At 47.7% G+C, this 114,491-nt stretch overlaps 2 protein-coding genes and 1 pseudogene across 8 annotated transcripts; 1 reads left to right on the top strand and 2 right to left on the bottom strand.

Moving 5' to 3' along the window:
* Positions 1-5,704: 5,704 nt before the first annotated feature.
* AGTR2 (angiotensin II receptor type 2) lies at positions 5,705-9,330 on the bottom strand. The gene is made up of 2 exons (XM_084813555.1): positions 9,013-9,330; positions 5,705-7,159 (listed from the first exon to the last, which is right to left on the bottom strand). Exon 2 carries the CDS (start codon positions 7,081-7,083, stop codon positions 5,935-5,937), a length of 1,149 nt encoding a protein of 382 aa, XP_084669681.1. The 5' UTR covers positions 7,084-7,159; positions 9,013-9,330; the 3' UTR covers positions 5,705-5,934.
* Positions 9,331-18,529: 9,199 nt separating this feature from the next.
* Positions 18,530-20,254, top strand: LOC146338344 (uncharacterized; annotated as a pseudogene).
* Positions 20,255-27,090: 6,836 nt separating this feature from the next.
* On the bottom strand, positions 27,091-100,227 carry PLS3 (plastin 3). Of its 7 annotated transcripts, none has more exons than XM_084813547.1 (17): positions 100,070-100,227; positions 59,018-59,113; positions 52,340-52,428; positions 49,836-49,999; positions 46,303-46,432; positions 43,731-43,863; positions 41,938-42,019; positions 41,102-41,267; positions 39,172-39,314; positions 38,677-38,772; positions 37,530-37,725; positions 36,999-37,077; positions 36,761-36,875; positions 35,753-35,886; positions 31,721-31,844; positions 30,299-30,423; positions 27,091-28,838 (listed from the first exon to the last, which is right to left on the bottom strand). In XM_084813547.1, the coding sequence occupies exons 3-17, from the start codon at positions 52,410-52,412 to the stop codon at positions 28,706-28,708; spliced, it is 1,893 nt and encodes a 630-aa protein (XP_084669673.1). In that variant the 5' UTR covers positions 52,413-52,428; positions 59,018-59,113; positions 100,070-100,227; the 3' UTR covers positions 27,091-28,705. The 7 variants fall into 7 exon arrangements, with proteins under 7 accessions (XP_084669673.1, XP_084669676.1, XP_084669678.1 ...); XM_084813550.1 differs by having other exon boundaries at positions 59,022-59,113; XM_084813552.1 differs by lacking the exon at positions 100,070-100,227 and adding an exon at positions 71,572-71,831.
* Between the last annotated feature and the right edge of the window lie 14,264 nt (positions 100,228-114,491).

Genomic DNA, 114,491 nt, shown 5'->3' with positions numbered 1-114,491 from the left:
GACGTGAGACAGGGAGGAGCGGTGTGCAGCTCAGTAGTGACACACCCCATACTGCTTTTACCTACATTGGGGGTGCAGAACCCCAGGCCCAGGGGCCAAATCTGCCCCTCCAGGATCCCCTGACAGCCATGCCCCATTCCCCTGCTCCCCAGTCATTTGGTGGGTCCCCGGCTTTGGTGCCGTTTCCCCCACTTCTAAAGGCTGCAAATGCCTCTCCTAAGGCTGAGTTGCTGCCAGCAAGAGCTTTAAATAGGCTGGTATTGGGGGCATTTTGGCTCTGGCCCCTTTGCCTCTGGCCCAGCCCACCACTGAAATGCGGCCCTCAGGTGTGTCTCCAAAACAGAACTCAGCCCTCAGTGTCACGTTCCTTCATCCTCCCCCTCCACAATCAACACACTCCAGGAAACAAACCTTTGGGCTATGCTACTGTATTAGTCAACAACTCACTTCTTTGCAAATGCAGATTCTAGGAATCTCTCAGACCACAATGAAACACCTAATCCATACACAGAATCATAGGATCATAGAACAGAAGGGGAAGGGGCCTACAAGACCAACGAGTCCAACCCCTTGCTCAGTGCAGGAATCCAAATCAGAGCATCCCTGACAGGCGGCTGTCCAGCCTCGTCTTGAACGCCTCCATGTGGGAGAGCCCACCGCCTCCCCAGGTAATTGGTTCCATTGTCATATTGCTCTAACAGACAGGAAGTTTCTCCTGATGTTCAGCTGGAATCTGGCTTCCTGTCACTTGAGGCCAGTGTTCCATCATGTCCTGCACTCTGGGATGATCGAGAAGAGATCCTGGCCTTCCTCTCTGGGACAATCTCTATGAATATCAATAGAGGAGCCGAAGTGGAAGTTAGAGAAGTTGCCAGCAGTCTGGGCAAGAACTTCTCAGCCAGACTCGCTTTGCAGGGATGCTCCTTCCCTAGGGTGGCGCCCTCCTGCGTTGGCTTCCACGAGTGGCCAACCTGGCGGAGCGCCTGAGCCCTGCCCCTCACTTTCCCCACTTCACTCTGTGATGGACCCCAGTGCCCCTCAAGTCACGCCCCTTGCTCTCCTCCTCCTCTTCCAAAACTTGCGTTCTCATGGTGGAGAACTGGGAGAGCCGTTCAGGCTGGGCCACCTGTGTGTCACGGTCTTGGGAGGAAAGTCTCGCCATATTGGGGTTCGCTAGGGAGGGTGCCTCCCTCTGTTCTGGCTGCTCCCGTTCTGATGCTGAGTCTTGATCTGCCAGTCTTGATCTCCATGCACTCAGATTCATTCCTGACACTCAGGCTGAAAGAGGTTCTGCTCCCCAATCTACACCTTATGAGGGAGAGGGCTGAAGAGTCTAGCTGAGCCTCCCTCACCTGCTGCCCTCCAGGTACGTTGGACTACAACTCCCATATCGCCAACCACTGGCCCTGCTGGCAGGGGGTGGTGGGATTTGCAGTCCAGCACATCTGGAGGGTTCCAGGTTGGGGGAGGCCGAGGAGCTCGCCCCGTCAGAGTGGCAACACATCAGTTCCGACTGCTTGGACTTCCAAAGGTGTCCTCTCATTGTCTGCCCCTCGTTTTCCCCAGAGCCCCAGGCACGGCACACTTAGAATACCCAAAGCTCCCTGAAGCAGGCCAAAGGGCCACCCGGCCCAGCATCCTCTTCCCGCAGGGGCCAGCCAGACAGATGCCTGTGGGACTCCAACAAGCAGGACATGAGGGCAACAGTTGCCTTCTCCCACCCTCTTTGTGCTCACTCACCAGTCTTCTGCAATCGGCTTCGCCTTGCCTTGGAGTGGTTGGCAGGATCCGCTCCTAACCAGCAGGAAGGGAGAGCTGCTGACTCCGCTCCCTTTGGAGGCAAAGAGCAGCCCGGCACTCCCCCTCTGCCCCTACCTTCGCAAGATGACCCCATGTATCGGCTCCCGTTGGTGGGACGTCCCATGCAGGAGTCTGCAGGCATTCATGCTGGGGAAGCAGAGGATGTGGTGTTGTGGGGAAAACTCTGCCCCTGGAGCCACTCATTTCCCATTTGCGTTGTTTTGTTTTAAAAAGAAGCAGCCCTGGGATGGAGAGCTGTGAAAATGATGGCTGAGGTTGTGGGGTGATCTGGCGTGAGTCAGGCCTAGGCAGATCCCCAGTCGTTGGGAGTCAGGAGGTGGGTTCCTTGCCCTCCAGAGCTTCTGACCACTCCTCCTGACTAGCAAGCGCAGATTAAACGGGGAGCCAGTCAGATGCGCGCGCACACACAGAGGCTGGTCTGGCTTTCTGGTGCCTGTTGCTGATAAAGCACAGCCCCTGTTTTGTCTCCACAATCCTCTCAGGGAGATGTTTGGATGTGTGTTTGCAAACATGTAATTCATGTGCCTGTGCATGCATTAGAGCACCTTTGCTTCCTTTCCGCTCCCATAAACAACCATTCAGAAAGTAAGGGTGCAATCCTATGCATGATTAGACAGAAAAAAGTCCTAGAAGTCCCAGCATTCCCCTGGGGCATGCTGGGAATTCTGGGGCTTTTCTCTGTCTAAACATGCATAGGATTGTGTAGTGATAGAGTTTATACTTAATTGACGCTCTCTTAGTATTAAGGAGTTGGTAATGTGAAGACTTACTCTATAGTCACATCACCTGGGTGGTTCCAGAGGCCTGCATGTTGTTAGACAAGAGAACATCTGGAGGGTCACACCTCTGCCATAGGAACAACCAGCTCCATCGTAGCATACCAGTAGCAGACTAATTCTTTGAGTGTAGATCTTTATATGGCAGGCTGGGCCGGGCCGGGCCGGGCCGGGCCGGGCCGGGCCAGGGGGTGAGATTTCAGAACTCAATCAGATTCTAGGAAATCTCAAGGGGGTATTCACAGAGCTTGCAGAATTCAGCTATCTGGGCACAGAATGTAAGTTTTATTTTATTTTAAACTTAGGGCACTGATGACACTGTTGCACTTAAGAAAGGTCTGAGGGAGTATCACAGAAAAAGGTCATGGTCCAGTGCAGACTGTGGCCCCCTCCCCTCCTGTAAGCCAGTTTTCAGAAGCAAGCAAGTTAGTCTGCCACGGCAAAAACAACAATGAGTTGTGTGGCACCTTAAAGACTAACAGATATTTTGTGGCAAAAGCTTCCGGGGACTTGAACCCATAACCTCAGACATTTCCAGTCCACAAAAGCTTCTGCCACAATTGGTGAGCTAGGCAGCCCCCGAGAGCTTCTCCGAAAACCAATTTGGCTCCAAGGCTGAAAGAGATTCCACACCCCTGCTTTGAGAAGCTGTGGCAAGACCCTTCGTCATGTCATTTCACCTGCACTGGCAGCACACCTAACAGCATGCTGGATCGTGGCCCAAGACACAGATGCCATTCTGGCAGTGCTTCGACTGATAGTGCAGAAAGCCTTTTGTAGTTCTGTCAGCCTCCTTTTCAGGCCCCGAGGAAAGGAGGGGCAGCCCTGGGGAGAGATGTCCAGCTGGCCACAGCTGTGTGGCAAGACTCCATCGCGCTCCGCACCGTAAATCAAGGCAAAGTGAACAGACAGCCCGAGTGGAGCCAAGATATGCTGCGGCTGCGATGATGGGTTTGAGGGCTGGGGGAGGGAACAGGCTGTCCCCAAGAGTGTTTACTAGTGGCACACACAAGCAGATAAACAAGCCACTTTGCTGACCGTACAAAACCTCCTCCACAAATGCAGATGGTTCATCTTTCTCCTCATCAGCACAGCATTAAAAAGTGCCATAAATAAACAAACTTGCGGAAGTTTGCATTGCAATAGCTGCTCAGCAGGACCCTGGGGGCATCCATCCCACCCTGGCGACACAATGATTGTGGAAGGGGTTTTTCTCAGCGCTGCAGCAGAGGAGGAAAGGGCCACATTCCCTCTCTGTGCCAGCTCTCATCCTGTTAATTTTCAGCCCCCACCCCACCCCGCTGATGCAATTTGCATTGTTTCAGAAACCCTCAGTGGAATTCCCCAGGCCAACCTTCACCTCAGTATGAGGCTTCTCTTTCCCTGGCAGTGCCTCTCAGACGGAGACGGTTCTTTCCTGTTCCTTCTACCTGAGAGAGATACTGGGGACAACTTCTGCATTCAGAGCATGGGCTCTGCCACGGAGCTGTGGCCTCATTGCACCCAAGGCTGCCTTTGTCCAGGAAGATTCAAAGAAAAGCCAGCTCCTTTGTGCACGAGCGTTGCTGAATCTGTTTTTCATCACTTGCTTACCAAACACTGCGTGATGGCTCGCGTGGGCTCCATCCCACCGCCTTTGCTGAGAGCTGCTGTAAAAGCTCTGTCTGCTGCAGTGTTGGATCTGGGATAGCACATTCACACTTGCAAAGCACTGCTTGATGCTGCCGTTGCTGTCTGATGAATCTTCACGTGGGTGAGGTGGTCCTCACAGCCTTTCCCCACATGCTCAGCGCCATCAAGCAATGATTGGCATGTGGGAAAGAGTCCTCGCTAATCATGCACCATAGCGGAGGAGAGTTTTGCTGTAGGGCTTCTTGACATGGAGCTTTTATCCTGTTATTGAGACTAGTTACTCACGGAAGTTTGCAGGTCCTTTGGATGACTTTGCCAACCTCCAGGGCATCTGAGATAATGAACTGCCAAATTACAGCGCTTGAGTTCCCTCCATGTAAAGAGGAAAACCTGCAATCAGAGGAACTAGACCACAGCACCATCTAGTGGGTGTATAACGAAACATATGGAAGACTTGGATAAGGGGGGAAAGGAGGGGGAAAGTGGGGGAGGAAGCGTGTGTAAAATGAGCCTGTCGTGATCCTGCATTTAAAACGGAAGCAGAAAGCCCCATTTTAAATGCGGGATTTTAGGCTGGTGTAAAGATGCTCAGGGGACCGCGGTGGCTTAGTGGTTAAGATGCTGAACTGCAGACTGGAAGGTCGGCAGGTCAGCAGTTCGAGACCCGAGTGCTGCGTGATGGAGTGAGCTCCCGTCTTCAGTCCCAGCTCCTGCCAACCTAGCAGTTCGAAAGCAAGAAATTGCAAGTAGATAAATAGGTACCGCTTTGGCGGGAAAGGTAACAGCGTTCCGTGCACCTCGGTGTTCAGTCATGCCGGCCACATGACCACGGAAGCATCTTCGGACAGCGCTGGCTCTTCGGCTTAGAAACGGGGATGAGCACCGCACCCTAGAGTCGGACACGACTGGTTGGGGACACCTTTACCTTTACCTTTTTAAAGATGCTTGCAATTTCAAGTTTTCAGTGGAGGTATCAATGCTCACACTGGGTAATCGGCCATCAAGAGAAGAGAAGCCCAGTGAAAGAAAGAAAGAAAGAAAGAAAGAAAGAAAGAAAGAAAGAAAGAAAGAAAGGTGTAAACCCAACCCTGATTTTAAAAGGCGTGCATAATACAGACACTGCTGTAAGGAAGTCACAGTGTGTCATGGTGAAGAATTGCTATGAAGAGCCTTCCCCAATCTGGCGCCCTTCAGAGGTGTTGGACTGCAACTCCCATAATCCCAAACTGAGTGCATCATAGCTGTTGCTTTTACTTATTCCTTACAGCTTTCACAAGCCAAGCTTTGGCAATCCTTTTCTACCCACCACCCACCCCCTGAGAGGTTTGTTGTTGTTTTTAGCATGTTAGAAGTAAGGATGCTGTCCATGCATTCACTCTATGGAAAATGTTGTGTTCAGTCGTTGATGGGCGCTTTCTGTATGTATGCCAATCTTTTCCCCCTGGTAGCATTAAAAACAGCTGGACTACCTAAGTCCCAGAAAGCTGCTGGGTTGGTAATGTTCTTCAGATGTTTATTGCAATGAATTACATCCCTGATTTAAAAACAACAAAACAAATCCAACACAATTAAAATATATGACAGCTCTTCCTGAAGTAGAATTCCCCCAAGAAATGGAAAACATGGTCTTCGCTGAACAGTTTGTTCTCTAGAAGATGTGCAAAAGGGAGACAAAAGACAGAGACAGAGAGAGTGCAACATCCCCTTAACTATTTCCAGATGTGGCACAGGGAACCCACAGTGGGTGTGCCTGGGGCCTTTCAGTGTCTCCTCTTCCTTCTGCACCCACCAGGGACATGGCGGTTTTGATGGAACTACTTTTGCTGGAGCAAAAGATTTCCCGGTTGCTGTTGAACTGGTAGAGCCTCAGCTTCAACAAATGCTGCAGTTTGTCCTGGAATTGTCTACCAATGAAATAGTACAATAAGGGGTTGATGCAGCTATTCGTGAACCCCAGGGAGAGTCCAAAGGGCAAGGCTGCGTCAATCGCGGACGTGATGCTGCAGTTCCTAATAACACCCATCCAGGACAGGGCATCGAGGAAAGTCAAGATGTGGAAGGGGAGCCAACAGATCAAGAAGGCCACCACCACGGCAGCCACCAACTTCAACACGCGGTCTCTCATTTGCCTGCTTTTCTGAAAACTCCGGGCCTTTGTCAAGTGTGCCCGGATCCAAATGTAGCAGATTACGATGATGGCCAGAGGGACCAGGAAGCCAAGGGTGTTTTTCATTAAAGCTGTTCCGACTGACCAGATGGAGTACTCCTCCGTTGGATAGGCCATGATGCAGGCAGTCACGTTCAACTCTGCAATGTGTTTGGTGCCACGGAAATAGAGGGAGGGCAGGGACGTCAAGGCCGCCAGGCTCCAAATGAGTAGGACGGTAATGAATGCCTGCCGCAGCGTGCCTTGCTGGGACTGAAACGGGTGGACAATGGCCTGGTAACGGTTGATGCTCATGCACGTGATAAAGAAGATGCTTGCAAACATGGTCAGGCAAAGGATCGAGCTGGAGATCTTGCACATCACAGAGCCAAAGAGCCAGTTGTATCCATAGGCATAATAAGCTGCCCAGAACGGGAGCGTAGTCAGGGCCAACAAATCTGCCACCGCTAAGTTGATGATGTAGATGTTGGCCACCGTCTTTGGACTCCTCTGCCAGCACAGCACTGTAATCACCATGCTGTTACCCACCAGCCCAAGGATGAAGATGATGCAGTAGAGTACTGGGATCAGGACAAACTGGCAATTGGAGAAGTAGATGGGACAAGAGGAGATGATGGTCGGGGATGAGTTGAGCTCTTGCAGAGTCTGTTCTGGGGTGATGGTGATGGAATCATTACTGGAATGCATCTTGGTGTCTGGAGGGGAGATGTGGGTTGTGGTGAACTCTTAGGCATGGGATGGTTTGCTTCAGACTATCTGATTGCTAAGGTTTTTAAAAAACAAAGAAAAGAAAAGAAAAGAAAACATCATGGAACCCGGAGCTGCACACTTGTGACGTACATCCTCATTATTCTCAACTGACTCATGAAGGAGAAGGCCGCTTATCACAGACTCTGCACTCGGATTTATACCAGGCTGAGTCAAGTCTAGACCGCACCCAGCTGACTCTCCGGGGGCTTCCAGACAGAAGCCCATGAGAAGGTGTCTCATGAGAAGGTGTCATGCAAGAATTCCACCTTCTTTCCCTTAACAGACTTTCTGAGGTAGGAAAAAATAACAGAAGAAGTGGTGGGAAAACATGGGAGGGTCACGTGTGGAAGGCGGCAGTGTCTGGACCCCCTGTAAAGTTCTGTCAATGACACATGGTGACAGTACTGTAAAAGTATTGTCTGGAAGCACTCTCACGGCTAGAAGCAGTGGAGGCAGCAGGGCAGTGAATCTGCTCTGGTTTTCAATCAGAACCAGTCAGAACTCTAAAGGAGCTGTCCAAGGTGCACATGGACAGCACCTTTAGAGTTCTGACTGAAACCCGGAGCAGATTCGGATACCCCACTGACATCGGTGCCCCCAGCCTCCACTGACTGGAAGAACGTTTTTCTGCTTTGAAAAGGAACTCTGCACAAATTCAGCAGCAGAACTGTTTATAACGCCAAAAGGCCTGTGTGTGTGTGTGTGTTCACTTACACTGTAGGTCCTACAGTTTATAATAATATATTTTTAAATTATTCTTTCAGTCTATGTGTAGTGTAGCCAGTGTAGTGTAGTGGTGAGAGTGACGGACTGGGAGCCGGGAGATCCGGGTTCTAGTCCCCACTTGGCCATGGAAGCTCACTGGGTGACTTTGGGCCAGTCACAGACTCTCAGCCCAGCCCACCTCACAGGGTTGTTGTTGTGAGGATACAACGGTGAGGAGGAGGATAATGTAAGCCGCCTTGAGTTCCTTGCGAGAGGGAGAAAGGCGGGGTATAAATGCAATAAATAAATATAAATAAATAAATATGTGATTTCTATCCTGACTTTTGATCCAGAAGGAGTCCCATTAATTTCTATTTATAAACAGTTTAGAGTTGCAATTCGCCGCGATGCCAAAACCTAACTGACAAAACCATGAAAGTAACCCACTGAAATATTTTAAATTAATCTGAATCTTAATTCTTCAAGCAATTTACTTCTTTGCAACCAATTTAGAATCATCCCTGAAATGTCTTCTTTATCTATTTATTAAGAGGGAGGGTTCAATAAGAGCTAAAACGTTGGGGTCTACTAACAAATGCCGCCTCTGTGTATCCAGAAAAAGCTTCCACATTAGAAGGTGATCTTCCCATTAGCACAACCTGTTCTTTTATTATTTTATTGGATGTTAAGAGCTTCTCTTTAACACTCACATTTTGGGATGCACCAATGGAAAGTATCAGACTCCATTTTTTGTAAACTCTATTTTTGCTTCTGTGAGGAGGAATAACAATAAATCCCTACATTTTGTGGACGCATTAAGGCCAGATTAAAAAATAATCAAATAGTGTAAAGAAACACATTTTCTTCCGCCAGGCGCATTACAAACATTCATAGTTAACAAATCAATATTACAGAGTCCAAAACAGAATCAGTTGTTGAACATATTACAAATAAAGCAGAAAGCCAGGACGTAAATATTAAAAGCTGACTTCCACCAAGTAATCATTAAATCTGTGATGTTATCTAGATGTTTCTATACCGCAAACAAGCCATCTGCACACAGCAGTTTATTTTAACTCTGTATGTTGAGGCTTTTAGGAACAAAAATACTTTAAAAACAAAAATCAGGTGAAAGTTCATGCAAGAGAAATTGCCATTTACCTTGGAAATGTTCAAACTCTAGTTGGTTACAGACCAAGTTGTTTCCACCACGATTTCTCAAGTCAGCAAAGTCTCCAGCCTCTTTCTCCTGCTGCTGCATTCCTCCTCTGGGGAGGGAGAGTTGGATATACATCACTCTAAGATTGCAGCTGAAACTCCCATCCTGGAGAGAGCGTTTTGGACAATTCCATGGGAAGGCAGCAAAATAACTCTGCTCCCTTCCCTGCTAATCCCTTGTACATATTACGAGCATCCCCAGCACCTCACAAAAGTTATGACAGCCACAGCGCTGTGCCAGGCTTCCAGCTTCTCAAGTGTGGGCGGGTGGGGTGTCGGATCCGTTACATACATCTCTCTCCATAACCAATCGAATCCCAGGAGCTGAAAGGGGGAGGGCATTCCCAAATCCAAGTTCAGCTATTTGGAGAGAGGATACGTCTCCCCGCTTCTGCACCGTTTTTCAGTGTTGTTGAAGATGATGGCAATTAATCTTTTTTGAGCCCTTAAAGGCTAGGAAGTGACCCTTGAAAGTGTGGCATCGATTTTTGATGGAATCACAGAAGGCAGTTTGTGTGTTTTGTGTGTGTTTTGTGTGGGACGGACAGACTAAGCCAATCTGCAGTGGAGGGGGCTTCCTCTGGATATGTGAATTCCTGCCATTTTCAGTGCCAAATTCAGGAAATTGTCCCTGGAATAGCACAGAGCTGGCAAGGATCATCCTGAGAGAGAGTTTTGTGTGCGGAGTCTCCCAGCAATGTTTGCTGATAAGCAAGAGGAGGTTTAGCAGGGAAGGAAATGCAGTGGGCATTATTCCAGGGCCCAGCTGTTGCTCATGTTTCTACAGCAGTAAATGTAAACACATTGGATTTACATTGATCTCTCCCTGGTGGTGGGGGGCACTGGTGAGAGAGCCCATTTCCATCAGAGACAATAAACCCAATTCCCATCAAACTCAGAAGTCCCGTTAGCAGCATGCTACACAAATACTCCATCGGTACAACCCAACAGTTCCCCCATTGGTGCATAGGGCCAGCCGGCCATTTTGCTGCCTGGTGCTTGCTGATCATGTCCACAGTCTTGCAAATATTCTTGAGATAATAATATTCTTGAGATAGTAAAATGCTTTGTATAAGCTGTGAAGGTTTGAGGCCTACAGAGGCAAAAGGAACAAAAGGGTCAGGCCTAGAGGCCTGGAGTTTTGTTGGAAGGGGATATCCCTGAGAGGGCTAGTTTCATTTTCCAGTTAAGTTTCAGTTTCATTTCCCCAGTTAAGTTTCATTTCTTCAGGTTTGAAACAGTACTTTTGATTTTGAGGAAGGAGGGTATAAAAAGAGAGTGAGAGAGCCAGTAAGAGTCAGAGTTGGGGAGACCAGAGCCTGAAGGGAGCGGGAAGAAGCAGCTTGAAGAAGAGTAAGTTCAGCTAGGGTAAAGGAACTTGCATTTTGCAACTTTTATTTTCTCTGAATGCCTTTTGTATCAGTCCGCTCGATTGCGTAAGTACCTTTAGTTGTGATTCGCTTGCTTTGATCAACCAGTAAACTATTGTGGTTAAACGCTGTGTCTAGAGTGCCAATCACCCCAGGCCTATAGCCTAAACCCCACTTTTCTGGAAAGGGGAAGAGTAAAAGAAGGAAGGTGGGAGTCTTAAGGGGGCAAGAGATCCTTAAGGAGTGGCTCTGGGGGCCCAGTTCACAAGGGGAACCCTGACATAGGCATTAGTAGTGCTTTGAGGCCACCCACCATCGAGCGGTAGAAAGTTGCAGGAGTTGGTCCTGCACTGCCAGTTTCCTTAGAAGCAGAGGAGGAAGAGTCTTTTGGGGAAGAGTCAAAAGAGCCAATCCAAGCTCAAGAAGGCCCTGGGTTGGGCACACGTATATGATTTCATTTCATTTATTATATTTCTATACTGCCTCATAGCTGAAGCTCTCTGAGTGTTTTACAAAAATTAGAGCCCATTAAAAATACATTATACAAAGTGTAAAACCATTTACAGAAAAACATTTAAACAGACAGCACACACAGACAGCATGCATCTAAAACAATTTTTAAACAATCAACCAAAGACAATCCAGGACCTGATTAAAAACTCATTATATGCTTCCAAATGCCTGAGAGAAGAGGGCAGTTTTAACCTGGTGCCGAAAAGATGACAATGTTGGCATCAGGGAGGTCATTCCATAATCAGGGGACCACCACCGAGAAGGCATTTTGTATGATATGTAGGCCTTCAAATGCACCAAGCCACCCTGTGGCCAGTGTGACCTCCTTAGCCACTTACAGTCCTCTCAGGCATGGCTTTTATTATGCAATTGCACCAACGCATTCGTGGAAATTTACGGATGGTCCGGACCAACCTTTCCCAACCTAGTACCCTCCAGATGTGTTGGACCAACACATCTGGAGGACACCAGGCTGGGGAAGGTTGCTCCAAATGGCAAAGTATCCCATTTGCAAACTTCCATAACTTCCACTACTGCTTCTGCCTTTTTTCTTCCCATTAAGAAGGGGAAGATGGGACAGCTGCACAACGCCTTTGCACTGGTAGGGCTAGGACTCCTCCATCAGGAAGCACCCACCGTTTGGGGGCAGGGCAGGGTTTCCCACTCCCATCTTATTGCTTACTGGCACCTTTAGCAAGCTTCGCAACCAGAGAAGAAAACTCCATCCGTCTCGCCCTGAAAACTGATCCAGCCACATGCTGAAGGAACAGCACAGAACGTTTATTCTCCAAGATGCCAAGAGAGCGTCTTGTTTAGCTTTCAGTGTAAACAGGACTTCCTCACACATTTGCCTCCCAAGGGTGCCAATGTGAACTGTTTTTCAAGCTGTGTGTCATCCTTTGCCCCCTTCACCCCTCTGCACATTCCCCAGAGAATTATAAAATGCAATTAACAATGTGGCATTTGCTTCTTGAAACGATGAGAACTTGTTATCTGGGGTCATCTTGCGCTCATTTGTTTAAGCTCTCCTGTGTAGTCACAAGGATAAAGACTTAAAAAACACACAGTGGTATTTTCATATGGTGTTATTTATTTTTATTATTAGGTTTTGGAGATCTGCATAGAAATGTTACGCTGCTCCTGTTACCCCTTTCTGTTCTACAGCTTGTGAGCACCACAGTTTACATATATGAATCTGTCTTATCCCAAGTCAGACCACTGTGTTGCAGTCCAACTCCGGATGTGCTAGACTACAACTCCCATCAACCCCAGCCAGTGTGTATACTTCTAGTCCAGGGGTGCAGAACCAGAGGCTTGGGGCCCCAATCCACCCCTCTGAGATTCTCAATCTGCCCCCCAGGAGTCCCAGAAGGCCATGTCCCCTTCCTCCCAACCACCAATCATTGGGTGGCTTCCTGGCTGTTGTGCTGTTTTCCCCCATCCTAAAAGGTTGAAAAGCTTCTCCGAAAGCTTGGCTGGTGGCAGGAAGAGCTTGAAGCTAAAAATATGCCAATGTGTTTGGCTCCACCCCTTTTGCCTTCTGCTCCGCCCACCACTGGAATGCAGCACCTGAGAACTTCTCTGAAATGGAATTTTGCCCTTGGGCTGAAAGAGGTTCAACACCCCTGGTGTACAAGTGCGCGCACACACACTCACAGCAGTCTTATGCACACTGACTTACCTGGAAGCAGCCCTACTGAATTCAATGGGAGTTACTTTTGAATACGCCTGCATAGGCACAGGCTGCGTGCAGCATACCTACTAATTATTACTCTCAGTAGCCCCCTCGAAGTGTCTGCTTTGGTGTCCACAAGACACATGCCGAGTGCTTGTATTTTGGGACATTTCAGCTCCAATTTCCTTTCCATCTGCTCTAGGGAATAGCATGTCCTCAGAACAACAGGATCGTCAGCCTGAACGAAGGCCCTTCTTGTCCAGCATTCAAAAGCAGGGTGTGAAAACAACCCCCGCTTCCTTGTTGTTGCTTGGTTAGGACTGGTAGTCAGAGGTACAGTGTCCCTATAGCTGGAGGTTCTGAAGTAGTTTGGGCTATTCTCTCTATAAGCATGCCTGACTCATCTTAAGGTGCATGTGGCTTATGTATTTTGCATGCCATATTGCAGCCTTCCCCAACCTGTGTTGGACTACAACTTCCAGAACGCCCCCAGCCCCAGCCAGACATGTAATAGTTGTAGTCCAGTCCCCATCCTAGAAGCTTGAAATGCCTCTCCAAAGGCCTGGTTACTGGCGGGAAGAGCTTCAGCTGAAAATATGCTGGGATCCTGCCCCCAGCCTTTTGCCTTTGTCCCCAGCCACTGCTGGAATGAGACCTCTGAGAGCTTCTTCAAAATGGAATCTGAGCCTTGGGTCTGAAAAAAGTTTGACACGCCCCTGTTGTAGTCCCATCACATCTGGATGGCACTCGGTGGGGAAGGCTCTCTGACTGGCAGCACCTCTCCCAGAACTCAGCCAGGGGTCTTCCACTGCTCTACCTGGAGATGCTGGGTATCGAACCTGGGACCTTTGCATGCCAAGCTGGTGATCTGCTACTGAGCTACAGCCCTTCCCCTTTCTCTCCTCTGTATCCAGGTCCAAAATATGCATCAGCTGAGGACAACATCTCTGGCATTATATGGAGTGGGACCTAGTACACAAAAGCTACGCCCCAATAAACGTATTGACGTTTCAGTTGTTTTACATTTACCTTCACAGGTTTTGAATTCGCAACAAGATTGACACTTTAACATCCCTCCATGTTGAGCATCTTGTAGGCTGGGGGTGGTGGGACCCTTCCTGTTTCCAAACATGAGCAAGGTTTCATGGCAACTGAGAAAATAATAAGCATTGCAAAGAGGGTTTCAGGAATGAGACTTCCTCTTTCAGAAACGAGACTTCCTCTAAACACTGAAGTTCATCTGGCTGCTTCTAAATCAGGGAATGGGCTTGGAAGAGAAGGTGCTTTCCAGGCTTCTGTGGGGAGGCTGGCTAAATGTGGCTTCTTTTCACAGAATATTCCACACAGTACAATATTTCAAAATGTTCTAGCAAAATTGTCAAGTCATACTCTTGAGCTGAAAAACGCCTTGACATGCCAAGTCCTCAATGTGGGATCCAAATGCAAGAAGCATTTGCAAGTTTACGCTTCTTACTTTTATGGAGATTGGGGCGAGGGAACAACATATTAAGAGCCCCTGTCCCAGATCTCTCACAGAATATAGGTCATTGGAACATTTTGGCACCAGGATGCAGTACTATTCAGGGAACCGAGTGTCCTGAAGGTATAGCATTCGCTAGCCTTGGATATGTGCCAGAAACCTGCAATGACACCTCCTTCAGCCTCAGGTGGATGAAACCTGGCCACATATTTGCCTTGGGAACAAAGCTACGTTCTTCCGTGTGCTTCATCACCTTCATCCTCTTCATTTTTTCATTCTAGCTTTGTGTTCTAGCACATGAATTAAAAGGGCTTTTGGCAAGCAGGAATGTTTTAGAACAAAGAGTCTTGGGGCACACTTAAAAACTCATACATGTATTATGGCTTCAGCCATTCACCCCCAACGTAATGGCCTCTCCAGAAGTGTTGGAAGTGACGGGGTTATTTAGTCATCGTGCCTCCTGTTAGAAAGGCAATTAGCTGAGAAAAAAGCAAAAAGGCAAAACAGGATGAGCATTTACCAGTCCCACATGCACACAGGCTGTCCTAGGACAATGAAGGAGGCCACACCCTCCTTTAGTGGAGAAAATAGTTTTACTCACAAATAGTCTTGCATATATGATGTGTAGAGCTTCAAGAGTGCAAACACTTGTGCAATGGAGGTCAGAGAGAGAGGGGGAAGGAAGAGCAGAAGCAAAAGGAAGAAGTGACAGGAAACCACGCTGTGGGCCATAGAGATCCTAGGGCTAGCTGTGGTTAAGATTCTCATGAACTATCTAACTGCAACACCTCCAGTAACTTGCAGACAAGGTTGCATATTCCCAGCCATCTGGAGACACCAGGCTGGGGGAGGATGAGAGTCCATCTCATCAGTGCAATAATTCTCCCTCCCTCCCTTTGCATTACACTGCCAAAGGAGCTGCTGAGTCTTGGGGAAAAAAATGGCTATTTTGGATATCAGAGAAGACAAGCTGGCCTACACCAAAATGTTGGCCACATGGAAAGCTGCAGTTCAGAGTGGATTCCGCGAGGGCATTCCGCCACCCCCCTCCAGCTATCAGATGCATTCCATTCCCACTGACCGTGCTCAGTCCCTTTGGGGGGTTTCTTGGGGGTTGGGAAAGTTAAAGCATTTCCCCCTAAATATTCTTTAGTACTCCTGCAAACCTAAGCAACGCACTGGAAACAGAAAGTACGAATGGGGCCCTGCAGCAAAATGTTGCTCTGTGAGGCGCTGCTGTTCAAGGTTCCAGCCAGTCCCATTTCTGCTCCCCCACCCTCAGTTTTCCACCCCCCCCCAGCACTTATTCCAGGCCACACTCAGTCCTCATACAGCTGTTCTGAGGTTTTCACAAGAAAAAGAGCAGCGGAGGCTAAGAGCTGCAATGTGCATGGGGCTGTGAGGCACTTTAGACTTCTGACTATGTCTGACTGAAACTGGACCTGATTCTCCACCCCACTGACATCGGGGCCACCAGCCCCCACTGAAAGAGAGGGAATGGAGTCAAAGGATGGCTGGTTATTTCTCCCTCTAGAATGTGTGCTAAATTTTGCTCAGCGTTGCTTGGCCTTGTGCGTGCGTGCTCGAGACACAGGGAGGGGAGCGGGGGAGGGAGGCACAGAGAAAAGGGAGGGGGGATAGAGAACAGCAGGAGGCATCTAATCCACAAGGAGAGCCCCCCCCCCCCCCCGGCTAGGAAAGGGCAGATTTTGACCCAGAGAGACAGGATCCCCTTAATCAATATGTCGGGGGGAGAGACTAGAGAAATCTCCTGCAGAGAAGAAGAGACACCCGGACCCGTTAAAATCTGTGCAAAGACTGTGTCCTTGATCTGATAAGTCAACTGCAGGGGCGGGCTAGCCAACCCACCACCTTAAGCTAAGCAAGGGGATGTTTTTGTGCCAACCCTGCCTTTGCCAGAAATCCAGCAATCCACCCCCCGGGGCTTGTTGCGCGTTCGCCAAGACGCAGCAGATTGATAAGATGCCTGAAAGCAGACTGCCGACCCGCCTTGCAGCACTCGGTGCTGGACCTTCCCTCCGCGGGGAGTAAAGCAAGGGGCTGCCACAGGCCAGATGGATGGCTGCTGCAGCCAGCAGGGGCCCAGCAGAACATAAGGCGAAGGCCAATCCTGGCACTGTCGCTCTCCTTCCATGGCTGTTACTCCTTCCAGCAGCGTCAGTTTGGTTCTGGTGTGCAAATGCAAATCAATCTCCTGAGCCCCACATTTTCCAGAATTCCCAGGAAGGGGTGCAGCTAGGTAACTTTGGACCCTGTACTGAATGATCTCATGTGTGGGGGGTGGGGGTGGGGTGTAGTCATCCATCTGTATTCAGTTGTGAAGAACACGAATACCATTCCTCCTCCTCCTCTTCCTCCTCCTCCTTCCTGGTATGTTAAAACAAGAACAGAACTGTTTGTTGACACTGATTTTAAAATTAGTCTCAGTGAGGGATGTCCATCACTGGGAAATCTGGTTCTTTTTCAACAAATTTCTGCAGCGTGTATGACTTGCTTTGCATCTGCAAGCCAAGCAGTGGGTTGTTCCCCAAACCCTGGGAACGTTTTTGTGCATTTGGGGGGAAGGTTCTGCATTTTGCACAACTTTCTGAACAATTTGCACAAATTACAGCCAAATTTGCACAGATTATGCAAATTCACCCATAATTTGTGCAAATTGCTCAGAAATTTATGCAAACTGCAGAACCTTCCCCCAAATGCACAAAAATCCTGGAAAATCAGTGAACTGGCCCAGCTCACTGCAGATCGAGTCAGGCACCACAGCAGGAACCAAAATGAAGTCCAGGGGACGAAGCCTAGGAAAACCCATCAAATTCCACACCCCCAAACGGATTTCTCTGACATCTCTAGTCTGAGCATGTGCTGTTTCACATTTTAGACTCACTTAAATCATAGTACCATCATGACTACAGGAATAAAATGGTGTTTGAATCTGCTGCCCTGATACCCTCATCATCTGGGTGGTCATCTGTGTGTGTGTGTGTGGGGGGGCAGGCTGGGCTTCAGGGCCTTGAGTTTGGTCCTGAGCTCCAGCACTGGCTGCACCAGTGTTCCCCTGTTCAGATACAGACTAACAAGATTTCTAAGCCAAGCAGGCTGATATTCGACCAGCCAATTTATACAAGCCCCGGGATCCAGTAGGTTTGTACATGGGCACTATATCTATCAGAGGGGATGCAAGAAGAAGTGTGCTGTGTGCTGCCTAAGAGCAAATATGAACCACTGGAAAGTTCTCTCCTTGCCTAAAGTGCCCAGGGCAGGGGCCTGGGGTTCCAGTGAAAGCTGGTGGCTAGAGATTTGCAGGAAGGCACCCATGAGAACTGGCAGGCTGAGGGAGAACAACCATGCCATCATAGGTAAATGGAACCTCCAGGTTCAGAAGCACTCTGGAGAAGAGACGCAGAAGGGGAATCCGCCAGGGAGGACTCCTGCCTTCTTGCCCTGCTTTTGGGCTTCCAGAAGCCAACTGGCTGGCCACTATGCATCCAGGGTGCTGGACTAAAGGAACCTTTGGACTGATCCAGCAGGAGTCAGCTGATGGCTCCCTCAAGCTCTGGCTGGAGTGTGTGTGTGTGTGTGTGTGAGCGCGCACATGCACACACATTAATTATGTATAAATATGCAGCTCTGAGCTGGGCCTGATACAATTAGCACCAGATTAGAGCGCACACAGATCTGCTTCTTCTCGAGAGGGAGGGAGGCAGTTAGGCCCCCTTATCTCAAAGAAAGCCATTTTGCTTGCCCTGGGGATGCATCCCAAAGCCCCAAAGCAACAGCAGAAGTTCTAGTCCAACACATCGAGGGGCGGGAGGCACCAGCCTGGGAAGGCTGAGACAGAAAGTAAGATTAAAAGGGTGGGGCGGGGAGAAAGAGAGAGGTTCCCTACATGGCAGGTCATCATTTGGGATGAAGGGTGTTCCTGTTTTGAAAGGTGTCAGAGGCCTGTAAGTAGGAATGTATGGCTTGTGTAACATCTGTTCTGTCTGCGTTTCATGGATTGTCAGGCACCTTTTGTTCCATCCTCGGCCCATCACTGGAATCGGATTTCCCCCCTGAATTTGTGCACGTTCACATTTGCGCAATTTCGCACGTGTGGAAATGCAAATTTCCCCCTAAATGTGTATTTTTACGCTTTAGCCTATGGGGGAAATATGCATTTTGGGCCAGTTTTTTTTTCCATTTTGCGTATTTTTCTACAAAATTTGGAAAAGTTAGAAAACCGGTCTGCGAGACCACAGAATCCGCCCGACAGGGGGAAAGCCGGTCCACCGCAGAATCTGCGGGTCGGATTCATGAACATTTGAACTCGTTAGGTTCCGTTCTGGATTTCTGCTCCATCCCTACCTGTCAGCAGACAACCCCAGTCCCCCGTGACAGCTCTTCAATGCAGCGGGCGGCGCCATGCCAGCTTCTGCCAGGACTCATGAGTTAACCTTTAAGGTGCCACAAGATCAGGTTGCTCCTGCTGCAACAGACCGACATGGCCGCTGCCCCTCTGGAAACGTCTCGGCGTCTTTTTCATCAGCCGAACAAAGCGGAGGGCAGCCCAGTGCTGCCTTCCTCCATTCTTTGCATGGCAGGACTCGCTTCTCTCTGTGGCCCCTCTGCCTCCAGCGCCACTCCGAGGGATTCTTAGCTCTCATTCGACTAAGACCTTCGTCCCTCCTGGCCCGCGACAGCCAGCGTCAGATCCCTGGAAGCCGTGCCCTTGCCCAAAGCCTCGTCGCCCTCCTTAGGCAGGTCCGCCTGCCGTTTCTCTTCTGGAAGAGCTGCGCAGTGCAGCCCGTGCACCTTGCCCGATGCCAGGACATGCGAGTCCTGCTTCTCCTCCCTCTCTTGACTGCTTTGCTGAGGCCTGGGTGGGGTGGAAGCCCCTCGCCATGCCCTCCCTCGCGTAAATGTTCTCCCGACTCCACCATTTACTGTGACAGGGCTGGACTCAGAAGCCTGCCCGAGGAAAGCGCAGCCTCCACCATTTCACTGCGCCTGTCCAAGAACTGCTTGCGTCTGTGGACCGTCGGCGCCTTCAGCAACCCGACCTTCCTGAACAGCCTCTGGCTGGATCGCAACAACCTGACTTTCCTGTACCTGGGAGCTTCTAAGTCCCGCTGCAGCCTGAGGTGCTCCACGTCAGCAGGAGCCCTCGGCTGACCTGCCTTCATGCCAACACCTTCCAAGGCCTGGCGAACCTCATCCGCTTGGATTTCTCCCACAACCTCTTTGAGATCCACCCATTCGTCTTCTCCCAGCTGCCCTCACTGGGAGCACTCAGCCTAACAGCCAACAACGTGCGCTACATCCCACAAGCCTTCCGGAGCTTGACAAGTCTCATGAGGCTGTCTCACAAGGAACCCCATCAAAGCCATTGGCAGGGACTCCTTGAAGGACACGGCCCCCCCGAAGGACCTGAAGAATCACATCTGGACCATCCAGAAGGATGCCCTCCTCCTACTGGGCCGGTTGGGTGTGTTAGATGTGGGACACAACTGCCTCTCCGATTTGCCTAATCAGCGTTTCAACGGAGTATCTCAGCTCAGGACCCTGCACCTGGAGACCAACAGGTGGATCAGGAGCAGCTGCCCCTTGAACAGCCTGAACAGCTTGAGGAAACTCTTCCTCAACAACAACTGCATCTTGTCTATTGCCGGTTCAGCTTCCTCCTACTTGAAGAAGCTGGACTTCCTTCACCTGAGCAGGAACAACCTGAGCCACCTCTCCGGCTATCTCTTTAAGGAGCTGCCCAAGCTGAGATACGTCTTCTTGTCCCACAGTCCCTGGCAGTGCGACTGCCATGCTATGGTTCTCCACCTATGCCCTGGCCTACCAGGGGTTGTTGAGGGCCGGCACTGGGCCTTTCCAGCTGCCCACAACACGCCTCTCCACGGCGTCCTGACTCAGGATGCTTCAGCCAGCTGCCCCTCCGCCCCTGGGACTGACGAGAGAGGGTGCCTGCAACGGCCCCCGCCACAACGGAGCTTCTCATCGGCCTGTGGTCTCCAAGGCCTTTGGGCACCTCCTGTTGACCTGGTGGGCCTGGGCTGCTCAGCTCCTTTCACAGATGACCAGCTGCAGTCTAGATGTGGTGTAGATGCTTTGAAAGCCATCTCCTCCTTTCTTTCCCATTAAAAGCGATGGCTTTCTTATCCTGTCATGGAAGATGTCTGTTAATGAGCCCTGCTTAACCATTTGGTCAGCTCTGCCGTGCAAAATTAGCCAATGCTGCTGGCATGCTAACAAGATGCTAATTTAACTGTGCTTTATTTGACTGGGCTGGAGGGAAGCAGGCCTGCTTAAGAGGGTCAAAGGTTCAGGAGGTCAAGTTACTTGCCAGGGCTTAGGGCTTTTGTCTTAAAATCTGGAACACTGCTGCCTCTTACAAGACAGCTGTCGAAGAGTGCTGTGATGTGCACATGTGGAGACCTATGGGAGACCTGTGGTGGGCTGCCCCTTGGATGCCCAATCCCCGCCCATCGACAGGACAGAGACTGTGCCTGCAGGACGGTGTGATGTTGGCTTTAGATCATAGAATCATAGAACAGGAGGGTTGGAAGGGGCCTACAAGGCCATCGAGTCCAACCCCCTGCTCAGTGCAGGAATCCAAGTCAGAGCATCCCTGACAGATGGCTGTCCAGCCTCGTCTTGAATGCCTCCAGTGCGGGAGAGCCCACCACCTCCCTAGGTCATGGGTTCCATTGTTGTACTGCTCTAACAGTCAGGAAGTTTTTCCTGATGTTCAGCCGGAATCTGGCTTCCTGTAACTTGAGCCCATTATTCTGTGTCCTGCACTCTGGGATGATCGAGAAGAGATCCTGGCCTTCCTCTCTGTGATGACCTTTCAAGTACTTGAGGAGCGCCATCCTATCTCCCCTCAGTCTTCTCTTCTCTTCTCCAGGCTAAACATGCCCAGTTCCTTCAGTCTCTCTTCACAGGGCTTTGTTTCCAGTCCCCTGATCATCCTTGTTGCCCTCCTCTGAACCCTCTCCAGTTTGTCTGCATCCTTCTTAAAGTGTGGTGCCCAGAACTGGACACAGTACTCCAGATGAGGCCTAACCAGTGCTGAGTAGAGGGGGACTAGTACTTCACGTGATTTGGAAGCTATACTTCTATTAATGCCCCATCACACCATGGTATGCTTTCCTGAGGCACCTTTTGCATAGATGCTCCCGAAGTAAAAGCCTCTTGCATGCTACATATTCGAGGTTGTTCCAGGGTCAATGTGGAGGACCCATAGCTTAGTAGCACAACATATGCTCTGCAAACAGAAGTCCCAGGTTTGATGCTTGCCATCACTGCTTTAAATAGAACTATAAAAAGTATAGTTCCACTTTACTCTGCACTGGTCAAACCTCACCTTGAATACTGTGTCCAGTTCTGGAAAACATACTTTTAGAAGGACTCAGATCAACTGGAATGAGTTGAGAAAAGGGCAACAAATATGATCACTGGAAAAGTCCTACAGTGAAAGATGGAAGGAACTGGGTCTATTTACCTTGAGAAGAAAAGACTTAGGGGACATAGGTTTACAGTTTTTGAGTACCTAAAGGGTAGTCACACAGAAGAGGGCCACAACCTGTTCTCTGTCATCCGAGACTGTAGGACTCAAAATAACAAAATAAGTTACAGGAAGACAGATTTTGGATGAACATCAGGAAGAACTTTCTAATGGTCAGGGCAGTCAGTTCTTGGAACCAGCTGCCTGGGGAGGTGTTGAGCTCTGCATTTCTAGAAGTCTTTAAGCAAAGACTGCACAGCCACCTGTCAGGGATGCTTTAAACTGGATTCCTGCAGTGAGCAGGGGATTCCACACAATGGCCTAAATAGCCCCTTCCAATGCTGTGATTCTATGATCTTGGGCAGCAAGGCTGGGAGAGACATTGGCTTGAGAGAGCTGCTAGCGACTAGGGATGGTAGGGGCGCACGATTGTCCAGGAATCTGGTGGAACCCCCCCTGCCCACACATCCGAACCCTGCCTCCCAGGCCCTGCCCCTGCCCCTGCCCACCCCCTACCCGCACTCAGTCCGCACTCACCCCGGTGGCTTCATCAAGCTCCGTGGTCACCATTTTTTGAAAAATAAAATGATGATCGCAAAAATGCACATATTTGGGTATGCATAAAAATGCACATTTTTGCGATCTCCATTTTATTTTTCAAAAAATGGCAACTGCAGAGCTCGATGAGGCGGCCGGGGTGAGTGCGGGCTGCTTGCCGAGCATGGGAGGGACTCGAGCGCAGTCCAGGGATGGGCGAGCGGGGGCAGGGGCTGGGCAACCGGCGGCAGGGGCTGGGCGGGTGCCTGGAGAACCCAGACGGGGGTGGCTCACACATCCCGACTAGCAACTGGTGTGTAGACAGTAGTTGGCTAGATGGACCAATGGTCTGGCTCAGGAGGAGGCAGCTCCATAGCCCTCATGGCAGGGGTGCAGAACCTCAGCGGCAGGGGCCAAATCCAGCCTGCTGAGGTTCCCTAGGTGGCCACGCCCCCGCCTCTAGCCCCACCCCTTTCCCTGGAGCATCCATTGCTTGGTGGCTTCCTGGCGTTTGCGCAGTTTTTCCCCTCCTTCTAAAACGTTGAAATGCCTCTCCTAAGGCTGAGCCACTGGCAGGAAGAGCCCCACACTAAAATAGATGCCGGTATTTTTAGCCCTGCCTCTGTTGCCTTACCAAGCACTGGAAGGCAGCCCCCGAAAGCTTCTCTGAAATGGAATTCGGCCCTCAGGCTGAAAGAGGTTCAACGCCCCAGCCTTATGGAATCGAACCATCTTACCAGAGAGCAGCCTTCCCAAACCGGGTGCTGACCAGATGTGTTAGACTGCAACTCCCATCATTCCCAATGACCATGCTGGCTAGGAATGATGAGAGTTGGGGTCCAACATGCCCGGAGGGCACCCGGTTGGGAAGACGGCCATAGAACATATCTGTTCTGAGTCGAAATAGTCGTGCTGTGCAGCACAGGAATCTGCCTTAGCCTCTCAGCTTAGTCACAGCATGTGTCTCCTAATCCAGAGAGGGCCCCACCTGCGCAGAGACACTTTCCAGCACAATTCTGCTTAAAACCGCGTTTTCATGAAATCAGAGTTGCTCCTCCCATGGCGCACGCAGCTAATTAAAGCAGGGCATGCGCACACACACCCGCTTTTGCGTGGCAGACTGTGGGTGGGGTCGTGGCATCAACAAATTTCCTAAAAATAATAAAAAAACAACCACAGGCTCCCCGCTCCCCTCAGCCCCGCTCTTGTAAGTGCAGCGGAAGTCAACGCCTGGATCGAGGGAGTGTGTGTGCCTGCATACACCTTCCTCTCTCCCAGTGGCCCAAGCAGCGAGCTGAGCAGGAGCAGCTGGGCCACGGGGGCCGAGCAGGCGGCGCAATGGAGGATTCGCGGTGCTCCTCTCTCCCCGCAGTGGCGGCACCCCTACGCCCTGGGTGGCAGCTGGAGCAGCAGGTTGTTTTCAGGGCATATGTGGGTAGAGTCTTGTGGCATCAACAAGGGTGGGAGGGAAGTAAGAGAGAAACAGAGAAAGTCTGGAGTATCCCATGCATGTATTTATAATTTCACTTGTCCTGGTGGCTCCAAGCGGTGCGCTCACCAGTTTTGTGACGGTGCGCTCCTCAAAGGGCAGATGTAAAACAAGAGGCTCCAGGCTCCACGGAGGCCCATTCCTGGGAGGATGCAGCAGCCCCCAGCCCACCCCAGCCCCATTCTTGCGCATAAAAGGCAGTGGGCGCGGGGGCCCCTTTAGGGAAAACAAAGCACAACCATTGGTGGGTGTGCACTTCCGGAAAAGCGAGTTTTATTACTGTCGGCTTCCCGCCCCTCTGCTCCTTGCTCTTAAGTGCAGTGGAATTCAATGGGAATTACATCGGAAGAGCCATGTTTAATGGGCAGTTAAGGCTCATTTAGGGAAAGCAAAGCTTGATCATTTGCTGGTGCGCACCGCTGGGGAAGCACTTACGATGCAACTTTCCCTTCCTCCTATCAGCGCTGCTCCCCTCAGCCAGCCAAAACCAGTATCACTAGCTGAGGTCACACAGACTCCCAAACCACACCAAAACCAGCGTGCCAGGAAAATCCATCACAAAACAACCGTGCAAAAATGCGAGTTGCACAAAAACCTATGGTTGCTGTGGAGAGGAGGGAACGACAGGTGCCCACAAATGCCTGCGAGGGGCAGCAGAACTGGAGTAAAAACCCCATGTAGATGGGGCCCAGATGTGTCTCCTCTGGCTGCCAGTGGTTCTCCCAGGTCTCAAGAAGAGGAAGGTCTTTCTTTCCCATTACCAGATCCTGCTGTCTGGAGATCGAATCTCGGACCTTCTGCATGCAAAGCATGTGCTCTACTGCTGAACTATGTGCTGTCTTGAATAATGTAGAAAGCCACCACAGACCAAGTTGGACCACTGGTCCAAGAAAGCAGACGGGGAAGGGTAGTTCCTTTCACCTGCTACCGGATCCTTTTAGCTAGAAAAGTTGGAGACCAAACCTGGGGCCTCCTGCATGCAAAGCAGGCGCTCTGTCTCTGGGCTGTGGTCACCTCCCACCCCAACACAAAAGTGCTGGGATCCACCTGACCACATCCTTTGGGTCTAGAGACAGAGGACTCATCTTATTATTCTGTCCATTCTCCCTTGTAGAATCTTTCTGGTCCCAACTGGCTGTGTGCCCTAGAACCTTGGTTCACACCCCAGAACAAAAATATCTCCCAGGAACTCAAGACTGTTGCAGAGAACAGCCTCACTTCTTGGGATATTCGGAATCCTTACAAGACTTCCAGCGAGTCCAGAAGACAGATACAGATTAGAGGTATTTTTTAAGTTCAGAGATGCACGTTCCTTCCACTGGTTCTAAAAGAACGTGATGAACAGAACAAGTTGTGATAAAAATTTGAGAGGGATACAGAGAGGAAAATGTGTAACCTGCCAATCAGGCTGTGTTGCAATCAATGTGGATAGATGAGCTGGAAATGTGACTGGCGAGATACAGGCAAACGGCAGATTACACAGGGTGATCCATGACTGACTTCCCGACTTCCCTCCCCCACCCACCACCCCAAAAGTGCCATCATGGGCGGGCTGCCAACTGGTTCGGAACTGGAGCACTGGGGAAGCGGGTGTACAAGTCTTTCCTCTGTGCCGTTTTCTAATCAAAACCTAGCCATCCCCAAGCCATATATTGGTGGGGGGATTAAAGAAAAACTCAACTACTCACACTTCCCTTGCCTTGGGAGGAACACTCAGGCTCCTGAGCCATCGTTTCAGAGTCTGCACTTCTGCCCTATGCCAGCTCAGGAACTTGTGGTTTCTCCTAAGGAAAGAGGCAGATCAGAGCGACAGCGGCCTTTCATGTTTCCAGAAATCGCTGCTGCTCTCCCCCAAAATGCACTGCTAAGTGTAGTTTGGTACCTGCGACCCTTACTACTAATGCATTCAGACTGCAAATCTCCATTTTGAGATTGGGCTGATCTAAAGTGCAGAAAGATCTCTCCCTGTCCCATAATACTAGGATTCAGTGGAGCCATCCCACGAAGCTGATTGGTAGGAGATTCAGGACAAACAAAAGGGAGGACGTCCTTCACGCAATGCAGAGTTAAACTATGGGATTTGCTACCGCAAGAGGGTAGTGATGGGTGCCAGTTTGGGTGGCTTCAAAAGGGGATTGGACAACGGCATGGAAGAGAGGGCTATCCATGGCTGCTAGCCCTGATGAGGATATGCTGCCTTCAGTATCAGAGGCAGTGAGACTATGTACACCAGTTGCTGGGGAACATGGGTGTGAGGGTTCTGTTGCGCTGGTGTCCTACTGTTGGGTTTTTCCACAGGTGGCTGGTTGGCCACTATAGGAATAGAGTTGGACTGGATGGACCTTGGTCTGATTCGGCATAGCTCTTCTTATGCAGACAACATAGCCACCACTTCTGGCCAGATTTTGGGGCCTTTCTATTTCTTCCCCCACCCCCTGCTTTTTGCACCTTTAGCCTGATGAGGAGTTCTGGAAATGTCAAAAGTTAGCACACTTTTGTGGAACTTTGCTTCGTCCTAATAAAGGTGCCCAATGGTGGATTTTCTTTCTCATGGACCGGCACAGCGATCTTTTTTTTTATGGTCAAACCAACCATTAATTATGGCTCCGTTTAAGTGTAGGAACACTTTCCAAGAGGGAGGAAATTTCTGTCAGGGAACATGACCTCTTCACCCCATGCTCAGCTGTGGACACGTGTCAGATACTACACATTCCCTCCTGACAGTGATAAGACAAGGCAAAATACCGGTGGGCTTAAGCGATAGCAAGAGACAGAGCTGCAGAAGCTGGAGGGAGGCCACAAAGGCACTTTCGGATTACCATCTTTTGGTTTCCAGACCTTTATGGAGCACCATCTGGTGATCAAAGGAAGCTACAGCAGATAAAAAGCAAAGCCGCATTGGCCATAAGCAAAATTCCAAAATCCCTATTAGTGTAATACCTTTATTAGGGCAACCAAAAGACTACCAAAAAAATGTGCAAGCTTTCGAGATTGTTGAATCTTTTGGTCAGCCTAATAAAGGTATTACACTAATAATTATTATTTGGCACTCTAAAATATCAGTGCGGGCCCCCTGATCTGGATTGTGACTGCAGCAAGAGGGAGGCATAACGCCCCCATACACGATGGCCCCTATCCAGATCAGCCCCCTGAGCTTACACTAGAGTAAAAGAATAAATGGCATGGTTGCTTGCTATGTCGCTAATGTCATGTCTGCTTTGGCCCTAAGGGAGCATCGCATGCTCAAGAAATACCTTCTGGATCAGAGCAAGATCCCTCCAGTCTGGGGTGTTGTTGTTGTTGTTTTGCGAGAATCCCAGCATGCAATGGGTGATTCCACCAGAAAACTCCCCCAGTGCTGAAGGGAGCTGAACCAAGAGGTAGTGGTATTACTGAAGGCACCCACTCCCTCCCTAAGGTGGGTTTGTTCACAGAAATCAGATTGGCCTGTATTAAAATGATTTTATTTCATCTATTGCTTTGCCACCATATTACATTACTTTGAATAGCAATATAACCTCAAGCGTCGCTAACAGCTTGCCAAAGCCAGAGTACATTTGCTCCTGTGGATTAAATGCCTTCTCTTTGGTGACAGCATTTTCCTTTTTATTTATAAAAAAATAGTTTCTTAATCCTAGGCACATTCCGCTCTTCAAGTTACTGGTCCCTGCTGTTTGTGGAATTGACCTGGTCCCGCCCATCAAGCTCCTTTCACACAGTTTTAACAAACACCTAATAGCATCTTAAATATTTTTTTTAAAAAATGTTTTTCATGCAGATCCTGGAAAAAAAAGCAAAACACAAAAATGTCTAGGCAAAATACAAACAGAACCAAGGTAACATACAAAAATGCAGTTGTTTGGTTCTCTTGGTTTAATTAAGCCATTGGCAACGCAGTAGCCTCTGAAGATGGTACTTCTCACAAAAAGATTTATATATCTATATCTATATATAAAAAATTAGCAAAAAATAAAACCTACTATGCTTGCGTTGGTAAAGTAATCAAAAATATCATTATGCTGTACAAGAAAAAAAGAGCAGCACCACTTACTGAGAATACTGCCGGAAGACAGATCTTTGGAAGTACCATGCTACCTTCCCATCCCATTTGCACCCTTGAACAGAAGTGCCAGAGCTGTGCGTATGCTGTCATTCCACAGGATCGCCGAACGCGGTAACTGTGCACAGAATACAGCTTCCTGAGCTTGAAAGCTTTTATTTAAAACCAAAAACAAGCTCCTAGCCAGAGTAGAGACAAATATATGCTTGAAAGGGTGTGGGCAACCCTAGCTGACACCTGGGAAGCCCAAGAAATGTCACAATAAAACAATTCCAGTGGCTGGGAATGGGATACAGCCCCTTCCTCGGGACTAAACCGTGCAGAACAGATTATGCAAACTAGTTTAAAATTGCAGAATAAATTATGCAAAATAATAGAAATTATGCAATTTCACCCAGTTTGTATAACTGACACCGGCTGCAAAATACAGCTTCTCTTAGCCAGGACAAGGCTTTGTTTTCTTTTCTTTTCATGGGTACACTACACACAACTCTGGTTACTGCCTTTGCATCAATGAAATTACAGCCAGTTCAATGAAAACTCAACCCCATTGCACACATGGATCAATGGAAACAAATATCAAAATTAAGCTAGTTTTTTTTTTAAAGACAGAAGAGTGAGATGTGTCACTATTAAGACTGAGGCCAGTCACCTCTGGCAGCCCACCAGAGAATCGAGCGTCTGCGGCAGAATGCCTCAACCACTGTGCCAGCAGCCTGCTTCAGGAAAATACATACAAATGTTTTCCATGGGCACTTGAGAAGACAACCCCTTTTAAATCCCCAGGAAAGAGAGCAATTTGGATGGTAAATGCTCCTCTTTCCGAGAATTCTCACCACATTCCCGCCTTGCAAAGCAAAACTGAAGGTCCTCCTTTAAAAAAAACAAAACAAAACAAAAACACGTCAACAGTTCTTTAAGCCAACAGCATTTCGGTCTGGAAGCAGCTGGACTGGGGGTGGGTGGGGAGGGCTGGGGGTTTTGGTGTGGTGCCAGTTCTTAAACTCTCTTCATTCCTCGGCCCATCAGGCAGGCAAACACGGTCATCACCATCTTGGGCTTCACCTCCACGAGGTCGTCGGGAAGAGCGTAAACCCGGGCTCCGATTCTTCTGGCCATTGAGACAGCATACCTGTGGTGGGCAAACGTGGAGATAATGGGGCATTTTAAACCTGGCCAAGGCTCTGTTGGCCACTCAAAAGGAATTTGTTGGAGTATGTCAATAACATACTGCCCCTATACAAATCTATGGTGCATCTACACTTGGAATACGGTTTACAGGTCTGGTCACCACACCTAAAAAAAGATATTGTAGAGCTGGAAAAGTGCAGAAAAGGGCAACTAAAATGATCAAGGGGCTAGAGCATCTCCCCTATGAGAGAAGGTTACAACAGCTGGGATTGTTTAGCTTGGGAAAAATGAGGGTGAGGGGAGACATGATAGAGGTCTACAAAATTATGCATGGTGTGGAGAAAGTGGATAGGGAGACATTTTTCACCCTCTCTCAAAAAACTAGAACCTAATGGGGTCATCCCATGAAGCTGATTGGTGGGAAATCCAGGACAGATAAAAGGAAATACTTCTTCACATAGCACATCGTTAAACTATGGAATTCACTGCCACAAGATGTAGTGATGGCCACCAATTTGGATGGCTTTAAAAGGGGGTTGGACAAATACTTGGAGGAAAAGGCTATCAATGGCTACTAATCTTGATGGCTATATGCTACCTCCAGTACCAGAGGCAGTGAGCCTATGTGCACCAGTTGCTGGGGAACATGGGTGGGGGGTGCTGTTGCACTCATGTCCTGCTTGTGGGTTCCTGGTCAACAGCTGGTTGGCCACTGTGTGAGCAGAATGCTGGACTAGATGGACTCTTGGTCTAATCCAGCATTGCTCTTCTTATGTTCTTATGAGTTTTATAGCTACCCTGGCATGTCCAGATCTGAGACCAAAAAGATTTCATTTCCCCATGCTACCATGTATGAGCGGGACCAGCCTGAAAACAGTTCAGAAGTCACAGCTTGTGCAAAATGCAGCGGCCAGATTGATAGCAGGAACCAGAAGGTCCAAACATGTAACCACAATTCTGGCCCAGTTGCACTGTCTGCCTATATGTTTCTAAGCCCAACTCACGGTGCTGTTCTTGACCTATAAAGCTTTACATGGCTTGGGACCACAATGCCTGTTAAAGCGCCTTTCCCAGAATGAATCTGTCATTGTTTTGGCACCAGATAAAGACGTTCCTCTGCTCCCAGGCATCTGACAGCATATGATAGGGTTTTTAACAGGTCCTGGGATTTCTTATTGCTGATTCTTAAATTTTTATGTATATGTTTTGTATGTAAATGCTTTTTTATATTATGCTACTATATTGTGTTTTTAAGGTTTTAATCTTTGTAAACTGCCCAGAGAGCTTTGGCTGCTGGGCAGTACAGAAATGTAATACATGAAATGAAATGGAAGATCCTTGGAGCACAAATTTAGGATTGTGATAACGTCAGCATGGAACCAGAATTCCAAGCAAGGGTGCAAAAGGGCAGAACACTGAGAAAATAGGTCAGCAAGATCAAAGAGAACTGGAGAGACTTACTTGGCGTTACTGTGTTTGTCTTCCTCTGACAGATCTCCGGTCTTCACAAGGTCATAATTTATACACCCAGGTTGAATAGCATCAATTAAATCCACAACCGCCAAGCTGCTGCTAATACTCTTGTCCTAGAGGAGAGGCGAAGGGAGCTATGTTAACGTAATTTAAAACTGAGGAGGGGGTGGGGAGAACTGTACATACGCACAATACGCACACGTCACACACAAAACAGCTCAGTTGTATGAGAAACTCAAAACACAGTGGAATTGATAGCAACTGTTACACTCGGGAATAAGTGACTTCTCGCTCCTGAGGCCGATCCAGTTCTCACGCAGGTGGTTAATCTGCTCCTAAGCATCTGACACACAGTGCTGAATATCTGTAGTATTGAGAGTGAAGTATTTGCAAAGTTCTTTTATGGAAAGTACCATCAGACTAAAAAGCCAGAAATTGATTTCTCATTAGCCAACATGTTTTGGAAAAGGTTGGTGTTTTGTTTTGTTTTTTGCTTTTTGTGACTGCAAAGATACATCAGCAGTTTTTAGCTGAGTATGATGAGGGTAGATTACTTTGATGACAACAGATTTTACCCACATATTGCTTTGTTTTTCTGGAAATATGACTTTGTTGACCTATGGTCTGGACAAAGAAACTATAAATTGTGTCTTGTTTAAAAACTTTGTTTTTATAGTGTTGTGTAACATCTTACCTTGTATTTGTCTTATGATGGTTATGTATTTCTTAAAATTCCTTATTACAAATAAAAGTGTGTGTGTGCGCGCGTGCGTGTGTTGCCGGAGGTTGGGGAGGGAGAGAACTGTGTCCTGAGTGAGCTATGCCAAGACTGTAAATGGGGTGTGGGGGTCACAAGATGGAAGAAGGGAACTAATTTTATAGATGTCTTATAAACAGTAATAATTATTCTCTATCTATTTCTCTATACAAAAAATTCCCTGCACATCTAGAAACATCATGTCAGGGGACGGTTTGACCTTAGCCTCTTCCCCCTTACGTGTTTTCTGTGTGCAGAGAGGTTTGTATGGTTTTACTTTTCAGACAGAGGAGCATTTAATCAAGTAAGTGCCCACACACACATCCCACCTACAACCTGAAGTGGTGCAGCCCAGACACAGACTGACTTCCTCTGTGAGAACAAGGCCTAAATAACACGAATGGGAGATGGGAGTTCTGGAAGGAGCTGACAAATCACAGAGGTGGGAACAGAGGAAACATTATTCCATGAGAGAACCCTGCATGTCTGTTCTATAAAGCTGGCCGCTGACACAGGATGTCAGGCCGCATGACATGGCAATGGAATCTTCCGCCAAGAGATACAGCGAGTGTCTTTTCAGGCATATTTGCAGACACACAAAGGCTTAAGAAATACAGCCAGGGGAGAGACAGAGAGAGGCTACCATTACACACCTTAAAGCTCTGGATGGAGCTCGATTTCCCAGCTTCTTGCAAGGTCCTGTTCACCCAGCTCACAATAATATCATCGTTTGCTTTCTGACCATCCCCAAGATCCTCCAGGACATTCAGGGTATATCTGGGAAGGGAAAGGAAGAGAGTGTTACTCATCATGCAAGGGTGGAGGCTGGCTTGAGAAGAAAATGGCTGTGTACTGTTGCACAGCAGCTCAGTGGCAAGCAGGTGGCTAATGAGCCAGAGAAAAGCAAAGTTTTTCATGGATAACCAGGGCCAAACATTGCAGGCCTTGGGGCACAACACGTAATGTGCTGTGATGTTCAACAGCTCTGTAGGGCAGTGGTTTGCATCCTGGGGTCCCTGGGTAACCCTGGGCTTCCTTGGTAGCCTATTATAGGAACCTTAGAAGTCACTTTATACCTGGTCAGATTATGTGTCCATCTAGTCCAGTGCTGCTTACGCTGACTGGCTCTCTGGAGTCTCAAGCAGGGAAGGGTCCCCCTGATTCTCTTAACTAGAGATGGCTGGTAGTAAACCTCAGACCTTCTGCATGCAAAGCGGGTGCTCTGCCACTGAGCTATGAGAAGGTCAGGAATGCTGGACAAGCTTCCCCAGATGAGTGGCTTGCCTGACACTACTGGTCTCCTCCCGCAACGTGTGCCAGTGGGAACATCTTGGGAGCATTCCACGGGACGTAGGAAGCTGCCTTCTACTGGCCGCATTCGGACTATCACAGGCAGAAAGGAGGCCACTGTGGCTCCTTTTCCCCGCCCCGTGCAAGCCACTCACGTGACTACCATTTCCCGGATTAGCCTATCATCCTGAGGCTGTTCCAAGTGGTCCGCAGCCTGGTCGGTCCTGTGGCTCCGGAACCACTGGAGCATTCTAAGGCCTCCTGTGAGGCTTTGGCAAGGCACTTTGCAGATAAAATTGATCAGATTAGGTGTGTTACTCTGCACACTGTGGATACAGTTAGTGAGCAAGAGGCGGCCTGTGGCAAACCGGTTTTGTGGGATCGGTTCCAGCTTCTTCCTCCTGATGAAGTGGACAAGGTGCTTTCATCTGTAAGGCCGACCACCTGCTTACTTGATCCTTGCCCATCTTGGCTCATTATGAGCTGCAGAGAGAGACTGGGTGAGGGGATCAAGGCGGTGGTGAACGCCTCCCTTGAGGAGGGAGTGATGCCATCAGCCCTCAAGGAGGCAGTGATAAGACCGCTCTTAAAGAAGCCCTCCTTGGATCCTCAAGTTCTGAACAACTTTCGCCCAGTCTCAAATCTGCCATTTTTGGGCAAGGTGATTGAGCGGGTGGTGGCGGTGCAGTTGAAGGCACACTTGGAAGAAACTGATTATCTAGACCCATTTCAGTCGGGCTTCAGGCCTGGGCATGGGACAGAAACGGCCTTGGTCGCCTTGGTGGATGATATGAGGAGGGCTCTGGATAGGGGTGAATGCTCCTTCCTAGTTCTCCTCGACCTCTCAGCGGCTTTTAATACCGTTGACCACGGTACCCTCCTGGACCGCCTGGAGGGGATGGGCATTGGAGACACTGTATTGTGGTGGTTCCGGTCCTTCCTCTCCGGCAGGTACCAGAGGGTAGCACTGGGAGAGGAGGTTTCGGACCCGTGGCCACTCACTTGTGGGGTGCCACAGGGTTCCATCCTCTCCCCGATGCTATTTAACCTCTATGTGAAGCCACTGGGGGCTATCATCAGGAGGTTTGGGGTGCAGTGTCATCAATATGCGGATGACACGCAGCTCTACCTCTCATTCAAATCTTCACCAAGGTTGGCTGTAGAATCCCTGTCCAAATGTCTGGAGATGGTGAGTGGCTGGATGGGGAGGAATAAGCTGAAGCTGAACCCTGACAAGACCGAGGTACTTTTGGTGGGAGACAAGAGGAGGCTGGGGGATGTTGACCTGGTGTTGAATGAGGTACGGCTACCCTTGAAAGACCAGGTCTGCAGCTTGGGGGTCATTTTGGACTCCCAGCTGTCCATGGAGGCTCAGGTGTCAGCTGTGAGCCGGACAGTGCTGTATCAACTCCATCTGATACGGCGGCTGCGCCCCTTCCTTCCCGACCATCTGCTCCCATCGGTAGTACATGCCCTGGTCTCCTCTCGTTTAGACTACTGTAATGCGCTCTACGTGGGGTTACCCTTGAAGACGGTTTGGAAGCTGCAGCTGGTACAGAACGCGGCGGCTCGCCTGATTAAAGGCAGCCGCCGGCGAGATCACATCACTCCAGTGCTGAAGGAGTTGCACTGGTTACCAGTTGTTTTCCGGGCCAAATTCAAGGTGTTGGTTTTGACCTTTAAAACCCTATATGGTTCCGGCCCAGCCTATCTTAAGGAGCGCCTCCAGCAACACCAGACAGGCCGCTTAACAAGATCAGCCTCGGATGGCCTTCTCTCTGTCCCATCAGCCAGGACAGCTAGACTGGTGGGGACGAGGGAGAGGGCCTTCTCTGTGGTGGCCCCCACTCTGTGGAACTCCCTCCCTAGGGAACTCCGTCATGCCCCCTCTTTAATGAGCTTCCATCGTGCATTAAAAACGTGGTTGTTCAGGCAGGCATTTGGGGTGGGTTAGGGTATTTAAAAAAAAAAATTATGGTAAAATTTTATTGTTTTAAATTGTTTTATGGGGGTTGTACTTCGCCCAGAGTGGCTGGGTGACCAGTCAGATGGGCGATTAATAAATTTAATAAATAAATAAATAAATAAATAAATAAATAAATAAAATCCGAACCCGGCAAGGTGCGGTGACGGGTACGGCTTCTAAACCATCCCACAACCCTTACAACGAGCCATGGGTTGTGGGGTGGTTGAGAAGCCGCCCTCCGCCGTGCATTTCGCCAGGTTTGGACAATACCCTACCCCGTGCTGTGGGTCATTAGGGAACAGCCGGTTGCGTGAGTGGCACACGCGGGGTGAGGGAAGAAGGCACGGTAGCTTCTTCCCCCCCATTATCATCCGAACCTGGACACTGAGTCAGACCCTGGGTCCATCTAACCTAGTACTGTCGGCACTGACTGGCAGCAATGGCTGTCCAGGGTTTCAGGCTGGGGTTTTTCCAGCCCTTCCTGGAGATGCCAGGGATTGAACCTGGGACCTTCTGCATGCAAAGCAGGGGCTCTGCCACTGACCTATGCCCCTCCAAGTCCATAAAGAGTGATGGGTGGGCCAACTGGGCCAAGCCAGCCCTCCATAGGAATTGACTCTGGAACCCAGAAAGTGCCTTAGAATCTTTTCTGGGCATCTCTCGGTCCTGTGGCAAACACACAGATGTGAAACGGGTTCCCTGACTTGCAAATCCCACGGTAGGATATCCACACTGATGGAGCTTCCAATGTTTGTGCAAGCCGAATCTGTGTGTGGGGTGGAGGTCTGCCCGAAAGGAGGTGCAAATTCTGTTCTGGGCAGCGATAGGATAAAGAAAAACAAAGCTGACAGCAAGCCAGCACCCCACCCCCCTCAAATCCCAAGGGGATGGGAGGAGAGGAAGTGAGGCCATCCCACCAGCCTGCCAAAGACCACCGCCACGAAGCCTCCTCCTCCCTCAACGGTCACCACCAGCAGCCATTCCGGCAGGCTGTAATGGAGAGAGATAAAAGGTGGGAGCAGGGCCACTCCACCATGCCTACTGAAAGACTACCTGATTCTTTTCTCTTCCCTCCCCAACCCTTTTTCCTTGTGTGTCGTGCCTTGTTAGATTTTACACCTGTGAGCAGGGACCATCTTGTTTTACTGACTATATGTCAGCTAGTCTGGGAGCCCTTTTGGGACGTCACCTGTGACTCTCAATAGCTTTGAGCACAATGTGCTGTTTTCCCCTCAGAGTCAGCAGCCCAAAATAAGCATCCTTCTGGATCAGTTCTAGCAAAAGTCCAGGTGCTCTTTAAAAAGCAAACACCCAATCCCTTTTTGATGCGACTTGCCTGTAGGAGTAGGGGCAGATTGTCCCAAGGCCTAGATCCTGCCCGCAAGTAGTTACACACCTCTAAACCCTAGGCATGGGGAATGAATGATACCTTCTCATCAGTTGCCACACTAGAGCCAGCGTGAGAGTCGGGTTCCCATCATTGAGGTCTTGCCCACCTATGCCGACCAGGGAGAACTTCGCCGGATGCTTCCCTAAGTCAACGGCATAATTGCAGTTTTCTAGCTGTTGGCACAGAAAGAGGGAAAGTTTGTGAACAAGAGAGAAATGAGTTAGATTTCATGCTGGGCAACAAAGCTGCCTTATTACTGACACAGCCCATCTCTAATCCGGTGTCCTCCAGATGTGTTGGGACTACAACAGCCACTGTCCCCAGCCAACCTGGCTGTAGAAATGTGGGAGCTGTAGTCCAAGACCGGACTACCGGAGGGCACCGGATTGGAAAAGGCTGGGCTAGCCAAGTGTTGCCTAGTCTGACTGGTAGCAGCTCTCTAGGATTTCTAGTGCGCACACACACACTCCCTCGTTCCCATCAGCTGCTGCCTCAAATATTCTCAGCTGGAGATGATAGAGGTTATTCCTGGGATCTCCCACATCCAAAGCAGGTGCCTTGACACTGAGTCCTATTTCCTATTTTCCAAAATTTAAGAGAAGACAATGTAAAGAAGGCTGAAGTTCAGAGCCTTGCCTTCCTGAAGTCCTGGCTACAGATCAGACTAGTGGCTTTCACGTTGTGTTTCCAGGAACCCTGGGATTCATTGCGCGGCTATCAAGGGTTCCTGAATGAGAGCACCAATAAATACGAGCAAAGTTCCCTGAAAAAGTATCTGCCTGTGTCTACTGCTCTTCCCCTGGCCTGCACAGTCACAGGACAGAGAGATGGCCTTGCTACATAAAATGCTTGGTTGGTGAGAGTTGATGGAGAGGTGCAACTGATGTGGCATGTGCCTGTCACAAACAGAACATGAACCCTGACATTTGCACCAGAACCCTCTGCAACACGTGGCAGTTCTGTGGCAGGATGCGCCAGTGGGCAAGCCAATGTGTCAAGACTTCCCTGAAGTTTGAAAAACACCTGTTTGAAAACAGCCTTCATTACCTTCTTCATGTTTGCTCCAAGTTTAGGGTACGGAGGCCTGTTCACTTTATTCCAGTCGACAGGAACTTTGATCTTTTCATAGAGCTGTAAAATCACCAGCGCATCCTGTAGATCACTAAAATGAAGAGCATCGGTCAGCCCCGTTGAGGATCAGCGCATTTCTGTTGCTGTTTTTAAACAAGCAAAGCCAGCTGCATTATTAAAAAATGGCGGTGGCACGAGCGAGCACAAGACTCACCCATAGAGATGGTTCACGTGGGGGTTCGCTCCAAGGGAGTTCATCCAGTTGCGAAATGTCCTTTCTTCACGGGTCTCACCTAAGCAAAACACGAAACCCCACTTCATTTATTTGAAGAACTGATACACTGCCATTGGAAAACAAAAACAGAAAGAGGCAGCTCACAAACCCAAAACAAAAGCCATCACAAAACCTCTACAGCAACAAAGAAACAAAAATAAATACAGTCAGAATATATGCAACGCAGCAGCAAAGAAGACAAGAAAAGCAGTCAGAACCTGGGCGAACACGACTTAGTGCGGGAGCCAAAAGAGGGTCATGAAAACACCAGGCAGATCTCCAGGAAAAGGCCTTCTCCCCATTGGCCCCCAGCTTGACTTCTGAAAATGGGGGTACATAGATGCATCATTTTTTCAGAGCGGAAGTGGAGAGAAAGAAGGCTGCCCATCCGCGCCGAACACCCCGCGCCCATCCTGCACTCTTCCCTGCATTAGCCACACTGGCGGGCGGCGGGGAAGCGGCTCTTCTCACCTTCCAGCAGCGTCCAGTCGATGTCCTGGTTTTCAGGCTTGGTGAGTGCCGGGTACTTGTTGAACAAGTTGGCTACGAAGGCCAAGTTCAGCTTGGGGTTGCCGCTCACAACGTCTGTTGGGGTAACGAACTGCCGGCAGCCCAGCCTGTCCGCCTGCTGGAGCATGCACTCCGCCCTCTTCAAGTCATCTTTCTCCTGAAGGTGTGGGAACGGCACAGTGAGCAGTCAGGAGGCCCATCTGTAGCCCCTCATATGGCTGCAATGTTTATGGGACAGAGTGCCCAAACCCACCTGTTCCAGGCCGATTCTTTCCCCACCCTATAAGCTGGGGCTTCTCAACCCTATAGTCTCTTTCCAAGGAAGACAACACAACAACTAGAAATCAAGGGTTCAAACTTAAGAGCATAAATATTTACAGGAAGCCTCATCACAAGGTTACTTGTTTTTATAAAATGTGCCCAGATATGGCAATATGGAGCAATCATGTGCAATGCGATGTTTGTTTCAATGGCTCAACTTCCTGTGGTTGCATCCTTACCTAATCACATAGAGGGCACACTTACAGAGAACGAGTAAGCACAGAATTACAGGCAGTGGGTTTTCCCTGGAAGATGAGAATACATAAACCCATCCTCAGAGAGTATCTTTATTAAGATCAGGCTGTTCAGACTGGCTGTTGTACTTTCAAATGTGCTCTGGGTGGGGAAAAAACACCGGCGGTTCCCTAGATCAAATGAACCTAGGCTGTAGCCTGACACCGGGAGGATGTACTGACCAGGTTTGCATGATCACTGCGCTGCATGTGCTGGCTGCCCTTTTGACTATCCCAGCTGTGATGGGTGGCCGCCATGGCTTATCGTGTCGTGTGAACCCAGTGAGGGTGGCTAATGTGAGGGTTAAACAACCCTCACATAACCCATGGCCTGTTAAGGTTAAATAAAATGTCTAAATGAAAGCAACATGTTAACCACGTTCATGCCAGGGATAAGAAGTTTGTTAGGGGCCTGTAATAACTGCAAAATTAAGTGGGTCTGTAACTCATTATGTTTTTCAACATAGCTGATGTTAAATGTCACCTGAAAGCTAGACAGCTAAATGTCCAAGTACTTCATGGATTCAGAGTGGGGCAGCAATGCTGATACTTACATTGAAGCCGGACATGTTGATATCAATTTGTGATTCTCCTTCCTTCTGTCCTTTGGGTGCAATTTGGTTGAGGAGATGGAAGTACGCCCTGGAGTCCTGGAGCAGATCAAACCAGGAAGAAGAGTCAGCCGGTGAACGGCTTCTTGCAGTGCCAAACATAGTATAGTACTTGATTCCATGAAATTAGTTAAAACCACGGAAGCATGAATTGCTTTTGTACCTTAACAGAGTTATTGAAGTCAGCAAGCTTGCAAAATCAAAATGCAAAATGCAAGGACAAAAGGAAGGTGAGAGAGTGAAAGGAAGCGTGGCAGAAATCCAGGAAGCATGAGAGAGAAGAGAATCGAGAAGGTTAGACGGGAAATTATCTTGATTCCAAAAGAAGGCAAAGACCCTGACTCTGGAGTCCCCTCCACCCAACGCGAGACTGAGATCTGTGGGAAGCGCTAGTTGGACCTGATCCCACCAACACCCCTTGACTCGGGCCACCGATACCTTGATCTCCGAGCTGAAATTGTTGATCTTGTGCCACCCGGCATTTTCCAAGTGGAAGTTTGCCCATCTCAGGAGGAGCTCTTCCGGAGACAGCTTCATCAGGTCCTCTATGGTCTCCCCATCTCGAAGCAAGGCTGCCAGTGCTGAAAAGAAGGATGCACACATGAATGCAGGAAGCCTCTCTGGAGATGCCGGGGTTTGCATTCTGGTCCTCCGGCAGGAAGCTAGCCTGAGGCCATGTAACTATTTTAGTTTAAGAGAGGCATAAAACAAGCAATGTGTCACATTTGCTGTTTGTTTTATTTTAAAGGTATTTTAATGCTGCATGTTAAAATCCTCCATGTTTCAGCTGCCAGGTCATTTGTCTCTTTTTAAAAAATGATTTTAAATTATTGTTGATGCTTTTAAAACCTTTAAAAATTATTTTGATGTGTTTAATCATTTGATTTTATTATATTTGTTTTATTGTGCATGTCATCCTGAGATCTTTGGCTATAGCACGACTCATAAACTAATGATGATGATGATAATAATAATAAGTAATAATAACCCTGGACATCAGGCAGGCGTCCTGAAAACAGCACGTTCCAGGAAATATTCCTTAACTGACCAGTCACATCACAATACCAGTTTTATTGGTATTCTGTTTTTAAAAACAGAATAATTTTAATCTGGCATTTTAATCTTTTTACTGTTTTATCTCTTGTGTTCACCGCTCCAAAATCTGTTCTAGATATGGAGCGGTATATAATTACTGTAAATAATAATAATAAAAAAGAATAGGGCAAGGGAAGAAGTCTCTCCCCTGGCCCCCTGCTATTACCCTGGCATCACAAACATTAAGGTTGCAATCCTACACTCTCCCAGGAGCAATCCTCATTGAACTCAATGGAACTTGCTTCTGAAAAAAGATGTGTACATGTGTACTATAAAACATTCTGTTACAACTGACAGTTAAGACATCTATCTAGATCTGGGTGTTGAACCTCTTTCAGCCTGGGCCAAACTCCATTTCAGAGAAGCTCTTGGGCCCTGCATAAAAATGCCAGCATGGTTTAACTTAAAGCTCTCCCTCCCAGTAACTAAGCCTTGGGAGAGGCATTTCAGCCTTTTAGAATTGGGGGTGGGGGGACACAAAAAGGCCAGGAAACTTCCAAACAATTTGGTGGTCAGGGAAAAGAGGGGGTGCCGCAGGAAAGGGGTGCGGCCGGCTGGACTGGGACCCCAGGAGAGCCAGATTTGGCTGTTGGGTCTGAGGTTCTCCACCCGTGATCTGGACATTCAACAGGTAGGGAGAGGCCATTGCTCAGTTGAGAGCGCACCTGCTTTGCATGCAAAAGGTCCCAGGTTCAATCTCCAACAGCCTCTCAAAGTAGGGCTAGAAAAAGTCCTTCCTGAAACAGCGGAGAGCCATTGCTGCCAGTCAGTGTTGACAATACAGGGCTAGATGAACCAGCGGTCTGACTCAGTACAAGGCAGCTTCCTATGTTCCTAACAGGTACACTGCATTCTTTGCATGGTGCTTGGAGAAATTCAAGTTCAGTGCACACACTAGAAACACACATTTATTCAGGTTCTGGGGCCTGTAGCCCAACTCCTACCACCCTACTAAATGTCTGTCCTAGGCTTTGTCTAAGGACATCACAGGAGCTCTGTCCATCCCCCACTCTCCGTGCCCACCGGAGAGGTGGTGACTGGTCCAACTCCATCACGGATAAGCCTGGGTTTGAACCTGGGTCTCCCCAGCCAAAGTTCAACACTAGTCTAACCACTGTAACACACCGGTTCTCTCATCCTTATAGAAGCAGCCAGAACTCCTCCAAAACAAAAAGCAAAACTTAGCGTGTCCAAAGTAAACAGTGCCATTTGCACATTTGCCAGACAGTGGTTAGACTTCTATCCAGAGGCGAAGAGGCTGAGGTTGGCATACCTTCATTTCTGCTGAGTTCTATGTCTGCAAACAAGCCAATCTTGATGATCTGCCAGAGAAGTCCAAGGACCAGGTGAGGCTTCCCTTCCCGCAAATCCTCCGCTCCGATGTTGACCACATGGCATCCGATGGCAGAGGCGGAGTTCAGAGCCAGGTTCAGATTTTCCTGCAGAGGGAAGGTTTGGTTAGAAGGATCTCATGCAGGGCACTCGTAACTGTGAAGTAGAAAAGGCCTCTACGCTGGACTGTGCTCCCTCCTTCACGGTGCTCAGATCCACCGCAGCTGCACCAATGCCTCAAATTACCGACTTTTGCCCCCAAAGAAGCTACTTTGAACTGGGTTGATTAAAAGCTTAACCAGACCACAGCATTTAAAATTTCCTGTGTTGCAAAGCTTGAACACAGTACTAGCAAACTGTAAACAACATTAAAGCTTGCAGTTAAAAGTTTGAATCAGCCTGAAGAAGATAAGGCATGGGGTGTTGGTGAGCCTCCAGTGGGGGAAAAAAAGGGCAGGGGAAGCAACAGTTGGGGGGAGGAGTAAGTAAGATTGCGTGTGCTGTGCCAAAATATCTTTCCATTTTAATCAACTCCAAAGACAGCCGTAGTTATTCAAGGTCCTTGATCTTTTACCTCGAATAATATTTACAGAACAGTGTCCCTTTGCAGGGAAGGCTCTCTTTCAATTTAAAATGAAAGGCACAGGACAAAGGCCCCTTTAATAATTAAAGGCAAACAAAACACATCTCTCTCCTGGCAATTCTCTTGGATTAATGAACAAATCCAGCATTATTTAAACCCTTCTATAAAAGAGCCAGAAGGAACAGGATCCCCACCTGAATTATGAAAGGCGTTAGCTTCCTCTTGTTGATCGCTCTTTCATCAATTGTGTCAGGAACAGATAGGTTGACCATTTTACTGCAGGGGGGCGGGGTAGAGAAGAAGAAAACATTTACATTGAAATAAATGTGTTTAGGATTTATGCTTCCTGTGAGAAGGAAAAATGTGTTTTCAGCTAACAGGTATAGAATCCAGGATTAAGTAGTGCTTGCAGAATCAAAAAACTCCTTGCAACTATTAAGCACAATAAAAATAAAAATAAAAATTCTCTCACAGCATCATGGCAAAGAAGTACAAATTCTTCATAAATCTTTTAGAACTAACAAGCACCTATTTTTCTGTTCAGTGCAAAATTATGAGGGTTAGTTTTATTCATTCATGAAGAGTCTTGATCTAAGTTATTTTAGGAACATTCCTCTTGAAGTATAAGAAGAACTCCTTTCCCACCCAAAACATACAGTGCAAACCTCGGAGGGAGGGATCGGGAAGAGGTACCTGAAAAGTGCTTGCTACAGTTGAAAGAACGGACTCTACACACTACCACTGCGTACGTGATAAGGCGGTGTGGAGTAGAAGACAGTGATCTGGTTTGCACGTAAGGACCAACTAATGGGTTAATTAAAGCATGCTCACTCTCTCCCGCATGGCTCCGACCAACTAATGGGTTAATTAAAGCATGCTCGCTCTCTCCCGCATGGCTCCGACCAACTAATGGGTTAATTAAAGCATGCTCGCTCTCTCCCGCATGGCTCCGACCAACTAATGGGTTAATTAAAGCATGCTCGCTCTCTCCCGCATGGCTCCGACCAACTAATGGGTTAATTAAAGCATGCTCACTCTCTCCCGCATGACTCCGGCCAACTAATGGGTTAATTAAAGCATGCTCGCTCTCTCCCGCATGGCTCCGACCAACTAATGGGTTAATTAAAGCATGCTCGCTCTCTCCCGCATGGCTCCGACCAACTAATGGGTTAATTAAAGCATGCTCGCTCTCTCCCGCATGGCTCCGACCAACTAATGGGTTAATTAACCCATAGTTGGTCAGAGCCATGTGGGAGTGAGTGAGCATGTGTTGCCTCCCGCCCACATGCCACTTCGTATCCGGTTTAGAAAACACCCACGAATGTCCATTCCTGGGTTGTTCGGCTTAACATGCTAACCTGGAACTCTGGGTTGTTGAGGGACAAACAAGCCAGAGTTTTAACACAACCACAAATCATGGGTTTTGTTCCTAGGCTGTTCTCTAAACTGGGTGCAAAGTGAAAGCAGTGAGCAGATGAGAGGCAGCACACTTGCACACTATCACATGGCTCCAACGGCCCATGGCTCCAACAACCCATAGGTTGTCGTTACATGCAAACCAGGTGGGAGGGTCAGACCTAGATGGGGACAGACCCAGGTTTAGATGACCAGTTTACTGTGTCACCTTGGGTCAGTCATCTCTCTCAACTGCAGCCCCTCTTTGAGAGAATAAAAACATGTGCACAAGTGTGCAAGAGAGACCATGTACACCATCCTGTGCTCCCTCAAGAAATGGTGCAATAAATATGGAAGTAGTAAATGAAAATAACTGGAAGGAAGCAGGAAATCAAAATGCAACCACATGAAACACAACAAGGAAAAACTTGCGTTCAGGAGTGATAATATGGGAATGCCACTGAAATGGAGACATTTCCTGATACAATGATCAGCATGAACTCACTTTAAAAGCTCACTGCCATACTGTTGCAGCAGTGACTCTCTCCTACCCCGCACCTTGCCCGAAACAAAAGCACTCTCAAAAACTTACCACAGCACAATCCCGTCCCCGACGGCTTTAAAGAGATCATCTGTATTCGGGTTCATTGGGATGACATGCTTACAGTCCGGGTCATTTTCCAAAGCTTTGTTTATCCAGTTCACAAAGGCGTATTTTTCTTCCTCTAAAGAAGAGAGAGATTGTTAAGTTCATTGGATGTTCACTGCTCAGCCACCCCAGCAAAGAGCAGCAATAGAGCTCAATGCGGCATCACGCACCAGAAAACCTCGAGGCAGCCTTTTTCCTTGCTTCAAATCACTTGAGCATAAAAACCACGAAGGGAGAAGATGCATTTGATTCTGAGCCCTCAGAGGGTGGGCCACAATAAAACACCAGCCCTCTTTTCTGGAATGGACGTAGTTTTAAGAGCTGGGCTTCAACAGCTACGGGCCAGGAATCTGAATGACTTGAACGACGCCACTCAGGTTGCAGAATACGATCTAAAGGCCCAGTCTAAATGTCGTTGAGGGTTGTTGGGCGTGGCATGTGAGCCCAGGGTGCTGGGTTGCTTGGGAGCTGAACAAGCCAGCAGTTCAACAAGCCGTAGTTCAACAATGAACTACGGGTTGGCGGCTGGGTTGTTTGGCCCCTGGACAGCCCAGTGCTCCAGGTTCATGCGCTGCTCCCAACAGCCTGTGACCCGGCTGATCGTGGGCTGATGATCAGAAGCGGAAGTCACCGACACACTGCAGCAGCACTCCCACTCTCCCCTGCTTGTGCACAGCAGGTCGTGGCTTAATTAGCCTGCAATTTGCCATTACATTCAAAACGTGTCTAAGAGTGCTGTAAGAGCGGGTTCTTTCCAAGGGCAGGTCAAGCATATTTTCCCTTCTTTTTTTGGAATATACACAATAAATCAAACGTCTTTTAGTTTCTGTTGTTTTAAATCCATTGCCGTACTTTATATCTTTGCACTGCTGCTAGGTTTTATTTTAGTATTTCTTCATATTTCATACTGTATTTTGAAACTTTTATATTATGTTTTGTCACGTTATATTTTATGATTTTAATTGCTGTGAACCGTCCAGGGAACTTCAGCTATTGGGTGGTATAGAAATGTATTTAATTAATTAATTAATTATGGTTCAGACCAGATGCAGAGGCTGCTGAAAAGGAACTCCTCATAATGGTACTTCCTGGTAGGAGTGACTGGAGTCACTAGGGTGGAATACCACCCCAGGCAGGACCCCATATACATACACAAGAGAATTTACTCTTGATAAGTAACAACATGCCATTGCAAGCAAACATACATATCCATGTACTACAGAGTACTGATAGAATTCCGTTTTGACTACACAAAGTCTTTTTCAAGTCTTGCGTGTGATAAGATCCTAAATCCTTGGGAATATTCTTTTTGTTGAACTTGAAATGTGTCATTGCCAAGACCAAATCTTCTCATTCATTTGGTGATAACAGTAATTCTTCCAGTTATCAAAGCCAAGCAATTTCTTATCACAACCCGGTCATCTATAGTTCAGCTTCTCCTTCACAGACCAAGGACAGAATGTATAAAGAACATAAGAGAAGCCCTGCTGGATCAGACCAAGGGTCCATCTAGTCCAGCATTCTGTTCACATGGTGGCCAACCAGCTGTCGACCAGGAACCCACAAGAAGGGCATGAGTGCAACAGCACCCTCCCAGTCCCACCCATGTTCCCCAGCAACTGGTGTACAGAGGCGCACTGCCCCCGATACTGGAGGTAGCACATAGCCATCAGGACTAGTAGCCATTCATAGCCTTTTCCTCCAGGAATTTGTCCAACCCCCTTTTAAAGCCATCCACATTGGTGGCCATCACCACATCCTGCGGTAGTGAATTCCAGAGTTTAACTCTGCACTGTGTGAAGAAGTCCTTCCTTTTATCTGTCTCATATTACATACACAAAATTCTACTGTGTATGTAATATCAGGTCTTGGCTGTGGTGGTATTGTACTTGACAAGGCCCTTTTTGTGGTTTAGACTGGGATCCTTGGTCACTGGGATGGAGACCCCTGAAGGAAACTCAGTGACCCAGTTTGCATGAAATGGCTAACTATGGGTTGTTTACTCCAGTTATTTGTGGTTGCACAGCAGCAAGTGAGCATACTGCCTCCCACATGCTCATGGCTTCTGCTTTCCTAAGCAACCCAGGAATGCCCTGTTCCTGGGTTGTTATTGTTACATCTGAACCCAGAAACTCTGGCTTGTTTGGTGGTTAAACCCAGAGTTAACTCAACAAGAAACCATGAACTAACTCTGAGTTGTTTAACCCCTAAACAAGCCAGAGTTTCCAGGTTTAGACAAAACAGTAACAACCCAGAAACAGGGTATTCCTGGGTTGTTTATGAAAGTGGAAATGGGCAAGTGGGTGGGAAGTGGCATGCTCAGTTGCTCCTGTGTACTCACAAACAACCCATGGTTTGTTAACTATGGGTTGTTGATTGTGTGAACCAGGTCTTCTTGGTCATACCATCTGTGTGCCAAGTTTAAACCTCAAGGGCATACAGAAATGCAATCCCAGATGGCTTCCAGATGTACTTAAGTTTAGCCACAAAGGCTAGTTGAATGTCACAAGAATACCTGAGTAGGAGTGCTGTGTGCCTTCGCTGGAGAGCTCAGACGTCCCACCGATAGCACAAATCCCTTCTTTTCGGTTGATGGCTTTTCTGAAAGTTTTAGCGATGTCGCTGCTTTTCACCTCTTGAAAGATCTACAAGTACAACACACACAGCCATTTAAAGTCAGCTGCTCTCAACAAGTGGTAAACCTACATCTGAGATGTACCACGGCAGGTTAGAGACTCATTTGTTTGAATGCTCCTCCATCTCCAGGTACAAAACTGTCCACTGGTAGGAAATTGGGATCCTTCTAGATAGTGGCAAGATTTCTGAGTGGAGGGAAATTTTTAGCATGGAAGAGCATTTAACCCTGCGAGTCTCTGCCTGCAGTCTCTAGTGCTACAACCTAGATATAGGTTCAACTGAATTACTGGCTCTAGAAGTGGGATGCCAACAAAATGTTGCAGCATGGAGGGCTCCTGTTCAGGGTTCCAGCCAACCATTTCCTTTTCCAAAATACATAATTTCACCCCATCTCCCCTCAGCCCCCAGTTGAGCAGGCTCAGTTCTCATTGGGCAGGTTTTGGGAGTGCTGTGCCGAAAATTTCTCCCACATTTCTTTGGCCATTCTCATTCAATTTGATAGAAAAGAAATTGCTTTCAAAAAGAAATTCGAAGGAAAAGAAATTTCAGAGAAATTCTCATGGGTTGGGTTTGGGATTCTTGTGCTTACTTTACTTATGAGCTGGCCATGGAGCTTAATTTACTTATAGGGCGGCCATGGAGTACACAGAGATTCATTGCACAAGAATCTCTGTGGCATCCTGTAGCCTCCTCAGCTTCCCGCACTTCAATTAAAGCCATCATGAGGAAGACATCATGAGGCCATTCCTCCCCTGGGACTTTTTCTGTTCAGGAACAGCAGGTGGCCTAGGAGGCTGCAGAGCAATGGAAAGATGCATAACAGAGACAGAAAACACACACTGCATCCAGCCACCTTGCAGTGATTAGGTAAGCTCAAAAAGACTACCAAAAGAAATTGAAAATTCTGCCTCAGAAAAGTGGAAGCCACAACATAGTTGATGCTGTTGCCACTTACAGGACCAGTACAATAAACCAAATACCCTTACCAAAAAAAAAAAGGACCTGTGCTGCAACCTATGCCATTAGTGAACCCTATTTGTGAGAAACTGTTGGAGAATTTCTCCTCCCCTAGGAGAAAGTCAGTGAAATTGTCCCCCCAATTTCTCTGCCCACAAATAGGCTGGAGAATTTTGAGAGACTGTTTGTACACAGCTCTAGGTTTTGGGTCTCCCCACACTTTAGGATTTTTTCCCCTATTGTTTTTGTAATTCTACAAACCTCAGCATTTCCCCAAGTCTGCTAGTATCTCCCTCTTGTCTGCGTATGGTGCTGTCTGGACTACATAAACACCAGCCTAAATATTGGAAATAGAGGAAACGATAAGCCATGAACAGGCTTTTGTGTTTGTCTCCACCGATTCCCAAATGCAAGACAGGAGAACCTGGCATGCTATTAGGGATTAGGATCCACAGGAGTTTCTTCGGGTGAACTGAAGGGATTGAGGGAGTCTTGTGGGATTTTTGGCTTTAGACAGCAGAGATTCAAAAGCAATTGATCCTTGCCCATCTTGGCTCATTATGAGCTGCAGAGAGAGACTGGGTGAGGGGATCAAGGCGGTGGTGAACGCCTCCCTTGAGGAGGGAGTGATGCCATCAGCCCTCAAGGAGGCAGTGATAAGACCGCTCTTAAAGAAGCCCTCCTTGGATCCTCAAGTTCTGAACAACTTTCGCCCAGTCTCAAATCTGCCATTTTTGGGCAAGGTGATTGAGCGGGTGGTGGCGGTGCAGTTGAAGGCACACTTGGAAGAAACTGATTATCTAGACCCATTTCAATCGGGCTTCAGGCCTGGCCATGGGACAGAAACGGCCTTGGTCGCCTTGGTGGATGATATGAGGAGGGCTCTGGATAGGGGTGAATGCTCCTTCCTTGTTCTCCTCGACCTCTCAGCGGCTGTTGATACTGTTGACCACGGTATCCTCCTGGACCGCCTGGAGGGGTTGGGCATTGGAGACACTGTATTGCGGTGGTTCCGGTCCTTCCTCTCCAGCAGGTACCAGAGGGTAGCACTGGGAGAGGAGGTTTCGGACCCGTGGCTACTTACTTGTGGGGTGCCACAGGGTTCCATCCTCTCCCCGATGCTATTTAACATCTATGTGAAGCCGCTGGGGGCTATCATCAGGAGGTTTGGGGTGCAGTGTCATCAATATGCGGATGACACGCAGCTCTACCTCTCATTCAAATCTTCACCAAGGTTGGCCGTAGAATCCCTGTCCAAATGTCTGGAGACGGTGAGTGGCTGGATGGGGAGGAATAAGCTGAAGCTCAACCCTGACAAGACCGAGGTACTTTTGGTGGGAGACAAGAGGAGGCTGGGGGATGTTGACCTGGTGTTGAATGGGGTATGGCTACCCTTGAAAGACCAGGTCCGCAGCCTGGGGGTCATTTTGGACTCCCAGCTGTCCATGGAGGCTCAGGTGTCAGCTGTGAGCCGGACAGCGCTGTATCAACTCCATCTGATACAGCGGCTGCGCCCCTTCCTTCCCGACCATCTGCTCCCATCGGTAGTACATGCCCTGGTCTCCTCTCGTTTAGACTACTGTAATGCGCTCTACGTGGGGTTACCCTTGAAGACGGTTCGGAAGCTGCAGCTGGTACAGAACGCGGCAGCTCGCCTGATTAAAGGCAGCCGCCGGCGAGATCACATCACTCCAGTGCTGAAGGAGTTGCACTGGTTACCAGTTGTTTTCCGGGCCAAATTCAAGGTGTTGGTTTTGACCTTTAAAACCCTATATGGTTCCGGCTCAGCCTATCTTAAGGAGCGCCTCCAGCAACACCAGACAGGCCACTTAACAAGATCAGCCTCGGATGGCCTTCTCTCCGTCCCATCAGCCAGGACAGCTAGACTGGTGGGGACGAGGGAGAGGGCCTTTTCTGTGGTGGCCCCCACTCTGTGGAACTCCCTCCCTAGGGAACTCCGTCATGCCCCCTCTTTAATGAGCTTCCGTCGTGCATTAAAAACGTGGTTGTTCAGGCAGGCATTTGGGGTGGGTTAGGGTATTTAAAAAAAAAAATTATGGTAGAATTTTATTGTTTTAAATTGTTTTATGGTATGTTGTACATCGCCCAGAGTGGCTGGGTGACCAGCCAGATGGGCGATTAATAAATTTAATAATAAATAAATAAATAAAAATTTGCCAGGTGGTATTGGATGATGGTGGTGATAAAGATGGTGGTGGGAAGCAGAACCCCAGAAGTTCAAAATCTTAAAAAGCAAACTGAAATTCTGAAAGACCACCCAGTTTCAGAGTAGCCCAATACTGTTTCAGCTCTGTTGTGCAACAGTATGCCCCGTTCCCATTAAAGATCAAAAGGATCAAAAGCTGGCCACCCTGCAATGGAAGCAGCTGCTGAGGTCCCAAGACTGGAGGAACAACACAGAGGACTAGCAGCAGGGAGGTTTGATATGCTTACGTAAACAAATTCTTCAAAGCTGATTTTCCCATCTTTATTCTTGTCCCCGTCTATCATGAGTTTCTGAATGATCTCCCTCACTTTGTAGCCAGGAAGGGGCAGGTTGGCTTCCTTGAACAGTTCGTGCAACTCGTAATCGCAGATAAATCCATTGCTGTTGAGGTCTTCCACGCAGAAGGCAGAAACAGAGGAGAGAAAAAGCAAGGTAAACTGAGACCAGCCGGACTATTGCCTTGTAACCAGCACTACCCTAGTAAAAACCTCACCTGCTACCTCCATGGGCCAGTGAACAGTTCCTTTCACACGTGCCACATCCCCACAGCCCCTGGGTCACAAGCTCAGTGCCCGTTGGGAAGCTGACCTGACTACCGCCATCTTTCTTTTCAACTGGCTCCATTCATGCAGCTCCGACGTGCTCATCTTTTTTTGGCCACAAGGACAAGCTCACCCACTAGAGGGCAGCACCGAGCAAGCTTGGCACATGCCACACCAGAGCGCTTTTTGGTAGGGATGTACGAAAGTCACTTACCTTTCCAGGGATTATGTTGCTGGGGGGGGGGGGGGGAGAGGCGTTCCGTCCCTCCCCCCGGAATCCTCAACGGGGGGGGAGGCGATCCATTCCTCCCCCCCCGGAATCCTCCACGGCTGGTTGTGCTCCGCGGCAGCTCCGCAGAGCAGCCAGCCAGGCCCAGCCAGGCCAGAGCCGTCTGCAGCTGGATTTCCGGCCGTGGAGGGCTCTGGGAAAAAAACAACAACCCGCGTACGCAAATGGAGGCGGCTACAGCCGCCGCCATTTGCGTTCCTCATTTTTGGCCATCTTAATCTATGTAAATATTTACGTAGACTATGACGGCGAAAATAAAGGGGAACGCAAATAGCGTAGCGGGCGCTATTCATGTCCCTTTCTGATTCACTGTTTTAGCCTACGTAAATATTTACGTAGGCTAAAACAGCGAATCAAAAAGGGATGCAAATAGCCCGCTATGCTATTTGCGTTCCCCTTTATTTTCGCTGTCATAGTCTACGTAAATATTTACGTAGATTAAAACGGCCAAAAATAAGGAACGCAAATGGCGGCTGTAGCCGCCGCCATTTCCGTATGCGGGTTTTTGTTTTGTTTTTTAAACCCAGCCATGATAGGTTACGTAAATCTTTACGTAGCCTATCACGACGTTTTTTGTTGTTTTTTTTACACAAGACTGCAAATGGCGGCGGTGGCGGCTGGTCGGAAGACCAGCCGCCGGAGCCGCCACCGCCCGGAAGATCCGCCCCAGGTAAGTCTCGTCCCAGGGGGGATCCACGGGGGAACGGGGGGGCGGCAGGCCGTTCCGCCACGGAGTTTGGGGGGCCAAATGCACTGGCATTCGGTCTCACCGAGATCCGTGGCGGAATTCTCTGCCATCCCTACTTTTTGGATCCAGAGCAACTGAGACACTCCTGTTTCAGGTGGTCTTCCTTCCCCTAAAGATCAGGTCTGACTAGAGCATCCAACGTCTCCCCCCACTCTTCCCCAAAGGAGGGCCCATCTTTTGGACATCACTTCTCCCCTTGTGGCTGGCAGCAGCTCGGAGCACATCTTTGCATGCAAAGGTCCCAGGTTCGATCCCTGGCAACATCTCCAGGTAGGGCTGGATAACCCCCTGCTTAAAACCCTGGAGAACTGCTGCTGCCAGTCAGTGTTGACAATAATGGGCTAGATGGACCCAGGGCCTGACTCAATATAAGGCAGCTTCCCAGGTTCCTAGGCAGTAGCAATCCTAAATGTGCAGGGGCAGCCCCATTTCTCCTCTCAGTTCAGCACAGGCTGGTATAGGGTAGGCTAGAGTGAGCGGCGAGTCAGGAATCTCTCTGTTCAATGCTCATCACAGCCCTAAACTCTCCAGAGGTGGCTTTAAAGCACAGCACTCCGACAGCTGCCCTCTTCCCCAAGTTATCCGTGCTGTGCAAGAGCATTCACACTGGCATCTCAAGCTTGTAAATGTCCACTCACCTTCAGCAAGTTAAAAACTGGCAACGAGGTAGGGAAACATTCCAGGGCTTGGCTCTCTCTCTCTTTAGCCACAAATGACTAACATAAGATAATTTAGGAGGATGCACTACTAAAAAGGCCTCTGGGGCTAGTAAACTCTGCGGACTTACTTGCAAGGCTGCTTTATGAGGGACACTGTCAAGAATGCAAAGCTAATATATGTGAAATGCTTTGGGGCACTGGAGGAAGGGAACATTTATCAGCGCAGAAAGAGACACAGAATCAAGGACACCAGCAGCTGTTTCTTATAAAGAGCTTTTTGGATCGCTGGGGTGCATCGTCCGCCATTTACCCCTCCAAAGTTTCAGACTGAGGGTAGCTTGGCTTATAACTCAGAGGGACACGATGCGGTCTAGCACAGTTCTACTCCCTACAATCAGCCTGCCCCAACTTGGCGTGTATCTGGGAAATGCTCCAGCTCCCAATACCCCCAAAGGCATAATTCATGACCCTGTGAGTCATAGAAACTACTTACCGACTTTGGCAAAGGCCTCTCTGAGTTCCTCTAGCTCATCTTTGGATATCTGGGTAATGTTGGCCATTTTCATGCATTAAACTAAGTACCTGCAAGGGGGGGGAAGGGGGAGCGAGAAGAAGAGCAGGCCATTAATGATCAGGAACACCACCCCTGGATTAGAAAAGCCTCACTGATGAACAGGCTGCAATGCAATGGACAGAAAGTGGATCTCGACGGTGGACTGCTTCCACTGCGCTAAGCAAGCCAAGAACATTGCTCGTATTTAACCCCGCCTGTATTTACGTCCTTCCAAGCACAGCACCGACTGCAGCTGCTCTTCAGCATCCATGGCCACAGTGCTGCAGGCAGCCAAAGCAGCCTACAGCGAAACCCTTACGATATTTTGGGGAGTGGCCCTAGTTTGCACGCAAAAGGTCCCAGGTTCAATCCCCGACAACTCTAGCCAAAAGGACCAAGTAGCTGGAGATGAGAAGACCCTTCTCTGTGCAAGACCCTTGGAAGCTGCTGCCAGTCACTGTTGACAATACTGGGGCAGATGGACCAAGGGGCTGACCTGGTACCAGAGGCAGTTTCTGTTGTTCTCATATTCTCTTAGCAGCCAGTAGCCGCTGGCATCTGAGGCCTGGATTATGGTCAGAATTTTTAGAGCTTTTTTGAATCGTGATCCATTTCACTCCTGTGTATCTCCTGTGGCTCACTATTGCTTCCTCCCCTCTTTTATGTTTGCTGTGCTGTGTTGGGTTGAGGGAGGGAGAGCCAGATGCAGCCTTGTTAAGGCTAAGCAGGTCTGGGTTAGGTCAGCACCTGGATGGGAGACCACTCGGGCCCTTCCTGTCAGCTACCTAGAGTCCCATCACAAAAGGTGTGATAGCAAAGGCAACTTTCTACATTCCTAACAACTTTACTCCCATTAAAACTTTCTAGGTATCTGTAAAGCCCAATGTCCTGGGCAAATGCTGCCATACAGGTTGCTTCCTGGGACTCTCTTCCAGTCTGGAATCACGGAGGGCAATTCTGTTTTGTTTTTGTTCTTTTAAAGTAACGATTCTTGGAGAGCAGAGGCTTGGGTTGGTTTGTTTTTAGCACTGACACAAAAGATGTGCTCCAACTCCCCTTGTCTTTCTTCCAGCTGGTTTACCTGTCATGGCTTCCTGCCACCCAGGGATGTGAATGTTTTAGATAAATAAATGAACGCTGTCAATTGTATCCCCAGGCGTTTATCAAATACCCACCCTGCTCCAGCACGTGGTGATTTGTTTATTTTTCACATTTCTACCCCACCTGTCCTTCCAAGGAGTTCAGGTTAGTGCTCAGGTGAGACCACCCCCACTGTCATCCTCACGCCACAGAGAGGTAGGCTAGTCCGACCGCCCCTTAAGGAGCTTGCTGAGGCCTGAGTGCATTTCAGACATACCATGCGACTTGCCAGCCTAAACACAACACAGACTCCTTGCTACGAGGTCCTCCCAGGTTGCAGCAGAATTGCTGACAAGCAGAGTGCAGGGCGTGGGAAAAGGTGCTCCCCTGTGCACTCCCATCCTTGTGGCTAAACTGTGGCAACTCCAAGAGGGAGAAGAGACAGAAGCAAGACCCTGGAAGCCACAAGGCTGTCCAGGGTTCCACGGCTGCAGTGTCGTAAAGATTCAGGATTAAAGTTATCCTGCACACTGGGCAGGGGAGATAATTCCTGTCGCATCCAGGCCAAACATAGATGCCAGATAGCTGGATAGAGAGCCTCTGGCTAAATACAGTGTGGTATGGTGATTCAGAGATGGCCACACTGGCTGAGGATGATGCAAGTTGTATTCCAGCTCATCTGGAGGGTGACAGGTTGGGTAAGGCAGGATTAGTATCGTGGCCTAGGACTAGGGAGACTGGGGTTCAAAGTCCCTACTCAGCCGCACAGCTCGCCAGGTGACCTTAGGCCAGTTACCATCACTCAACCTAACCTACCTCACAGGATTGTTGTGAAAAGACAATGTGGGGTGGGGGTGGAGGAAGAGAACACCATAAGCTCTGCCCCAACCTCCTTGGATGAAGGGCAGGATAAAAATGTAGTAACATAGAGGGTTATGTTTCAAAGGTGAATATGGAAAGGGTTGCCATGGGACCTCTCTGGAGAGGGAAGAATGAGCCACAAAACAGCTCAGACTGGCAAGGTTTGTTGAGTGGCAAAAGGTGGCTCCCTGCCAGGGCTCTCTGTCTGAACAGGCACTAAAGAGCCAACCCCAGCCTCTGTTTGCAAAGGGATGCAACAGGCTCCATTTGCTGTTCTGCACTTTAGGTTTTAGAGTACGCCGAGTGGCAAAGAATGTATTTGGAGTCCACATTTGCCTGGGATTGCAAACATTACCTTTGCTATTGTTATTCTATGTGTATAAGAATCTATTTCAAATGTGAGGAGGTATGGGGTAGGGCAGAGAGAGAAAGACACAACGCATGAAAAATTAAGTGCATGCAACACATTAGCTATCCCTCCCCAAACCCCCTGGCAAAAAATGTTTATGATATATGAGGAGACTTACATGGCCAGGTTTTGCTTCCCACTCAGGGTCTGGCTGCTATCACTGGGTGTCAGGAAGGAATTCCACATCCTGCCCCAGATCAGATCAACAGATGGCCAGTGTGGGTCAACGAGTAGGGCATGGCTCCCTCCTCCACAGCACGCAGCTTGGCTCATCTCCTTGACTGATCTGTGCCACCGTCAGTGTGGTGAACAACTTGCCCTGACTGCACTCCTTGAATTTCCTGCTCTCACTGTGTGGCAGGCAATTGGCTGGGTGGGTGGGGGGACTCTGCCTGGGCGCTGGGGCGCTGGAGGCACCAATGAATGCATTAACCTTCCAGCTCTTAACAACCCTATTGTGATTTATATATATCTGAGTTTACTGACAACCACCCCCCTCCACCCCCAGTTTGGCTTAGCAAGCATCATTTCTTGCTAAGCAGTGTGGTTTTCATCTCTTGTGACTGAGGCACACTGAATTCTGCACAGCGCACCAGGGAGAGTGCAGAGGTCACCTGAACAGAGCAAGGCCAGCCAGCCCATAATTCTATAAAAGGAAAGGGCAGACAGAGCTTTTGCAAGCTGGGAGGGTTGCACACACCTTCACCCTTCCCTTCTCCTCCAGCAATCACCACATTGGACAGCAGCTCCTGTTCTCCCTCCCTCCCTCCCTCTCTCTCTCACGCACACAGTCATTTCAGCTCCTCTGGCTGAAATTACTCCCCACACAGAGGGGGAATTCCCCTGTGAATGCCAAATGTTCAGGGAATTTCTGGTAGCAAACCAGAAATGGTGCAAAAAGATAAAACTCTCTCTCAGTCTCCCCCCGCCCTCTCTCTCTCTCTCTCTCTCTCTCTCTCTCTCTCCACACACACAAATGTGGAGCAAATGCAAGTGACTGTGCAACAGCTGCAAGGAAAAAAAAGTGGGATGGGGAGAAAGAAGGGATGTCTGCTTCCCGCCAGCCCTCATGCTCCTATATTCCATGAAGGCTGATTGCAATGGACAGGTCAACAACTTTACTTTTAGCTAGATACACATTAGTTCCATCTATAATTCTGGTCCTCTGGACAGATGGATGCAGCTCAGTGGCCAACAGTTTTAAAGTTTCTGGATCATTAAAGCCAACTGTTGTGGGTGAATGAGTCAAGGGCTACCGTTTTATTTCTCTCAGGGAAGTGGCAGCTCCAGCTGCCAAAAACAGAGCAACGCCTGCAGGTTAAACACAGGGTAAACGGTAGCACCTAGGGAGGAATTGGGGGCAGGGTGTGGAGAAACTGCAGGCAAGCACATTGCAGGAACTCTCCTGCTTGAACTAGAACTGCTGCATCTGATTCACCGGGGGTAAACAGTTCACAGCTAGCAAGCTTTGCCGGTTGCTGCAACACTCTTGTCCCAGCAGGCGCCTACCCCACAATAGCAGAAAGTTTAAATCTGAAGCAGGTTCTTTCCACAGTGGCCACAAATTAGGAGGTGGCATGCAGAATGCTCTGAAGAACTGCATAAATGCAAAGTACTATTGTTGTTATTTAGACGAGGACCTTGCTGCCCATTATGAGCTTTAAATTCCGTTTTGCATTCAGAGTAACAAAAGAAAATCAAGGCCAGCCAGAGGGTGGAGAAGGTAGGGGTGACAAGGATCAGAAGTGGAGGATTGGGAACAATCAAGGGAAGAAGGGCCACTCATGGGAATGGCCAGCCTTCCGTTCCAATTAGATATAGTTTTGTTGTTTATTCGGTCAGTCGCTTCTGACTCTTTGTGACTTCATGGACCAGCCCACGCCAGAGCTTCCTCTCGGCCGTCGCCACCCCCAGCTCCCCCAAGGTCGAGTCCGTCACCTCCAGAATATCATCCATCCATCCATCCATCCACCTTGCCCTTGGTCGGCCCCTCTTCCTTTTGCCTTCCACTTTCCCTAGCATCAGCATCTTCTCCAGGGTGTCCTGTCTTCTCATTATGTGACCAAAGTACTTCAGTTTTGCCTTTAATATCCTTCCCTCAAGTGAGCAGTCTGGCTTTATTTCCTGGAGTATGGACTGGTTTGACCTTCTTGCAGTCCAAGGCATTCTCAGAATTTTCCTTCAGCACCACAGTTCAAAAGCATCTATCTTCCTTCGCTCAGCCTTCCTTATGGTCCAGCTCTCGCAGCCATAGGTTACTAGGGGGAATACCATTGCTTTAACTACGCGGACCTTTGTTGTCAGTGTGATGTCTCTGCTCTTCACTATTTTATCAAGATTTGTCATGGCTCTCCTCCCAAGAAGTAAACGACTTCTGATTTCCTGGCTGCAGTCAGCGTCTGCAGTAATCTTGCGCCTAGAAAGACAAAGTCTGTCACTGCCTCCACGTTTTCTCCCTCTATTTGCCAGTGATCAATCAAGCTGGTTTCCATAATCTTGGTTTTTTTGAGGTTTAACTGCAACCCAGCTTTTGCACTTTCTTCTTTCACCTTCGTCATGAGGTTCCTCAGCTCCTCCTCGCTTTCAGCCATCAAAGTGGTATCACCTGCATATCGGAGATTGTTAACGTTTCTTCCAGCGATTTTAACTCCTTGGCTTCATCAAGCCCAGCACGTCGCATGATGTGTTCTGTGTACAGGTTGAATAGGTAGGGTGAGAGTATACAACCCTGCCGTACTCCTTTCCCAATCTTAAACCAGTCCGTTGTTCCGTGATCTGTTCTTACCATTGCTACTTGGTCGTTATACAGATTCCTCAGGAGGCAGACAAGGTTATTTGGTATCCCCATACCACCAAGAACTTGCCACAATTTGTTATGATCCACCCAGTCAAAGGCTTTAGAATAGTCAATAAAACAGAAATAGATGTTTTTCTGAAACTCCCTGGCTTTCTCCATTCTCCAGCAGATATTGGCAATTTGGTCTCTAGTAATTAGATATAGAGGGAGAGATATTGAATACAAGTCTATAAAGAGCAAGAAAAATGCAAAGAGCAAGAAAAAGAGGGAGGCTGCACCCAAATTTTATTCATTATAAAATTTATAAAGAGATATCAAAGTGGTGTACAATTAGTTAAAAACACAAAATACAAAAAGTTACAAGACAAGCAAAAAGATCAATAAAAGAGTGGCTGGAATTTACTCATCAGTCAGAAAAGGCTTGCCTGAAAAGAAACATCTTGAGCAAACACCGAAAACAAATAAAAATGGGTGCATGCCTGATCATAGTCAGAAGGAGATTCCATAGGATGGGAGCCACCACACTAAAGACCCTACTCCTCAAAGTTTCTGAGTGGATCTCTGACCTACATGGGACCACCAGGACAGCCTCTTCAGAATACCTCCATGACTGGGCATGATGAGAAGGGAGACACATAAGTAAGAGACTTGAGGTATTGAAGTCAAATGTATTGGTTTTCGTCATTGTGATAATGATGTATCTTTATATTATCATAATTTTTATTATGGTTGCTTATTTTGTATTTGTTTTCTCAGGAAAGTGGCAGACCTGGGCATCACCTGGGTGGAAAGGTTGGATGCAAATTAACAACAACAACACACACTGTGACAGGCACTTCTAATCTACCCAGCATGTTTGGAAGTGAAAACCATTTGGGGAAAGCGGGAGGCTACCACTGGAAAGACAAACACACAATGAAAGCCAGAGTTGTACAATGGTTAGTGTGGGAATAAGTCTGAGGGGACCCGAGTCCAAATCCCCTTTCAGCCATGGAACTCCACGGCCAGTCAATGACCTGGTTTGCATGTTCACTGTAGCCAGGTTGCCTATCCAAGCCCCTGCCACTGCAGATTCTCATGCTGTCTGAACACAGCGAGGGTGGCTTGTTGGGGTGGTTAACAAACACTCCACAACCCTACAACAGCCCATGGCTTCTGGGTGGTTTGTTAACCACCCCAACAAGCCACCCTTGAGAGGGTCGGATGGCATGAGAATCCGCGCCCGGTGAGGGTAATTATGCAGATCAGCTGGCGCTTGACTGGCATATGCAGGGTGGTTAACAAGCCATGGTGGACCACTGTCCTGTGATTGTGTGGACTGGGCCACTGTCTCTCTGAGCCCAACCTACATCACAGGGTTGTCATGTGATGATAAAATGGGGGGGGGGAGAACCATGTCCCCCATCTTGAGCTTTGGAGAAAAGGCAGGATATAAATGTAAGAAGTTCACCATATTTGAAGCTCTCCTTACCTACAATTTTTTAACAGGGAAGGTCACCCTCTGAGCCAAGAACGCATAGAAGCAGAGCTGGTGACAAATGGAGATCAGTGCTGTGTGTTTCAGGGCCTGGCGGAGACAGAGAAAGAGAGATGCATTAGTTAGTAATGCCTCATGGACTCTATTAAACGCAGAGGAAGGGTGAGGTCAGCTCCTGCTTTTGGGAGCCGAGTGTGCCAATAAAACCACCCCTGCTGTTTCAACAGGGAGGAGGGAGGCTCTGGGGGAAGGGATCCAGCAGCACGTATCAAGAATGCTGCAGCTGAGGCGTGACCTGAAGGATCACCATTCGGCCTAGATGGGGCAGGATGCCATTTATGGGTGACAGAGCCATCTCCAGGAGCCGCCTTGACACCTAGCAGCTGGCTGCAAACCATGTGGAAGAGACCTGCTCTCGCCATCAAAGCTCTTGCCAGCAGGAGCTAAATCGCTCACAGGAGTTGCTGCTACAGCAGCTGCTGCCCTGCGGAAGGCCTGGGCATCGCGCGTGCACAGATCCTCTCCTGCTCCGAATCACAGCCACTACCTGCAGCCTGCAGAGGGCATCGCTCCAACAAGCACCTGGTGCAATCCACTGCAAGTCCTGCCCCTCTTGTGCCATTGGACGCTTCCAGCTGGTCCAGATTTCTAAAACTCACGGAGTGGTCCAGCTCAGCGTCAAACAAGATATAAAGGTGAATGCATTATTCTTAAAAAATCATCAGCTGGATGGGGTGTGTGATAATCATCATGGTCCTTTATAATCCTTTCCTCCCCCGCTGAGGTCAAGACGAAAAACCCTCCTCTGAAGGTGCTGTTTGCTTTGGGGGGGGGAATCCCCCATTGGCATCCATGGGGGATTTCCTCCAATGCAAAAAAACCACCACTTTTATTTTTACTTAATCCATTTATGAATCACCCCTCCACTTAGCAGGTACTTGAGGGAATATACAAATCAGATTTTTTTTTATTATTTAAAAGATTTTCAATCCCACCCTTCAGCCAAAAAGGATCCCAGAGTGGCTTACACATAATCAAGAAAACAAAACAGTTCCTACCTGTAGGCTTACGATCTAAAAGACACGACACAAAAGGAAAAGGGAATGGGGAGGGAAGAGGAATAATACAAACTTGGGCACCAGTTCTTAAAGTTAAACAGTAACTTAAATAAATGAAACTAAGGGAACAATCCTAACGGGATAGGCAGCCGCCTCCAAACGTGGAGGCAATTGCCTATCCAATGCAGGGCAGGGGAAGCGCAGAGGGGATTGTCCCCTCCGCGCTTCAGCCACCCTGCATTTACGGCTAGACAGCTGATTTCGGCTGTCTAGCTTGGGAAGTCAGAGCAGGGCAGGAAGACGCCGGACGATGCATAGGAAGTGCCGGAAAGGCACTTCTGCCTGCCCTGCGGAACACCCCGTTTTTGCCACTCTGCGGCAAAAGGCAGTGCAGGAGGGCATGAAGGTTGGTTCTCAAGGAACCGACCTATCCTATGGCCATCTAGCCACTGTCTAGCAGCCATAGGATTGCGCTCTAAAAAAGTAAAATTAATTAAACAGTAGAGAGTGATGTTAACATTAGAGAATGCCACTAAATACCACTGAAAGGTCGACAGAAAAGAACTGAAGCATAATTGGAGAGGAGCCCAATCTAACCTCTGTGGGAGAGAGTTCCAGCATTGGGGTGTCGTTACAGAAAAGGACCTGCCTTGAGTGCCACCAACCTGGTCTCCGCTTTAGCAGCGCCTCTGAGGATGGTCACAAATTGCACCTTCAGGGTGCAATCCTATACCCAGCTACCTGGGAGTAAGTCAGTAGGAGTTCCTCACAAGTAATGTATAGGACTGCACGGTCAGAGGCGGGGCTCACAGCAGGGGGGGAAAGGCTCAGACCCCCCACCCCGCCTCTTCGCCTGCCAACAGCCTCTCCCCAGCTGATGCAAGACTTTTAAAAGTCTGCATGGCTAGTCTGGCTCTTGGAACTGACAGTCAGTCACAGGTCAAGCCTCCTTTTCCAAATCTTTTGGGAATGGAATTCCATAACTCCTATGAGATCAAGGCCAGCCTGAAACTCTGGGAGGGGAGAGCTAATTCATTCTCTTTCCAACTGGACTCCAAAAATGCAACTTCGTTGTTGTTGTTCAGTCGTGTCCGACTCTTCGTGACCCCATGGACCACAGCACGCCAGGCCTTCCTGTCCTCCGCTCTCTGCCGGAGTGTGCTCAAGTTCATGTTCACTGCATCGGTGATGCTATCTAGCCATCTCATCCTCTGCCGCCCCCTTCTCCGTTTGCCTTCAACCTTTCCCAGCATCAGGGTCTTTTCCAGGGAGTTTTCTCTTTGCATTAGGTAGCAAAATATTTGAGCTTCAGCTTCAATATCTGTCCTTCCAATGAGCACTCAGGGCTGATTTCCTTTAGGACTGACTGTTTAAAGCCAAGTTATAAACACTTATTTTCCAAAATATATATGCCACTTTTTAGCTAAACACTTTTCAAAACTGTGTACATTGTACAGGACAAAAATAATAAGTTTAGAACAACAAAAAATACGAACAGCATAATTTTTTTAAAACCTAATTTGTAATCAGATAAAACAATGTAATCTAAAACAATCACAAATAAAATAAGTAAAACAGCAAGTAGGTGATAAAAGCAGATCTGTCATTGGAAGAGAAAATGTGTGTCCCAATTCATTTGTGACTGTTAATAATCTGGAGAAATTAAACTATTATTGGGGAGGGGGGAGAGGAAAGATCAGGCAGAGGAAGGGACATGAACAGGACCGTATTTCTTTCCCAAATCTCCTGCACAAAGAACACTCACAGGTACAACAGAGTGCCATCATTTTTCTACATGGAGACTTCCTTTGTTTAAGTGAAACATAAAGTGTGAAGGAGTCCTCAGAGAGGAAATATTTCAAATTTCATGTGGTTTGTTTCAAGACCTCATGGACCTTGAGAGGTGCAGTGAGAGAAGATAGTGCTACAGACAAACCATCCTGTGTTTGCGGGGGGTTTTTTGCAGTGACCCCTCTGAGGTCTGAAGGATTAGTCTGTTTCCCTGTTTACCAAATTCCTTCCATGCCAAAGGCACTGTTTGCTGCTGAAAGATTATTCTCAAGTGCTCCACTGGTCAGTGGCTCGTAGTGGCTCGCTTGCTTGCTTTCAAAAGAAAACAGAGTTTGGATGACAGAATGAAAGAGAATTCAAGGACCCTTCAGCCCATTAACTGGAGCGTGGCTACTTAAGGAGACTCACACATGGCTGGTCTTGAAAAACAGACATCGAGCTTCACTTCCAGGGTTAGGATTTTGCTTGTGTCTTATTCACTCTGCCTTACTGCACAATGCGCTGCCAACTTGCTCCAGTTTCACCCAAGATGGGCATTCCTTTTTCCAGATCAGAACTGCATCCACTCCTCCCTTTTCATGTCCTCTGTCAGTTTACACATGCAGACAGCGTTTTTATCTTTGCACTTCCGGGTGTGTGTGTGTGTGTGTCACACCTCTGCTTTCCACTGCTGCCACCCACGTCCCTTTGGATAACTAGGCAAACTTGCTCCACACACACCCATTTGAATAACTAAGTAACCCTTTCCCAGTTCCAACACCCTCTGTGGAATTAATGATGTACAGGTTCAGGAACAGAGTCTCATGATAGTGTGCACATTCTCAGGAAATGCCAGTCTATACTCTAAAATCACAGGTAATCATGTTCTCGATCATCCCTGAGTGCAGGACACAGAACAATGGGCTCAAGTGACAGGAAGCCAGATTCTGGCTGAACATCAGGAGAAACTTCCTGACTGTTAGAGCGATACGACAATGGAACCAATTCCCTAGGGAGGTGGTGGGCTCTCCCATACTGGAGGCGTTCAAGACGAGAATGGACAGCCACCTGTCAGGGATGCTCTGACCTGGATTCCTGCATTGAGCAGGGGGTTGGACTCGATGGTCTTGTGGGCCCCTTCCAGCCCTACTATTCTATGATTATATGTTAGCTCCTAAGCAAAAATCCAACAGCAACAGTCAGGTAATACCTAGAAGCGTCAGAAGCTGCCTTATACCAGGTCAGGCTCATATTTGTCCATCTAGGCCAGGATTGTCCGCTACAGCCTTCCCTAAGCTGGCGCCCTCCACATGTGTTGGATCACAACTCCAATCAGCCCCAGCCAGCCTGGCCAGGGAAGGTTGGTCTATTGCAACAAGCAGTGGCTCTGAAGGGCAGGGCTCCCCAATCTTTTTGGACCTGTGGACAAATCTGGGAATTTGAGAAACTGCTGTGGGTACTACCACAAAATGGCTCCCATGGAGGATGCAGCAAGTCACATAAGGGCTGCTATGGGGGCCTGGCCAGTCAAAAGTGAGCTAGAAAGAGGCAGGGGAGATAAATAGCAAGGCTAGAAGTTGGGGGGGGACGACAATTCAAACAGTCATGGGGTAAAAGCAGCCATTGTGGCTTCTCCCCCTGCCTGTTGTTTACATAATTACCCATGCTTCAGTGCAGGTTGGTGTGTCATCTGAACCTGCGGCGGGGGTAGCTTCGTACCCACCCTACAACCCCTACTGCAAGTCATGGGTTGTAGGGTGGGTATGAAGTCACCCCCGTGCACCAAGTTTGGACAACACGCCAAGCTGCACTGCAGCGCAGGTAATTATGCAAACGATGGGCACACACAGGGCATTTCATGAGTTTTAGAACCATCTAAAAAGCTACAGTACTTTGTTTCTTTGCATAAAGATCCCTCTCCTGGGATATCTACTCTGAGCTGCCCAGAATACTATTTGTAGCCAATGCAAGATCTTTCTACCATCCACTATCTCTGAATACAAACCCTAATGGCATAGCACAGCCTGCAATATTCTGGTTTTAAAAACACCCACCACGAAGGAGGGTATGAACTCAGAGCTGGGTTTCAGCCAGGCTTAGCACAGCACACCCATAAGAATATAGAAAATTGTTACAGACTGATACATCCCCAGCATCTCAATGACAACATTGCTATTTGTTTAATCAGAGGAGAGTTATTCACGAATTAGTTAAGCTTTCGATGCAGTCAGGTGCCACAGCAGGGAGTAAAACACAAGGCCAGAGAACACCCAGTGAGGAAGACAATCCCATGAGAGTAGTCAACGCCAATAAGATCATGCTGAGTAAGGACAGGCTCACCAGCCACACCAAAGTGAGCAGAAAGCAGGGCAAAGACCACACTGGCTTCTGTTCATAAGTGGGTGTGGACTAGAAGATGCTCAGTTTCACCTGCTGAATGGCCCTAGCTCCCAACATTTCAGTTTCTGTCCATAATACATTTAGAAAGTAAACCGCACCGTTGGGAGTTTACGGCTAAGAGACCAGACACTTGCACCTCTGTGGCAGACCTATTTTTTCTTCTTATCATAATTTGGCAGTAAGATGGGTGAGATGCCATCTTGCACGTGGGAACTGTGACGGTGAAAGAGCACACGCCCAAGACGCAGCATCCTTTGCAATATATATATTTGCTCATTCTCCCACCAACCCTATTCAAGTCATTTGTACTAGAGGCCGACACAGGAACCTGTGTGTTTCGCCTAAGGCAAGAGGCAGGTCAGAGTTACCGCCAGCCGTTGTGTTTTCAGAAATGGAGATCAGACATCGCTTCTCTATCCCAAAATGCATAGCTAGGTGTAATCTGATACCTGCAACACCTACTGCTGATTAATTCATTCAGACTGCAGATCTCCATTTTGAGACTGGGCCTCTATCGCAGACTTTGCTGCTGCAAAACCCAGCCATGTTTTGGGATGTTACTGTTTTCCCTCTGCTTTTTGTACCATCTACCTGATGAAGAGTTCTGGAGAACTTGAACTCTTGCACCTTTTTCTGGGGTTTTGGTCCTGATAAGGCATTGCCCAATTGTGGATTTTGGCATTTTTTTCCTCATGGACCAGCGTGGCTATCTTTGGGGGGTTGGTTTTTGTTTAAGAAGCACAGTGAATCTAAAGCCAAGGTGAAATTTGTCCCTGGAACTGTCATATGCAGGCACAGGTCTTCCGAAAGGTGAAAGACAACTAAGGGAAGGACAGAGCTCATGCCATCAGCACTTATGTGAAAAAAGTCATAGCCACGTACAGGCCTAGCCAGGATGCAAGTGAGTGACAGGAGGGTACAGGAATGATGCTCGGGGTGGGGTGGGGATAATTCCCTTTGATTCAAACAACTTAACACTAGGGCTTAAGTTAATAGAGTTTTTCAACATTTGTATTCAAGTGCCGGGGTGGAAAAAATGCTCCAATTTCTAGGTGCTTTTTTTCTTCTTTTGATAGCCACCATGAGATTATGTTGGACGTCAGACCTGATCATAAACAGTTCTAAAGTTTCTAGGCACTTGGGTATTTTCAGCCCCGCCAGTGCTATAACAAAGCGGCAACCTGGAGGCTATCAGAGGCCTGGGGAGCGAAATCCCCCCTTTATCTCTGATCAATCACTGGAGATCACGGGGGTGGGGGGGCTGGCACCACCACTCCTCCTCCCAGCTGGGAAGGCAACTTCCCCCCTCAGGGATGACGCGGGTGGGATAGGTGGAGTAGTCCCAGCACAACGTGGAGCTCCAGCTGGTGCCATGACGTCATGGTGTGGCTGGGGCATGCTGGGAGTTGCAGGACTTTCATTCCGTCTAAACATGCGTAGGATAGCATCCTTACCCCTTGGATTTGTAAACAGGAGGCCAACGCACTTATACTACACTAACAATCCCTTGCCTTGCATGTGTCCCCTGACTGATTCTTCACAGTCAATTCAACCCTCAGGCCAAAAAGGCTTCCTCGGCTCTGTTTTAAAGGCACCTAAGCTAGTGGCCATCGCCACATTTTGCAATCAAAAGAACTGTGGGTTGTGTGATCCACAGCTCCCATTCTCTGCGGAGAAGCATTCCCCTTCCTCCTCCAGGTAACCCGTTTTAAGCCACTCCACAACAGAAGGGGTGGATGGCACCCAATCTTTAGGCCAGCCTGCCCCAGCCAGGAACCCTCCAGATGTGTTGGACTACAACTCCCATAATTCCCAGCCAGCTACGGGGAGTTGTAGTTCAAGACATCTGGTTGCGAGACACTGCTTTGGGACCATGCAAACTTGCCCCATCCAAGCAGCAAATGCAACAGCATCAGCTCCGTGTGACCTATCCTAGCAGAATCCAGGTTCAGAAAGGTTAAGCGCCCATATTTTCAAATAGTTTGACAACAAGGACAAATTACACAAGGAAAAAACAAGTATCATGAAGTGAGCACACTGGCGGGCGGACATTGCTCCTACAAGCCCCTTCAAGGTCTGAAAAGTGAACTTTTTCACATTCCTGAACCTGAAAAGCCAGTCATTTTTCATTTAAAACTAGCTCCTTTACTGGAACTGTTGCTTTACTCATCACCTCCTCCAGAAGAAAAGAACGCCCTTCAAAAACATTTTTTCAGCAAGGTCATCGCTACTCTCAAAGAGTCAGACAGAGGCAGTCTTTAGACCATAAAGGTTAGGAAGGGGATGGCACAAATATCAAAGATGACAAACAATACATTCTAGCAGGGGAAGGAGGGAAAAAAAGAATTCCCAAACTGCCAGCACAGACATTCCTAACAAGAAAAAGACACCCACCCACGCTACCGAGCACTCATTCCCATAACTGCATGCTTGCTATACTCCAGAACAGACTTCCTCAACCTGGTGCCCTCCAGATGAGCTGGACTACAAACCCCACAACCTCCAGCCAGCAGGGGCAATGTTCTAGGTGGGGAAGGCTAGCCCCAGAGAAAATAGAGGAAATCTTCTAAAAATCAGCACAGATGGAGGGAAGTTCATATATTCTTATATATTCACATTTGAAATCACTCTATCTTGAAAGGGGAGGGTAGGTAAGAACATAAGAGTCCTGCTGGATCAGACCCAGGGTCCATCTAGTCCAGCATTCCGTTCACACAGTGGCCAACCAGCTGTTGATCAGAACCCACAAGCAGGGCATGAGTGCAACAGCACCCTCCCACCCATGTTCCCCAGCAACTGGGGTACATAGGCTCATTGCCTTTGGTACTGGAAGTAGCTCATAGCCATCAGGACTAGTAGCCATTGATAGCCTTTTCCTCCAGGAATTTGTCCAACCCCCTTTTAAAGCCATCACTACATATTGTGGGAGTGAATTCCGTAGTTTAACTCTGTGCTGTGTGAAGGAGGACTTCCTTTTATCTATCTGGAAACTCCCACCAATCAGCTTCATGGGATGACCCCATTGGGTTCTAGTGTTTTGAGAGAGAGAGAGCGAGAGAGAGAGAGAGAGAGGTCTCCCTCTCCACACTATGCATCATTTTGTAGACCTCTATCATGTCTCCCTTTACCCTCCTATTTCCAAGCTAAACAATCCCAGCTGTTGTAACCTTCCCTCATAGGGGACCGATGCTCTAGCCCCTTGATCATTTTAGTTGCCCCTTTCTGCACTTTTTCCAGGTAATCAAGACCCAGACTACACATGCAGTAGAATGAGGTGGTAGAATGAACTGAACTACTTCAGAGGGCTGGAAAGAGATGATCTCCATGTGAAAACTCCCTGCAAGTAAAAAGCTAGCACACAAGAGATACAAATTTAGTTTAGCTTCTCCACTAGCTTTCTACTCACAGGAAGCATCCAAAAATCATTTCCATCTATGGCATGAAGCAGCAGGGTTTATTCTACCACCTCAGAATGCTACCATCTCCTTCTGCTGTGCTTTCAGCCTAGTATACCTGGGAAAACAGATATTTAAAATCCAGGCTAAGCCTGGCTACCAACAACCAGCTGGAAACACTTCACATTGTTCCCAGAAAACAGTCTAAGGCTCTGGTGCATCTCTAGGGCAAGGATGGGGAAGGTATGGCACTCCATATGTTGTGGACTGCAATTCCCATCATCCTTCACCATTGGCTGTACTGGCTAGGGCTGATGTGCTGGCTAGGGCTGCAGTCCCCCAACATCTGGAGAGCCACCCCTTCCTCTTCCCTGCTCTTGGGGGAGGGCATTCCAGAGTTGACACTGAAAATATGTGATTACTTCAGCTCTATTTATTTATTTTACTTGAGGACATTTATAAATGACTCTTCCAGGGCTCAAAGAGCTGAACAAATAACAAAACACATAAACCTGTGACAAAAACAAAGAACACACTGGAATACCGAACTGTTGCTGCTGTACTGAACTTTTGCAGCTTCTCCAAAATTCCAGAGATGTGGACTTTTGAACGCAAGGTAGAAGGTTAAAAGCTCAGAAACCACTGCCGTAAATGGCCTTCAGCTACTGTCTACTTGCTGCAAGGATGGAACAATATTGACTGATCCAGCCTCATGCAGACGCTTGTCAACTATCACTTGCCTAGTCACCAAGGGCGCATAACCATTAGTCTCCGGGTGACCAGATCTGCAGGCTTTGTAAATAATTTGTCATATTATTAACTAGGTTAATTACACACACACACACACACACACACACACACACACACGTCTTAACAAGAATTGCCTCCTTAGCTGTGCTATTGGGTGTTTGTTAAAATCATAGACATCTGAACAGGGACACACTTAAAATACCATTGTTAAATGGGATTTCCCCCCATACTGAAACCTTCAATTCCATACCACTTGCTTGCTCTGAAGACAATGGGGATTTCACAATAGCTTGCATGGATCAGATGACAGGTCAGTTCAGAGAACAGACCTGTTGGATTTGCTTTGGGAGGAGATGGCTAATGGCTCAGGTTTCAAACTCTTTCAGAACAAAGTTGACAAAAACAAAAACAGCAGCAACAGCTTTAAGGCAAGTAGTGTCTCTGTCCCCTATCCTAGGTAGGGACAAGGTACACTGGGATCTACCAGTAGATCACCAAGAATTTCTGATTCCAAATTGTTTAACAATAGCAACAACTCCCACCCCCCCACACACACACTTTAGCTGCTGAAATGAAGGAAGCTGGGGGCGGGGGACCAGGAATAGATTTTTCTGTGAAAGGACTGTGAACTCAGTTCTGGTATTAAAACCAATTCCTGGGCTGAGATGAACTCAGAGATGTCCTGTCCCTTTCCCCCTTTCTGCGCCACTATTTTGCACATGGATCTAGTTGGTGCTTCTAGGGAAAAACAAAGTAAATCTCCAGAGGGGAAGCAGCCATGTTAATCTATTTCAGAAAACACACACACAGTGTCCTGTGGCACCTTAAAGACTAACACACATACTCTGGCATAAGCTTTCATGGACGTTGTGGACAGATGCACGAAGTGTTTACCTCAAATTGGCAGATTTATACAAACAAACATGCTGAGGTGGGAGGGGGAAGGTAAGCAGTGGTGTGTTGTGGGGGGGACTGAAATGCAAAAAAAAAGTAGAGGTAGTGACGATTGCCTTTAGAGTTGCCATTCACAATTCATTGCTGGGTGGAAACACAGACATCACTGCAATAGTGAGCCAATTAACATACGTAGTGTGATTTTTAAAAAGCCTTTGTCCTTATTCAAGCCACAGGAAATAATGCTGAATCTCTGGATGAATTGTGTTTCTGCGATTTTCCACTGATCTCCCAAGTTTGAAGTCTGCCCATCCCTGCCCTACCCCAGGTGGAATACTGGTGGCCCCCCTCTGCTGCACAAGTATGACAAATATATTAAATTATGCTGGTTCGTTTTAAGAGTTCTGCTCCTCCCAAGTTTTGATCCTCAGCCTCTGTCTCATGGTAAACGGTTTTTGCTCTTCAAGTATTTATTCAATCTCTAACCTACTGCTGCCTGGACTGAGACTAAATAGGGCAAGCTAGAAATCAAAGATTTCTACTTTGGATTCTCTGATAAAGAAAATAGAAAAGATTCTTTTTGACCAGGCAACAATATATAGGCTGCAATCCTGTGTGCAGTTAGGCTGCCCACTGAAGTTGATAGGATTCAACTTTGTGGGCAGGATTGCAGTGACAGACCCTGGACAGCTTCACAATGAAGAGTCAGGAGGAGCGGAGAGCATCACAAAACGCACAAGAGGCAGAGGCAAGGGGTGCAGGAGAAATTCCAGCCTCTGGAATTTTGCTGGGCTTCCCTCCCCCTCCCCCCCTTTTCACTCTTTATGAAAAGATCCGGTGCCCCCTTTGCATTTGTTTCAGTCTGTATCACATTACAAACTCCAGAACTAAAACCACAAACGTGTTTTCAACATTGCAGCTTACCTCATTCTTGCCTCAAAACAGCAGAGCACCCCTGTCTAGGAGAAATAGCAAATAGCAGCCACAACCCAAGTTGCAGCGTCATATCATGCCAGCAAAAGGATTTACTTGGCAAGCTCCGCAAAGAAGCCTCCTCTCACATGCACACCAATCCTACCCTGGGCATCTCCAGATGCTCCCCCGGAATACCTAGAGCCCCCCAGACCTCTCCTACTTCACAGGATCAACTGTAAGGGTCTAAAGGGGGAGGGATGCTCAGAGGAGTCCTGGAGAACCTGAAAGCTTCCTTGCTATTTTGTGATGTTTTGCTTAGACCTAATATGCTTTTTAAACAGACATAGCGTCCTTTGTTTCTTCTGGGCTTATAAGACAACGGCCTTCCCCAACCTGGTGTCCTCCAGTTGTTTTGTACTACAACTCCCATCATTCCTGACCATCAGCCATGCTGACTGGAACTGGTGGGACTTGTAGTCCAGAACAGCTGAAGGGCATCATGTTGGGGAAGGCTGCTTTAGAAAGATAACTTGGGAGCGGGGGATGCCAGAACCACTGCTAGAAAACCTATTGACCAAACTCCCTTCTAGAACTACAGAGCTATTAGTCCAACGCACCACCATGGCCCATCCTAAAGCAAGGAGAGACAAAGACCCTGATCAAAGGCAGAGAAGACCCACTGGAATTTTGCACCGCAAGTGCTCCCTTAAGGTTCACTTCCATTAAATCCACAGCCGCTGCACCCTCTTCTCCGGCAGACTGCCTCCCACGCTAGCAGAAAAACTAAGAGGGCAGGGGAAAAAGTTAAATATAAAAGAGGAGCCGAGTCTCAGAGTTCACTTCACCGCACTGCAGCAAAACTGAGCCAAACTCAGAGCTTTGGATCCCCCAGGAATGTTTAGCCATCCTTACCTTGCCCTGTCCAGATTTCAGAGGAAGGCAGACCGGTCCCCTTCCTTTCCTAGCCCCCAGCACAATGTGGAACTTTCTCCCACACCCAGAAAGTTAAATCTGGAAGCCCAGCATTCCTCTTACAACTGAAATTCTAAGCAAGCAAGTCACAACACTTCCTGCCAGCAAATGAGAGCATGCAGAGAAGGTTGAGCCATTTAAAGCACCCCCCCTCCGTCCAGAAACTTGCATTACACAGCAAAACTCCAACCCCCCAAAACCAAACACACACCAGCACCTCTCCTCGCCTGCCCTGAGCCTGATGCAGACAGATCACAGCCCAGCCGGGTGGGGCGTCTGCCTCGCTGGCATCTGATTTGTGAATTAAACAGGCGCTTTCAACAACAAGAAGAGGGCAGCCTAGGATCTTTACAACCGCCGTACACACAAGTCCAGGAAAAATACACCGCCTTACCACTGCTGCATCTTCTTGCTTACATTCTTTCTAAGGAATGCAAGAGAGAGAGAGTTCTATTTCATGCATCCAGAAAGGGAGGCAGCTCCTTTGTCCTGTCCATACCAGTGCCCTGTGGCTTAAGCAGCTGAAGATCTCACATTGTTTAAAACGTATCTGTGACTGATGAAAGATCTGGCGGCCAAAACGTTTTCCTCTTGCATATTTTCTTGCGAGGGAAGAAAGGGCTTTGCCTCAGCCAGGAAAGTGAGTCACCTCCTGATGGGTATTCCTTAGCCATGACCTAGAAATTTAGCTTCTAGCAGCTAGTTTTCCAAGAGATAGACATTTGCCAAGCTTTCTTTGGAGAAGGGGTATGTGTGTGTGTGTGTGTGTGTGTGTGTGAGTGAGAGAGAGAGAGAGAGAGAGAGAGAGAGTTAAATATAAGGCCTTGGATCAATAGAACTGCACAGAAGCACAATACAAAGTTCTGAATAGGTGGCACATTACTCCTGCAAGGCTTCATTAATACATCCAAAGTATAGCCAATATTTTGGAAGGGGTGTGGTCACATTGGTTCATGCTTTCATCTTTGGTGGGGAATGTTCTGCAGTGCAGGAGTTTTGGAACATGGTTGCTGTTTACTGTCAGGAACTTCTTCGCATGAGACCACTGTTAACTCCTAAAGCAATGTTGCTCCATCTTTTTGAAGTGAATGATTCTGGATAAAGGCCTTCTTGAGCAACTGTATACAGCTGCAAAGTCATGTAGAGCATTCACTGGAAGTCCCTAAAGCAACCAACCAAAGAGCAGGGGATTAATAAAATTTGGAAGGCCATGATATGGATAAACTTACTCAGCAAGTGCAGAGAGTAAGAAATCCTAAATGGAAGAATGATATTATGGTTTCCATTCATTTCCAATGTTGAGGCGCTTCGAACTTTGATAAAGTTCCAATGAAGTACAGTTGCCTGTATTTTTTTCTGATTAATATGCACAAACACACAACATGACAAACAGTTATGCACGCCCCTTGTATATGTTGTATAACTTGTATTTTTACTTTCATTAGATACTGAGCTCCTACTTAGGTAACTTTATTGTAGATGCTTCATAAGCACAGATGTTCTAAACTGAGATTTATAATTAGTGGACTCCTTTGTTTCTTTAGTGATTTTGATTTATTATTCTGTACCTGTGGCAAATTCTTAAAGTGATGGGAGTACCAGACCACCTTACCTGTCTCCTGAGAAACCTGTACGAGGGTCAAGAAGCAACAGTAAGAACCAGACATGGAACAACCGAGTGGTTCAAAATTGGGAAAGGAGTACAACAAGGCTGCATATTGTCACCCTGCTTATTTAACTTATATGCAGAGTACATCATGAGAAACGCCGGGTTGGATGACTCACAGGTCGGAATTAAGATTGCCGGGAGAATTATCAACAACCTCCGATATGCAGACGATACCACCCTAATGGCAGAAAGCGAAGAGGATCTCAAGAGCCTCTTGTTGAGGGTGAAAGAGGAGAGTGCAAAAGCTGGTTTGAAACTCAACATTAAAAAAACTAAGATCATGGCATCTGGCCCCATCACTTCCTGGCATATAGAAGGGGAAGAAATGGAAGCAGTGACAGATTTTACTTTCTTGGGCTCCAAGATCACCGCAGACGGTGACTGTAGCCATGGAATTAAAAGACGCTTGCTCCTTGGGAGGAAAGCTATGGCAAACCTAGACAGCATAGTAAGAAGCAGAGACATCACCTTGCCGACAAAGGTCCGTCTAATCAAAGCTATGGTTTTCCCAGTAGTGATGGATGGCTGTGAGAGCTGGACTCTAAGGAAGGCTGAGTGCCGAAGAATCAATGCTTTCAAACTGTGGTGCTGGAGAAGACTCTTACGAGTCCCCTGGACTGCAAGGAGGTCCAATCAGTCAATCCTAAAGGAAATCAACCCTGAGTGCTCCTTGGAAGGACAGATACTGAAGCTGAAGCTCAGATATTTTGGCCACATAATGCGAAGCGAAAACTCTCTGGAAGAGACCCTGATGCTGGGAAAGACTGAAGGCAAAAGGAGAAGGGGACGACAAGAGGATGAGATGGCTAGATAGCATCACCGATGCAACGAATATGAACTTGAGCACACTCCGGGAGAGAGCAGAGGACAGGAAGGCCTGGCGTGCTATGGTCCAGGGGGTCACGAAGAGTTGGACACGACTGAACGACTGAACAACATCAACATTCTTTTTATTGACTTTAGTTTGTTAACCTTATTTTGAAATAAAATTTCATGAGGGAAAAAAAGAGAACTCCATAGATTTCAGCAGCCTTCCTCAAGTTGGGTCAGGTTCAGACTACAACTCCTGTTAGCCTCAGCCAGCATGGCCAATGGTCAGGGACAATGGGAGTTGTAGTCCACAAACGTTTGGAAGGACCCAGGTTGGGGAAGGTGGAATTCAGCATGTGCAATGGGGATTTCCTGCCCCCTGCTCCTGCTGCAGACTATCGACCACCCACACCAAAAAGTCATTCTTGGGGGCTTTGGAGCATTCTTGCTCCATATGAGATATGGGCCATCTCTGGGCTCAATTCAAAGTGCTGGTATAGGCCAAAGGTAGATCTCCAGATGTTTTGGACTTCAACTCCCAGGAGCCCCTGCCAGCGTGGCCAATGTTCAGGAATGCTGGGAGCTGAAGTCCAAAATATCTGGAGATCTACTTTCTGCCCACTCCTGCTCTAAACAGTTTTGGGCCAGGTTACCTGAAGGATCATCTCCTGGGGCTCTTCTCTAGGTGCTCCCAACGAATGAGGTGAGGTGAGTGGCTATTGAAGAGAGAGCTTTTTCAGTGGTGGCACCCCAGTTGTGGAATGCTCTCCCCAGAGAGGCTCACCCGGCACCTACAGTGCGGCCTTTTCGGAACCAGGCCCTTATTATTTTCCCAGGCATTTTAATCCTTCAGCTTTAAAAGCATGTTAATGCTTTTTAGATCCTTGCACTACTGTTATACTCTCCTATTGGTTTTATTTTGTTTTGCAATGGTTCTAATTTGTTTTAGATTTTATATCATTTTTACTGTTATATTTTTGTATTTTATGGCTGTAACCTCTGTTTAGTGAACTGCTCAGGGAGCCTCAGCTACTGGGTGGTATAGAAGTGTAGTATATAAATACATAAACAAACACGTATGAGATGTGGCAGGGGGGTGGGACAAGAAATCGGTGGAGTCTGTTGGCCAAGTCAGAACCCTTGAACCTCTTTTTTTTTTTGTACCTGGGCCCCCTCCTACTTTTGGTTCAGAATGAACTCCAGCCCCATCAGAAAAGCACAGGTGATGGCAAAACATTGCCCATTCAAAACCTTGCAATGTCCTCCCAAGACCAAACGAGTCCTCCCAAGAATAGGGTTTGCACCAGCAAGGGCTTTCTCCTGGGTTCCTCTCCCAAACTCCACTCCCTGTGGAGCTGTAACTGATTCCCTCCAGCCCGCACTCTCTCTGCATTCACAAAAGGAGTTAAGACACATCTTTTTAACTTGGCTTTTTAAATTGCTGTGATGGATTTTACTGCTGTTTGCAATGTTTTACTATGTTTTTATTTGATCAGTTTTTACATTCTGAACTCTGTGTCAACCACCCTGGTTGCTTGGTCCCAGAAAGACAGTATAGAAATACAACAAAAAAATAATATATTGTGCATTTTTCTTGCACGCAGTAGCAGCTGCACATCAGGCCAACTCCCATATGAAAAAAACATGACATATGCAATGCTGCTTAAATAGCCCCTTGGAACTAATTCTTTACCTGAAAGGCAGAGACTTAGCTTGCTTCTGTATGAGATAAATGAAGAGGCAGGCAGAGAGACACACCTTGTGCATACTCCAGGTAAGTGAAGAGGGAGGCTTGAAGGTAGGGATGTCGGAGAATTTCTCCACGAATCTCCGGGAGGCCAAATGCCAATGCATTCGGCCACCCGAAATTGGTGGGGAAATTCTTCGACACCCCCCCCGCCCACCCCCCCGGGATGGGACTTACCTCTGTCGAATGTCCCTCTCGGCGGCGGGTCCCGGCGGCGTTTCAGCGGTGGTGGGGGTGGCGGCCGGTCTTCTGACCGGCCGCCGCCACCATTTCCCAGTAAAGTTAAAAAAAAAAAAAAAAGTGATAGGCTACGTAACGATTTACGTAGCCTATCACGGCTAGATTTTCAAAGTCAGCCGTGATAGGCTACGTAAATCTTTACGTAGCCTATCACGGCTGACTTTGGGGGGGGGGAAGCACGTACGCAAATGGCGGCGCCCATGGGCGCTGCCATTTGTGTTCCTTATTTGGGCATGGGTAGTCTACGACTTCACCAGACGGTCGACACCAAAATCAGATTGACTACATCCTTTGTAGCCAAAGGTGGCGGACATCTATGCAGTTGGTAAAAACAAGACCTGGAGCTGACTGTAGTTCAGATCACGAACTTCTTATTGCACAATTTAGAATCAGACTAAAGAGAATAGGGAAGACCTACAGATCAGTTGGATATGAGCTCACTAATATTCTTCATGAATATGCAGTGGAGGTGAAGAATAGATTTAAGGGACTAGATTTAGTAGATAGGGTCCCGGAAGAACTATGGACAGAAGTTCGCAACATTGTTCAGGAGGCGGCAACAAAACACGTCCCAAAGAAAAAGAAAACCAAGAAGGCAAGATGGCTGTCTGCTGAGACACTGGAAGCAGCCCAAGAAAGAAGGAAAGCAAAAGGCAACAGTGATAGAGGGAGATATGCCCAATTAAATGCAAAATTCCAGAGGTTAGCCAGAAGAGATAAGGAATTATTTTTAAACAAGCAATGCGTGGAAATGGAAGAAGATAATAGAATAGGAAGGACAAGAGACCTCTTCCAGAAAATTAGAAACATCGGAGGTAAACTCCAGGCAAAAATGGGTATGATCAAAAACAAAGATGGCAAGGACCTAACAGAAGCAGAAGAGAGCAAGAAAAGGGGGCAAGAATATACGGAAGATCTCTATAGGAAGTATAATAATCGCGGGGATAGATTTGACGGTGTGGTCAGTGAGCTAGAGCCAGACATCCTGAAGAGTGAGGTTGAGTGGGCCTTAAGAAGCATTGCTAATAACAAGGCAGCAGGAGATGACGGTATCCCAGCTGAACTGTTTAAAATCTTGCAAGATGATACTGTCAAAGTGATGCATGCCATATGCCAGCAAATTTGGAAAACACAAGAATGGCCAACAGATTGGAAAAAATCAACCTATATCCCCATACCAAAAAAGGGAAGCACCAAAGAATGTTCAAACTATCGAACAGTGGCACTTATTTCACATGCCAGTAAGGTAATGCTCAAGGTCTTGCAAGGTAGACTCCAGCAATTCATGAAACGAGAATTGCCAGATGCACAAGCTGGGCTTAGAAAAGGCAGAGGAACTAGAGATCAAATTGCCAGTATCTGCTGGATAATGGAGAAAACCAGGGAGTTTCAGAAAAACATCTATTTCTGTTTTATTGACTATTCTAAAGCCTTTGACTGTGTGGATCATCACAAATTGTGGCAAGTTCTTGGTGGTATGGGGATACCAAGTCATCTTGTCTGCCTCCTGAGGAATCTGTATAACGACCAAGTAGCAACAGTAAGAACAGACCACAGATCTGGTTTAAGATTGGGAAAGGAGTACGGCAGGGTTGCATACTCTCACCCTACCTATTCAACCTGTACACAGAACACATCATGCGACGTGCTGGGCTTGATGAAGCCAAGGCTGGAGTTAAAATCGCTGGAAGAAACATTAACAATCTCCGATATGCAGATGATACCACTTTGATGGCTGAAAGTAAGGAGGAGCTGAGGAACCTCATGACGAGGGTGAAAGAAGAAAGTGCAAAAGCTGGGTTGCAGTTAAACCTCAAAAAAAAACAAGATTATGGCAACCAGCTTGATTGATCACTGGCAAGTAGAGGGAGAAATCGTGGAGGCAGTGACAGACTTTGGCTTTCTAGGTGCAAAGATTACTGCAGACGCTGACTACAGCCAGGAAATCAGAAGACGTTTACTTCTTGGGAGGACAGCAATGACAAATCTTGATAAAATAGCTAAGAGCAGAGACATCACACTGACTACAAAGCTCCGCATAGTTAAAAGCAATGGTATTCCCCATAGTAACCTATGGCTGCGAGAGCTGGACCATAAGGAATGCTGAGCGAAGGAAGATAGATGCTTTTGAACTGTGGTGCTGGAGGAAAATTCTGAGAGTGCCTTGTACTGCAAGAAGGTCAAACTAGTCCATACTCCAGGAAATAAAGCCAGACTGCTCACTTGAGGGAAAGATATTAAAGGCAAAACTGAAGTACTTTGGCCAGGTAATGAGAAGACAGGATACGCTGGAGAAGATGCTGATGCTAGGGAAAGTGGAAGGCAAAAGGAAGAGGGGCCATCCAAGCGCAAGATGGATGGATGATATTCTGGAGGTGACAGACTTGACCTTGGGGGAGCTGGGGGTAGCGACAGCCAACAGGAAGCTCTGGCGTGGGCTGGTCCATGAAGTCATGAAGAGTTGGAAGCGACTGAACGAATAAACAACAACAACATTCATTATTCCACGGCTGGGCAGATACTAGGATTGCAGGATTTACTTCGTGTGTTTTTTTCCCCTGGAATGCCAAGATCCACCAACTGGTGCAAAAGACACGTATTTAGAATTGAAAAATTGTGAGCCCAGGAATTTGTTTTGAATTGTTGTTTATTCGCTCAGTCGCTTCCGACTCTTTGTGACTTCATGGACCAGCCCACGCCAGAGCTTCCTGTCGGCCGTCGCCACCCCCAGCTCCCCCAAGGTCGAGTCCGTCACCTCCAGAATATCATCCATCCATCTTGCCCTTGGTGGGCCCGTCTTCCTTTTGCCTTCCACTTTCCCTAGCATCAGCATCTTCTCCAGGGTATCCTGTTTTCTCATTATGTGGCCAAAGTACCTCAGTTTTGCCTTTAAGATCATCCCCTCAAGTGCGCAGTCTAGCTTTAATTCCTGGAGTATGGACTGGTTTGATCTTCTTGCAGTCCAAGGCACTCTCAGAATTTTCCTCCAGCACCACAGTTCAAAAGCATCTATCTTCCTTCGCTCAGCCTTCCTTATGGTCCAGCTCTTGCAGCCATAGGTTAATAGGGGGAATACCATTGCTTTAACTATGCGGACCTTTGTTGTCAGTGTGATGTCTCCGCTCTTCACTATTTTATCAAGATTTGTCATACCAGAACTGAATGGGGTTCATATTCCTTCCACACAAAAACCAATGCTGGGTTACCCAAGGCTTTCTTCATTTCAGCAGTACAATTTGGAGTGCAATCCTATGCAAGTTTAGATGGAAAAAATTCTTACAACTTCCAGCACTCCCCAGCCAGCTTAGCTGGCTGAGGAATGCTGGGAGTTGTAGGCCTTTTTCCATCTAAACATGCATAGGATTGCACCCTTAGGGTGTGAAAGAGGGGGTTCATTTTGTTGTTACTATTGCTAGACATTTGGGAGTCAGAAATCCAACCCAGTCTACTGCATATCAACCAGAGATCTTCCAGTCGATCCCAATCTACCCTCTACCTACCCCTGCATTATTTTATACTGTAGAATAAATGCAAGGCTACATAGAATGTACATCCAAAGATGCTTTCCAAGCAGCCCCACAATTCACAACTAGAACAGTAGCCAAAACAGCCACCAAATGGAAGGCTTTGCTTTTCAAACGCTGCAGCAAGAGGAGAAACTCTTTTGCAAGGTCAGCCATCTCCAAATTGCATCCCCTTCTGTTCTTCACAAATGAGCCATCCAGAACAGGGCTTATCTACAGTGTAGGCGTACCATGTGGCTTTCCAGAGATTACAGGTCCCCATGGGATTATGCACACTGCCCTGTGGGTGTTGTCTCCTGCTGCTAAAAAAAAATCTGGGTAGACCGACAACTTTTGCTTCCCTTGGCCAAGTCACATGTGATTCAGGAGATCCATGATCCAGTCGCCTGATAATACACCTCCACCACCCACTGCAAGGCAACTATGAGGGCACTTCAATTTTGATGAGAGCAACAGTGTTGTGGGAGGGGATGTTTCACCCTTCACCCCTTGTGGGATTCACAATCTAAAGCCCCCCTTACAGCTATTAGATCTGTAGCAGAAAAAAGGATGGGCACACATTTATTTTTTCAGCTACAGTTCTAATAGCTTCATGGGGGGTTATTTAGAAGAGGAAAATGGCATGCAGGGAGGATTAAACACTTCCTTCCATGGGGCTGCTGCTCCCTAAGGCAGAATTTAAGTTTGCTTGTTTTTAAGTCAAGCAATCGAATCATAGGTCTTCTGCACCATATATGGGTTGGCCATGAAACAGAAGCTCATCTTTCTGGCCCAAACTTTCAAAAAATTCAGATAATCCAAGACTGTGAACTTTGGGTTACTGGAAGAGTAGCACTCTGTCTTTAAACTAAGAAACATTCACATATTAAAAAGTAAAAAACAAACCAAACAAAAAATGGCAATGCTGGTCCATGAGGGAAAACAAAAACAAAATCCACTTGGGCAATACATTTATTAGGACCAACCAAAATGCCACAAAAGCGTGCAAGCTTTTGAATTCTCCAGAACTCTTCAACAAGCTACATGGCACAAAAAGCAGGGGATGGGGTTAGAAACAGCAAAGTCCAAACATTTGGCCAGATGTTGTGGCCGTGAGGTCTGCAGTTTAGAACCTGTCTCAAATGTCTAGAATGAATGATAAAATGGAAGTACAAGAGTAGCTTGTGGGAGACCTGTTTTGAGGGAATCCTCACTTTAACACAGCATGTTACTCTCCAGTGCCTGTTCAGCTGTTTCTGGATAAAAAAAATAACTGGAATACTGTGTACAGTTCTGGTCACCACACCTAAAAAAAGATATTGTAGAGCTGGAAAAAGGCCAGAAAAGGGCAACTAAAATATCAAGGGGCTCAAGCATCTCCCCTATGAGAGAAGGTTACAACAGCTGGGACGGTTTAGCTTGGAAAAAAGGAGGGTGAGGGGAGACATGATAGAGGTGTACAAAATTATGCACAGTGTGGAGAATTTGGATAGGGAGACATTTTTCTCCCTCTCTCAAAATACGAGAACCCGGGTCATCCCATGAAGCTGATTGGTGGGAGATTCAGGGCAGATAAAAGGAAGGACTTGTTCAAACAGCACGTTGTTAAACTATGGCCACTAATTTGGACGGCTTTAAAAGGGGGCTGGACAAATTCCTGGAGGATAAAGCTGTTGATGGCTACTAGTCCTGATGGCTCTGAGCTACCAGTACCAGAGGAAGTGAGCCTACGTACACCAGCTACTGGGGAACATGGGTGGGGTGTGCTGTTGCACTCATGTCCTGCTTGTGGGTTCCTGGTCATTGTGTGAACAGCTGGCTGGCCATTGTGTGAACAGAATGCTGGACTAGATGGACCCTGGGTCTGATCCAGCAGGGCCCTTCTTATGTTCTTCACTCAGATTTGTTGGCAGTCGAGCATTAGGCAGGGAGCTAGCATATAGGAGTTAGGATTTCTGGGATGCTGAGATCAAGGATGTCAGCGCTGCTTCCACACTGACAGATCAGTAGAAGTCTGGCTTTGGGCCTTGAAGGGGCTCAAAGGCTGAGAATGGCAAGATCAAAAAGCATCATGAAAGGTAGTAAAACAGAAGCAACTTTGGATGTGCATCCGCCTTTGGGAATGGCAGGTGAAACCTTCAGAAGCAGCCAGGCTCACTTACACAGGCAGCACCAAGAGGCGATGACTCACAGGAAGTGACATCAGCATTCCTATGAAGATGCCAGCTTCCACTTCCCACGTGACTTTTCCAGCCATTCCCTGACAGGGAGAACTGGCAGAGGACTGGGTTTCATTGACACACCCAATTCACTTTCTGGAGCATGGCTGGGCAAGCTTAGTTTCTCTTGCAGAGCAGAGAACCACTCACTTGGTCTGTTTGCTTACACTCCCTGCTTTACTCAGCATACTCTTTTGTTCATTTGGAACAGTACAGTTCAAGATTCCTCAGTATCAGAGTCACAGGAACATAGGAAGGTGCCTTATACCAAGCCATCTAGCCCAGTATTGCCTACACTGACTGGCAACGATGGCTCTCCAGGGTTTCAGGCAGGATTCCTTCCTAGCCCTACCTGGAGATGCCGGGGATGGAACCTGGGACTGTCTGCATGCAAAAGTGGTTCAAACTTATGCCCCTGTCGTAAGTTTAGGAGGACTGTTCACCCTTATCCCAAGTGATGCTTTCCTTTCTTCTTCCAACAATGGCACAGAAGCAAGACGCATGCGAAGAGACTGTCCAACAAACCTGCAGCGGATGTATATTTGGTTTTCATTACGGGGAATGTTCTCATCTTCAGCTTTTCTCCACACACTTAGCCAGAGTTCTGAGATGTAGTAAAGCCAGTGACTCAGAGCTAAATTTAAAACGTGCCCCCTGCTTTGTTCAGCTTGTCAGCATCAGGAAATGAATGGGGCGAAAGAGCTTATTACAGACTCCAAGAAAGACATTTATCTGCATTGTGCTCAGATTATGCTTTTAGACCACAGTTCTATATTTCTCTAAGTTGAGAGAAAGGTTTCAAAACCCCAAAGAGGGGGAAAAACAACAGTACATTCAGGTTTTTCAAAGGTGGCAGGAATTCTTATCCTTTGCTTCGGCGTGTGCTAATGCAAATACTCTCAATACGATGACAACTGAGAAGAGGGCTGCCCACGCAGCTGGGACCTCTGCATACAGAGTATCACAGAGGCTAGCCCCCTCCAACAAGTCATTACCTCCCTGGTCCTTAATTTGCTGGAAACCTCTCCTTAGAAGAAGCCTGCTAGAGAAAAGGCCACTGGGGCCAAGCTGCAGAACACCAGGGATTCAAATATGCCCAAAGTGTGCTCAGTTTTGGAGACTGCTTCAAGAAGCCTTCACAGATGGCCAATTGCCGACTCCAAATTGACCAGGATAATGCTATTATGAGCATTTGGGGAGCGGAGAGTCTCCCCACAGGCATGGACTAAGGGTGGTAGCAATCAAGATAAACAAAGGGAAGGCTGTAGCTCAATGGTGGACCACATACTATGAATGAGGATTGGCCCATGTCTAATCTCTGGCATGACCTGAAGGATTGTCTCCTCTCATATACACCTGCCTGGACCCTAAGATCGCCTTCAGCGGTCCTTCTCTGGGAGCCCCCACCAAAGGAAGTGAGTGGGTGACTTCTAAGAGGGCCTTTTCTGTTGTGGCATCACAGTTGTGCAATGAACTTCCCAGACAGGTGTACTCTTTTCAGCATCAGGTGAAGAAGACCTTATTTTCCCAGGCATTTTTGTCTTTCAGTTTCTGTTGTTTTGAATCTGTTATTGTATTTTAAATCTTTGCATTGCTGCTAGGTTTTATTTTGGTTTTCATTTTTTATTTTATTGTGTAGTTTTACATTTCTTTCATATTGTATTTTATCATTTTGCATTTTAAGGTTTTAATTGCTGCCCAGAAAGCTTCATCTATTAGAAAGGTAATAAATAAATAATAACCACTTCAAAAAAGGATCAGGTCACAGGAGATGGGGAAAACCTCTGCTGGAGAGCCACTGAGTCATGGCAGTGGGTCAGATGAGCAAATTGCATGACCTGAAATGAGCCACCTTGCTATGTAATAGCTAAATGGGGATTTCAACCCAGAGAAGAACATACGAACATAAGAAGAGCCCTGCTGGATCAGACCAAGGGTCCATCTACTCCAGCATTCTGTTCATACAGTGGCCGACCAGCTGCCTTTGAGAAACGCACAAGCAGGACAAGAGCGCAACAGCACCCTCCTGCCCATGTTCCCCAGCAACTGGTGTACATAGCCACTTTGCCTCTGATACTGCAGGAAGCACATAGCCATCAGGACTAGCAGCCATTGATAGCCTTCTTCTCCATGAATGTGTCCAATCCTCTTTTAAAGCGATCCAAAGGCACTCTGTGAAGAAGTATCGGTATGTCAGATCCAATATTTTATCCCCTGGACCGGCCTTCCCCAACCTGGTGCCCTCCAGATGTGTTTTGAGTACAGCTCCCATCATCCTCAGCCAACCCGCAGAACCTGGGGATTAGATGATGGGAGATGTAGTCCCACACATCTGGAGGGCTTCATGTTAGGGAAGGTTTCCCTGGATCATGGTTGTTTTCAAGCACCCTTTGGTTTTTAAAGTTTTCATTGCCTACCAAGAAAAACAAGCAAGAATTCCTATAGCATGAAGACATCCAGTAACGTTTTCCCCCACTGGTCTTTGGACACACATCTCAAGATTATGTTGAAAAGCCCATGGCAACTGTGTCACCAACTATGTGCTGAACAGGACACAGCAGTAATTAGAAGAGGGGGAATTCAACTTTAATCTTGAGTGGGAGTAACCAAAAACCTATTGGTTCCCCCACCCCCCGCAAAACACCAAATTGGCAAATACCTATATGCAGAGTCACAGACTTCACGTCTCAAGAAGAATTTGGAGGAGAATGACTGGGTGGCAAGAAAGCCATATTAAGTTGCTAAGCAGAAAGCAAATGACTGTAATCATCTAAAAAGACAGGATACCCACCAGGGACAATAGCTGTGTCTTCAGATGAGTCAGGCCAGTTGCCACAGGAGGCCAGTTATGCAATACAGGGAGGGAGAGTTGGGAAATGCATCACCAACAGTATGTTTCCGTAAGAGGTCATGTAGGAGGTGGATTTCATGCTCTCGCTCAAGTATTTATCTTTGTAAAGGCAGGCAAGAGGCCCTTACCTGCCAGAGCAGGTACCTGTCACTTATTTGTAGAAGCGTGCCTATCTCTCTCCGAAACGGGATCTCAAGAACATGAGAAGCAGGGGAGCGTAATAAAAGTCAACTCCTCCAAAGTGAGCTGGCATTGTAACAACCTTCTGGGCATAACTGTCCTGCTAGACTAACACTACGGATAGAAGCTCACTTTGCAGACCACTTCTTTCCTTTGCTACCCAGTCACAACCTTTTAGGGCATTGCCAGCAGACATTTACTCATTTTTCTCCTCTCTGCAAAGGATGTCTGCATCTCACACTCCACATGAACACTCAATTCCCCCACAATTACAAGTGCATTTTTCTTTGTTTTATTAAAATGTTTTTGAACAGCAGGTACTTCCTCCCTTCCACATATGCAATTACACTTGTCTAAAAAATTATTTAAAGAGTGAAATCGATTAGTTAGTCTCGTATAGTCAGTTTCACCAAAGCCCTAGTTCTCACAAACATCAGATGAGGTGGTAAATCTGTGTCTGGACAGTACCACTTCAGATTGCAGTTGGGGACTCCCCTGATGGAATGCTCTTCTATGAAAAACAAATCCCTTCTACAAAACAACACTTGCATATCAGGGAGATGGGTTCTAGCTTAGCCTTGACAGAAATTTCCTTTCTGCATGTCATCAAGCAAGCCTTCGCCTACAGTCTGAAGTGGTACAGTCCAGACAGGATTACCACTTCATCTGTGATCTCTGAGGAATAGGTCAAAATGAACAAGTCTTTTATTTGTTTGTTACATTTATATCCTCTCTTTTCTTCAAGGAGCCCAAGGTGGTATACATGGCCCTCCCCCTCTCCATTTTATCCTCACTACAACCCTGTGAGGTAGGATAGGCTGAGAGCCGGTGACTGGCCGAAAGTCACCCAGTGAGTTTCATGGCCAAGTGAGGACCTGAACCCGGGTCTCCCCAGTCACCGTCCAACACTCAAACCACTACACCACACCGCAAAGCAGGATGCCCGGGCTTTCACTGCCAGACATACTACTTTGCAGCACTCTGTCATGCTTTATTTACTGCAACGACAGCTGTAACAAGGCTAACTTGACTTCTTTGGGGGTAGGCAGAGGATGAACAGAGCAAGTATACATGAGCTTCCAAATATTTGTGCCTGGAGCTTGCTCATAGAATGTCCACCCCCTTAAGTGCAGGTCAGCCTCGAACCCTCCAGATACGTTGGACTGCATCCGCCACCATTCCTAGCCAGCATGGCCACTGATAAATGATGAATAATGGCAGTCTAACACATGTGGAGGGAACCTGGTTGGGGAAGGTATTCAGACTAGCCCCCTCTAAGATAAGAGAGTCTGGAATCTCTCCGATCCCATACCTGGAAAGTGTGTAAAATTATCCGTCAACCCTTTTTAAAGCCACAGTGTGCTTGGAATCTGTTCCCCCATCCCCATGTATTTATCGCAAGGAAAGCTAAGTAAGAGGGAGAGTTCCAAAAAATCTCTCAGCTTGGTTGAACAACAGACCTCAAGAGCACAGGTCAGGCAATGCCAAACAAATAGCCAGCCTGAACAGTGCAAATTGCTGCACCATTACTGGATTCTCCAGGCATCTTCAAAACAAAAATGAAATATATCAGTGGCTGACCACTGGCCATGAAGGATGGAGCTCATGGGAGTTGAAGTCCAAAATATCTGTTGGGCAACAGGTTGGGGAAGGCTACCTTAACGCCTGGCATGTCAGCTTCCCAGTAGTGTCTGGATCACCTTAACGCTTTGCATGTCAACTTCCCAGTAGCGTCGTTTGCTGCTGCTAAAAACAGAAGACTGGACTAGACGGACCTTTGGTCTGGTTCAGCAAGGCACTTGATACTTCTTAAAGTCTTTTAACATGCTAGTGACTCACATACAAAACCCTTACATCCTACTCATTCATTCAAGAATCATATTGTTGGGGCTTACACACTTCCCATTTATTCAGAATCTCTTCCAAACCAGGAAAAAAAGAGAGGAAGAACAAGGCAAAGCAGAGAAGAGCAGCTGATATTCCAGCAAAACAGAATTACCTGGACACTCCCATTATGAAGGAGAAACAGCTAACGTTTAACTTGCCTCCTTGAATTACCTTAGCCCAGAAGTACCTGATGTCTTTCTGAAGCTTTTTAAGTCCACGCTGTTCAGAATCCTCTGCAGATATGGGAACACAGTATAAATGGCTACTTACTTTACAGGAGAGGATGTTATTTTTTGCAATAACCCGAGCTGGGTGTGCCTCACCCAGTGAGGCCAAAATAACCATTATGTTCCAAAAAGACTGATGTCTGGCGACCTTTATTTATAGATCCACATCTTCTGTTATTTAGCAAAAGTGATCTCACTTCTTTGGGGTTTTTAAAATACAATAACATCTGCAGAAGAACCGACAAGGAGGAAAATCCATTCACCCTATGGTATTTCTTGGCTGCAGGAAGGTGGGGAGCGTGGACAGCTCAGAATTAGCAAGTACTTCTTTGTTTTGGGTAGTGTATTTTCTCTTCTTTTTGAAGTAAAACAAAAATGCTACCAGTATTAAGTCTAACCCCTTCAAAGCAGAATAAAAACAAGCCCTAATCAATCATATTTTCAGAGCTGACACCATCCTTCTTTGTATGTAGAAAGGGCTTGCAAATAGTCAATTGTGGCAAGTACAGTAAAGTTACACAAAAGGGGCTTCTGTAAACCAGAAGATCATTGGCTCTTTCCCCCTTCCCTTTCGAGCTGCTGATGTGCCCCCAAATGACTAAGAGAGGCATATATGGAGACCAGGTGGATAAGAATTCTTACAGTCCAGTAATCTTTTGTTGACTTCTTTGCAAAACCAATGTTCACAATCCACAGGGTATTTCTCTTGTGCAAGCCACATTAAATAAGTGCATTGTGCAGGAGCATGCTAATGTTCTTAATGCAGGCTCATCCTTTTTCAGTGAGGCCTGCACAAATAAAATGACCCAAGGAAAAATTAAACCACATCATTTCTTGTCTGATATGACTCATTATTCCAACCATTCCCCATGTAGCGCCCTACAGGTCTACAACTTCCATCTTCTCCAAGCAGCATGGCCAGTGTCTCAAAATGATGGAAGTTATAGTGCAACACATCGGGAAAGTGCCACAGTTGGTTAAAATCAAACGTACTTTGAGATATAACCCACTAAAATCAATAGCACATACTTCCAAGTTGAGGATCTGGGTATTCAAAACATGCCTGGGTTAATTAGCTGTGAAAGAAACTGGCACATAAAATAACCCAAGCGTGTACAGGTCCGTTTGAGGGTTTGTGCCAAACTGAATCCATGGATAGGTGTTCAGTGTTACAGAAACATCTGAAACTGCCCTTAGAGCAACATATCCAAGCTGCTTGCCACAAATTAACCAAATCTGACAGGTGCAGATGTAGAGTCGCATTTTCCATGTATTGACAGGAGATATCTGTACATAAAATGTCTCTCCAAGGCAGCAATAACAAATGCAAATAGAATCCTCCCTGTGTATTCACAAACCTGGAGCTTTCTCAGACCTGGAGAAGGGAAGCACAGGGACACCAACAACAGCTGATGTCAAACTGACAGGAGAAGGGGAAATGACATCTACTTAATAAAAAGCAATCCTGGCACACGGAGACTTAACTGACACTCCTGCATAACCATGAGAAATCACCATTTGTTATTATTCGTAATGTATTCCTTGCTCTCACTCAGATTAGACTTACCACAGTTTGGAGTAAGATCCATATGCAGAATACATCTATACATTTAAAACCCCACCCATTCATACTTCTTAGTTTAAAACCTGCCCAGATAAACACTGGATTGTTGACTGTCTGGTTTTATTTTATTTTGCACTTTGATACATTATTTTATTTTGCACTATTTTATTTTGCACTTCTTTAAAGATGCTTTTGGGGAAAGTACTATAATATTCTATAAATAAGAATTGTTTAAAACTCCTTGGAAAGTTACTGTCAGGAGGCGCCCTAGCAGCCTCTTTCAGTAGACTCCAATAGCCAACTCAAGACACAGATGAAAGGATTCTTTTCAAGGCTTTAATCCTTTTACAACTTAATGACTCTTTCAGATGCTAATCATCAGCGACTAAGCAAGGAACAGCAGAGTGGCCTATGCTCCGAGTAGGCATTTGAAGGAGAGTTACTTGCAGACCCTGAACTTATGGGCTAGGGAGAGATCCTCCCTCTTTCCCTTGGGTCCGCGGGAGGCGGCTGTTGCTTGCGCACCAAACGGGCGCTACGCCTCCTTTCCGCGCCCTCCATCGCTCGTCGCTCCCTGCTCCCTGCGTCGAGCGTCTAGCAAGCCCCGTTCCCGCACTTTCTCACTGCTAGGATCACTATCTATCTCAGGAATGCCGGCAGGAGGAATCTCTGCCAGCTGCTGTGCCCATGAGGGATGAGCTGGCTCCTCTCCCACGGATTGCTGATCCTCTTCAGAATCAGAACTGCTCTGGGATTCTATCGGCTCAGTTTCCACCCTGACAGTTACTCAGGACTGGCATTTGGATGGCCCGTCCAGGAGTTCTTAAGCTGGGGAGAAGCCACCAGGAATGCGTCCCTAAATGACCTCACCATTTATACTTAGCAAAGCAAGAAATACTATCAGGAAGCCAAAACAGACAATGAAAAGCATGACAATGAAAAAAATTCCATTTCATTTCAATGTATTTTGCACAGAAGACATGCCTAGTAGATAGTGCCTAGGCTTTTCAAAAGTCCACCAAAAGATACAAATTCTTACTGGCTGGCTATCCATGTGAACCTATGTGAGATGTTCAGGGTTGATGGAGAAATCTCTGAATGATGCCCTATAAGTTAATCAGGACCTTGGAGAACTGATATAGCAAGCTCTTAGACCCGATCCCATCACCAGCTGGGCTGTTACATCTACAGCCGTTTCTAAAAAGTCTTTAATGTCACCTGAACTTAGAATGTATGACAGTGGTCAAATCTAGGAAGCGTCAAAAAGGCATGAGCACATGGCTTGTTGTTTCAGAGTTCACTGTTCCAGAATTTTTTTTTTTATCTTAAGCAGGTGAGTGGAACAATTCTTGATTGACAACTGAATTACTCCTGGCAATCACATCTGAATTAAGCTTTGATCCCCAGAAGCAAGTAAAATATACTACTTCCCATGCATAGAGCACCCATTTAGGCACTTGCTAGGCAGAGGTCAGCACTTCCTACCTTCTTTTCAAGTCCCAAGATGAATGAAAATGGCATTTTCTTTTTGTGCACTTGTGATGCTGGAGTTCTGAGGCATTTGGGTTTTAATTTAGAGCATCACGCCTTCCAAGTCAATCATTTATGAATGTCACTGCCAAGATGGCATAGAAAGAACGCAAGTCAGCATATGCTACTGTGTAGCGTGTGTCAAAACAGTAACAACACATGTATATCATGACGCAGCTGTTTGCAACATTTGTTGAGGGGAGCGGGAGGAGAACTTTTTTGAACATTTGCTGAAAAAGGGTGGGTGGGAAGAGAACTTCTGATACATCATTAAGTCAACAAGTTAACCATCCTACCCTATGGAGTTAAGGATTTATAAAGCATATGGTTGGGCAGCTGCTTTGCCTAATGAGCATCATCCCATGATGCTGTTAAGAAATTCAGAACCTGAGAAGGTTCATTTGGACAGGTGCCCTGTGCAAAAAAACCTGCTTGAAAATCCACCAAACAATGCCTGCTATTGCAAATCTTGTTCACGGCAGCTGTCCCACTGCATATCCCACTGAAATAAGCAGACACTGGGAAGATGCAAAACAAAATACTTGGTTTAATTTGTGCTACACCATAAAAGAAGCATGTTGGCCTCAGCACAAGCCTGCAAGGTTGGTTAGGCTGAGGTAGTGGCTTGCCCAAAACCACCCCGTGAGTGAGTTAGGTCTAGGAGTGAATAATTCCTTGGCTTAGAATTCTTTAACTCAAAGGGCATGTCTTTTGCCCCTGGCTCTGCCCACCTGTTCTCTAGGTACTGTACCACAGCAGAGGTCCGCTAGCTTGCAGCCCTTACTTTCCTTAGTCCATACAGCTTCCTGAAACGTTAACGTTTTCCACCCGTTTCTGACAGTGGCTACAGCTACTTGCTTTAGCAGACTGTTCTTGTCAGAGGTGACAGGAAGGGAGGTTGAGAGAAATGTAGCATAACCTCCTTTCTTATGAGCTCCTACAAAGAAAATTAACCGCTCAGTTGAATCAACAGTAAAGCATATCAAAGGAAAGCTCTGCACATCTACACATTCGGCACACTGCCTGGCAGCTGCCTTCGTCACAATTCCAGTTCAAGACACAGAACAGGAGAGGAAACAGCCACTGCTGTGGTGCTGCCACATTGACCCAGGTGGGATGTCAGGTGCAACTAAGAATACAAAATGATTGCGACAGGAAAAAAAGAAAGGAAAACAAGCAGGTTGTGGTGTCAAGCGGAGGTCAGGCTGCTGCATTATGCAAAGTGAAGGAAATTACGCTTTAGGTCTCCTCGAGAGGACAGCTGGCACTAATGGCCAATTTGACTGCTCTTTGTCTTAAGCTACCCTGGGATGTACTTTGAATCACATCCACCTGCAGGGCTGGGAGGATGCTTTGACCTGGCTTGAACCGAGTCTGCACATAATGCCCAATTCCTGGGTTAAACAACCCAGGAATTGGTGTGGCTGCGCTGGAGCAAACAAGCACACTGGCCCCGCTCACCACTTCCACTTTCCAAAACAAACCAGGAACGCCTCGTTCCTGGATTGTTCATGATGTCCATACTCAGGAACTCTGGGTTGTTTAGCCCCTAAACAACCAGCAATGGCCCGCTCCCGTGCAGCCATGCCAATTCCTAGGTTGTTTAACCCAGGAACTGAGTGTTACATGCAAATTGGGTTCTTGGTATAGTTTTGGGATGTGGGTGCATGTGTTGCTCTGGAACTAAAGGGAACCTAACAAAATACAAAGTCATCCCAACAGAGAGACTAAAAAAATAAATAAATACCAAGGCTGAATATTTCAGTAGAAATATTAAAGCAATACTTTAAATTAAGATAATAATAAATGGTCTGCTAATGACAATGGATAAACTACTATCAAGGAGTTTGATGACACCTACATACAAGCTTTAAAAATACTCTGAAATGGACATGCATGGTAAGTTTTCCACAGGCCCTCTTAAAACACCAACAAGATGGGAATAAGCTTTCACTCTTAAATGCGTTTCTATCAGCCTCCAATATCCCACATACACTTTTACCAAGAAAGAATGAGAAGCTGTATGGACAATTTTTGCAACACTTGCTTAACTAGGCACAACACACAGGAAATCCTAACCACCGAACTCAGTTTACTTTTCATAACAAGTCACAAGAAATTCTGGTAAAGGAGATTTCCATGGCTGGCTGGGGAACGCTGGGAGTTGTAGGACTTTTTTCTGTCTGAACATGCAACAGGATCATGTCCTAAATCCCATTTAACTCAGTGGGACTTACTGAGCAGTAGACATACATAGGATTGCACAGCAATGTACTCCTGCTAGAGGGGAAAACACCATCTTAATCTATAACAAAAAGTTGTTGTTTTTAAAGGCCATAGAGTACTTTAAAGTATTTTTATACTTCACAGGTTTTGTTTGTGTATTCTACTTCTGTACCATCTTTTGACCAAACAGTCTTTAAGGGCGCAACCAAAAAGGGCAGCCACCTCCGAACTCGAAGCCAACAGCCTATCCAATGCAGGGCGGGAGAAGCATGGAGGGGATCATCCCCTCCACGCTTCAGCCGCCCTGCATTTGTGGCTACCCCCCCAATTTTAACAAATAAGAAATCCCAGGACCTGATTAAAAACCTTATCATATGCTGCCAAATGCCTGAGAGTAGAGGAAGGTCTTAACCTGGCACTGAGAAAATGACAGTGTTGGAGTCAGGTGGGCTTCACTGGGGAGATTCAAAATCGGGGGGCCACCATCAAGAAGGCCCTATCCCTTGTTGCAGAAGAAGCACCTGGAGGAGTGCCTAAGATGATGAACATAGTATAGTCTGCCAGGTATTGCAGTCCTGAGCCATGTAAGGTTTTATAGGTCAAAACTAGCACCTTGAATCAGGCTTGGAAACATACAGGCAGCCCATGCAAGCTGGCCAGAACTGGTGCTATATGGGGGACATCGGTTCCTCAAGAGGATTAGTCATTACACTCTGGCATCCTCCTCCACTGTTAGAAAAGCAAAAAGGCAGCGAACCACCACAGCTGCAATTAAACAACTGGAAGCACAGTTTTAAAATATTTCCCCTCCCCATCTACCCATTGGCTGTCTTTTTTCTCTCAACTAAAATGCCCCAAATGCTTTTCATTTTTCCTCATTGAACAGATGCTCCCAAGGCCCAATCAGTCTTCATGATCAACATACTACAGCCAGACTTGCCTGAGACTCCATAATTCACACAATTTATTTGTCTCTCACCCTTCATACATGGGGGTTCCCAAGCAATCTTTCAGTAATCAACCATGGGGGTTATGTACCTTACTATTCACAATCATTCATCAACGCCCCAGAGTGGGGACGGACCAATGCTTCAAAGCAGAAATTCTCCTCTATCCTTTATACCTAAGAAATACTGGGTGCAGTACCACCAACATTAATTTGTAGGTTAAAGCGACAATCCTATCACGTTTAGACAGAAAGAAGTCCTACAACTCCCAGCATTCCCCACTGGATGCACAGAGCACGGAGTACAGGGAGGAAAACAGATAAGTCCTTAGAAAAACTCACAACTGCAACCCCTAGATTTCACTTACTGGCCTGAGTTGCTACCCTCATATCTCCCTTGGGGCAAAGTCTCTCTATTTCAATTTTAAGTTTATGTAAGCTGAATAATGCGGCCCCAAGATCTACACAGTGATCTCTGTGGCCATTCCATGCATATTATGATATTCCAATTATCCTTTTCAAAAACATATTTTTATTTCCTTTATATATGGGATCTGGTTCTCCTAAATACAGTTGCCTTCAAGAAGTTAATATCCTAGACGTCTGTTATATGTAACAGACTTTTATCTGCAGAAATGAGCAAAAACAGGAAGCCGTTTGGGTTGTACACCCACATTCCACTGGGATTATGCAATATATTAACAGCAGTTTGCTCTTGTAACTCAGTGGCATTTGCTTGGGGATGTATCAGTGATTCGGTGGGGGGGGGGGTGGAGATAAAGAATAGATGTTCCAAGCCACATATAATGCATTTCCCAGAGGACTTCCACCCTGGCTGAAGGGAATGTTTAAATTAAAATTTCACGTTTTAATATGGGCCCACCAGCTCATTTTCAGGAATGAACTCATCCCATCTCAGCCACCTTCAAAGGTGGATGCTCAGCCTCTAACCTTAAGCGTATGTAACATCTCTGAAACTGTGCCAGTCCCCACATTTGACAGGAAAGCCAGAGGCTTTCAAATGCTTCTTAAGAAGGCGGGGGGAGAAAGAGAGACGCCAGTCTGCAATATAGTCTAATGTACAGATGTATCTTCATTCTCCCAGAATGCTAATGGCACAGCCCTCCTGGAACCAGGGTGTGGTCACATCTGTTCTCCAATAACAAAGCATGGCCACACTTCTCAATGCATCAATTATGCCTTTGGGGCGCTGGAGGAAATCAGAAGGGTCATCACTACATTCGTCTCCCTTCCTGCAGCTGCCCAGGAGCTCTTCCCCCTTTTCTGCAGACTGGAATAATGCCCTCATCTTGCAGCAGTGGCTCAACAAAGCAAGTATCTACTGGAGTCACTGCCGGCGGAGTCCAGTGCAGGAGACCAGTTGCAAACTGAGATCTTAATGAATCAACCCATTCAAGGAAGATTTATCCGGGCACCGTAGCAGTGCAGTATCTCCAAATGGGGCCCCATGGCAGAAAGTTAGCAGAAGTAAATCCTGACAGTTGAGCAAGAAGTTGAGACAAAGCACACCAGGGCAAGAGCTTCTCAAATTAAAACAAGGAGAACTTTGAATTAATAAGAGACACATGCATTTAGGCCTTGAGGGGAACAGGGCACAGAAGGGATTTCTGGGGCACACATCTTCAAAGGAGCTAGCCTTCTTCCCGAAGTCTGTCTGCCCTGCTGACTCAAGCTGAGGAGAGCTTATTTATGAGGAAGAATATACACACACACTCCCATTAGTGGTGGTGAAAGGGTTCGATTAGCTTCCTTCTCCCCACTCCTTTCTGGAACTTCAGAAACTGTGCTACAAACTCTGCATTTAAAAAATCCTAACTCCAAAGTTGGATAGTACCTTTATTAGGATCAACCAAAATGCTGCAAAGATTGTGCAATTTTGGTTAGTCTTTAAAAATATGAGGTATTGCCTAACTGGGGTTTCTCCCCCCCCCCTTGGTTTTGCATTTTTTCTTGTGTACAGTTGTGTACAGTTCTTGTGTGCAGTTGTCTGTGTCTTTTTTTATCTGCATAAAACCATTGATGTGGGTGTTTTTAATTCACAGGTTGTGGACACCTTGAGTTCCTTAAAGGCAGGATGTAAGTCTATTAAAAAAAAAATTTAAAAATCAGATGCTGGGGCAGGAGCATGACAGAAAAGGAGGACAGCGTAAAGCAATTTTAGAGGAGACATTATAGCAGGAATGGGGAACCTCCCAGTCACCAAACCTTTTCAATTAAGTCCACAGCCTCCCCCCCATCTGCCCTGCTATGATTTTGTGGATTAGTTTCAGTGAAGCACTAATGTTTCCCCATCATCACCCGCTGTCCATTAGGAATGGCCAGGGGGTAGCCTTTCCTGATGGAAGGACAAGAATGAACCATGCTGGATCAGGCCAGGGAATTCTGGGCACGTTGAAGCAGCAGCTCCTGATGGAACATACTTCCCCCACTCCTCCCTCTTCGGGAGTTGCTGCTTCAAGGCCAACTGAGACGCTCTGAGAGCCACCTATCCATACCACCCATTGCTTGTTTAATGTGTAACTTTCAGACCTGGTGACCAAGTTTGCTTTTCCCCCTCCTCTCTCTCCCCCCATTTTCCATTTGTGTTGTGCCTTTGAGATTTCAGTCCTGCAGGAAAGGACCATCTTGTGTGTTATGGATCGCACAATGCTTTAAATAAATAATACGAAGTGTACACACAGGTGGGTCTTCCCCTCTCAATAGATACTGACTGATGAGTCAAATAAAGAAGAAGCACTTCCCTTTTGCTGGGTGGCATGCATGCCTGCTCAGGAGCAGGGCCTTTTGTTCAAGAGGGGTGTGGCATGTGGGAATGTTGAGCCATGGGGAGCGTTGCATGGGCTGATGAGTCAAACCAGGCTTGCTCATGCACAATGTTTAACTCGGAGCTGCTCTGCTAAAGCTGAGTAGGGAGAGGTGGAGCTGCCCCGATCAGTCCCTGCCCAGCAGTCAAGACACCGCTGCAGAGCTCTGAGAATGAAGGAGGGGGAAGCTGGCAGGACTCTGAGAAGCACAGGCTGGCTGGAGGATGTTTCCCCATCCAGTCCCTCCTCAGGGGTAACCTTGAGCCTCATGCAGTTGAGGTGGGTGCAAGAAGAATAAGTGTTTTGGAATGTGTCACACAGAATTGTTAACACAGGAAAGGCAGTGAGTCACAGGGCCCAGTCATTCAAAAGGTCTGAAATGTACACCCACCACTCTGAACACTGCTCAGGCAATTGCTGACAGACACACGTTATATACAGCAAGTCACTGGTGGGATTCTGCATGCCCACTTTCAACCAGTGCCAACTGCTTCATGCACATTAAATACAGAATTTTATAGTCAGCATCTACCCTTTGCCTTGCACTTTCATGGTGGTGGAACCAAGCAGACTGGGAAGGCAGAACCATCACCTGCATAGGCCCAGAGGGGAGATCAGCTTGGTAACTTTCCACTCACGTGGGATGAGGAGTAACTGACCTCTGGGAAGCACTGGAGGGGCTGACTGTGTGGTGTTATGGTAGCGCCAGGGTTTCTCTCCGTCTTTCTCTCTCCATCTCCTCTCATGTAAGCTTGACAGGGTTATTGCAAGAGGGAGATGTGCAGCCAGTTCCACCAGTGCTTTGTGTTTAACACAGGGTGGGGCTGAGGACTAGGCTGCACAGGGGGAGAGAGAGACAGCTTGGGCCCTGGCACTTTAAAGCGCTGCACATGCAGCTCTCTACCTGACGGCTTATGACAGCTAAAGTGGCACAAATGCACACTGCAGATGTGCACTTAAAAGAATGACACAAATCATATTAATACCATCTCTCCATCAGCCCACACAAACTTCCACGACTAGGGCTGTTTCCTACATTCAAGAACGAACACGCAAACCAAGTGGAAACAGATGGGGCAGCAACTGCCCACACGGGTTTTCTGTTGCGTAGATGTGCGCTGAGAAGCTGTGATGGGCCACTTTCTCAGCCCAACGACTGTACTAAGAAAAAGCTGCAGGCCTGCAGGACAATTGCCATGTGGGTTGCGCTTTACATCTCTGCAGGGCAAGTTCAGTAATGCACGAAGGAAGGGCCCCTTTTGCAAAGAGGCGGCGAGTGCTGTCCCCACCCAACACCACAGTCAGTTAGCATTCCGTGGCCACTAGGAATACTCGGTCATACGGCTGCTTTGGGTTCCCCACCATCACCTTAGGTTTTTTTCTGATTTTTTTTTATACTTCTGTAAACACTGGGGATCCCCCAAGCCTGCTGATACCTCTCACTTCTGCACGGGTGAGACTGCTTTCAGCTACATAAATATCGACACTCACAACATGAACATCAGAAATGGAAGGAATTATAGGCAGCACCCTGCTGGAGCAGAGCAAGGGCCCATCTGGGCCGGGCATCCTGTTTCCTGCAGCGGCCCACCAGGTGCCCCCAGGAAGCACAGAAGCAGGGCACAAAGATCCCAAAGTAGGAGGTAGACCGACCCTGAACGCAGAGCTTCCTATAGCCTGATGGCCACGGATCGACCGCTCCGTAAAGTTCTCCAATTCTCTCTCGAAGCCAGCTCAGAGAGCGGCCATGCCTGCTGCTGCGTGCCTCTCCCTGCCCCAGTCCTCCCCAGCCTTGTTGTTGTTCAGTCGTTCAGTCGTGTCCGACTCTTCGTGACCCCATGGACCATAGCACGCCAGGCCTTCCTGTCCTGCGCTCTCTCCCGGAGCGTGCTCAAGTTCATATTCATTGCATCCGTGATGCTATCTAGCCATCTCATCCTCTGCCGTCCCCTTCTCCTTTGGCCTTCAGTCTTTCCCAGCATCAGGGTCTTTTCCAGGGAGTTTTCTCTTCGCATTAGGTGGCCAAAATATTTCAGCTTCAGCTTCATTATCTGTCCTTCCAATGAGCACTCAGGGTTGATTTCCTTTAGGATGGACTGATTGGACCTCCTTGCAGTCCAGGGGACTCGTAAGAGTCTTCTCCAGCACCACACTTCGAAAGCATCAATTCTTCGGCGCTCAGCCTTCCTTATAGTCCAGCTCTCACAGCCATACATTACTACTGGGAAAACCATAGCTTTGATTAGACGGACCTTTGTCGGCAAGGTGATGTCTCTGCTTCTTACTATGCTGTCTAGGTTGGCCATAGCTTTCCTCCCAAGGAGCAAACGTCTTTTAATTTCATGGCTACAGTCACCATCTGCGGTGATCTTGGAGCCCAAGAAAATAAAATCTGTCACTGCTTCCATTTCTTCCCCTTCTATATGCCAGGAAGTGATGGGGCCAGATGACATGATCTTAGTTTTTTTAATGTTGAGTTTCAAACCAGCTTTTGCACTCTCCTCTTTCACCCTCAACAAGAGGCTCTTGAGATCCTCTTCGCTTTCTGCCATTAGGGTGGTATCGTCTGCATATCGGAGGTTATTGATAATTCTCCCAGCAATCTTAATTCCGACCTCTGATTCATCCAACCCGGCATTTCTCATGATGTACTCTGCATATAAGTTAAATAAGCAGGGTGACAATATGCAGCCTTGTCGTACTCCTTTCCCAATTTTGAACCACTCGGTTGTTCCATGTGTGGTTCTTACTGTTGCTTCTTGACCCTCGTACAGGTTTCTCAGGAGACAGGTAAGGTGGTCTGGTACTCCCATCACTTTAAGAATTTGCCACAGTTTGTTGTGATCCACACAATCAAAGGCTTTAGCGTAGTCAATGAAGCAGAAATAGACGTTTTTCTGGAATTCTCTTGCTTTCTCCATGATGCAGCGAATGTTGGCGATTTGATCTCTAGTTCCTCTGCCTCTTCGAAACCCAGCTTGTACTTCCGGTAGTTCTCGGTTCGCATACTGCTGAAGCCTAGCTTGTAGGATTTTGAGCATCACCTTGCTGGCATGTGAAATGAGCGCAATTGTGCGGTAGTTTGAACACTCTTTGGCGTTGCCCTTCTTTGGAATTGGAATGTAAACTGACCTTTTCCAGTCTTGCGGCCATTGTTGAGTGTTCCAAATATGTTGTCATATTGAATGCAGCACTTTAACAGCATCATCTTTTAGGATTTTAAATAGCTCGGCTGGAATACTGTCATCTCCGCTAGCTTTGTTGTTACTAATGCTTCCTAAGGCCCACTTGACTTCACTCTCTAGGATGTCCGGCTCAAGTTCAGTGACCGCATTATCATGGCTATCAGGGACATTCAGATCTTTCCTGTATAGTTCTTCTGTGTATTCTTTCCACCTCTTCTTAATCTCATCTGCTTCTGTTAGGTCCCTGCCTTCTTTGTCCTTTATCATGCCCGTCTTTGCACAAAACGTTCCCTTGAGATCTCCAATTTTCTTGAAGAGATCTCTAGTCTTTCCCATTCTGTTGTTTTCCTCGATTTCTTTGCATTGTTCATTTAAGAAGGCCTTCTTGTCTCTCCTTGCTATTCTCTGGAACTCTGCATTCAGTTGGAGATATCTTCCCCTTTCTGCCTTGCTTTTCGCTTCCCTTCTTTCCTCAGCTACTTGTAAAGCCTCCTCAGACAGCCACTTGGCTTTCTTGCATTTCTTTTTCTTTGGGACGGATTTCGTTGCTGCCTCCTGAACAATGTTACGGACCTCCGTCCATAGTTCCTCGGGCACTCCGTCTATCAGGTCTAATCCCTGAAATCTATTCCTCACCTCCACTGTATATTCATCAGGGATATGACTGAGGTCATACCTGAACGGTTTAGTGGTTTTCCCGACGTTCTTCAATTTAAGCCGAACCCCCCCAGCCTGGTGCCCTCCAACTCCCAGGCGCCCCACGCTGGGAGTTGCGATTCCGACCCTCTGGAGAGCCCCCGGCTGGGGAAGGCTGCTCTACCCCCGCCGGCCCTTCCGGGAAGCCGAAGCATTTCTCCACGGGGCGGCGGAGCCCAACGTCCCCCAAAGCCCCGAGAGCCCCTCGGGTGGCCCCTCGCGGCTCCCGGGCACGGCGGGGCGCGGGGGTCCGCGCCAGCCGGCGGACTCGCAGGCGCCCCTCCCCTCGAAGGGCTCTGGGCCGCTTCCGCGCGCCTCCCCGGCGGGCTGGCGTGGCCGAAGGCAGGCATCCCCCCGCCGGCCTGGCTGCAGGCGCGGCTGCCCACGCCGGCCTCCTGGCCAGCGGCCCCGGCGCGCAGCTCGCCCCGAGGGAGCCGGGCGCAGCCTCCGCGCCCAGGCGCGCGCACTGCGCTGCGCGCCGGGCGGAGAGGCGGCCGGCGGAGAAGTTCGCGCGCCGGAGCAGCCAGCCGCCCCCGCCGCGGCCCCCGCCCCTCTCTCTCTCTCTCTCGCGCGCGCGCGCCACTCACCGCGGCTGGTGCGCTCCGCCCTCGCGCTGCTGCCCCTCCGGCGCGCTCCTCTCCGGCTGGCACCGCGCGCTGCGCTCCTCGCCCGCCGGACGCCGCCCCGCCTCGCTCGCCTGGGAGCCTCTCGGCAGCTCCGCGCGAGCCGCGCCCCCCTTCCCCTCACGCCCCGCCGCCGCCCGGCCGGGATTGGCTCGAGCCCCCGCGCGTCGAGGGCGGAGAGGGAGGCGATTTGGCGACGGCGGAGCCAGTCACGCGCTTGAGGCGGGGTTTGGAGCGCCTGGCCCGCCCAGGTCTTTAGGGCTCCGCTCAGGACCTGGCTCGACTCCGGAGGGAGCTGAGGCCGGCCCCGCCCCGCTCAAATCCGAGCACGCCGGCGAGCAAGGCCAGGAAGGTTTGAGCCCCCCTTTCCTCAGCGCGGGGCTGCTTCGCCTTTCCCACCCTGGTGCTTCTGGGTGCGTGTGGATTGCGAATCCCATTATCCCCATTTGGGCAGCAGTTGTGCTCCCTCGAGACCAGCTTCTGAAATGTCCAAAGCGCTGGGGAGAGATTCACACGCGACTGTACGCTGGATGCTGCTTTTTCTTATTAACTGCTGCGCGGAGGGGGTTGTTCCACTTTTCCACGCAGTACAGTGCAAACTGTGAAGGTCTCCTCAGCCTCTTCCTCCCTAACGCCTTTTCCTCCCCTCCAGGTTTTCCCCACCGCTCTTCATACAGTCCCATACTTGGAAGGTAAAGACATCCCAGATATGAATGAGGGTTGAACAAAATTTACGAGTTAAGGTGCAATCCTATGCATGTTTAGAAAGAAAAAAGCCCTACTACACCCAGGACTACTTTTCTTTCTAAAAGTGCATAGGACTGCAGCCTTAAAGGCCTTTCTTTCGAGACTGCGCATTTGGTGGTGACATGAGACAGGGCCTTCTTGGTGGCTGCTCCCAGGCTGTGGAATGCCCTGCCAAGGGAGGCTCAGTTTGCTCCCTCTCTGCTGTCCTTCTGGGAAGTAGAGACATTTTTATTCAAGTAGGACTTTGGAGTGTAAACAGGTCTGTTGGGTTGCATGCTGTTTTTATTCTGTTGTGTTTTTAGTTGTGCTTTCATGCTGCAAGGTTCTGCTTATGGCCTGGACCCCTTGAGCAACCCCTTAAGGACCTTTTGCCTCCTTAAGAGTCCTACCTTCCTTCTTTTGAACTCCCCCTTCCCAGTAATGGGGGGTTTCGGCTGTAGACAGGAGAGGCTGTGCAAGTCCTGGATCAGTGCCTAAACTTAGTAATGGGCTGGATGCAGGCCATTAAACTGAAGATGAATCCCGGCAAGGCAGAAGCCCTGTGGGTGAGTGGTTCCTGGGTCCGGGAGATAGGCTCATTGCCTGTTCTGGACGGGGTTGTACTCTTTCTGAAATATCAGGTTCATAGTCTGAGGGTACTCCTAGATCCATCATTATTGCTGGAGGCCCAAGTTGCTGGACAGGGATAGCTTGGCCAGAGTGGTACAGGCATTAGTAACCTCAAGGCTGCAATGCGCTCTATGTGGGGCTGCCCTTGAAGCTGGCCTGGAAGCTGGAGCTAGTGCAGAGTGCAGCAGCTCAGCTGTTGCCAGGAGCTGCCCCTTTTCAGCATGCAACTCCTTTGCTGAGGGAGCTGCGCTGGCTCCGCATTCGCAGGATACCTGAGAGAGCGCTTTCTTCTTCACCAACCTGCCCAGTCACTGAGGTCATCAGAGGGCACGTCTCTGGTGGTTCCACATGCACCCATGGCCCGGCTGGAGCCCACCAGGAAAAGAGCCTTCAGTGTGGTGGCCCCCTTCCTGTGGAACTCCGTGCCTTTGGAGGTCAGGCAGGCACCAACATTGTGTGCTGCTTTCAGCGCCTCCTGAAGACATTGTTATTTCGAGAGGCCTTTCTTGAGTGACCAGCCACGGTTTATTAAGCTCAAAATCTGTTCTTTTAAAATGTTCTAATCGTTTTAAATCTTCCCCATTTAAACCAATGTGGCTTCACCGTGTCACATAACAGTGTCTGAATTGTCGCCCTTGTTAACTATAGCAAATCTTTGTGATAGCAAGTACACATCAAAATAGTTGCCTGGTTGGTGCTTGAGGAAGGAATTGGAATTGCCTCTTCTTATCAACAAAATATTGCTGTTTCAATGCTAGGAAATGCAAGCCTTTGCTCTGGACTCTTGCTGAATTTTCAACATAACCCCCCCCCCTTAGAACTTTCTCCATTTGTTAATTGTCCCATTGTTGTTTTGCAAATTATTGCTCTCACTTCCTGTTTCTTAAAGAAGCTGATTTATATATTTATTTAATTTTAATGAAGAAGCCTTCCTAAGGCACTTTCTTTCCAGCCTTGTCAAGGCTGGCCCGAGACATTTTGCTGCCTGGGGCAAAGGACAAGATACACAAAGCCCTCCATTCTGCATACAGAAGCTGAGCTGACTGGATTGACAGTTGACTCTTACTTCAGCACTGTTCACCTCCCCTGAGGGCAGCAGGCAGCTTATAGGGCACAAGGCAGCCCACGTGGACCACAGAGGATGTGTTCCGACAGAGCTGAAGTGCTAGTTGGCTGCTGCCACTACCTCATCCACACCATCCATCATCTGCTGCCTGAGGTGACTGCCTCACTCTGCCTAATGGTAGGGCCAGCCCTAAACCTAGTGTCACCTACACTCTCAAGGTTTAATGTGAGAACACTTTCATGGTGTCCTGTTTCCTTATCCAGCAGCAGAGCAGCAAACCTGGGTTGTCTCTGAGTGGCAAGTCACAAAGACAGCATTTATCTGAAAGTCACCTAAGAAGAAGTGTCCCAGCGTAGGTGTTGCCAAAGTGGGCTGAAGGGGGGCAACTAAAACACACAGAGACAGAGAGAGAAGTAGCAGCTCACTCCTCTACCTGCTACCTGTATTATCTGAGCCTGTGTGCTACTCATCCATAGATAAAACAAAGTAAGTCATGCTGATCCATAAGAAAAAATACTAAATCCATAGATATCACGGTTTGTTCCTTCTGCATGGAGACATCTAGCATACTATTCATTCTGGTTCCACTCTGGCTTCCACTGCAGAATAGATTTTGTTTCTGAGGGATGGAATCCTGCATTATCAAAAGAAGAAATGCAAGGGACAAATTGGATTGGACAAATTCGTGGATGATAAAGCAGGTTGGACAAATTCATGGAGGATAAAGCTCTTGATGGCTACTAGTCCTGATGACTATATGCTAACTCCAATATCAGAGGCAGAGTGCCTATGGCCACCAGTTGCTGGGGAACATGGGCGGGAGGGTGCTGTTGCACTCATGTCCTGCTTGTGGGTTTCCCACGGGCAGCTGGTTAGCCACTGTGTGAACAGAATGCTGAACAAGGTGAATCCTTGGTCTGATCCAGCAGGGCTTTTCTTATGTTCTTAACCCTCTGTTGAAAAACGGGGTGGGGTGGGGGTAGTCTCCTGATCCTATAGTCCCACTACGCCAGACAGCTGGTGTGCCAAGATTAACGTTGGCATAATGTAGTCATGTACCTATGTGCTCCCCTTCATGGATCACTGCCTTGTTGTGGCGAAGGGGCTTGCGTAACTCAGTGAAGCCATAAGCTATGCCGTGCAGGGCCACCCAAGACGGACAGGTCATGGCAGAGAGTTCTGACAAAATGTGGTCCACTGGAGAAGGAAATGGCAACCCACTCCAGTATTCTTGCCAAGAAAACCCCATGGAACGTATCACAAGGCTAAAAGATATGACGCCGGAAGATGAGACCCTCAGGTCGGAAGGTGTCCAATATACTACGGGGGAAGAGCAGAAGGTATTTCCAAGTAGCGCCAGAAAGAGTGAAGCGGCTGGGCCAAAGCCGAAAGGACACTCAGCTGTGGATGTGTCTGGTGCTGAAAAGAAAATCCGATGCTGTAAAGAACAATATTGTTTAGGAACCTGGAATGTCAGATCACTGAATCAAGGTAAGCTGGAGGTGGTCAAACATGAGATGGCAAGATTGAACATTGACATCTTGGGAATCAGCGAACTCAAATGGACAGGCATGGGCGAATTTAATTCAGGTGACCATCATATCTACTATTGTGGGCAAGAATCCCTTAGAAGAAATGGAGTAGCACTCATAGTCAACAAAAGGGTGGGAAAAGCAGTACTGGGGTACAATCTTAAAAATGATAGAATGATCTCAGTACGAATCCAAGGCAAACCATTCAACATCACAGTAATTCAAGTCTATGCCCCAACCACTGAGGCTGAAGAAGCTGAGGTTGATCGGTTCTATGAAGACCTACAACACCTTCTAGAACTAACACCAAAAAAAGATGTCCTCTTCATCATAGGGGATTGGAATGCTAAAGTAGGAAGTCAAGAAATCACCGGGATAACAGGCAGGCATGGCCTTGGTGTACAAAATGAAGCAGGACAAAAGCTAATAAGAGTTTTGCCAAGAGAACACGCTGATCATAGCAAACACTCTTTTCCAACAGCACAAGAGGCGACTCTACACATGGACGTCACCAGATGGTCAATATCGAAATCAGATTGATTATGTCCTTTGCAGCCAAAGATGGAGAAGCTCCATACTGTCAGTAAAAACAAGACCTGGAGCTGACTGTGGCTCAGATCATGAGCTGCTTCTTGCAAAATTTCGGCTTAAATTGAAGAACGTCGGGAAAACCAGTAAACCGTTCAGGTATGACCTAAATCATATCCCTGATGAATATACAGTGGAGGTGAGGAATAGATTTCAGGGATTAGACCTGATAGACGGAGTGCCTGAGGAACTATGGACGGAGGTCCGTAACATTGTTCAGGAGGCAGCAACGAAATCCATCCCAAAGAAAAAGAAATGCAAGAAAGCCAAGTGGCTGTCTGATGAGGCTTTACAAGTAGCTCACGAAAGAAGGGAAGCGAAAAGCAAGGGAGAAAGGGGAAGATATACCCAACTGAATGCAGAGTTCCAGAGAATAGCAAGGAGAGACAAGAAGGCCTTCTTAAATGAACAATGCAAAGAAATCGAGGAAAACAACAGAATGGGAAAGACTAGAGATCTCTTCAAGAAAATTGGAGATCTCAAGGGAACGTTTTGTGCAAAGACGGGCATGATAAAGGACAAAGAAGGCAGGGACCTAACAGAAGCAGATGAGATTAAGAAGAGGTGGAAAGAATACACAGAAGAACTATACAGGAAAGATCTTCATGTCCCTGATAGCCATGATAGTGCAGTCCCTGAACTTGAGCCGGACATCCTCGAGAGTGAAGTCAAGTGGGCCTTAGGAAGCATTAGTAACAACAAAGCTAGCGGAGATGACAGTATTCCAGCCGAGCTATTTAAAATCCTAAAAGATGATGCTGTTAAAGTGCTGCATTCAATGTGCCAACAAATCTGGAACACTCAACAGTGGCCACAAGACTGGAAAAGGTCAGTTTACATTCCAATTCCAAAGAAGGGCAACGCCAAAGAGTGTTCAAACTACCGCACAATTGCGCTCATTTCACATGCCAGCAAGGTGATGCTCAAAATCCTACAAGCTAGGCTTCAGCAGTATGCGAACCGAGAACTACCGGAAGTACAAGCTGGGTTTCGAAGAGGCAGAGGAACTAGAGATCAAATCGCCAACATTCGCTGCATCATGGAGAAAGCAAGAGAATTCCAGAAAAACGTCTATTTCTGCTTCATTGACTACGCTAAAGCCTTTGATTGTGTGGATCACAACAAACTGTGGCAAATTCTGAAAGTGATGGGAGTACCAGACCACCTTACCTGTCTCCTGAGAAACCTGTACGAGGGTCAAGAAGCAACAGTAAGAACCAGACATGGAACAACCGATTGGTTCAAAATTGGGAAAGGAGTACGACAAGGCTGCATATTGTCACCCTGCTTATTTAACTTATATGCAGAGTACATCATGAGAAATGCCAGGTTGGATGAATCAGAGGTCGGAATTAAGATTGCTGGGAGAATTATCAACAACCTCCGATATGCAGACGATACCACCCTAATGGCAGAAAGCGAAGAGGATCTCAAGAGCCTCTTGTTGAGGGTGAAAGAGAAGAGTGCAAAAGCTGGTTTGAAACTCAACATTAAAAAAACTAAGATCATGGCATCTGTCCCCATCACTTCCTGGCATATAGAAGGGGAAGAAATGGAAGCAGTGACAGATTTTACTTTCTTGGGCTCCAAGATCACCACAGACGGTGACTGTAGCCATGAAATTAAAAGACGCTTGCTCCTTGGGAGGAAAGCTATGGCCAACCTAGACAGCATAGTAAGAAGCAGAGACATCACCTTGCCGACAAAGGTCCGTCTAATCAAAGCTATGGTTTTCCCAGTAGTAATGTATGGCTGTGAGAGCTGGACTATAAGGAAGGCTGAGCGCCGAAGAATTGATGCTTTCGAAGTGTGGTGCTGGAGAAGACTCTTACGAGTCCCCTGGACTGCAAGGAGGTCCAATCAGTCAATCCTAAAGGAAATCAACCCTGAGTGCTCATTGGAAGGACAGATAATGAAGCTGAAGCTCCAATATTTTGGCCACCTAATGCGAAGAGAAAACTCCCTGGAAAAGACCCTGATGCTGGGAAAGACTGAAGGCCAAAGGAGAAGGGGACGGCAGAGGATGAGATGGCTAGATAGCATCACCGATGCAATGAATATGAACTTGAGCACGCTCCGGGAGAGAGCGCAGGACAGGAAGGCCTGGCGTGCTATGGTCCATGGGGTCACGAAGAGTTGGACACGACTGAACGACTGAACAACAACAACCTATGTGCTCCCCAGAGCAATGAAGAAAGCAAATTAAGCATCTGGTATTAATGCAGCAGAAACACTGACAACCTCACCTGCAGTGCACCTGGCAACCCTGCCGTCAATCACATTGTTGCCCGCTGGTGATGCCCACACATTAGGAGGCAGCAGTCAAGAGGCTGCAGCAGCTGGAAAGACACAGTGACACCGCCCCACCCAGTGTAGACCCTCCCCCCCAAAGCACAGGCCTGTTCCTGGGAACAGACAAAAGCAGCGTGCCGGCATGCCTGTTCGAGGCCTGGAATGGCCCAATGGTCAGGAAGCAGGCGTGCAGAAGCCAAAGCCTCCCAGGAGGACAGCGTGAGTCCCGCTGGAGCACTGCTGCCTCCGCCTACTCAGTGCCAATAAAACGGCACACAGCACATTCGTGTGGGTGTCCGGGTGAAGGGAGCGAGCTTTTTGCAAAGCCACGAGGATAAGGAAGAGCAGAAGGTACAGCAGCGGGCTCACAGGAGGCAACGCTGCGAGCTGCCCAGTAGTTCAGCAGGAAAGAGCAGAGCAACGAGAAAGAAGAGACTCGGGCTTCAGCCCAACCCGACCCTTTCCCGACCTTGTACCTCAACTCCCGATGGACAGGGGCAATGGGCGCTGTAGCCCAACGACATCTGGGAACCCAAGGTTGGGAAAGGCTGCCCTAGGAGACGCATGGGTAGCCTCTGCCAGACAGAGCTCACTTTTTGAGTGTCCTGATGGTGAGAGCCATTTCGGATGGGCAGAGGGATTAGAAGCCCGGCCTCTCATTCTACAGAACAGCTGACGTCATGGCATCAAGGGTGGGCGTAGTTGGGCACCTGCCAAGGGCCCACATCCCAGCAGGGCCCCACTGAGAAGGGCCCCCTGGAGGGGCTCCTCCTCTTCCCCTTCCCCACTGCAGCCTGCTTCTTCGCCTGCCTCTTGTTCTGGCCCAGACAACGGTGGTGGTGAGACGGAGGAGGAGCAGATGCTGCGGCCTCCTGGCTGCCTGCCTGTCAAGCAAGCAAGTGGGAGCAATGATGGGACAGAGGAGGAGGAGCGAGAGCAGCTGGGGACCATGATGGTGAGACGTTAGGCTCACTGAGGGAGGGGGCCCAGGGAGAGTGTCTTGCCCAAGAGCCCCCAGATCCTGGAGCCAGCACTGCCCCACAGCAGGAGACAAAAGAGAGACCCACAATGGGGCCTTCGTAGCCTCTCATGGGCTAACAACCCTACGCCCACGCCACCCGCAGCAACATCAGTCTTTACGGAGCACCCTGTTGTGCTCTGCTGGTATACCAGAACTGAGGAGCAATCAAATCCTGTCCCACCCAGCAGGGCTGTGCTGTTGTTAGTTGCTTTTCTAAAAGAAAATATTCAAAACCATGTAAAATGGAATGTATTTTGAATGTATTTGAAAGAATGTACAATATTTAAAAGAATGTAAAATGGGGGAAATGATTTCATAGAATCATAGAATAGTAGGGCTGGAAGGGGCCTACAAGGCCATCGAGTCCAACCCCCTGCTCAATGCCGGAATCCAAGTCAGAGCATCCCTGACAGGTGGCTGTCCAGCCTCGTCTTCAATGCCTCCAGTCTGGGAGAGCCCACCGCCTCCCTAGGTAACTGGTTCCATTGTCATATTGCTCTAACAGTCAGGAAGTTTTTCCTGATGTTCAGCCAGAATCTGGCTTCCTGTCACTTGAGCCCATTATTCCGTGTCCTGCACTCTGGGATGATCAAGAAGAGATCCTGGCCTTCCTCTCTGTGACAACCTTTCAAGGACTTGAAGAGCGCTATCATATCTCCCCTCAGTCTTCTCTTCTCAAGGCTAAACAGGACCCGTTCTTTCAGTCTGTCCTCATAGGGCTTTGTTTCCAGTCCCCTGATCATTTTTGTTGCCCTCCTCTGAACCCTCTCCAGTTTGTCTGCATCCTTCTTAAAGTGTGGTGCCCAGAACTGGACACAGTACTCCAGATGAGGCCTAACCAGTGCTGAGTAGAGGGGAACTAGTACTTCCCGGGATTTGGAAGCGATGCTTCTATTAATGCCGCCCAAAAGAGCATTTGCCTTTTTTGCAGCCACATCACATTGTTGGCTCATATTCAGCTTGTGATCGACAACAATTCCAAGATCCTTCTCGCTTGTAGTGTTGTTGAGCCATGTATCCCCCATCTTGTAACTGTAGATTTGGTTTCTTTTTCCTAGGTGCAGAACTTGGCATTTATCCCTACTAAATGTCATTCTGTTGTTTTCTGCCCAGCGCTCCAGTCTATCCAGATCACTTTGAATGTTGTTTCTGTCTTCCAAAGTATTAGCTATCCCGCCCAATTTGGTGACATCTGCAAATTTGATCGGCATTCCCTGCACCTCCTCCTCCAAGTCATTAATAAAAATGTTGAAGAGCACTGGGCCCAGGCCTGAGCCCTGCGGTACCCCACTCATTACCTCTCCCCAGCTTGAGAAGGTCCCATTGATAAGCACTCTTTGAGTCCAATTCTGTAGCCAACTGTGGATCCACTTGATCATTGTTTCATCTAGCCTACTTTGAGCTAGTTTGCTCATCAGGATATCATGGGGCACTTTGTCGAAAGCTTTGCTGAAGTCAAGGTATATGATGTCTACAGCATTCCCATGGTCTACAAGGGAGGTTACTTGATCAAAAAATGAGATCAGATTTGTCTGGCAGGAGTTGTTTTTGACAAATCCATGTTGGCTTCGAGTAATCACGGCATTGTTTTCAAGGTGCTTCCAGATGCATTGCTTTATCATCTGCTCCAGAATTTTCCCCGGGATTGATGTCAGACTGACTGGTCTGTAGTTCCCAGGTTCCTCCTTTTTACCCTTTATGAAGATAGGGACAACATTAGCCCTCCTCCAGTCATCTGGCACTTCCCCCCGTCCTCCATGATTTCTCAAAGAGAATAGACAGCGGTTCTGAGAGTTCTTCTGCCAGTGCCTTTATTACTCTAGGGTGCAGTTCATCTGGCCCTGGAGATTTGAACTCATTCAAAGTAATTAGGTGTTCCTTGACCATATGCCTATCGATCTCAAGCTGCAATCCTGCCCCTTCAGCCTGTACTTCGCCTTTGCCAGAGGGGTCATAGACCCTCTTTTGGGAGAAGACTGAGCCAAAGTAGGAATTGAGCACCTCTGCCTTTTTTTTGTCATCTGTTATCATTTCACCATCCTTATTTAATAGCTGAACAACCATTTATTTCCTCTGCCTTTTACTATGCATGTAGCTGAAGAAAGCCTTTTTGTTGTTTTTAGCATCCCTCGTTAACCTCAGCTCGTTCTCAGCTGTAGCCTTCCTGACGCCATCCCTGCAATTCTGTGCTATCTGCCTGTACTCTTCCTTTGTTACTTGGCCTTCTTTCCACTTCCTATATGTATCCTTTTTTGTTTTCAGGTCATCCCTAAGCTTTTTGTGAAGCCACATTGGCTTCTTCTGTTGTCTTCCACCATTTCTTCTTGTTGGAATGGTTTGTGATTGTGCCTTGAGAATTTCCTTTTTTAAAAGCTCCCACCCATCTTGGACTCCTTTTCCCGTTAGCGTCACTTGCCATGGGACCTTACTGATCATTGTTCTGAGTTTATTAAAATCAGCGTTCCTAAAATCCAGGGTACGTGTTTGACTACACTCAGCTTTTGCTTCCCTTAGAACCAAGAACGCAAGTACAACATGGTCGCTTTCCCCCAGAATTCCTGTAACTGCTACTTTATCCACTAAGTCATCTCTGTTGGTTAGGATCAAGTCAAGGATAGCCGATCCTCTAGTTCCTTCCTCTACTTTCTGTAGGGGGAAGTTATCCGCCACACAAGATTTAGATCTGCAAAGCATATAGAATCCCAGAGGCTGTCATAGCCGGCTGTGGGTTGGGTGATTCAAATCTACTTGGGACATACAGACCTCAATGCAAATGTTATTTTCAGCTCAAGTGTGACTGGCTTCCTTCCTGTCTAACAGTCAATGGGTACAAAGCAGTTTTTTAAAAAATGAACACAGAGAGACACTTGTCTGTGCTATGATATAAAATGGTTGAAACAAATGCCTCCACAAACAATGTTTAATAAAATCTCCAAAGGTGTCCATATAATTGGAACCAGGCATTTTGTTGTTTCTATGCCCCAACCACTGAGGCCAAAGAAGCTGAGGTTGATCAGTTCTATGAAGACCTACAGCACCTTCTAAAACTAACACCAAAAAAAGATGTCCTCTTCATCATAGGGGACTGGAATGCTAAAGTAGGAAGTCAAGAAATCACCGGGATAACAGGCAAGCATGGCCTTGGTGTACAAAATGAAGCAGGACAAAGGCTAATAGAGTTTTGCCAAGAGAACACGCTGATCATAGCAAACACTCTTTTCCAACAGCACAAGAGGCGACTCTACACATGGACATCACCAGATGGTCAATATCGAAATCAGATTGATTATGTCCTTTGCAGCCAAAGATGGAGACGCTCCATACAGTCAGTAAAAACAAGACCTGGAGCTGACTGTGGCTCAGATCATGAGCTTCTTGTTGCAAAATTTCGGCTTAAATTGAAGAACATAGGGAAAACCACTAAACCATTCAGGTATGACCTGCATCATATCCCTTATGAATATACAGTGGAGGTGAGGAATAGATTTCAGGGATTAGACCTGATAGACAGAGTGCCTGAGGAACTATGGACGGAGGTCCGTAACATTGTTCAGGAGGCAGCAACGAAATCCATCCCAAAGAAAAAGAAATGCAAGAAAGCCAAGTGGCTGTCTGATGAGGCTTTACAAGTAGCTGAGGAAAGAAAGGAAGCGAAAAGCAAGGGAGAAAGGGGAAGATATATCCAACTGAATGCAGAGTTCCAGAGAATAGCAAGGAGAGACAAGAAAGCCTTCTTAAATGAACAATGCAAAGAAATCGAGGAAAACAACAGAATGGGAAAGACTAGAGATCTCTTCAAGAAAATCGGAGAACGTTTTGTGCAAAGACGGGCATGACAAAGGACAAAGAAGGCAGGGACCTAACAGAAGCAGATGAGATTAAGAAGAGGTGGCAAGAATACACAGAAGAACTATACAGGAAAGATCTTAATGTCCCTGATAGCCATGATAGTGCAGTCCCTGAACTTGAGCCGGACATCCTAGAGAGTGAAGTCAAGTGGGCCTTAGGAAGCATTAGTAACAACAAAGCTAGCGGAGATGACAGTATTCCAGCCGAGCTATTTAAAATCCTAAAAGATGATGCTGTTAAAGTGCTGCACTCAATATGCCAACAAATGTGGAACACTCAACAGTGGCCACAAGACTGGAAAAGGTCAGTTTACATTCCAATTCCAAAGAAGGGCAACGCCAAAGAGTGTTCAAACTACCGCACAATTGCGCTCATTTTACATGCCAGCAAGGTGATGCTCAAAATCCTACAAGCTAGGCTTCAGCAGTATGCGAACCGAGAACTACCGGAAGTACAAGCTGGGTTCCGAAGAGGCAGAGGAACTAGAGATCAAATCGCCAACATTCGTTGGATCATGGAGGAAGCAGGAGAATTCCAGAAAAACATCTATTTCTTCTTCATTGACTATGCTAAAGCCTTTGATTGTGTGGATCACAACAAACTTTGGCAAATTCTGAAAGTGATGGGAGAACCAGACCACCTTACCTGCCTCCTGAGAAACTTGTACGAGGGTCAAGAAGCAACAGTAAGAACCAGACATGGAACAACTGAGTGGTTCAAAATTGGGAAAGGAGTACGACAAGGCTTCATATTGTCGCCCTGCTTATTTAACTTATATGCAGAGTACATCATGAGAAATGCCGGGTTGGATGACTCACAGGTTGGAATTAGGATTGCTGGGAGAATTATCAATAACCTCCGATACGCAGATGATACCACCCTAATGGCAGAAAGTGAAGAAGATCTAAAGAGCCTCTTGTTGAGGGTGAAGGAGGAGAGTGCAAAAGCTGGTTTGAAACTCAACATTAAAAAAACGAAGATCATGGCCTCTGTCCCCATCACTTCCTGGCATATAGAAGGGGAAGAAATGGAAGCAGTGACAGATTTTACTTTCTTGGGCTCCAAGATCACCGCAGACGGTGACTGTAGCCATGAAATTAAAAGACGCTTGCTCCTTGGGAGGAAAGCTATGGCAAACCTAGACAGCATAGTAAGAAGCAGAGACATCACCTTGCCGACAAAGGTCCGTGTAATCAAAGCTATGGTTTTCCCAGTAGTAATGTATGGCTGTGAGAGCTGGACTATTAGGAAGGCTGAGCGCCGAAGAATTGATGCTTTCGAAGTGTGGTGCTGGAGAAGACTGTTACGAGTCCCCTGGACTGCAAGGAGGTCCAATCAGTCAATCCTTAAGGAAATCAACCCTGAGTGCTCATTGGAAGGACAGATACTGAAGCTGAAGCTGAAATATTTTGGCCACCTAATGCGAAGGGAAAACTCTCTGGAAAAGACCCTGATGCTGGGAAAGACTGAAGGCAAAAGGAGAAGGGGATGGCAGAGGATGAGATGGCTAGATAGCATCACTGTTGCAATGAATATGGACTTGAGCACACTCCGGGAGAGAGCGCAGGACAGGAAGGCCTGGCGTGCTATGGTCCATGGGGTCACGAAGAGTCGGACACAACTGAACGACTGAACAACAACAACAACAACAACATTTTGTTACTTCAGGAAGATTAGATGTCAGTCAGGTAATCTTCCTTCCCCATAGTCTGCAACAAAGAGATGGTCCTGAGGGATTTAACAGATCTGAGTTGTTTCTCCCTCTTTTATGAATGACGTGTATTTTATTTGTTTTTTATTTATAGGCAGCACATTGCAACAGTTGCGACCACTTGAACAATTTGCTTTCTTCTCCCAAACAAATTATTCCCCTGTTTACCCTCTTCCCCAACACACACACATACTTCCTTCCTGTGTTCATCTTATTGCTTGCCTTCACCTAGCTAACACAATTCATAGTATTTGAAGAAGCAAGCCCAGATCCGGTCAAATTTGTCTAGTGGTCCTTAGATCTTGGAAACGATCTTTTATGTTTCATCATCCTGAGACCAAAACCTCTTGCAAGGCAGATATATTTAGTCCTTCTGGCAGCTGCTGAATTTGCACACATGCCCTCCAGTTGCTGAGAGGGACAAGCTGCCTGGCTGGCACCTGTCTTGGGAACATGAAACCTCAGCCCAAAAGCACCAAGGGGGAAGGATGGGATGGAGAGGAACAGGTGGTGGACGCAGCTGATGCTCACTGTGCCTCCCAGCCAAGCTGCCCACAAACTCCAGCATGATCATGGTGTCAAGGAAATATCTGGCAAGGAACTCATCCTCAGGGCCATCAGTCTAACGAGGCTAGGGACCAAACCTAAATATTAAGAGTTACTGCAAGCCACCTTTTTAAAAGCCTGTGGGGTTGGGGGGATGGAATAGGACCTGCATGTTGAAAACAGCTGTGTTTTGTTGTTAATTGTATTGCTACAGTTTTGGCCTATTCTGCTGTCTTTTAACCAAGTATGTTTTAGTACTGACTAATTTTAAGCAGCCTCAATACCGAATATAAATATGAATGAGAAATAAATGGTAGCCCCTGCATCTCCCTGCCTGCATCCCACACCCACCTTCAGTGTTCTCCTTTTTCTAAATCTGCAAAGTCACTCTCCAAGCTAAAACGTGACATTGCTTCCCCTCCACT

The sequence above is a fragment of the Heloderma suspectum genome, chromosome 9 (genome assembly GCF_057233095.1).
Source record: "Heloderma suspectum isolate Gila_16-S chromosome 9, 16-S_ref, whole genome shotgun sequence".
Taxonomy (NCBI): domain Eukaryota; kingdom Metazoa; phylum Chordata; class Lepidosauria; order Squamata; family Helodermatidae; genus Heloderma; species Heloderma suspectum.
Note: the sequence above shows the minus strand (reverse complement) of the source record. Positions and strands in the feature narration are given on the sequence as shown.

Excerpts from the sequence above, each read along its gene's own strand:
- AGTR2 (XM_084813555.1), bottom strand. The coding sequence starts at position 7,083 with ATGCATTCCAGTAATGATTCCATCACCATCACCCCAGAACAGACTCTG.
- PLS3 (XM_084813547.1), bottom strand. The coding sequence starts at position 52,412 with ATGAAAATGGCCAACATTACCCAGATATCCAAAGATGAGCTAGAGGAA. Across the intron at positions 50,000-52,339 it reads AGAGGCCTTTGCCAAAGTCG|ACCTCAACAGCAATGGATTT; the intron begins GTAAGTAGTTTC and ends TCTGCGTGGAAG. Across the intron at positions 28,839-30,298 it reads GACAAACACAGTAACGCCAA|GTATGCTGTCTCAATGGCCA; the intron begins GTAAGTCTCTCC and ends TGCCCACCACAG.